Source organism: Equus asinus, chromosome 9 (genome assembly GCF_041296235.1).
Source record: "Equus asinus isolate D_3611 breed Donkey chromosome 9, EquAss-T2T_v2, whole genome shotgun sequence".
NCBI lineage: Eukaryota > Metazoa > Chordata > Mammalia > Perissodactyla > Equidae > Equus > Equus asinus.
This window is the reverse complement of record NC_091798.1, coordinates 29,342,955-29,463,048: the sequence shown is the minus strand read 5'-3', so window position 1 is coordinate 29,463,048 and position 120,094 is coordinate 29,342,955. Positions and strand designations below refer to the sequence as shown.

The 120,094-nt window shown below is 49.9% G+C and overlaps 2 protein-coding genes across 4 annotated transcripts; both read right to left on the bottom strand.

Moving 5' to 3' along the window:
• Positions 1–9,787: 9,787 nt before the first annotated feature.
• Positions 9,788–60,103, bottom strand: ANXA6 (annexin A6). Of its 2 annotated transcripts, XM_070517185.1 has the most exons (26): positions 59,427–60,103; positions 49,771–49,814; positions 43,448–43,538; positions 42,669–42,763; positions 42,036–42,149; positions 40,970–41,060; positions 39,942–40,021; positions 37,995–38,051; positions 36,927–37,020; positions 36,416–36,511; positions 35,216–35,274; positions 34,050–34,172; positions 32,865–32,923; positions 31,421–31,499; positions 29,668–29,749; positions 28,386–28,480; positions 27,623–27,736; positions 25,823–25,913; positions 24,920–24,999; positions 24,308–24,361; positions 18,663–18,680; positions 17,813–17,906; positions 16,555–16,650; positions 13,741–13,799; positions 12,257–12,379; positions 9,788–10,207 (listed from the first exon to the last, which is right to left on the bottom strand). In XM_070517185.1, exons 2-26 carry the CDS (start codon positions 49,786–49,788, stop codon positions 10,148–10,150), a joined length of 2,022 nt encoding a protein of 673 aa, XP_070373286.1. In that variant the 5' UTR covers positions 49,789–49,814; positions 59,427–60,103; the 3' UTR covers positions 9,788–10,147. The 2 variants fall into 2 exon arrangements, with proteins under 2 accessions (XP_070373286.1, XP_070373287.1); XM_070517186.1 differs by lacking the exon at positions 18,663–18,680.
• A 5,199-nt stretch (positions 60,104–65,302) lies between these two features.
• On the bottom strand, positions 65,303–115,090 carry CCDC69 (coiled-coil domain containing 69). 2 transcript variants are annotated; one of them, XM_044777785.2, is made up of 9 exons: positions 114,811–115,090; positions 100,433–100,502; positions 97,979–98,085; positions 97,383–97,470; positions 87,713–87,786; positions 86,586–86,687; positions 85,977–86,096; positions 84,979–85,076; positions 65,303–66,237 (listed from the first exon to the last, which is right to left on the bottom strand). In XM_044777785.2, the coding sequence occupies exons 1-9, from the start codon at positions 114,856–114,858 to the stop codon at positions 66,213–66,215; spliced, it is 732 nt and encodes a 243-aa protein (XP_044633720.2). In that variant the 5' UTR covers positions 114,859–115,090; the 3' UTR covers positions 65,303–66,212. The 2 variants fall into 2 exon arrangements, with proteins under 2 accessions (XP_044633720.2, XP_014689895.1); XM_014834409.3 differs by lacking the exon at positions 65,303–66,237 and adding an exon at positions 81,981–84,208.
• Positions 115,091–120,094: the final 5,004 nt, after the last annotated feature.

Sequence of the window (120,094 nt, the reverse complement as noted above, 5' to 3'; positions counted from 1 at the left end):
AAACAGAAGGTCTCGCTTCATTATGTTCAGAAAAGATGCCTGGGGAGGGTCTGGGAGGGGCCCATCTGGATAAGCTGGCCTTTCTCCATTGTTCGTGCTTCCAGAGTTTCTTCATTCTTACAGCAACATTATAGGCCACTGAGGATACAGGAATGGGCGTCAGACCAGCTTCCTGCCCACTCAGAGCTCAGACTCGGGGGCTGCCCTGTCCAGTCCAGTAGCCAGTAGCCACACATGGCTATTTAAATATAAATTAGTTAAAATCAAGTAAAATGAATAGTTCAGCTCCTCAGAAGCACCAGCCACATTCCCAGTGCTCAGTAGCCACTCTGGCTACCACAGTGCACATGTATAGCACATTTCCATCATCACAGAAAGTTCTACTGGGTAGCACTGCTCTGGGGCCTGTAGGCAAATTAATAGGTAATTACAATAAAGGGTGGTAGAGGTGTGTTTTGGCAGGAGAAATATGGGCAGCCTGGACAAGGGAGCATCTGGTTGGGATTTGGGGATCTGGGAAGTCTTCCTGGAAGAAGTAACACCTCAGTTGAGACCTGAAAGTAGCCAAGCAAGAACATAAGGAAGGGTGTTCTCAGCAAAGGGAATAGAATATGCAAAGAGAAGAGAGCGTACATTCAGGGAACTGAAAAACGTTCACTCTGAGTGGAGCATGGAGTTTGAAGCAGGCAACAGGGAAGTAAAGAGGTGGGCCTGGAGAAATAAGCAGGGCCAGGTCACAAGAGGCCACGTTGATCCCTGGGGGAGGAAGGGTTGTCGGGAAGTAGAGGATGGGAGCGAGGGAGGGGGAGGGTCCGCTGAATCCAATCCTCAGCTGCTTCCTGCCCTTCAGGTTGGGATTGCACGGGGAATGCTAAAGAGACCTCCAGGCCCAAGGGCTTCATGTCACAGATGAGGAAGTGAAGGCTAGACAGGGGAAGTGACTTTCCCAGTGAGTAAATGGAGGGACTTCCTGACTCCTGATCCAGTGCTCTTCCCCACGCCACGCTCCGTCCCTCAGTCACACTGGCCACTCTTTAAATGTTCAATAGCCACATGAGGCAAGTGGCTACCGTACAGACTGTGTGGATAGTTCCATCACAGCAGAAAGTTCTACAGGGCTAACAGCACCAATCGTTGAGCTGGACCAGGCACAAAGGATGATCTGCTTCCCTGCACATAGACCCTTCTCTCTGCAGGGAGTAAGAATACGCCTTCCCACACCCACGCTGTCAGATGCTCCCCTCTCTGCCATCTCACACCAGATTGCAGGGCCTCCCTCACCTGTGTCCCCAACAGATCAGAAACAGGCATTTGGGTTGGTGGCAGGACTCAGCATCAGGGAGAGAGATCTTGTCCCTGGCTCCCTTTGAGAGGCTTCCTGGGGGCCTGGGATCAGCCCCCTGGGTCATCCAGAGCCTTCCGTGAAACTGAGGACTGTCCCTTCCTTGAGGAAATGGAGTTTCAGATTCCTCATCAGTACAATGTGTCATTCAGCCCTGATGTTCCTGGATTGCAATATGCCCTCTATACATGAGATTTTCTCATCAGAGGCCACAATTATCACAAATCCTCTGTGAGTTCATGAACCCCGGCTTCGACCAGTTCCCACTGATGGAGTCTTACATGGCGGAGGGGCCTTGAAGGCTAAGGAGGCTCAAGGAGCTGGACCCACAAGAGCTGGAATCTCCACTTAGGACCACCTGGCTTACACATTCTGGCGGAAGATTAGCTCTGGGCTTTCCCTGCTGCAGTGCTGAGAGCAATCAGCTTCTCCACCTTCTCTCCCACCTCATCCTTCTTCCGGCCATGAATTCTCTCAAAATTGCCTTCCCTCTTCAGGCCTTGGGATAAACATCAAGGAAGAAGAGGCCCTTGGATTGGGCATCAGAAGAGCTGAGTTTGAGTCCTGGCTCTGCTGTGCGGACCTGGGCAAGTCCCTTCCCCTCTCTGGTCCTCAGATTCCCCTTCTATAATGTGAAGGAATCAGACTAGATAATCATTAAGGAAGCCTTCCCTTCCGACACTGTAAGAAAGTCCAAAAGTTCAGCAGAAGGAGAAATCAGGTCAGGCCAAGATGGTCAGGACATAATGACACTAATAGCTAATGTTTAAGATTAACATGTGCCGGGCACAGTACTAAGTGCTCTTAAATGAATTATTTCATGCATTCCTCATCACAACCCTATGAGATTGGTACTGCTATTTTACAGAGGAGGAGACTGAGGCTCATAGTGGCTTAAGCCAATAGCTAATAACTGGCATAGCTGGAGTTTAATTCAGGTAGTTTCCAGAGCTCACCTGGAGGAGAGAAGACCTATGCTGGACCTCAAAAGATGGATGAAATTTGGATATACACGGGGAAACTCTCCCAGGCCCACTCCTTTGATGCTTCGTTATCCAACCCCACCTCTCCCACCCTGACATCTCTGGTCTCGTTTTTCATGTTGTGGGAACAGCATTGGGCCAGTCTCCTAATGGTCAATCCATATTTGTGTAACGAATGAATGGCTCTGACTCCAAGGGTTTCCTGACTCACCAGTTATGTGGAAAGCTCCCTAAGGATAGAAACTCCGCATGCCATTAGGACCTAGCCCAAGACTCTGGGAAGATTTCTGGCTCCCACCAGAGACCTGAGATATCAGACTCTCTTGGGGGTGGGGCCCTAGAGGCAGCATCTATAATAAGTTCCCAGGAGTGATCTTAGTACGTAGCCGGGTGCCAGAAGCCCAAGCTCCCTAAGCTGAGTCTTCCAGCTCCAAAGTGAGAAGTAGCTGCTGGTCTACGGGCAGCCAAGGAGAAGTCACTGTCGTGAGCCAGCAGAAGGTACCAAATGTAATGTGCTTCTCTGGGCCACCCAAGCATCAAATCCATGACTTTTGCAAAAACGCTTTGAGTCCATAAGCATCTACTAGGTGCCAGGCCCACTACTGTTACTAACTCACTACGTGACCTCAGCAGTAATTTCCTCTCTTTGTCCCTCATCTTCCTCAACTGTGAAAGGCGGTCAATTCTCTTTGACCATCTATAACCCTGCGAATAGCTGTCTGCATAGACGGGGTGCCCATTAGGGTAATTTCACAAAGAATATCATAGGTCAGAGGTTCGTCAGTTTTAGTGTCCATCAGAATCATCTGATCCATTTGGTTCGGGGTGAGGCCTTGCATCAGCAGTTCTCAATCCTGGCTGCACATTAGAATCCCCTGGGAGCTTTCTGAAAGTAAAGATGTCCAGGCCCCACCCCAGACTAATTACATCAGAATCTTGGGGGGGGAGGGGTAGCCTGGGATTAGTATTTAAAAAGCTCCCCAGGTGATTCAAAGTTGAGACCACTGCTCTCCAAGCTGCCCTTCTAACAGTTGGTTCTGGTGCAGGTGGTCCCAGGACCTCACTGCCCTCCTTTTTGTACCAGGGAAGGTGACTTCTCAGCACCAGGGTGAGAGACCATGAGGACAACAGATCTTAGAATCTGGAGACAGGAGAGCTCCATCCCACTCTTTGTGGGTCACAGAACGTTATACGTGGTGGATGTGAAAGGAAAATTAAAACTCAAACCAACCCACCATGAAGAGAGGAGGTACATGCAGTTCTGTTAGCATCTGAAAAATGGGATTCAGGGACACATTTTGAAAAATTGTGCTTTCCAAGGAAACAGATACAGGGCAGTATGTTGCAAGGTTCTTGTCAAAGGAAGAAGATCCAAGGACAAATGTTGCAAGACTGTTCTGCTAAAGGAAGTGGCTTTTAGCCCATCAGATCTGGAACAAAGCTTAGAGATTGTCTTGGCCAACCCCCTGGCTGGACAGAAGGGGAGACCAAGGCCCAGGGAGAGCAAGCCATGGGCCCAAGGTCAGGCAGAGAGTTGTTGAGAGCTGGCATTACATTCCAGGCTTCCCAACCCCCTCCTGCCTGCTGTCCTGCTCTGTGCCTCAAGTATCCGTCCCTTCTGTTTTTGCTCCAGGTCCCCAGCCCACCCTCTACACTCCCACCCTCTCCGACAGTACCCAAGGGAAAGGATGGGACTAAATCTGTGAGCCTAGACCTACACCTGCCAGACAACAGGGGCCAAAGCCGGGCCCGGGGGGAGCTGAAGAGGAAGAAGCAATGTCTGATGATGTGGCCTGACCTCAGAAAGGAAGCCTGGTCACCAAGGGGAAATTCCCCGGGGTGAGGTCTCATGTCTATGCAAATGTTGCATTCCAATTAACCTGGACCCCCGGATGGGAGAGGGGCGAGGGCAGAAAGGACACTGGGAGAGACAGGGAACTGGGGCCTGAAACTCCCGGGGTTCCGGGCATTGTGCAGGCTCCTTGTATGCTTAATCTCATTTGGTCCCTGAAACACCTCCTAAGGAGGAGAGTTGGGAGCCTGAGGCCCAGTGAGAGGAAGTTACATTTGCCCAAGAGAAGGCAGTACATTCCAACCCAAAGGGAAGGCCAGCCCTCAGGGAGAGGCAATGATGATGAGGAGATGGGGCTGCTGCTGCTGCTGCTGCTGCCGACCGGGGTGACAGTCATGACGCTGAGTCCGAGAAGTCTAGCAAAGTTTCATTTTAGGTTTCCATCTCACTCACCTGGGGAAGTTTATCCTGGGAACAGCTAAAAGGCATCCAGGAGGCAGTGACCCTGCCTCCCCTTGGGCAATCCCAGCCTCAGGTTTATCAAGGGCTAACAGTAGGGGGCGTGGCAGCTGGCACTGTTAACCCTTTCACGCCAGCTCCTAGAATACTCCTAGAAAGGGGAACAGACCGAGATGGAGGCCCTTGAAAGAAAATCTCTCGCTCCCTCCTGCCTCTTGACATGTGACTCACCTTGAGCCTCACTACCCCAAGGAAGCCTTCCCCAGTGATTCCACTCGTTTCCAAGCTGATCCCCCTTACTGCCTGGCTCTCCAGGGAGCTGGACTTGCCTCCCAGAGCAGGTGGCAAGTAGGACCAGAGCTCAAGTCAGGGCAGTTAGGCCCAAAGTCTGCCCTGCATACAGCCTGGTTGTTTCTCCTATGGAAGAACGTGCACAAGAGCAGGCAGGTCACTGACTTCTGGAGTCGTGTGCCGCACGCTAAGGCTGTGTGCCCAGAGAAGTGTGAGTGTCTACATGCCCAATGTGTGTGAAAAGCACGTTTGGGGACTTGTGCGAGGCATTTCCTGAGTGGCCAGTAGGATGTGCGTGGACAATAATCTACATTCTGTTTGTGACCAGCAGTGTATATGTGGGTCTAATCACTTTATTTTCCTCTGTGGTCGACAATGTGTGTTTCTGGGTGTTACTGGCACTGTTTCTGATTCTGGGTGTACATAGTGTCCCTGTGGGGGTGACTGGCAGTGATTTGGAATTGTATATGTGTGATAAGTTGTTTTTATGGGCTTTGAGTGTGTGCCAGACGTATGGGAAAGTGGGAATGGAAATCGCTGGCCCAGCACAGGCTTAGGATCTCTATGTCGATCCCCCACCTTCCCTGCTCTCCTGTCAGGCCCTCCCATCCCTGCCCATGGCTATCTCCCGTTCAAGGTCCATGGCCATCTCGGTGGAGTAGCCACTAGGGGATTCTGCTGGCAGCTGGCAGCACAATAGGCAGACGGTGATAGCTGGGAGGAAGGGGTGGGACCATCCTACAGAAGGAAATGCACGTTCTGGAAACTGCTACAACAGCTGGGCCTGGGGGAAGGGCCCATTCCCAGATGGCTCTGGTTTAGGGCTTCCTCAGTCCTTGCCTAGCTGAGAGGAGGGCAGCGGGATGGCCTGCACCAGGGGCCTTTGGCCTCACATCCTGCCTTTAAAAGCACTTCCTGCCCCTGGATTCCTAGGTAACCACACCTGGCTTCACATCTGCCTCCCTCTCTCACTCCCCTTAGCAGGTGGGGCGGTTCCCTTGGTTTCTTGCTCCCCCATGACTTTCTTCTCTCTTCTCCACCTCCGCTTCCTCCCCTCTGGCTCATGTCCTCATCCCTCCACATCCGGGGACTAACTGCAAGCCTGTCCAATGGTCTCCCGCCACTGGCCCCCAGAAACGTGTTTCTCAAGGACATCTCTAATCACGCTAGTCATCAGAGGCTGTTGAGAGAGCCTCTCCTCTCTGAGTCTTTCTCCTGTATGATGTGGACTCCAGCCTATTTACTAAGGACAAAGAGCTGATATTTACTGAGTCTTTACTATGTCCCAGACAGTGTGCTTAGGGATATGTGAACACTGCCTTATTTAATCTTCCCAGCAACCCAGAGAGATAGAAACCTTTATCAATCCCCTTTTACAGATGAAGAAATCAAGGCATACAGGGGCCAAGTGACTTATCTACTTCCACGTAGTTGACTAGGATTTGAATCCAGGCCCGCCTGCCTCCGTGGATCTAACACTGAGTGGAGGGCTCAGTTACAGAACTAGAATTCCCCACTTGCCTACTCTGTGAAGTGGGGAAGTCTGCCTTGGGAAACCTGAGGTCTGAGAGGAGTGGGGAGGCATGTCAGAGCCCCGATTTAACACTTCTGGGTTCCGAAACTTGGGTTGGGCAACTTGACACCCATTCTCAGCTCAGCCTGGCTTCCGCCATCAAGAGGAAGACGAGGACACAGAGGATGTGTCAGCAGAGAGGGCAGGAATCAGGAGCCCCAGGTGCTAGCCCCAGATCTCACCCTTCCTAACGCCGTGGTCACAATCCTGCTCTCTGGGCCTCAGTTTCCAAACTTAGGAAACAAGACGGTTGGTTTGGATGATCTCTAAGACCATTTCCAGCTCAGTCAATCCATGATGTGCTGCTTCTGTCTTCTGGCCATTTGTTTCCCCACTTGGGGCCTCAGGTTCCTCATCAGTAGGATGGGGGCGACCACTCCTGCACCATGCAAGGGAAGTGATGGCTTCCGAGGAGAAGCTCCGCCCGTGCTCTCAGCAAAGCTGGCGCTCGGTAAATGTCACGAAGATTTAAGTAGCCAACTGTTCCTACACTGCTCTCCAGCAGCAGGAAATGCGACAGTGACAATTCCCAGACAGCTGCCCTCGGCTCAGGTTAAAAGGGTAACCCATCGACCAGCCACTTCCTTCAGACATCTCCTTGAGGCCCCAAACACCAAGGCTGGCACATCCCAATCCAGAGCTTCTGAAAAGCATTTGTCCTGAAGGGAAAATGCATGGCTCGAGGCAGGAGGGGGAGCAGTGAGGGGCGAGAGGGGATGACTCCGGGTTGAAGCCCCCCTCAGAGAGGAAGAATGAAGACCATGGGAGAACGAACAGGGTGTTTATGAAGCACTGGACCGGGGCCAGGACTGCAGGGGTCCAGTTCTGTCTGCTACTAAAATGCTCTGTGACCCTGGGCCAGTGGCTTCCTCTCTGTGGAACTGACAGTTGTCTGTCTGTAACTGAGGGAGGGAGGTGAGAATTTCTGAAGGCCCCTTCCACACTTAGAACATCACAACCATCTCCTTTTCTCCCACTTTGAGACAGCAGTGGTTTGGGCTTCTGCTTTCTCTTTCCTTTTAGTTTTAATTTAGTCCCTACCACTTCTCTCCATTGACCTTTGGCACAGAAGCAATCTCCGGTGTCATTTAAAGTGGTGTTCCAGAGAGAGCTGCGTGGGAGGGACGCTTGAATGGACACTCTTAAGGATTAGCACCACAACGGTCTAACTTTAGTACCTAGTACGTAGCATGTATATGGGAGGCGTTTGATAAGTACAGGCTGCACGAGTGAATGAATGAATGAATGACGTGCCTCAGATTCAGAATAGTGGCTACTCCCTCCCCTGCCACAGCTCCAAGAAAAAAATGTGGTTTGTTCTGCAGGACCTGGGTCTCAGTGGGATTGTCGCAATAGCCTCCCAGTTGGCCTCCTTCCTGCATGCATTCTTCTTCAGCGCATGGCTAGATGCACACTTTCCCTACCCAAGCACCTCCAAAGGCTCCTGGGTTCTAAGATAAAATCCTGACATACAAGGTCTGCTATAATTGGATGCAAACTCCCATCTCTGATCTCATCTACTTCACCCCACAAACCCTGAGGGCTCCCTCCCACTACCCGCCAATCCCAGAATGCAACCCACTGGAACTGAAAATTAAGTGAAAACTGCACGTTGAGGGGTTAGAACAGTGTCTCGTACATGGCAAGTGCTCAGTTGAGATATCCTCATTCCTGGTTTCCAGGAGTTACAGAAATTCCTGGTTTCTCCGCTTTGTGTTTCCCTCAGCCTCCCGGAGCATTCCCATTCTGTTTCCTCAGATTCCATCACTTTTCCTTTCCACTCCCAGCCTATTTTGCCTTTGGTACATATTTTTAATTTGTCTTTGGATGCCTGTGTGATCTGCAGTGGACTGACTTCTTGAAAACAAAGCTCGGAAAACATCTTGGAGGCCACCTTTCAGCTCCTACAACGGGGCCTGGCTCAGGGCTGGTAGTGCCAACAGCTGAATTCAGCCAGTCAGGACCCTGCTGAGCAGGTCCGTGCATCATCTCATGTACCCTACAAATGCTGAGACAGGTAGAACTGGGAGCTCTGTTTTACAGACAAGGAAACTGAGGCTCAGAGAGATGACATGCTCACAGGTAGTCAATGGCAAAGGTCTGACTCCCCAGCTCTGAACCGTTTTAATTTATCTTTCAGTAATAGTTAAATTAAGTTGGGCAAACACCCAAAAAAGCTGTCAGCTGACCGTCATGGGGATTGTGCTCACAGCCTGGAGGAGGGAAGGAAGTGGAGAAGACACAACAAGGTGAACTGTCTTACTTTCAGCCTCATGATGTCAGAGACGAAGACAGGGCTCTTCAAAACTGCTGGGTCCAACCCCTCACTGTACAAATGGAGAAACTGAGGCCCAGTGAGCACAGGGGCTGGTCCAAGGTCACACAAGACCAGACCCAGCAAGTTCCTCCCCACCCCCCCCATGTTGCCTGCACAGCTCCTACGATAAACACACGCTGAAATGCCAGGATGAGGCACACAGCCAGGATAGGGAGCAGAGCCCTCCAGCCAGCAGGCACCTCGTGCCAGGGTCGCTGGACAACTTTAGATCCAAGTCTCAGAGCAGAAACAGAGCTGGGGGAAGGGAGAGAGAGAAACTGCAGTCGAGTCTACTGCTTATCAGTGATCTTCTCGAAGTGGAAACTTTCCACAGGCCTCCCCAGATCACGATCGCATCTGGTGCCCTTGAAGAGTTCAAAAGAGGAAGTCTGGTTTTGGTTGTAATGGATGAAGACCGCAGAGAAACATCCAGGCCGCAGAGGGAGGAGAGGGGACCTGAGACCCAGAGTGGGCTGGGCCAGCCTTCCTAGGCTGGATGCAAGCTCTGACTCTCATTTGGGATTCCCAGGAAAGAGCATGAAGATGGAACTCACTCCTGGGCAGGTTAACACCCCAGGCTCTAATGGGGACAACCCAGGCTGCAGGTTCTCGGTCCAAAACACAGATCCCCATTGGAAATGTGCTTATTGTCTGTATGTCTCTGTTTTATTTAAAGAGAGAAGTGGTAAAGGAAGGATTTGGAGGGACGTCCTAGAACATCCATGTTAGAAGAGAAAGCCAGTATCTTTTTGTCCAGCCGTCTCATTTTGTAGATGAGAAAATAGAGACAGAGGGAGGGAAAGAGATTGACCAAAGGCCAGAAAGCAAGTCCGGGGCAGATGGAAATCTGAAGCCAGGTATCTGGACTCCTGGTTCAGTGCTCTAGCACAACAACCTGGATGGAGGTGGGTGGTGAAATGGCAGGACTGTCAGTTGGCCGGAAGATATTTACTCCTCCCTCCCCTCCCCCAGAACACTCAAATTGGCACCTGGCACCACACCCCACCATTCAAAGCACACACATCACTCATTTCACAGACAGGAGGCTCAGTATGTTTTAGGATTTGACAAAGCCCAAACCAGGGCAGGGGCTGTGGCAAGGGACAGAAGCCGGGGAGGGCTGAGGAGGAAGACGAGGATTGGAGATGGATGGCATCTATGGCAACGGTTCTTCAGGTGCTCAGATGTGAGGAGTGACCGTGCAGGGCCCTCAGCGACCCGTGGTAGTGGGAGCCTTTCCTAAACCCCAGTTAAAGATAAGAGCCCACCCCTGACCCCCTCCCCCCACCCCTGTCTCTTCCTTAGTCCCCGGAGCTAGAGCAGTCAGGCTTGGTCATGGCGGCTGGGGCTGTTGAATTTCTCGGCAGAGGGCCCCACCAAAGTCGGTGCCCTAGTCCTCGCCCCCACAGACAGCCAGCAAGGCCTTCATGAAGTCTCCGGAGGTGTCGCCCTGGCAGGGGCAGAGGGAGAGCAGAGTGAGTGAAAACAGTCCTGTTGGTCTCGGTGCCCTCCTCCCAGCTGCTCACAGCCTGGATGTCTCCCCAACACATAAATGTGACCATCCCTGCTGTGGCTCCCCGTTACCCTCAGGAAAACATCGAAGCTCTCAGCCTGGCTTCAAGGCCTTTTGTGATCTGACCCTCGTGAAACTCTGTGGCTTCACCTCCCCTCTTCCTTCTGGGAGCATCTTGGTCATCTTTCTACCTTTCTACCCACCCTTTCTCCATCCAGGACACCCTCTGTGCCACCCCAAAATCTGGTCTGCCATCAGATGCCCCCTCCTCTGTGAAGTGTTCCTGCCCTCTATTCTTGCCTCAAGCACAGTGAACTCCTACCTCCTTTGGCTCCCTTCACTCTGCTATTACCCTCACCTCACGGCCATTAATACATGTGCTGCAGGATTCCCCATTCCAGCAAACACCATCAAGCACTTACTGGGCACTGGGCCCTTGCAGGAATTAACGTGAACATCATCATGTTCACAACACATCATAATGTCTGGCATACAGTAGGGCTGGGGGAGGCCAGACTTTCTCCCTCCTTTTGGTGGATCTCCTGTCATTTCTATGATACATGTTTTTTTCTTTTTTTTTTTTTTTTTGTAATTTTTGATATATGATTAAAAAATATATCATCGTTATAAACAATTCAAATCAAAGGAAAGATGAAATTATAAGTCTCCTTCCCATCCCTGACCCCTAATTTCCTAAATCAAGAGGCAGCCACTGTTACTACAGTCATGAGTCACTTACGACAGGGATAGGTTCTGAGAAACGTTTTGTTAGGCGATTTCCTAGTTGTGTGAACATCACAGAATGTACGTAAACACACCTAGATGTTAGAACCAGCCTACTACACACCTAGGCTATTGGGTATTAATCTTATAGGACCATTGTTGTATATGCGGTCCATGGTTGACCAAAATGTTGTTACGCAGCACATAACTGTATTTTCTTGTATGGTTTTCCAGCAAGTCTGTGAATATACAACTACGTATATGTGTATAATGTCCTTTTTCTACACAAATGGACACATAGCAGTCACACTATTCTGGGTCATACTTTTTTGACTTAGAAAAGATCCCAAATCAGCACAGAGAGCCTCCTCATGCTTTTTCATGGCTGTATTGTATTCTATCGCATGGATGTACCATAATTTATTTAATCAGCTCTGTATGGAGAGCTTCCAATCTTTTGCTACTATAAACAAGGCTGGCATAAATATTCTCTTACATGTCTTTGGGAACATGTGTGGCTATGTCTGTAGGATAAATTCCTACAAGTAACATTACCAAATCCAAAATGTGCACATTTTAAATTTTGAAACTGCCAAACTACCCTTTAAAGATGTGCTACCAATTTACATCCCTGCCAAGTCTGGGTGAAGCTGCCTGGGGCATTTCCTACAGTCTTGTCAACCAAGTACAGTATCAAACTTTAAGATCTTGCCCAGTCTCAAAGGCAAAAAACTGGGCTCCATAAGTGAAAAAAGTCAGACACAAAACATCACATATTACATGATTCCATTTATATGAAATATCCAGAAAAGGCAAATCTATAGAGACAGAAGGTCGTCTGATGGTTGCCTAGGGTGGGAGTGGAAAAGGGTAAAGGGGTACAGGGGTCCTAGTAGGGTGACAGAAATGTTCTAAAACTGGATTGTGGCAATAGTTGCACAACTCATTAAATTTACTAAAAATTATTGAATTATACCCTTAAAACAGGTGAATTTTATGCTATGTAAATTATACTTCAATAAAATTGTTTTAAAAAATAGGCTCTTGCTTTATTTGGAAATCTTTAATTATAAACCTTTGATCCATCTGGAATTTATTTTGGCATAAACAATGAGGCAGGTCTCCTTGCATTTAGCATATCCTGGCTGTTCTAACAGCTAACTCATTGAGAAAAAGACTGTGGGAATGAAAGGGGCTTCTATGCTTACGTTCAGGGATGTGACACTCACCCCCTTCCCCATGACCTCTAACCCTTCCCCTCACCTCAATGGCTTGGTGGAGAGACTTGTCGTATTTCTCAATGAACTCCCGCCGGATGTTGAGCAGGTCGATCTCGCTCCGGGAGACTATGATCCTGGTGAGGGTCTTCTCATCTGTGCCAGCACCCTGGCGGAGCGGGCCGAGAGGGAGGCACAGGACGGGAGGGCAAACAGGGCCAGGTCAGGCCAGCAGCAGGAGGTGTCCACCTGCCCCACTCCCTTTGCTCTCCAAAACCAGTGGGATATTCTGCCTTTGTCTTCCAAAAACAGTCCTGACCCAAACTCCCCTGTGCCTAGGACTGGCCCGATAGAGGCAAAAACGGCCTTGTGAGTTGAACAGCACACCCCTAAAACTCACATTCCCCTGGAACCTTACCATGTGACCTAACTTGGAAACAGGGTCTTTGCACACGCAATTAGTGGAGGTCATACTGGATTAGGGTGGGCCCTAGATCCAATGAGTGGTGTCCTTCTGACACATGGACACACACACAGAAGGCCACGTGAACACAAAGGCAGAAACTGGAGGGATGCTTCTAGAAGAAACACCAGGGTCCTGGCGACAACTAGAAGCCAGGAGAGAGGTGTGGGAGAGCTCCCCCTCAGAGCTTCTGGAAGGAACCAATCCTGCCAACACCTTCATTTTGGACTTCTGGCCTCTAGAGACGTGAGAGAATAAATTTCTTTTGTACTCAATTTGTGGTAATTCAGTACAGCAGCCCTGGGACACTAACACGGGGGCCAGGGAGTAGGCACGGGTAAGGAATATGTGGGCAGTCAAGGCCCACCTTTGCCCCTAGGGAGCTCGAGCTGATACCAGCTCAGGAGTCAGAGCTGGCACACGGTGAGCGCTCAGTAGACAGCTGTCACGTTTGTGGACTGCAGGCTGAGAGGGGGCTCAGGCTCGCACCCACCAACCAGCTGCTCAGGCTCTGTCAGCCCCTGAGACTCTACCTGCTGGGCCGAGAGGGCGGCCAGGGTGGCGTGGGTTTTCAGGAAGCCAGGGCTAGTTCCAGAGCTGAGCACCTGCCACCTTTTGTGATCATTGGTCATAGGAGATACTGTGTCACCTGCTAGAATGTGAGCTCCAAGACGGTAGAGACTGGGTCCTACTCAGCCCTGAGTCCCCAGAGCAAGTGTGTCAACCTTGGCATTCGGGGCCTGATCATCCTTTGTTGTGGGGTTCTGTCTGTGCATTACAGGAGGTTTAGCAGCATCCTTGCCCTCTACCCGCCAGGTTCCAGCAGCAACACTCCCCAAGTTGTGACAACTAAAATGCATCTGAACATTGCCAAAGGTTCCCCGGGGGGCAGAGTCACCCTGGTTGAGAACTACTATCTTAGAGCCAGACATGGGGCAGATGCTGATAAATATCAAACGGGTAGAAACAGCTGCCACAAGTCCTGATCTGGCGGATGGCGCATGTGCGTGTTTGTGGGTGGGCAGAAGTACTTGAAGGGAGAAGACCAAATGAGCATGTTTTCTTACCTTCATGGATTTGTAAAGTTTGTCGGCAAAGAAGAGAGGCTTGTTCTTGACACTTTGAACTGGGAGGAAGAGAAGACAGATGCAGGGAACTTGGTCAGAGGAGGCGTGCCCAGACCGTGGGCTGGGCCTCCTTCTCCTATCTCCTCTCCCGACAGCCTGGGCCTGCAGGTCACTGCCAACCCTGGGGTGAGACTCAGGGCCTGACACCTTCACTTGCCCTTTCTGATGCCACCTCCTCTGGCTCATCCTGGGCTGCAACTCACTTCCTGCTAAGGTGCTTGCAGATAAGCAGGAGGACTCAAAGGGAAGAAACCCCCATGAACCCAAGGCACGGGACCTCAAACTGCTAAGTGCATCCGAATCACCAGACAACTTGTTTACAACTCAGGTTTTAGGTTCCACCCCAGAGATTCAGACGAAAGAAATATTTCAGCAGCAGTTCTCAAAGTACGATTTCTGGACAGCTGTATCAGCATCATCTGGGAACTTGGTAGAAATGCAAATTCTCACGCCCCGCCCCAGACTGTGCTGAATCTGTAACTCTGATGGTGGGTGATCAACTTGTTCCACGTTGACACATTCCTGGTTTTAGCGCATACCAGGATGGTTGGTCACCCTGCTCTGGTGCAGTCTAATGTTTGAGAACTACTGATTTAGAGAAATACTATGCCAAAGAATGACTGTCTGATGGTATAATTTAAGGCACCGTGCCAATCCGTGGGGCTGAGTGTTGCCCCAGGGCCTTTACGCTCGTGCTGCATCGGTGGCCTCTGCTCCCCACCCACCCCCAGCCCAGAGACTGCCTGCCTAGCTGCACCAACCCTAGCCCTTTCTCAAGGCCTGGGGGTCTCTGGCCCTCAGCAGCTGCCCATATGGGGGTGTCTCAGACAGCTTAAGGAGGAGGAGTCAGACAGCAGTACCAGAAAGCTGGAATGACTCTGGATTCTAAAATACCTTCAGGAGGGGACCAGGGGGGCAAGAGGCTGGAGCTGCACCGCCCAAGATCACGGTGACGCAGAAGCCCATCACACACCCGCCCCTGTTGCAGGCTCAGGAATACACCAACCTTCCCAGCTCCTCGTGCAGCTCCCTACCCCTCCCAAAGAAAACCCTAGCCCCTTGGCCCAACAGTCAAAGCTCCTGCCTCCCTCTGCTATCTCATCGCCTTCACTCCCCTCTTCTCTGAACAGACTGGAAATTCCTTTGTGCCTTTGTCCTCCTGGTGTGAAGGAGTTTCTTATCTGCCCTCCACTACTTCACCTCCCCAAATCCCATCCCATCCCATCCTGCAAAGCTGTACTTGATGTGCACGTCCCCCATCATGTCACCTCCTCCAAGAAGCCTGCCCTGACTCCAGGCCTAGGGCTCAGTCTGGTTAAGGAGCAGACTGGGCAGAAACTTCCATCCTGTGAAACCAATCCTGAAAGCCTTGCCCAGAACCTGAAGCCTGCCCATGTCCCCAGGAGGACCCCAGGCCTGCCATGGGATGGAGGGATGTGGAGTGGGGGGGTTGTGTGTGCATGCATGTATGCGCGCGCACACACACGTCCCAGACGGGAGGAGAGAGGAAAGAGGGAGAAACATGAGGGCAAGATCTGAAAGTGTCTCCAACTATTCTGGTAATTACTAGATGAGCTTTGGGCTCAGGCAGCCTCTGGTGTGCGCCCTGCCTCCACCACTGATACTTGACCTCTCTGAACCTCAGTGTCCCGCTTTGTAAAATAAGCTGACAAAAGCACCTCGTGAAGATTCAACCAAAGCTGCGTGCAGCTAACGTCACACACGGCCTGGCAGGAAATTACAATAAAAGCTAACGTTTATCCAGTGTGTCCTATGTGCCAGGGGGCGGTGTTGTAAGTGCTTCACGTAAAAGCAACTCATCTAAATCTCACAAAAACCACCCTATGGGCTGGGTCCTATTATTATCTCTGTTTTACAGAGGGGGAGACTGAGGCACAGGGTTTTTGTGACTTGCTCAAGGACATAGAGCCAGGAAGTGGCAGAGAGGGATTCAGCCTAGAGTCACCAGGCCACACTGCCCCCTGGGTATTGCCCCACACGGGAAAGGCCCTTGAATGCTAAATAACAGCAACAATATCTCTCTTTCATCTATTCTGAAACATCTTTTTAAAGTCCCTGAAATCAAAACTCATCTTATAATTGACGGCAATTTTGTGAAAACCTTCCTTGATACCTCCAGGTAAGAAAAAAAAAAAAACATGCACCAAGGCAATGCATTTTATAGTAATAAAGCGAGACACTCCTAACCATTAATACTAATAAAAACAAGTTCCACTTTTGCCCATATCTACTCATCCATTTTTACAATGGAGAAATTGAGATCCAAAAGGGGAAAGACTTTTGCAAAGCCAAGAACTCAAATTACATAGTAAGAGAGTAACCGAAGAGATCCAGGTGCTGGGAGGAGGGGAGAGTGTGAGTGTGCGGTGTGAGTGTGCATAGCTGTGTATAGCATGTGTCTGTGTGTAGTGAGTGTGAGTGTGTACACCCCCCCAGTCCTGCAGGACACTGCGCTGCTGCCCAGCCCTGCCATTGCCCTCGCGGCGGTCACTTCCCCAGGGAGAGCTGTTTCCTCATCCTGCCCTGTAGCCTGGGACACCTCCTCACGTCACCCCACCGAGTACACGTCGGCAGGACCCTGGAGCGGATAAGTGGCAGTGTTTATTTTCCAGCACTAGTAGTAGCTTAGGAAGCTGCCAAGGCCACACTCGTCCAGGGAATCTCACCATGTTCCCTGCACTCCCAGCACTTTCCCTTGACCTCCAGCCCCTTCCCTTGGTCCCCGCCAATTACCAATGGCCACAAACGCATCCCTGACATCCCCAGACATCTCCTTCTTGATGGTGTGCTCCACGTCATAGTTGGTCATTTTGACGAACTCCTGGAAGACTGGCCCCAAGAGAAGCCCCAGAGGTGGGGGGTTAGCTTCAATTTAGAGGGAGGGGGGAGATCACCCCTCTCCCTCCCACCTGGCTCCGCACACTGGCTGTGCCCCAGGACCCTGGAAAGGGGCAGCAGGCACGGCCACAGCCCAGGCCTAAGTGCACTAAGCAGGATCCTTGTGGCAGGGAGGTTCTGACCTTAAGGCTGCCCTGGGCTCAGAGCCAATTCTGCGTCAAGTCAGACACTGCCCGAGAGCTTCAGACAAGTTCTGGGAACCCAGGTGAGAATGGTAGGAGCATGGGTCCTAGTCTCAGCTCTGTCCCCGGCTCACTGAGCGACCCTGGATGAGCCCCTCCCCCTTGCTGGGCCTCCCCTTCCTCCAGTCAAGGTTGGATAGAGACTAACATAGGTAATCATAACGATAACACTGAGGAAGCCACTATGCGCCAGGCACTGTGCTAAATGTTTTCTATGTGTTGTATTTTTTGTGTCGTCCTCCCAACAATCATGTGAGATAGAACTAAAATCCCACTTTATAGAGAAAGGAATTAAGGCACAGATATTCAGTAACCTGCCCAAGGTCACATGGCTGATAAGCAGGAGATTCGAATCAAGCCATTTCAGCTCCCAAGTCCCCTCTTCTAGCCACGATGCTAAAGCACCTTAAGTCTTTTACAGAAAGGGGCCAGGCAGATGCACGTCAAAATGTAGTGTCTCAGTGGAAAGGGCACTTCATGACCACCTATGTCAGAGCCACTGCATACAGTGTGCCCTGTGCACGTGGCAGCCTGTGGCTCAAAGACGTGTGTGTGGTCCTTGTGCCATCACCACCCTCATTGCCTTGTTCCTGGCAGGTATCACCAAAGGACCATGACACAACCTTTGAATCCTCAACACAGCATTCTAGGTAGCCACTGCCAATCTATCGGAGTTGGCCGCGAAGGAGAAGGGAGTTGGCCGCGAAGGAGAAGGGAGTTGGCCGCGAAGGAGAAGGGAGTTGGCCTGAGGCTGGCTGACACGTTAGCAGTAGAGCCAGGACAAGACCGCAGGGCTGCTGGGGTCAGCAGTGGGTGGGTGGGCAATTGGCTCCTCTTGGAGCTCTCAAGAGCTCTCATCAGCTCTGGGGATCTTCCTGCTGGACTGGGAAGGGGAGGGAGCCAGGCCTCACCTCTCCGGAGGTGCTGATAGCTACGTGTACACAGGATCGTCATGAAACGCGTCTCCAGGGAAGTTTTGTCCCCGCTGGACGTGTCTGCTATTTCCTGCAGAGCCCAGACGGGGGTGAGGGTTTGGGAGGGAAGACACAAGAAAGCCTTGGTTATGATTCACTTCCACGGCTTTCCCAAGGCTGAGGGCAGGGAGAAGCTGGGCAGCCCAGTCATCGGAGGAGGCTGACGTGGGCCCCTTCTTCCTTCCTCTGCCTCCACATTCTCCCTCCAGTTCCCAAGGGCCCTGTGGACCGCCACACAGGGGCTTCATGTGGGCACTTCCACCCTGGCCTAAGGGCCACATCCTTAAACCCCTTGGAAGTCTCCTTCCATTCTTAAGACCCCTGGAAAGCCCCTCTGGGGAAGCGTGTCTGTGTACATGTGCAAGGAAAAATGGCCTCACCAGTGTTCCCCCAAGGGCAGTAAACAGGCAAACATATTTCAGTGCACCATGTAGGAATGTTTCCACAATGGTCTTCTAACCAGCTACTAGTTCTAGTTACAGTGATATGAAGTTTCCCTTTAAAATAACTCATTTCAGGTTTGAAAAAGAGAGTCGGTTTAAAGAAAAATATCCACAGCTGGTGGTATGTGGCACAAATCATATGGAAGGTGAGTGGCTGAAGTTTTAGAAACACTTGCCTGGCCCATTTTTCACCCAGCGGGGTTCTAAGAGGCCCTGAAGGGGAGAGAGAGAACCTGCGGGGTCCCCAAGTCCCTGCCTGACTGCCCCGCTCAGCCCCGCCCAGGGCTCAGCCAGACTCTCCCGCAGAGAGGCCGTTACATCCACGTGAAGAGCAGGACACTCACCAAGATCTCAGCAGCCACCTGAGAGTGGGGAGGGGAGAGAGGAGGGAGAGAGGGAGGCAAGAGTCAGAGGAGGCCGGGAGAGGGTGGCTCCGGGGACCCTGGGGGGAGGGGAAGGGGCCTGGCTCAGGGCGGCAGAGGTCCCAAGAGGACCACGTGGGAGCAGGGAGGAGGAAACCACCTCTCCCCGACTTTAGGACTGGAACTCAACATGGGGACAGGCCTGGGAATTAACTACAAAGCGCTCACTCAAGGGCAAAGGAGGGGACACAGAACAGGGTACTCTACCCATTGTCACCCCCAGCCACCTAGGGCTACTCCAGACCTCAGTGTGCTCGTCTCCACAGAGCCCGAGGAGTTAGAACGTGAGAAGTGCTGAGCTCCCTGCACCTTTTACCACGTTCAGACTTGGAGGGTCCTTGGGAGACCTGCCATGTTAACCGCTCATGTTACAGACAGGAGAGCTGAGGCCTGGAGGGGAGGGGACTCTCAGAGGGCCCACAGCCCATCAGGCGGGAAAACGCGAGCTGCTCAGTCATCTTACAAGGGTGAATTTTAATCACTGCCTTAGACCCAGCACAGAATTCTGTCGTTAGGACACTATTTTGTGAGTAATTTTGACTTGGAGCGCCTGGGAACAAAACACAGCCAGCCTGTGAACCCCTGACAGAGTTTTGCCTTTGCCTATTTCTCCGAAACCCTGCTGACCACTTTGCTCTACTGGGTAGACGGAAACCATCCTCTTTATAAGCCTCACAACAGCCTTATGCTTTAGAAACCTTCTTTTCATTATATGAATTGGCAATGCCTATCAAAATTTAAAATGCATGTGCTGTTTGATCAAGCAATTACCTTGCTAGGAAAGTGCATTACAGAAGCCCTGGCAAGTCTTCCGAGACACCACACAAGGGTGTCAACTGCAGCATTCTTTGTAACAGAGAAAAATGGGAAGCCATTAATAGATGGCTTGTTGAACAGGCTATGGTTCATCCAATAATGGAAATCCATGCGGCTCTCAAAAAGAGTGAGACCAGTCCACAGAGCTGATAAGGAGAGTTTCCATTTAAATTAAGCAAAAAAGTCTAGCATACTGTGTATAATAGTGTCTCTTTTATCAAGATAGGAAAAGATAAACACACACTTGCTCTGACATACTTCCTGGCAAGTCACGCTGAAGGGATAGTCAAGATGTTGTTGACAGTGGTTCCCTTTGAGAAGAGCTGTGGGGGAAAGCTTTCACATTTTATGTTTCCTGAAATTTCATGTTTACATTTTCTCAAAATGAAAATATGCTATTTTTATTTTTTATTTTAATGTCAAATAAGGGGTTGGCCCACTGGCGTAGTGGTTAAGGTTGCACGCTCTGCTTCGGTGGCCAGGGGTTCGCCAGTTCGGATCCTGGGCACGGACCTACGCACCATCCATCAAGCCACACTGTGGCAGCGTCCCACACAGAAGAACTAGAATGACCTACAACTAGGATACACAACCAGGCACTGGGGCTTCGGGGAGAAAAAAAAAAAAAAAGAGGAAGATTGGCAACAGATGTTAGTTCAGGGCCAACCTTCCTCATAAGAAAAAAAAAAGTAAAAAAGTCAAATAAGAGTCATCAGGGCTACTAGGATTATGGGATGCTCCTGATTTTCATTTATACTTTCCTATATTAAAGACAATGTAGTTGACCCTTGAGGACATTATGCTAAGTGAAATAAGCCAGTTAGAAAAGGACAAATACTGTATGATGGCAATCATGTGACGTACCTAGAGTAGTCAAATTCATAGAGACAGAAAGTAGAATGGTGGTTTCCAGGGGCTGGGGAGGGGATGTGCAGTTACTGTTCAATGGGTACAGAGTTTCAGTTTTACAAGATGAAAAGAGTTCCGTGGATGGATGGTGGTGATGGTTGTACGACGATGCGAATGTGCTTAATGCCAATGAACTGTATACTTAAAAAGGTTAAGATGCTAAGTTTTATGATGTGTTCTGTGTATTTTTATTATGTATTATGTTTTATTATGTATGTGCATTTTACCACCATTTTTAAAATGTTACACTAAAAAAATACCTAGCACTATTATTTTTTTTTTAAAAAGAGGGAGACGTTTAAAAAATTAACCAAAAAAGAATCTAAAGTGCCAAGCATTCTCCATCAATTTGGATCAGAGAACACTGGACATGTTGTTTTTTTTTCCAAAGCAACTTTAAGACAGTGATATTTGTAATGTGAAAAATGCAGTGGGTTACTAAAATAATTTTCCAGATATTCAACACAAAAGCTGTTCCTTATTAGCCTAGCTACTTCATGTAAAAACTAGCCACAGAGTTATCATATGGCCAAGCTGTTCCACTCCTAGATGTATATTCAAGGGAAATGAAAACAAATGTGCACAAAAACACAAAACACAAAAACTTGTACACAGACGTTTATAAGCAAGCACCATTATTCGTAATAGCCAAAAAGTGGAAACAACTCAAATGTCTATTAGCTGATGAATGTATAAAAAATGTTATATATCCATACAGTGGAATTTTAGTTGGCAATGGAAAGGAAAAAGTACTGATAAATGCTGTAACACAGACGAATCTTGAAAAGATTACAGTCAGTGACAGAAACCAGTCACAAAAGGCCACATATTATATGATTCCACTTATACGAAATGTCCAGAAAAGGCAAACCTATAGAGACAGAAAGTAGACTAGTGGTTGCCTAGGGCTTGGGGGGTTGGGCGGAAATGAGGAGTAACTGTAACATGTACAGTTTCTTTTTGGGGTGATGAAATGTTCTAAAATTGACTGTGGTGAGGGTTGCACAAGTCTGTAAACATCCTAATGACCACTGACTTGGTACATTATAAATGGGTCAATAGTATGGTATATGAATTATATTTTAATAAAGCTCTTATATTAAAAAATAATCTGGGGATTGACTTATCTAAAAATGGCCACAATTCTGCATTTTGCTCTGGCTCTATAATAATTAGATTATCTAGATTATTTATTGCTCAAGCTGGAACACTCAGCGTGAAAGGGAAGCTCTTAGCTATTCCTGTGGGGCAACAGGTGAACACAGGACATATGTCACCTTGTCCATAACAGACCTGGACTCCCAAGAGGTGTTGTGGACGCCCGGGGGAGAGTATGGGATGGAGGAAGTGTGGAACAAGCAAACACACACAGCCAGTACAATGCGGGTTCTCTCTCTGGGCGGACTTGGCTCTGTGTATCAGATGCCTTCCATTTTTATACACATATTCCTCCAGCATTCCCATTTCACCTCTAGAAATCTAATCTAAGGAAAAAACCATGAATGTGCTAAGTGTCGGTTATTAGGGAGAAGGCTGCTTAAATAAAATTTGGTAGATTCTTAAATGGAATGGTATATAAGCTGTTAAGTGATGTCAATTTTTTAAACATAATATGCAACAGTAGTCACAGAATATTCATTTTTCACTGCTATAAATCAGGAGTTCATTTTTATATATACATAAAAAGACAACTAGCATGACATATTCCAAAATATTAACAATGGTTTATAACTAGTAGGTTATGGATTCTTTTCTTTGGTTTTTGTCTATTTTCTAAAGTTTCTACGAAAGAATATATATTACTTTTTTTTTTAATAAAGGTTTTTGTTTTGTTTTGGTTTGGTTTTTTTTGGTGAGGAAGGTTGTTCCTGAGCTAACTCTGTGCCAATCTTCCTCTATTTTGTATGTGGGACGCTGTCACAGCATGGCTTGACGAATGGTGTGTAGGTGTGTGCCCAGGATCCAAACTCATGAACTCCGGGCCGCTGAAGCAGAGCATGCGAACTTAACCATTACACCACTGGGCTGGCCCCAAGAATGTGTATTACTTTTGAAATAAAATTTTTCTAGTTATAAGAAAATGGCCCACACTAAGACCAGGGTCTAGCCCCTATGAGGCTGGAGAGGCAGCTGAGCTGGGCGGGGCGCTAGCTCCCTCCACTGTTTCCACCCAGGTTCTCTCTCGCCCCTTTCCTCCTGCAGAGCCGCTGCCAGTGAGGCCCACCGCTGCCCCCTCCTGGCAACAACTGGGAGCAGAGCTCACAGGTAGCAGACACAGGCGGAAACATTCCGTGGAGGATGAATGTGGGGTGATCTCTAAGGAGGCGGCCAGGTTTAAGGATCCTCAACAGCACAATGGGCTGCTCACAGTAGTCCTTAATAAGTATCTGTTGAACGAGTGAATGCAGTGTGGCCTCAGCAAGCAGCCCTGGCAGCTGGGTTCCCAGCCTCGCCCCCCATAAACGTACCCACAGTGCAGCTGGAAAACCACACCGAATGGAACCCTGCTGCTTCTGACAGCTTTGTTCCAAACCAGGGCCTGGACGACTGGGCACCAGCAGCTACGTGGTTTGGAAGCTGCAGGAATTACTGTACTGGGTCCTGGAGGATACTAAAAGCTTTGGAGTCAGGTGGGCTTGGGTTCAAATCATACCGCAGCTACCTAGAAACGGTACTCTTGGGTAGGTAAGGAGCTTCATTTTCATTTAGGGAAAAAAGCAGGTCTAATAAAGTATAAGGTAGTCTTAGCACTGTGCTGGGTACTTAGCACATATCCTAACAGTCCTAACAGGACTCTGTCTGTCTTAGCTTACAGCTAAGGATCCCTCCAGCTCAGATGCTGCTGTGACATTCCACACCTCTGCTGGCGGAACTGGGAACAGAGCCAGTGCCCCCACTCCTAATGCATCAGGGCTCTTTTCAACCCACCAACTGTAAAAGAAGGGGGCTGGATCCACCGTCTGTGGTCTATGCCCAACCCCGGGACCTAGAGCTTCTGAGGGGCTGGGGATGGGGCAGGAGAAGAGGAGACCTGGGTCAGGCCAGAGGGTGCTGAGAGCAAGCACAGGTGAGCGGGGACAGTGCAGACAGCCTCAGCAGGGACCACCCAGCCACAGGGACCCTTAGGGACAATGGATTTGGGGTTGTCCAGCCCCCATGAGAGGCCATCTCCGGACCTCAAGCTCCCCATCCTAAGAAGCAGGACAGAAGCAGAGAAGCCAAGAGAGCCTAGAGCGCCTCTGCCCCCACACTCATTCAACAACAAATATTTATTGAGCTCTGACCCTGTGCCACTTTGGAGACATCAGTGAGTAAAACAAAGACCCCAGCCCTTGATAAAGTCACTTTCCAGGTTGTGCCAGGACACTCCCTTTGACCTCGGTCTCATTTCATAGATAATAAATCAAGACCTTTGGCACTCAGGCCCCCATCCCAGCAAGCTCCCAGATCTGCTCCTACTGGGTCAATTCCACCTGGCCCACTGATTTGCTGTGTGACTTTCAAAAGTCATTCACCCTCTCTTGGCCTCCATTTTCCCACTGTAACATGAGGAGTTTGACCTGGACGATCGATGAGTCCCTTTCAGCTCTGAGGGTCTAGGGTTCCAGGCCTACTCTTCACATAGGAAATGCCAGTAAGACCAGCACCACACTCTCGAGCATCTTTCTGAAAGCTCTGGAAACCCTCACAGCCTCACTTCTAAGGGTGGAGAGGTGTAAGGGGCCCAGAGTCTAAACGTCTGTCAATCAAACCAGCCAGGTCCCTGGCAGGAGCCTCTCCCGTCCCAGACAGCCAGGGCCTGGCATGGACAGACATCAGCTGGAGGCACCGGGGAGTCTCACCTTGGCATCGTCCCGGGCCTGGTCCCGGTCTTCTCCCCCCTCGTCACGGTTGCCCTGCAGCAGGACCAGCGAGAAAGGTCAGTCCCCAAACATCCACACTCGGTGCCCATCAGCAGCCACAGGGCCTTGCTCAGCTCCTCCACCTTGCTGCACCCCCTCCCTCAGCTGAAACTCGCCTTCACAGTAGCGGCTATAAGCACTAAATCTGGAAGGCACTGAGCCGAGGGCCTGACCCAGACAGTGAGCCTGCAGAACGGTGCACCAGGGCCCGGCATCTGAGTGATGGGAATTCAGGAGATGGCGACAGAAGCTCCTGGGTAACAACACAGGGAAAGGTCACCCATGTGGCTTTGTCCTGTGAGCAGGGGGCCCAAAAAGTCAGTCTGAGGGTCATCGAGATGGCTGCCCAGAGAAGGTGGCACCAAGCCAGCTTTGAAAAGTGAACAGTGGGGGAAAGCGTCGCACAAGGCAGTAACGGCCTCAGTGGTGGGACTGAGAAGGCAAGAGGGAAGACACCCTCTCCTCCTCAGGAGTGGGCTCCCAACTCCCCACCCTTCCCCCATCCCAGACCCCCAGAGAGCCAAGCAGGCCTGGGCCCATGAGTTCACCCACCGTGGCCAGAGAGATGAGGATCCTCCTGAAGTGGCCGGATGTGTCGGAGCTCAGAGCATCCTCCAGGGACTTGTGATAGTCTGAGACAGAGGAATGGGGGTTGGGTGGTGGGCAGCTGCTGGTTAAGAAGGATTGGGTGGGGAGGGAGGGATGGTCCTAGAAGCTCAGACAGTCTGGGCAGAGGTGATGGGGATGAAGGCGTTTGTAGTTGGTTCCTGGGAGCATCCAGCCATCCTGCTGTTCATCTTGACATGGACATGCCCATCTATCCATCACCTCCCTCTGCTCCTGTCCTGGCTGAGGTCTCATTACGTCTCTCCTCTCCCGTACAACAGCCTCCCTGTCTTCAATCTCTCTTCCACCTTCCCTCCTTTATGGCAGGTGCTGAACCCAAAAGCACAGCTCTGACCGTGTCACTCCCCTGCTCAAAAATTCTACCATTTTAAAGCTCCTTACAAGGGAAAAAGTTTAAATATTTTTGACCAGTACTCGAGGTTCTTCAGAATAATATGGAGTCACTTGTTGAAAAATTATTAAGAATTTTGAGATGGCGATAGGGTAGCATGCAACCAAGCACAGGCCATCTGAACGCAGGGCCCCATGCGACTGCATAGGCCGCCCACCCATGATGCCGCCCTCCCTCTCTCCAGCGGCCTGGACAGTCACTCCTCTCACTCCCAGCCCAACTCTCTTCTACCTCCAGGCCTTTGTCTGGCTGGGACTCTGTCTGGGGCAGCCTTTCCCAGACACAGGGCTGGGCACACCCAAGACACTTATCAAAGCACTGTGGCCTGAGAGAAGGGAGACAGGGCAGAGCTGTGGGGCAATGCCAGAAGCTGGGGGACCAGGCTCTTCTCCCACCCGCTTCCCAGTGGGACTGGGTCTCAGGCCTCCCACACGCACCTTCCTTATAGGCCTCATTGATGGCCCGGATTTCGGCATTGGTCCGAGTAGCCAGAATTTCGATGAGAGCCTTTTCATCTGTGCCGGCTCCCTAGAAGGTCAAGGCAAAGAAGATGCGAACCACAGCCCTGACCCCTGTGCAGATGCCAAAGGGGCCAAGGTCAGGGAGGCCCTGACTGCAGAGACCACCCAGGAGGTGAACTCTCAGGCCATTAGGCCTTCCTGGATTTTCTCCCCACCCCCAGATGTGGCCCCCAGACCTTAGCACAATCAGGGATGACCATGCCAGCTTGCCAAGATTTCTAGAACCTTCCATGAGAAGTGTTTTGGATAAAAAAAAGAATATATGGCATATAAGTATATGTATATAAAAATGCATATACACATATATATCCTGAATGTAAATATTTATACGTAAGCATATAAGAACAGAGGACAGGCTGGCCTGGTGGCACAGCGGTTAAGTGCGCACGTTCCACTTTGGCGGCCTGGGGTTTGCCGGTTTGGAACCCGGGTGCGGACATGGCACCGCTTGGCAAGCCATGCTGTGGCAGGCATCCCACATATAAAGTAGAGGAAGATGGGCACTGATGTTAGCTCAGGGCCAGTCTTCCTCAGCAAAAAGAGGAAGATTGGCAGCAGATGTTAGCTCGGGGTTAATCTTTCTCAAAAAAGAACAGAGGATGTGCGTCACAGTACAACAGTGACTGTGATCTCTGAGCCGGTGAGAGATCATAGATGGTCTCTATTTTCTTTTTTGTTCTGTGTATATTTTCCCAAGTTTAATGGTGAACATGTATTAACTTTTCAGAAGAAAAACAGTTCTGTGCTTTAAGGAAAAATATAAGCTGTATTTGTTTATATCTGTATTTGATGAGTGATGCTAGGACTCATACGGTAGGGGCTCTGGACTAGGGCAGCTCGGGGACCCGCTACTGAAAGGTCCCCAATTTGGGGGAGGGGAGGGAGGTGGACAAGACTGGTTGATTGACAGATTCGAATATCTGGGTTTTTAAAATTTAATTTAATTTTTTTTTTTTGAGGAAGATTAGCTCTGAGCTAACTGCTGCCAACCCTCCTCTTTTTGCTGAGGAAGACTGGCCCTGAGCTCACATCCATGCCCATCTTCCTCTACTTTATATGTGGGACGCCTGCCACAGAATGGCTGAAGGGCAGGGATGATTGTTCCCATTTCACAGCCCAAAGCTCAGACACTTAGACAGTGTAGGTGGTCCAACACCACACAGTGAGTTAGTGCTAGGGCTGGACTAGAATACAGACTCCAATTGCTATTGTTTTCCTCCCAGATCCATCCTGCCTCCTCCAGCTGCTCCAGGAGACCCCTCTGACCCCTCTGGTCACTGGGCGCCTGAATGAACCAGAGTAAATGCCAAGACTTTGGTGCAACTCCTGGGAAGAAGGAACTCTCCACTGGAGGTGCTGGCTGGTCGGATATACACAAGACATCGTGCTACCACAGGGAGAAAGGGTGCTTGAGAGTGAGGCAGCCAGAGGAGGGCTGAGCCAAGCAAGGCGGGGAGAGGCAAGAGTCTGTGTACATTATTGAGTCCCTGTACATTACTGAGTCCCTAGATTCAGCCATGTCTGAAGCCAGATCGAGTCCTGTCCTTGTCAGTTAGAGGAGCCAACATCCCCTTTTGTGTTTGTGCCAGTTTGAACTGGGTGTGGGAGGGGCTCTACCAAGGAGTTACAACCACCCCACTTGGGCTCTAGGGAGCACCTGTGTCCCCCCAGCATCCACACAGACTGGACTCCATCCCTTTGGTGCCCACGCTGTACCTCCATGGCCTTCTTCAACTGCTTAGCATCGTAATGGGCAGGTGGCATCATGAGCCCCAGAATCAGCCTCGCCAAGTCTCCAGAGATCTCGGACTTCAGGTCAGCCATCAAGTCCTGCAAAGGGCAAGCCAAGGTCTCACCAACTTCAGCACTTGCCCACCTGTGACCCGGGATAGGGACGACGTATGGACCGAGGAAACAGGGGCTCCATGTGGATGCAGGGGATCAAGGGAGCCTGTGTCTGTCTTTGCTGACGTTGGGTTTACTGTTTAGAGATGGTGGGGAAAAAACAGCCAGGAGGAAGACCTGCTCTCCCTGGAGACAGGAGACAGGGAAGGAAAGGGGGCAGCACCATTTCCATCCTGGGGGAAACTCGCCAGCCAAAACGAGATGCCACTAAGGGGCAATGATGACTGACACTCAGCTGGGTGCCTTGAACCTCTGCACGGAGGGAGCTGTGTGCCGAGATGCCCCAAGCACTGCATGAAAACAACTCGTCTCCATGATCAGCCCAGGCTGAGCCTCCATCTCCTCCGGGCCGTTCACAGAGAGCTGCTGATCACAAGGAACTGGGGCAGTGGAGAGGGGCGTTTGCAGGCAGCCGAAACCCAATGCTGGAGATACTCCAAGAACACGTGACCACACGGGGCCCCACTGCCATGAAGACCCAGGGGCTCAGCTGCGCAGAGCTGGCTGTGACAGGTGGAGCTCCCTCTGAGGAGGAGCGTGGATGCGGGGCCCAGTGCCCAGGCTGAGCCCTTACCCGGCCGAAGTGAGACTTGAACGTCTGCCGGATCTGCTGCCGCTGGGCGTTGCTGCGGTGCGTGATGATGTCGATGATGGTGCTCTCGTCAGTTCCTGGGTCACCGAAGCCACAGGGCTCAGAGGAAGGCCTGTGGCCCAACTTTCCCCATGTTCCCAAAATAATGGGCCCCATCCATCTTCGTCAGGGTAGAAGCCTAGCTCGGCAGCCACATGCCCCAAGCCCCTACAGGAGCCTGCCCGCTGGCCGCAGCCACTAAGTGCCACTGGATTCCTCCCTGCACGTCCTTCTGTCGCATTACCAGGGGAGCATAGAACACTGGGTTTTGAGTCAGGGCCTCTGGCTCTGACAATGGCTGTCCCCTTGGGCAAGTCCCCACCCCTTTCTGGGACTCAATTTCCACCCCTGTAAGATGATGAGGCTGGAGTAGTTACTAAGGCACCCTTCCCGCCAGACCACCCAAGTCCTATTGGGGACCCTATATCCTTTCTTTTCAACTCCCTGAAAGCTGGGCCCAAAGCCCTTCTGGCCACAGCAGGGTGTCTCTGGAAGGCATCAGGATATGGCTTCCTGCCTCTTGATCAATGTCATCAACCTCAGACCTGGCACAGGAATCCATCTTTCAAAAGCATGTTTACCTGTCATCTTACAATCCTAGGTATTACCATTCCCGTGAGACAAACAAGAAAGAGGCCCCGAAGGTAAAAGACTTAACCCAAGGCCCCTGGGAGATGCTGTTGGGCAATGGAAACCAAACCCCAGATGCTCTGTCCCCAGTGGCCTTTCTGAGGACGGGCCATCCACCCAGGGGGTGGCTCTTCCCACTGGAAGCGGGTGACCAGCAGGGGGCGCCCTGACCCCAGAATTGGGACTCCTGGATTACAAGGACTGTATTTCTTATTTTACACACAGGAAAACTGAGACCCAGAGAGGTTAAAGGACTTCCCAAAGTCACACAGTGAGCCAGTGGCAAAGCCAGGGCAAGAACCCAGGCCTGAAGCACTACTACTTTCTTCTCCCCAGGACACTGCTGCTGAGGGACTGAGGACACCTTGGTCGGCAGGAAGGGCTTGTGGCAAGTTCCTTATTAACTCCCACAGCCCCCTCCTCCCTAAACGCAGGGGGCCGGGAGGCTCGTTAGAAGGGTGGAGACTCAGGGTAAAGTCCTCCTCATCCTGCAGACCCTGGTTTGAGGCCTTGGCTCTGGCCCGTACCTGGCCCACTGCCAAATCTGCCCCCTGCTGCCCAGAGGCCAACCCTGCCCCTTTCACGCCCCCCTTACCAAGGCCCTTCATGGCTTTCCGCAACGCTTTGGCATCTGCATCAGGGTTGAAGCCATCGGCTGGGCGCACAGTTCCTTTCAGCTGCAGGATGCAGAAAGAGACTCAGCAGGGGTCTGGAGGCCCCCCGGGGGCCAGGCCAGAAGAGGAGCATGCGAGGGAGGGGTGGCTTCCCCACAAGCACCAAACCAAGCACTTCAGGGGAAAGAGGCGGGGTGAAGGCGCAGCAGACAGACCCCTGCCCTAGAGCTGGGAGAGGGAGAGACAGACCTGGGCCTGGGAGCAGGGCAAGTGCTGGTCAAGGGAGAAGCGGCTGGGCTCCTGCCCCAGGAGTCAGCCCCGTCCTGGCGCCAGTGCGGCCTCCCCGGTCCCTCAGCATCCTGCCCTGTCCACAAGGCCCTCTGCCTCTTAAAGAGCCACTTCGCCTGAAAAGGCAACCTAAATGTTCTGAAATGCCAGAACAGAGTTTCGCAAATTTCAGTCACTCCTGAGTGACCTTTGCAACGTCTCCATATCTGGGCACATGCTATGCTATTTCTTAATATTTTTACTTAATTCAGCTTCTTTTCCATTTTACTTAAATGCATTCATTTTGAAGCTCATTTAAATAAACCTAAAGGAAGGATTTTTGTCCATTTTGTTTTTGAATATATCCTACAACCGTGCCCAACACAGAGTAAGCACTCAAAAGTATTTGTGAAATAAGTCAATGAATGAAAATAATTTTATATCAGTCTCATAAATAGAAAGTTGGCTCATGTGCCATAAACAGATGATGACCCACGAAAATAAATGTAATAAAAAATCATGGTGTCAAGTATCACCAGATTTAACAAGGTGTCATTGTTTGTCAAAAGCTCTGAACTTGAAGTCAGCTCTCTAGCTCTGTGTTTGTGAAAAAGGAAAATCAGCGAATGCGGCACCCGATCAAGGCTCTTTCTTTGACATAATCAGGCAGGCTGAGGTACGTGAAAAAGAGTAGCTTTCTCACTCTGTGAGGGTCAGTGGTATTTAATGCCGTGCAGGCTCCCCTCCCCCACACTGAATTCATTTCTCATATAACTTGAGATCTTCCGCAATGACAGTTCTTGCCTTATAATTCGGGAAACGCTGTCCTAGAACGTCAGAGCTCGAGAGCTGTTCAAAGGCACTGAGACTGCCATGTCTACACCTTCATTTTAAAGATGGAGACAGAAAGGGGCAGGGACCTGCCAAAGGTGGCACAGCAAGTGAATAACAGAGAGAATCCAAGGTTCCAAACACTTTTCTATGGACCAAATGCTACCGGTCCCTGGTACTGTTTGCCTCAAGTACTTCTGTGAACCCTGGGTCCATATTCTCATTCTTTGTGGATCCCGGGTCTGAGGATGGTCAGGACCACCTTGCATCGTCAGTGCACCCAGGGGCGCCCATCTGTTCTCAGCTTTCATGCCTCCAAAGCCCAACTGTTGGACCTAGGATGGGACAGGCCCCTCCAAAGAACCAGGTCTCCATTCAGCAAGCCCTGTGAGTGGTTAGTGGGCCAGAACACTTCCCAGCGGGTTAGAAGTTAATGCAGGAACCAGATGCCCACACCAGAGTGCCCGCCCACGAACTCATCACTCCAAGAAGAAAAGGAAGCTCAGATGTGAGGACCAGTGTCTTGGGTTGGCCACCAGGGGGCAGCTGGGTGCCAACCAGAGCAGCGGGAAGGTGCGAGCAGAAGAGTGGAAGCTCGTGGTCAAGAGGTCAAGCAGGAGGTGGGGAGGGTCTGACCTCTACTCGGGCCACTGCACTAAGCTCCCACATCTGATAGGCCACCTGCGCTGCCTCCGGGAAGAACTGGCCAGCAGCACTGGAAGGGAGGGGGTTGGGGAGAGGATAGGAGGGAGCGTCATCGTGGGCAACATGCCCCACATACAACACACACAGACACAGACACAGACACACACACACACTTTAAGAAAACCCATCTGGCTTTACCTCCTCTCCAGACTATGCCTCATCTATTCACCAGAGCCCCCCTCCACTTCTAAGAACCTTCGACCCTCTCTTGAGACCCCTGCAATCTGGCTCTGCCTGGCAGCCTTCCTGGCCCAGGGTCCCAAGCAGGAGAGGATTTCTCTAATATTTCACCCTCCTCTTTCTTCCCCATAATTTGAGCGTATCTATCCAAGTCTTCCCTCCCAAACAAGTCAACGATCAGCTTACAGCCACGTCATCTCTACATCTCCTCCCGCAAAGCACCTACGGTTATCACGTGTGCAGTGAACGTCCGCTGAACCGCATGGGCCCCTAAGGCACTCGCCAAAGGCAGACAGGAGGCTCTCACATCCTTATTAACTGGATCCTTGTGAGCTCCAGAGAAGGGAAACTTGAGTACCACAGTTCCTCTCCTAGCACATAAATCCAGTCAAGTCACGCCCCAATTTAATCTCTTCAATGGCTCCCTGTTACCCTTAGGAGAGGTTCATATGCCAGGAAGAGGCCCCAGGCCCTGCCCACCTCTCAGCCTCCCTCTCTCCCCGGCACTCCACAGAAGTGCGAGCACGGTTACATAAATGAGCCAGGCTGTGCCTTCTCATCTCTAGGCCTTTCCTCCACACCAAACACTCTCCTCCAGACCCTGTCTTCACCTCCGCTTCTTCCTCCTCACCTTCCTCCTTGGGTCTCAGCCTCAATACCTCCAGGAGCATCCCCCAGTCTGGCAGAGTCCATCTACATGTGCCTTCACGGACACGGAGACTCTCCGCATCAGAGGACAGCCCCGTATTCACACCCCGGTCGCATGCCTCCCCAGACCGTGGGCTTCACCAGGGCCTTCCCCACCAGGCCTACACACAGACGGTGCTTCAGACAATATGCTGAATAAGTGAGGAGGCAGGGCAGGCACCTGTGCTTTTTCCATCTAACAGACGAAACTGAGAAGCGGCCATGAAGTTGCAAGGCCTGGACCCTCATATTCTGATTCCTGGTCTACACCCCCAGACTGACTTTCCAAGTTCACCAGTGCACAGGAGACCATACTTGTGTTCACACACACAGACACTCAGACACACAGATATCGGCAAAGGCCATCTTTCACCTGTGGGGTGCTCCTGGCTCCGAGGAATCCCCGAGCTTATCCATCCATCCATCCATGAGGATGAGGGCCAGGAGAGTCCTGGCCTGCCACCCCCCCAGGCCATTCTCTCCAGCCCAGGGTCACAAAGCCACTTACTCATCATCTCCCCCACACAGCTTCAGCAGAGCCTTCTTGTACTCGCCAGAAGTGTCATTCTGGAAAGAAAGAGGGAAAGGTTACCTCTCACCCAGACCTGGGTTCCTCTCAGACAAGGAAGGAAGGTTCCGCAGTGCCCCAAGCAGGGGAAGGCTGAACACTTATTCACAGCAGCCCTGACGCCCCTCCTCTCTGGAGGTGGCTGAGACCCCCAAACAGTGGTGTGCTGGTAAGTATTCAACAACTGGCTCTCTGGGGAAAAAAGAAGAAAGCCCTGATTTGTAGCAGTTGCCATTTCTGTGGTGTAAATACTTCTGACAATGGGTATTTCAAGCTGCCAAAATGACTTCCCTGAAGAAGGAAGTCAAGAAGAGATGCTCACGGCTCTTCTTAGCCGGTGCAAGCTGGCCCAGCACACCACTGCCACAGACAATCCCCAGCTCCACCCTCCCAGGGGAAATCATCCACGAAAATAGGGCTCCGTGAAGGAAAACATTGGGAGATGCCAAAACTAAACAAAAAAATGTATGTTTGGTAGACGAGGCACATCCTGCATCCCCTTGGAGCTTCATAATGGACAATATACTAAAGTCTATGAGAAGTTCTCAAGTAAAGAAACTGGTTTATCTTTGCTTATTCTAGTTTTTTCCAAATATTTCCCATGAAACATCTTTGCACATAATACCTATAAAACTCCTCTTTGGATACACTTTGGGGAACTCAGTTTGAAGTTATAAAGCTTTATCTCACTCACCCAAAAAAAGGGAGGAAAACCCAACTCTACACCTGTGTCTTGACCAAGTCTCGTGGGGTGGATACCCCAGAGCCATCACCCGGCCCAGGGCCACATTAGCACTCATTTCTGTTCTTCATGTCCTGCCCTGCTTCTTCCAGGAGACTGAGCTCTCGGTGCCCTTGGGATGGAGTCCTCATCTCAGATCCAGCTTGCGTGCCCTCACGACCCAGCCCTGCCTTCCTCTGAAGAGATGCCTCCCGTCTCACTAGTACCCCGACATTTGCTTCTCTGATGAGTTGCCTTAAATTCCCTGAATGTGCCACAAGGCAAGGGTCCTGGGACTCCCAAGAGACTCCCAGCTTTCCAGGCCAGTTCCTTTTCTCCTGGGAGTGGTTCCCAAGCCCTCTGTCTCGGCAGAAAGCTCTCTGTCCCCTGTTAGCTGCGCTCACCTTGATCATGCTGTACAGAGACTTCTCATACTTGGTCCGGAATATCTCCCGAATGTCAAGCATGTCCAGCTCGCTACGGGAGACCATGATGCGGATCAGCGTGTTGTCTCGAGTCCCCAGGCCCTGGAAGACAAGTAGGTTTGGGGGAACGGGGAGTTGAATGAGGCTGGAGTGCTGAGAGCCCCCAGCTTGGCTGAAAATACAATTTCCATAATAAAATGTTGAAATTAAGAACAAAGCAGCACAACACTGCCATTCCTTCTGAAGCTCCCTGTGCGTCCCTGTTGCTTTCATCTCCTCCCTCCCCCTTGTACGTCATTCCCATCCTTGATTTCCCTTATAAGTTTACCTAACTTTGTAACTCGAAGCAATATACTGTTTAGGTTCACCCATTTTGGAACTGTGTAAATCTACCACTATGCGTGTATTTTTGTCACGCTACGCCTGATGGACATTGGGTTGTTTCTGGTTTTTTCTTAACACAGACCATACTGCCCTGGAGGTTCTTATGAACACACGTGCACAGGCAAACATCTCTCCAGGGCCGAGCTGGCCAACCTCACTGTGGACTGGAAGACAAAGAACGGGCTCTGGTCCACTTGCCCTCCTGGGATGGTCACACAGGGGCCTGGGCCTGTGGCCTCCGGCAAGAAACAACTACATTCATTTACCCTGGTGTGCTATGGAAATTCCTTAGTGTCTGTGTGTCACGTGTGTAAAATACAGGGAAGCACTGTTCTCAGTACACCCCTAGTGTGGAATCACAGGGCCACAGGGATGGGAGAAGCATCACGGATCTTAGCAGATAATGCCAGAGTGTTTTGCACTTACCTATGTACCCTAGATATAAACATTCTGGTTAATTCATATTTGTTAAAAGTGTGGGCTTCCAGTCCACCGGGCCTGATGCATCAGGTGCAGGCTGTCACTGTCCCCTCTGATCAATCAAGGGCAGGTATTTGGGTGGGAAGGTGTGCGACCAGCCAGCATCACAGGCCCTGGAGCTCACCTGGGACAAAGTGCCATCACTCTGTCCTGTGGCCAGTCCCTTGAAGGATCTCTTTGGCCAGGGGACCACAAGGACTTGCCCGAGAGTCCCAACGGTCCTCTGGGAGTGGACAGAGACCTCCTCTCCCAACCTCGTTCACACCAAGCCAAACACGCACCTTCATGGCCTTGAAAAGCCTTTCAGCAAAATACTCCGGGGTGCTCCGGATGCACTTCACTGAGGAGAGGGAGGAAAAGGTAGTTATCCTGGCTGCCTCGGAAAGAGGATGGGGTGGCCTGCCCCTTCTTTGTTTCCATCCCTTGGGGGCCACCAAGTTCAAACCCAGGAAGAACACTGGCTCCTGATAACCCACAGCCCCAGAGCACCCCAGACCCACCCACTTGTATTACAAACCCAGGGAATAAAGAAATCAGGAAATTGGCCTGTTGTAAGGTGGGCAGTGCGTTGCAAAGACCCACTTCATCTTTCTAGCCCTCTGGAGTTTCACAGGGACTGTGCTGGGTAGGGGTAATCTGCAGTGGAGTTGAGAAAGGTGTTTCTTTAGATTCTGCTACAGCAGAAAGGTGCCGGCTGTGGAAACACTGGATCCCACCGGCAGATGGGCCAGAACCTGACTACATGTGATAGGGGTGGCGAGGGACGGCTCTGGGCGGGAAGATGAGGGCCGGGCTGGAGCTCTCTCCCAAGAAACACATACACACCACCTACCCCAGGCTCAGACATATAAAGTCTTGGTGTGTCTGGCTTGCAAGGGCTTCTGAGTCAGGCAGTCCATCCCCTGCCCCCATTTATCACATGAGGAAACTGAGGCCCCGTGAGCATAAGTGACTTGCTCCAAGTCAATCACAGATTTGGGTTTGAATCTTGACTCCACCATTGACTAGTCAGCTCCTGGCATCCCTCATGCCGAGAGCACCCCCAATTCATTACAAAACGTCCCCTTGGCAGGTGAGGCAGCCTCTGTGAGACACAGTTTCCTCATCGTGGAATGGAGATGATGAGTGCCACTCCTGGGTCTTTTTAAAGACTAGACACTCAGCACGGCGCCTGGTGCACAGTACACGCTCCACACAAGCCCGCTCTCCAGGTCATTATTCCCCCACCCTGGCTCAGTGCCTTTTCACCCAGCACACACACTGAGGCAGGAGGAGCAGGAAGGCAGCGCCTGAGGCTCGGCTCCCTGCCTCCCAGGTCTCAGCCATGCTGCCCTGGCTAAACCTTTAGAATTCACCACCCATCTGTTTTCTCCTTCCCATCTCATACCATATAATTCCCCTTTTCCATTCCTAGCCCCTTGTTCCTGGGCCAGAATCCCAGAATCCCTCGAAGACCCTAGGAATGCCATGTCAGGACGTACCCACAGCCAGCATCAGCTTCTCAAAGTCCCCGGATAGCTCCCCTCGGATGCTGGCTTCGATCGGCTTCCCTGTGGTCTTCAGATACTCATCAAACACTGAGTCAGACAGAGAGACAGGGACATCGAGAGTGTCCCATAACACTAAGAAGAAACAGGGACTTCAGGAGGGAAGGCACAGTGGCCAGGATGGGAGTACCGACAGGAGGTCGATACTTCAGGAGGTGACAGGGAGGGCACACATCACCAGCCGCTGTGCGGTCATGCTGCGTATGCTGCAAGGGACTGTGGACACTGCAGGCTCCAACACAAAGACAGGACTGCTACTTAGATGGAAGCGCTGAGCATCCTGTTAATGACTTTGGCGAGGGGCTAGACAAACCACTGTCTAGTCAGATCAGGACTCGTGTTTGGGCTGTGGATGAAGTAGCTATCATGCTCCATTAGTAAAGGAAAAGAGAAAGGAATTCTTGGCACAACCCCCAGGGGGCAGCTGTGGGTCTCTGGAGCTTACCCAACCGAAGATGCTGCTTGCTGCGATTTCCCAAAATGTAAATGAACTGGGCTTCATCTGTTCCCCATTTCAGTTCCCCTGCCTCGTACAAGTCCTGAAGGGGAAGAAGTGGGACTAAACTGAAGGAGGAAACCTCAGGAGACAGGACTCCTGGCCAAGTCACTTACAACTACTGCCAGATCCATGAACAAACCAGTAACTGGTAGTGTCAGGACCTCTGCATACACATATACATATGCCTGTCTCCCTTTCTTTCTGAGGAAACTCCTACTCAAGCTTCAAGGCCCAGATTAAAAGTCCCATTTGTTCTCAAGGCACTTCCTGATGCCCCAGGCAGAATTCTCTTCCCCTCCTCCCTCTTCTAGGTTCCTATAGCTTTCTGCTTCTTTATAGCTTTGATCCACTGTATCTTACAATGATTTCTTTATATGCCTGACTCACCACTACTGTGTGGGCTCATGAAGGACAGGGACTATGTCTTAGCATTCCCTGTATTGGCCTCCACGGTGTTACTGCCACACAGTAGGGGCTCAAAACACCTGGAATACATGGTATGTTGATAGAGAAGGTATTTGTGTGATTAATATATGCCTGTCTCTCCCAGTATTGTCTAACTTTGTTCATTGGTGATTCCCCAATGCTTGGCAAAGTGCCTGGCACATAGTAGGTGTTCGATAAATATTAACCAACTGAACGAATAAATGAACAAATGATGAAAGCTCCAATATACATCTCATCAACTATATAGAAGCTGGGTATCTTTCAAAGATAACTTAAATCCTTCCTTCAGCAAAGCACTGTATAAATGATGGCTATGAGTCAGTTATTTCTGGTATTTGATGCAAATTACTTCTCCTCCAGCCCATGCCCGATCCCTACCCTCTCCCCTGGCTGTGCCTCGGGGACCTCCCCCAGTGCTTGTTTACCTGGACGTCCTGGTGCGATCCCTACCCTCTCCCCTGGCTGTGCCTCGGGGCCTCCCCCAGTGCTTGTTTACCTGGACGTCCTGGTGCGATCCCTACCCTCTCCCCTGGCTGTGCCTCGGGACCTCCCCCAGTGCTTGTTTACCTGGACGTCCTGGTGCACCAAGTCTTCACTCACCACGTCGTCCTCCTCCCTGGTTCCCTGGGCAGAGAGACAAGGGACATGTGCCTCAATTACCAAAGCCAGGGGGAAGGCCTGGATGCCGGCGGTGGTGACAGAGAGCACTGGGAAAAACATGGCGGCCTGGAAGTGTCCAGGAGCAGTGACTTACAGCTGCCCCTGGATCAAGACCACAGCACCTATTTTAGAGGGAAATCAGAGGTCCCCCCCCACTGGTTTCTCCCTTCATCCTCGGAGCTGGGACCAAACAGGGGTGCCCTGAGAATAACCAAGGCCCTTCTAGGTGCTCCCATCACACAGGAAGCCAGAGCCTTGAACTGAGATCTCTGAGGACAGGGCGCCTGCCACAAAGTCCTGCCGTGGCCCATGACGCCCCCAACAATGATGTGGCAGGGGCAAAAAGTCTGCACATTTGTGTTCTATTAGGAGCTCCCGTACCCTAACCCAAACAACCACCAACGAGGATGTGGAACTCGGGCCCTGAGATCTGAGCTCACAAGCTGTGAAGGCACCAAATCCTCCTGGTGTTTCCGCTGCTCCGCCCTCGCCCTATGCCCCACCTGACAGCGGAGGATCCTCATGGGGACTGGAGCAAGCCCTGCCGGGCTCCACGATATGTGGGCAGAGGTCAAGCCTTGCTTATCTCCTCTTTCCCCCGGATTGTGCACCTCAGGATCTCAACCCCCTGGTTCTGGGACTGAGTTTAAGAAGACAGAGCCACACACTTACAATCGGGCCACCTCACCCCCCAATTGGTGTTAGATCTTGAGGAGGCAACATCCTTGACTCCAAGATTCAGGCAGGAACTCTCCTCTCCAGAACAAGTAGCTTTGAAAATGGGGACAAAGGTCACACTTGCCCATTCCTGACGATTCGGATAATTAGCCAGTAGCTTAATATGGGATGTGGATTGTTACGATTAACTTGAGGAAAAGAACTGGGAACAGCTGATGTAAAATGTGTGGCGGGAGAGGAGTGAAAGAAACACAGAGGTGGCTTAATTTATATAGAAAGCTTCATAAACGTTTATAAAGCTTCATAAACGGAGCTGGGTTTGAGCCATCTCAAAGCCTGTTCCTACACGGCCTGCGGTCAGAGATTCCCGTGGGGCCGGGGAGGTCAAGTGAAGCGGCAGAGTGGGACCCACTCTCCAGCCCACTGCAGTCACACTGAATGCAGGTCTGCTCTTGCCAGAACTTTCAATTATTCAAAAGAATCCAGAAGTCTGATTTTCGAGCACAATCTCCCTATTTTTAAATGTTAGTAACTAACTCAAAGTGTTTTCTTTAAAAAACACATTGCACGGGAAAATGAACAAAGAACCCAGCGTGGCAGGTTGAAGTCAGCACAGGACACGGGCGTGCAGCCTCGTTATGGTCTTTTTCGTGGACTCTGTGGGTGGAGGGAGGAGCGGGCTCGGCTGTGGGAGACGCAATGCAGGCAGCCCCAGAAATGCCATGTGTCTGCCTGTCCTGAGGTCCGTGCCACCTCTGGAGAAGCAAAGGCAGGAGGGAGGCCCAGAGAGGTGCAGGCAGGGGTGTGTCTGGAGAGAGGAAGGAGGTCACAGGAGAGGACATTCCCAGGCACAGGAGAGAAGGCCGTGTGCAAAGGGAAATGCGGGTCACGTGGACACACCTGCCTGTGCAAGCCAGGGGGAAGAGAACAGACCCCCGGATGCACAGATTCTACCCCCAGGTAAGCCACAGAGAAACCATCTCAAGTTCGACGATAAAATGGGCAGTTGGGGAGGGGCAGCCACAGTATACAAGAAAGACTTTATACTTGAGGAACCACCAAGGAGCCCCTCACAGACCACCTGTCCGGGGGAACACGGAGAAGGTGCCCACAGCCCTCGGCCTGCACGCAGGTAGGGAGCTCCGGGAAGGTCTTAGGGCCCCAAGGTGGACCAACCTGGAGCAGGACCACGAGCATCTTCTGGAAATGGCCAGAGGTGTCACCAATGACATCAGCCTCCAGGTCTCGCTCGTAGGCTGCAGGGAAGGAACACAAGCTCTAGTCCCATGCCCAGGAGACCCCAGGGATCCGGGATAAAAGTCCCTGCTGCCCCTAAAATGATCAGCGTTTGTTACAAATCCCAAACCCAGTCTCCATGACGGCCATGGCAAGACCCAGGGTGTGTTTTCACCATTCTTTGTACTGACCCACGGCAAGATGGGATGTAATCCACCCCTTTCTCCATCCCCACCTGTGCCATCCCATTCCAGGAACCGTCTCATCTCCTGGACAGTCACAGCCTTCTGAAGGTTCTCTCTGTTTCTGCTCTCACTCGCTCTCCAACCCACAGCCACAAGGCTGACTGTCTTCAAGCTCCTATCTGAACCTGGGCTCCCCTGGTTCCCACTGCACTTAGAAGAAAACACTGTCTCTTTCTCTTGGCCTTCGAGGCCCTGCGTGATGCTGCCCTGCCCTCTGCCACTCTCGCCTCGCTCTGCCTACCAGGATCATCACTGCCCCAGGGCCTTTGGACTTGCTGTTCCCTCTGTCTCCCGGGATCTTCTCTCCACTCCTTATACAATTGGCTCCTTCTCATTTCCTCCTAAGACAGGCTTTCCCCGACCACCTGTTCGAAGCAGGTCAAGTCTGCTTCTTGTTATCTCATCTGTTTCCTTCATAACACTTATCCACGCATGTCATCACAAGTTCACCTATTGATGGTCTGTGTCCCTCGTTACCTCCTTAGTCTATAACCTCTGGGAGGCAGGGACCACGTGGGTTTTCCCACCACCATATCCTGAGAACCTAGCACATTGTCCAGCACAGAGCAGGTACTTCTAGGATGGATGGACAGATGGACAGACAGATGGACAGTCAGAGGGAAAGAGGAAAGAAGGTGGGTGGATAGTCTTTAGGTCCCCACCCTTGCAATCACCCTCATTTCATATCTGAAAAACCTGAATGGCCCCTCCTGCCCGTCTCACCATCTTTGTATGCTGCCACCAGCTGGTGGATCTGCTCGTTGGTGCGGGAAGCCAAGATCTCAATGAGGCACTTCTCATCGGTGCCAATGCCCTGGGAGAAGAGAGGGGTACACGAGTCACGGGTGGGGATGGCTGACCACCAGCCATGGGTTGGGAGCCTGGAGCGGCCAGAACTATGAAACCCCCAGCACTCAGGGTGCTCCAACCACAGCTCTTATGCATCGATCTGGAGCTGCTGCCTGAGAATCAAAAGACACAGGTTCGAGTCCCACCTCTGCCCACAGCTTGCTTTGTGATCTCTCATTAAGACACTATCTTTCTGGGCCTCAGTTTTCTCCCTCTGTAGAACGGAGATGATACTGGTTGTTCTGCCAAACTCCCAGGGAGATAGAGGAGGTAAGAATCTCTCACCTTGCTAAGTTTTTCAGTTTATGCAATGAATTCATGTTTGATGGCTCATCTGAGACAAAGATCATAGCACGTTATAAGCTGTAAAGTCCTGGGCACACTTGACAGCTTTGATCTCTCCCTGCTTCCTAGGGAGCAACCCTCTACCTCAACCAGACCAAGCTGCTCCTCATACCTGAACACACCGCCACAACCTCTCCTGCCATTTCTTCTCCAGCTTAGAAGGACCTTACCACTCTGATCAACCAATCCTCTCCAGGCTTTCGAGCCCAACTGGATCCCCTCATCTTCTACGACACTCGCTCAAGCCACCCCAGGCCCAGGGCCCTGCCCTGTAACCTCTTTCAGAACGCCCTTGGCCTTTGGGCCGTGTGTCTCCACATCCCTATATCCTGCTCCCTCAGGACTGAGCTGTTGGTGTGGGGGTCTGGGCCAAGGGCCCCCTTTTATGGGGTGTGCCCCACAGCAACATGTGTCCCACATCTGTCCCTCTGGAGGAGACCCTCGGTGCCCCTCTGGGACAGGGTTTGGGCAAGCTGCCTCTTGAAGCACAGCACGTCCGCCGGGTGGGAGCAGGGCTCACGGAATACTTGCTAGAGAAGCAGGAATCTTCCCAGTAACCATGCCCACCCCCAACACACAGACACATGCTTCTTACGGAGACAGCGTCTTTAATTTCTTTGGCGTCACAATAGGCAAGCGGCCTCATCAGACCCACAATCAGTCGTTCAAACTTCCCCGTCAGCTCATACTTCAAGTCAGCGATAAGGTCCTGGGGGGAGAGGGAGGCGGAGGAAGAAGGAAGAGCAGCTATAACGTAAGAATTACATTTAATAAGCACTCACTCAGGCACGGACAATTCAATCAGCCCACTTAATCGGCCCTCTTGGAGCTAGGTACTCTCATCAACCTTAAGAAACAGGCTTAGAGACGTCAGGCAACTTCCCAAAGTCACGCAGCTGGCATATGGCGGTGCAGGAGTCCAGCCCATAGCATCGTGCCCCTTCCTCACCATCGTTTACTTGTTTACTGTGTGTCTCTCCCGCTGTCTGTGGGCCCCAGGGTGACGCTGCACAGGTCTTAGTCACCTGCGTGGCACTAGCGCCTAGCACAGGGCCCAGCACGCAGCACGTGCTCTAGACTATCTGTGGATGAATGTTCCCTGACTGAGAGGAGAAAAAAGGAAGCAGAAGAGCCAGCAGAGAGGCTGCCCTGGAGTAAATACTCAGGAAAGACCTTGAAGGCACACATGGCTGGAACCATTCACCCGCCCTCCGGTGGCCATGGTTACCTTGCCATAGAGGGACTTGTAGCTCTGGATGATCTCCTGCCTCTGCCTGTTGCTGCGGGAAGTGATCAGCTCCAGTATGGCCTCCTTGTCACTGCCTGGAAGAGGGGAGGCACCCGTCACCCTACCCCAACCTGCCTTCAGGAAAGCCACCGGGGCTGCTCCCTGCAGTCCAGCCTTCTGCCCACAGGGCGGTGGCATCAGGGGAGCGGGGGATCTATGGAGACCTGTCAGGCCCCCACTGAGAGGGATCACAGCACACACAGCATCTGAGCTCAGAGGGCCCACAATCCAGCTCCTCATCACACAAATAAGGAAACTGAGGCCCAGAGAGGGGCAGAGACTCACCCAAGGTCTTACAGCGAGGCTGGCTTAGAAAAACCCAGGTGTCCTAACACCCAGGACAGGGTTCTTTTCATGACAAGAAAAATAAAAGAGAAAAACAAGCACTTAATTCAGGGTGGTGGTTACCCCCAAGAGGAGAGGCGGCAGGGGGACCTGCCAAGGAGGTTTCAACCATCTGAGGAGGCAGGTGCTGTTTCTCAGCTTGGGTGGCAGGTGTACGGGTGAAGCTTCTATTATTCTTCAGACCTTTCTGTTGGTCTGGAATATTTCATTATAAAGTTATAAAAAAATAAGAAGAGGAAACAAAAAAAGACGAGTTCATCTCACCCCCACCCCAAAAGGGCTCTGGGCTGTGCGCACCTGTGGGGACACCCCCAAGCCCCAGTGAATCCCACTCCCTTTCCTGGGGGCCCCCCTCCCAGTGGCCAAGCACCCACCAAAGCCCTTCATGGCGGTGTACAGGGCCTCGGCATCCTGGCTGGGGTTGAAGTCCGGGAAGTCGTGAACGGAACCCCGGTACTTGGCGCCCTGTAGAGAGAAAAGCAGAGGGTGAGCTGCTGACTGTGGCCCCAGCCCCATGCCGCTCTCGTAACCCTGGCCACAGGCTGAGCTCCTTTCCCGTAAAAGCAAGCAGGGACCTCAGAAGGCCTAGGTCAGCATAGGGATGACTCTCCGGGCACCTCCTGCCGCCACCTGCCCCAAAGCCGGTGCCATTTCCCCAAGGGAGGGTGGCTCAGTAAAGAAGGCCAGGGCCCTGCACCACTTTGCTAGGACCCAGCAGAGATAAAAGCCAGCTGAGTGCAGGGGTGCAAATGATCCAGGCAGGAGAAACAAGAGCCTCGCATATTTTAATGGCACTTTGTGGTTTACAAAGCCCCGTCACCTCCATTAATGTGAGTATTTTAGCAACTTGCAGAAGCACTTAAGATGATCTCTATCAGAGAAACAAAGAAGCCGAGCCCAAGGAAGGGAAGCAACTTGCAGAGGGTCACACAGGCCCCATATCTCCGGCCTGTTCCCCTCTGTTCTCCAGCTCCAGAAACCTTGCAGCCATCAGCTTCAGAGGGTGGGGGCTTGGCCCAGGGGGGCCCAGAGCCACCCTCCAATTTGCCGCTAAGACAAGGTGCCGCCCCGCTGGGCCCTGTAAAGCAAGCTGTGAACTGGCATCTGAGGACAAGCTGGCTGGGTCCTTGGGGCGAAGGGGCAGAGAGGTGGAGCCAGAGGATCTTCCACACAGAACCTGAAAGCACAATGGGCTGGTTCACAGAGAAGTCAGATGTGGGTCAGCTACAGGGCCCCAAGAAATATGGGGCCTGGGACAGTGGTTGAGAGCTGGGAGAGCGGAGGATGCCAGAGCCCAAGGTACTCAGCACACAGCACGGTGACAGGGCACTTGCTCAGCCTGTGCCAGGCCCGATGCTGACGGTGGCAGACTAGGGAAAAAGACCCAACCCTGTCTTTCACGAGCTTCTGACCCAGTGGAGGAGAGACAAGCACACAAATCACCATAAACCTTGTGATAAACACCCTAAGACAGAGGCAAAGGAATGTGGGAAAACAGTAGAGGCCGATTTCAGCACGGGGAGGGAACCAGGAAAGGCTTCACAGAGGGAATGTGGGTGGCACATAACCTGTGCCTTAAAGGGGTAAGAAGTAGACAGGAAAAACGGGCCTCCGACCATCGCCTGCATCTCCCAGCGCCTGCACTGCGGACCTGGCCAGACATTTGCATGCTCCTCAGTTTACGTCTGCAGTTGCTGGCTCCTCCGAGGTACGCAGGCGTGGGCACGGGGTTGCTATTTAAAGTTCTTACAGGGCAGTGACCAGAAAGACACGGCCCTCTTCCCGCCACCCGTGAATTCCCTGCAACCTGATCACAGCCCTGGGCAGAGAAGGAAAGAGCAACACATGCCAGCTACCCAGACCAGAGCCTCGGAAGGAGTTCAGCGAGCATGGATGGTGGCTTTCCCGCCAGAGCGTCCCTGTGCCTCGCTACACCCCGCACGGGCCGGAGCCGGAGAAATCCCTGCTGACCACAACACCTGGGGCAGGCAGCTTGACAGAGACCTGAGGGCAGCACCAGGTCCATCCTGTCCACTGCACAGAGACAGAGCAAAGGAGGCACTCAAGTGTTTGCCACAGAAGAGACAAACAAGAAGACAAAACAACTGGTGTCCTACAGGAATGTGACTTCCAAACCTGTTTGTCTTTCTCTCTGGACACCCTCCAACCCAGGAGTATCAAGAAGCAGAGCAGAGAATAGGAGCTTCTAGGATGGACGGACGGCTGAGAAGGCCAGAATTACAGTTACGGCTTTGCAAGGCTCCTTAAAGACCCCTTAGTTCAGCTTCCCACTTGTTTCTTGACTCCATGGCGGGTGGGGACTGTGCTATGAATAAGACAAATACAGATTATGGGCAGCACCTGGCAGAGTGCTGGACACAGCGACACAAAGGGGCTCAGTAGCCGTGACGGGGTGGAAGGAATGGATGAAGACCCATGATGGCTCAGGCTGAGACGGAGGATGCTGAAGGGGGAGGTGGTGGAGGAGAGCCCTCTCCTGGCAGTGGGTTTCCAGCCATGCTCTCTCCAATGCCAGCGACTCTTGGGACCAGCGTTGCAGTATGCAGCTTTGAAAGATGCCAGGAGGGGCCAGGTCCTCTATGGTCTGTCTGGGCCCTTTGACAGGCTAGCCTGGTGCTATGACCCATGTGTGCTTTTCTCTCTACCTGTCTGAGCCCTCTTGGCCTAACCCACATTCACTCCAGCCTTCAATCCACTGTGCCAATGGTAGGACCTGCCTCCCAGTGCTCACTTGGAATAAAGGAGGGAAAGCCCTCTGAGAACCACATGAGGAAAGCTGGTCTCCTATTACCACCTGTGTCCCAGCAGACCTCCAAAACAGAGAGGGAAGGTGACATATCCAAGACCACATAGCAAGTCAGAGGCCCAGCTAGGAAGAGAACCCAAGGTTCTTTCCAACAGATCAGGCTCTCTCCCTTCCCCTCAGATTCCATCCAGGTGGGGCCTTGAGTGAGGAAGGGACAACATCACACAGCCCAGGGCTTCTCCCCTCATTAGCAACGTCCGTCTGTTCCTCCCCTTGGATCCTGTACCATTTGCCTCCTCTGCTGGAGCTGGCTCCTTCTAGGCAGGCCCATGTCCTCTCTGTGCCATTCTGAGCCCATTTTCAAGGCTATCAATAGGCAGCAATCCATCCAACCCGTGAGACCCTAAGTGCTTCTCGCTGTCTTGGACACTCACGCTTCCAGGGCACCTCAGGCTACCATGCCACTCATTCATTCACGCAACGTTTCCTGAGCACCTGCATAATGCTAGGACCAGGGACCACTAAGAGCTCACAGCCTGGCCGGGAGATCATGACAATTCCAACTACAACACAGTGTGGTAGATACTATGCTAAGGGTAACACGGGAGCCAGGAAAGAGAAATTCCCTCTAGAAGGCTCTGAGAGTCTGCCTTGCTCACTGATGAACTCCCCAGGGCTTGGCACAACCAGGCACTCACTAAATATTTGTTCCGAGACGGATGGGTGCATGGATGGAATATGACTGTGAATATATTCTCAGCAGATCAAAGACGACTTCTTGGAGGTGAAGACTAAGCTGTGTCCTAAAAGATGAGCAGCAGCTGGCCCCAAGGGGTTGGGGGAGGGAAAAGGCTTCACAGAGAGGCAAGAGCAGGCAAGCAACATGCAGGGCAGCCAGCCCAGAGTCTCCAGTGCTCAGTGTGGATGCCCAAAGCCGCCATGATCGTGGGATTGGAGGTTACCAGGAGGTAAGGAGAAGAGGAGAGGGTGGAAGCGTGTCCCCAGGAGGAAAGGCAGAGGTCTCAGCAGGGAGCTGATGCCCCTCTCTCCTGTTGCTGCTCCTCCACCTCCTCTCCCTCCCTCCTGGCACAGCACAGTGGTTGGGCAGGGTGTGGGGAAGGGGCTGTGGCTGATGTAGTGCCACGTGGGGGAAGGAAGTCTGCTGCCTGACACAAGGCTTCATCAGACGTTCCCTCAGAGACAGGCCTAGCGAGCAGCAAGGCTGGGCTCCCCTGTGGGTCTTTGCAAAGGAAAATAAAGCCTTCCAGGGAACTGCCTGCAGACTAGTTATCCCAGGACCCCATAGGATCACAGCCACTAGAAGAGGGGGTGCACAGGGGGCCTTGGCAAGGGTCACACTCAGAGACAGAGAGACGGTCCTTCAAATCACCCATGGCTGGTCATCTTCACACCAACTTGGAGAATTTTACATCTCCAAGCGCCACCTGTGCAGCTGTCCCCACTTCTCCACCTCACTGACTCCCTGTCACTCCTGCAGCAGGCAGGTTCCTGGCCTCAGGTACCCACGATGAGTAGGAGGCGAGGGGAAAGCAGAGCAGAAGGCACTTTCCACCCTGAAATATTCAGCAGGTCGCAGTGCCAGCTGGTGAGCAGCCTGGGCCTTGGGGTTTCATGGTCCTGGGCCCCACCCAGGCTGCTGCTAGAGGAGCCCCGAGGCTTCTCGGGAGCAGAAGTAATGTCACCCAAAGAGATGGTGGCCCGGCCAGGGCTCCAGCTGAGAGCTGCCTCGCCTGGGCCGGACTCAGGCCTTGTCTCTGCAGCTCCTGGAGCTCCAGGTACCAGCTCCGTCCCTCTCGCCCTGTCCTCAAGCGTTCCATATGCCCATCATCACATTCGAACCCAGACCATCCCTGTGAGGCTGAGGCCACAGAGCCAAGCCTCCGGGACCTCTCTGTGATGCCGCGCTATGTCTTTACATCTTTGGGCCTCAAGTCCCCCTGTTCTGGAAGGAAAGACAGAGAGAACTCAGCAAGAGGAATGTGGGGTGATCTGGACCAGACGAAAGAATGAGTGGCTTGTTCTGTGCATGTGTGTGTGTTGGGAAGGGGGAACTAGAAGCAGAATTGGAAGCAAAAGACACAAGCTTTGGCTGAATGGAGGAAGACCTTTCCCGCTCTTCTCCACACCGTCTTCTGAACTTCCTCCCCTTCCCGAAACCCCTGCCCTCTGAGCACGCCAGATTACTTTCACCGCCCTGAGCACACGACATTCCCTCCCTCTGGCCTTCTGTCCCAGCATCTGCTCCACCTAGACCATCTCAGCCCCTTGCTCTTCCCGAGCAGCTCCCTCCAGGCAGCTTCCTGTTACCCCAACCCGCAGGCCTCTGCACTGCCTTTACTGCCCCAGCAGAGCATCAGCACCGTGCGTGGGGGATCCCAACTCCCTCCATGGGACGAGCGGCCCCTAAGGCTCTGCCACCCTGGGACTCTTGCTTGCAAGATGTCTACTGGCCCCTGGTCCACGGCAACAAGAAACCACAGGTCAGCCAGAAAGACAGCATGGTCTGGGAGCACTGCACCAGGAGTCTAAAAGATCTGCGCCCTGGGTCCTGGCCCCTCTGATCTCCTGGGGCCTGATCAGTCCACTTCGGGCACCTAGAACCCTGTAATTCAAATGCCTCTCAGGAAGTAGATCTGGGATGACAACACATGGGAAGTGAGGAACAGCAAAAGTTCCGCCCTGGCTCTTTGCCCATAACCACTAACACTCTCTCCTCCTGGCTGGAGAAGCAACTTGTGCAAAGGATGCTCCTTAGAGGCTGAGTCGGCGAGCATGGCTAGGAGTCTCTTGAGTACGAATCCTATGTCACATAATACACTGCGTTCTTCTAGAACTGTGACTAGACAGGGCCTTACGGCCCTTGTCTGCTGGGTGGCAAGACAATAGACAGGGACAAAGTTTAGTTTTTACTAAGCTCAACCACCTCATAATGAAAGCTGAGGCCCAGAGAGAGTAAAGAACTCAGCCAAGATCACACAGCTCCTGTATTATGTCTGTGGGCAGGAGCTCTGTGACTGACGTGAGGGACAGACGGGGCCAAGTCAGGCATCCCTTAGTTCTATTCTCCCTTTCCGATGCCATCATCACAGTGACCACGACTCTTCCTCTAAGGCCAGCCAACAGGGACTACTCTCAGCAAACCCTGGCACAGAATGACACCTTGCTCTGACCAAGGACAGAACCCAGCTCTGGCCACAGAGAGGAGTAAAAGCTCTGATGCACCTCGAATTCTACTGCCCAGCAAAGTGGTCACACAGCACGAAAGACCGGGATCTTCCAAGTCAGGCAAATTGAATCTCAAATGCATGTGACAGGGAACATGTCCACCTCGAGAGCAGAGGACCCTCTAATGCTTTTGCCTGCACTATCCATCTCCATTCCTGGGGGCACCACTCTTGGGCCACTCAGTTCAGCTGGGACTGACTCTGCCACCCGGCTCCAAGTTACCCAGGCCCAGCCAATGAAAACCAAACCTGGCACTTTCCTTGGAATCACGGGGAATAAGTTATGTTGTTACTCTCAGACAGGCGAATGAGCTGCTGCTGGCTAGCGTGCTCAGGCAGGGAAGAATTTGCCCAAGAATGAAGCCACCCAGAGGAAGCACAGCTCAGAGGCCAAATCCTGACAATATCGTTTGGGCCCCTGGATCCAGCCAGACCTGAAGCCATTGGATTTCTCAGTCATGTGAGCCAAGACATATCCTTTCTGCTTAGGATGTTGTGTATTGTCATTAGTCACTTGCATCTGAAAGAGGTGTGACTTATAACAAGAGCAAGGAAAGCCTGAGAACTTATCCTGCTCCTTTCAGGCTGAAGGTACCAGGGATCTCTCCAGCAGGCCTAGTGACTCAGGGAGGAGCCCAGACCCAGGGAAGGCAGAGAACAGCCTCGGAGGGGAGAGATTCCTTACCTGCCCTGGTTTGGCCATGGTCTCAGTTTCTGCAGCAGGAAACACTGTGGAGAAGAAAGACATCTCATGAGACTCCCCTGTGCTCTGCTGTCTTATTTTCTTTCTTTCTTTTTTTTTTGCTGAGGAAGATTGGCCCTGAGCTAATACCTGTGCCAATCTCCCTTAATTTTGTATGTGGGCCACCACCACAAGGCCACTGACAAGTGGTGTAGGTCCATGCCTGGGAACCAGACCCAGGCCACCAAAGCAGAACACGCCTAACTTAACCACTAGGCCACCAGGGCTGGCCCTGTTTCCTTCATTCTTTCCCCCAAATTTCCTCACCCTTCCTTTCTCCCAAGGGCATATACGTCCGCTGCTGTCTTCCAGCTGCCTCCAGCCCTTCAGGTTAAATTACACCCAGAGACCTGGCTCAGGGCCAGATGCACTTTTCAGAGGACAACCCATAGATAGCAGGTGTCCAGACACTCACACCATGATGGAAAAGGGACTTGGAACAGAGAGGGGGAGTGGGCACGACCACTGACCACGTGACTCCTCCAGGCTGCGTAGGGCACTTCCCCAGATGTTGTCTCCCTTAATCCTCGCAGCCATCCTTCCCAGCATCAGATTCCCCTTTTCTATAAAGGAGGGAACCGAGGATGGAGGGTCAGGGGGTTAAATAATTTGCCCAAGGTCACACAGCTTAGAAGTGAACTCAACGAAGTGCTGATTCCAGAGTCCATGCTATCTGCACCACACGTGTTCTCCTTCCAAGTCACCAAGGACGGTTTCAGAGCCCAGGTCTTGAGGGTCTGCAGAAGAGCAGAGCCAAGGGGCTGCGGGTGCCCTGGTGCAAATATCTAAAGGGCTGTCCATGGTTCCTGGGTAAGGCAGTGAACACTTCTTCACCATCTGCTCGAGTCAGGCACCACACAGCAGTAAACAAAAGAGCTTTTAAAAACTCTGCTTTTCTGGGCCTACTCTGGAATGGGAAAGAATAACAAATGCAGACGTGCATCAGGCTGCGATAAGAACGAAGGAGAAAAGATGAAGCTTGGTCAGAAGTGAGTGACAAGGGGTCAGTCCCAGGTGGAGTGGTCAGAGGGTCTCATGACCCACGTGGACACCTGCGGGCAGTGCGGTCAAGGAGCTCGGTGTGGCGATGTGGAAACAGAGAATGGGGGTGGGGACACTGGTGGGATGGGGGTCGGGGACAGCGCCTGCGTCCACTGTGAAGACTTTGGACTTTTCTCTGATGGGACAGAAGGTCATGGGGGGTGGGGTGTGACTGAACAAACAGGACACAGGATCTCACTGAGGGGGGTGTCAGGAGACGGGGTCTACAGTGAAGGAATAAGAAACAAAGATATCTCACCGAAAAAGAAATGAGAAAAGGGACGTAACTGGTTTGGAAAGGGGAAGAGCACGGGGAGGGGCTGGGCTAATGAGCACCCACAGCAGGACAGCAAAGACACAAGGGAAGCATCTTCTCAGGGTTAGAGGAGCAGAAAGGACCGGCGCTTTCCGGTTTAGTCAGGACGGCACAATTCCATCTTTATTAACCATGTCTACATATTACTTTTTAAAAGTAAAAATAACTACCAGACTTACTCAGTAAGACCTACAAGGAGCTGAACTAGGAGAGGGGAGAGACCAAGGAGACGTTTCAGCTCCGCCTTCCAGTTCTCCACAGACCACGCCCCCCACTAAATACTTACGGGAGATCGGGCCCTGACCCCAGTCCACAATCCTGCTCTCACTCTGGGGTCACACGTGGGGTGACACAGTGGGGAGAACACGGGTGTTGCAGTCAGACAGGTCTGGATTCAAATCCATTTTGTCATTTATTAGCTGTGTGACCTTGAGCATCCTGCTCATCGCTGAGTTCAAGGTTATCTCAAGGGCGAAATTGGGGCTTTCCCTGTCCTGCCTCGTAGGCTTGCTGGAGGATGAGCCATAACTTAGGTCAAGGGCAGAGCACACGAGGCCCGGCCGAGAGATGTTCTCAATAAATGGTGGCATTCGCTGTGGGAAGTTCCGAGGACAGGGCTTTGTCGGGTTTGCCCTTGTGTCCCCACTGCCTGATTACGAGGCCTCCAAACTGCAGTCAGCAGACAGACATGAGACGGACAGAGATCGGCCTGCAGCCACAGGGGAGTTCGAGGAAACCCTGCTGTTCCCCTGACAACCAGGGGCCCCTGAGGCAAACTGCAGCCCTCACCAGGAAATGGAAACTGCCCCTGACAGCGGACAGGGGCCCACACTGCCCCCAGGGTCTGGCCGGGAGCCAGCTCCGGGTTTCCTCAGGCCTGGGCAGAGAGTGAGGGAGTCCCAGGGCCGGCAGACAAACAGGGACCTCAGGAGGCCCAAGAAGCCAGCTGAGGCCTGTCACCTGCACCTCCAGCCTCAAAGCATTCTCCTTTGGCCTTGTTGCTGGAAACTTCAGCTGCTGGCTGCAGCCCAGGCCCATCTGGACCAGAGCCCCTTCCAAGGAGAGACGGCTCAGAGGAGGGGCCTTGGAGGCTTTGGGAAAATACTCTCGGCTCCAAGAGTGGTGGATGTGAGTCTTGTGGGCACATGAGAAGCAAGCTTCCTCCAGAACTAGATGCTCAGCCTGCAGTTTATGGGGCTGGACTCCCACAGCCCCTCCTCTGAGGCTCAGGGAAGCTCTGCAGCTCGTCACAGCGGCGCCTTCCACCCTGGCTTTGCAAGGGGCTCTGATCCCTCCCAGAGCAACCCACACCACACTTCTCAAACTGGCTGTTACATAAATGTTTTATATCCAATGTTTCAGAATCCCAGAGGGCCCCTGGTGAGCCACTCCTCCAAGCCCCTCATTTTCGAGACGGGGTGAAGCCATGTCAGGGAGGATAAGTGACTTGCCAGGGCCCAGACAACAGCCAGCCTCCTGACTCCTGGCTCCAGGTCATAACAGGCCTCCACACAGCCTTGGGCCAGGGCTGCAACGGGACATTAGGAAGAGTTCATGGGAAAAGACCCTGGTTCTGGTTCCCATCTGTCTGTAATCTCAGACAAGCCAGTTCTATCTCTGGACCTCAGTTTCTACATCTGTATAATGGGAATAACACCGCTCCCTCTTTGGGAAATCCAGTGTGGACGTGGGAGGCTTTTATAGATTTCAACCAGGGATTTTCACAGCAAAATCTCAGAATATCAGTCCTAGGAGGGTCCCCCTGCATCCCGGTCACAGGATTCCTCTCTATCTCCAGCCCTCCCAGCCCATATGCAAGTTTCATCACCTTGGTTGAAACAGCTTCTAAAGGCTGGCAGCTATGGCCACTCTAGATGTGCGCCTCTCTCCTCCCAGGAACCCTGAATCTCTTCTGACCTGGATATCTAAGAGGACTGATCATTCCAGAACCCATTCAAGGGTAGGGTTGCCTGGGGGCTTTTGCAGATGTGACCACCCCCACCTTAGACCTTTAGACTGCAAGCAATCACGCTACTTCCTTCCTCTTGGGAGCTCAGGACTGACTCTAGGAGGAAGGTCTGGGGTAGAGAAGACACCAGAGCTGGAGGACCTGAGGCTCACCACTGCCCAACCAGAGAGTTGGTGGAAACTGAGAGCTGGACAGGGATGGGGTCTTGTCCAAGTCATGCAAGAGACAGGGGCCTGGAGATCAGACCTACCTGGGAGTCACAGCTCTGTCTCTTACCAGTTTGTGGTTTAGGTAAATTACCTTAATTAAATCTCAATTCCACATCTGCAAAATGCATATAAAAAAAATATCTCCAGGGGCTGGCCCGGTGACGTAGTGGTTAAGTTTGTGCACTCTGCTTCTGCGGCCCAGGGGTTCACAGGTTCAGATTCCAGGCATGGACCTACACACCACTCAACAAGTCATGCTGTGGCAGCATCCCACATATAAAATACAGGAAGACTGGCACAGATGTTGGTTCAGGGCCAATCTTCCTCACCTCCCAAAAAAAAAAAAAACCCTCCATGTATTGAGAAATAAATGAAACAATGGATGAAGAGCCTTTAGCACGGTGCCTGGCACAGAGTGAAGGCTCAACAAATGGTAGCTTTTATTATGATAAATCCAAACATTTACAAGGGAGGCAGTATGACATTATAATAAGAAATGCAAGCTTTGCAGTCATGGCCTGAGTTCAAATCCTGACATTGCAAATTCTTAGTTTACGACCTTGGGTGAGTTATGTTATTTCTTCTGACTCAGTTCCTTCATCTCTGAAATGACAATCTCATAAGATTTTTGTGACAATTCAATGAAGTATCGTAGGTAAAATACTGGCATGGTATAAAACTGGAACGACCAGTTACAGATTAAATGTTTAAAAAGTGGTGGCTTCTGTTATCACAACCAGCATTATTAGAGCAGTGGTCTCCCTCGTGGGGTCCTGGGCACCACAGTTCACTGGGCTGCAGGACGAGAATATTACACCTCTCTAAATTTTTTTGTCTTGTCCTTGTGTGTTCCATTTTTTATGTCTGTTATGCATACATAAAGTTAAGACACATATTAGGGACTTGGGCTTGTTGAAATACACGGTGAAGAGTGTGGACTCAACGGAAGGAAGCCGAGGAAGGAGGAGAGAGAGGGGATGTCAGGCAGAACAGCAACACCAGCATAAGAAAAAGCATTTTTGTCCTCAAAAGGTAGCTGGTGGGCTGTGGAGGACTAGAATGCACTTTTAGGGAGGGAGGAGCTGTTGAGTGCAAGGGGGTGAAACCAGGCGTGTGTGGTGAAGGCAATTTGAGAAAAGTTAAAAAATAGCCTGGAAGATGATGCAAAAAGTCACCCAGACTTCTGTGCCCCAGGAGGACCCAGGGAACTCCAACCTGAGCCGTGTCACTGCTTTGCCCACTCACTCTTCCCCAACGGTCCCCTTCAATGCAGGCCCTCTTAGCTCAGCATTCAAGGCCCTTGGTATCCTTCTTGACTTACCTGCCTTCATCTTCCTCCCCTTCACCAACCACCACACCCTCTCCCCCCTAAACCAGGAATCTCTCCCACCAGTATTTTCCATTCAGCCCTCCGGCATCAAAACCAGTGCTTTTTCCATTCTGGCTTCATCACGACCACCTGGGGAGTTTTTCAAACTTACCAAAGTGTAAGGTCAACCTCCAGAGATTCCGATTCAACGGTTCTGGGGTGAGGCCTGAGTTGTGGTAATTTTTTAAAACTTTTCTAGGTGATTCTGCCAACTCTTCTAGGAAGCCAGGAGGGACTTCCCCTCCTTGAACCCCCACAGTACTTTAAACCACCTACACTTGACTGGCCTGGGTCAACCACTGCAGACGCATCATTCCTCTCCTAGACGGAAGCTGCTGGCTTCCAAGGTGTTGTAGAAAAGAATCTGTACCTCCGACTCTCCAGATTATTTGATTTTAGTCTTTCTTTGTCTTTGAGCTCCTTCACAGCTCAGTAATTTGTAGATAACTGATGGTAACGCAAAATAATTCTTATAAGACATGCTCATTCTGTCCTGTCTGGGAAAGGCCCAAGTGACTTCCCTTCCCCTCGGGTGGAAAAGCCAGTTTGCCTCCATTTGCACATTCCTTTCAATATAAAGGTGTCTACTGATTCTCTTCTGCCTGGTCCAGCCATTAATTAAGCAGTAGAAGAAAATCTTTTTTTTTTTTTTTGAGGAAGCTTAGCCCCGAGCTAACTACAGCCAATCCTCCTCTTTTTGCTAAGGAAGCCCATCTTCCATGCCCATCTTCCTCTACTTTATACGTGGGACGCCTAGCAGTGCCATGTCTGCACCTGGGATCTGAACCAGCGAACCCCGGGGCCCCAGAGAAGCGGAATGTGTGAACTTAACTGCTGCACCACCGGGCCGGCCCCTATAGAAGAAAATCTTTAGCACATGATCATTTTTATACCTGTGTGAGTTATTATTTTACCCTTCCTTAAAAATTATTGTACGATATGCTACTTTGTTGCATCCCTACCACGGGGTGTGGCTCAGAAGGACTGTGGAGTGAAATGCACTGAGTTGTTTTAATGCTTTCTTTAGTGACCCCCTTGAAAAAATCACAGAATAAAAGGAACCATCCAGCCTAATGGTTTTTAAACTGTGCTTTATTCCTTGTTATATAGCCCAGACAGGAAATACCTCGAGGGGGTAAGTAAGATGCCCAAGGTCACAGAGAAAATTAGTCATTAAGCAGGGGCTCATTTTCAAAAAAAATATGTACTGAGCATCTCCAGCATGCCCACTGGTAGGAGTTGGGAGTAGAACAGAAAATGAGACAGATGGACCTCCCGCCCCCATGAAGCTGGCAACCTAGTGCAGTAATCTGCAGGGTTTTTTGATCCTATACACCACCAGTAACAACAGAAAAAAAATTAAGCATTCATTATGATAAACAAAAATATACTCTTTAAGCATGAGATTAAAAGCATATATGATAAGAGGTCTAATAGTTTCTTCCTGTGCCCCAGGAAATCATCTTTAGCGGCCCCCAGGGCGTATGCACCCCATGTCAGAGGCCTTGGCTTATAAAATCTAGACCCTTCCCTGCCCCTTTTCCTGATGGCTCCTCCCTCAGCCCGCAGGAAGACACTCGGACCAGCCCCACCACCCTCTAGAAGCCTCTCCTTTGGTGAAGCTGGAGTCAATGCCACTTCTGGCCTTGCGCCTGGGCAAACCCCCCAGAAGGAGGCACTCGGATTTCTTAGAGAGCAGCGCCTTTCCCTCTCCTGACCCAGAACCATTGATCCTTGGGCTGGATAAGGCCCCAGGAGATTACTGGGCTGCCCTGGGTTTGGAAATTGGACTGGCCTGGGTTTGAAGCCCAGCTCAGGTCACTTGTGTGAGGGACAGCAAAGTGTAGTGTATCACAGTACAGAGGCTGGAGCCAGCGTGGCTGAGCCTGAAGCCTGGCCTGCTCTTTAGAAGCTGTGTGGCCGTGGGCAAGTACTTAGGCTCAAATGTAAAGTGTGGGATAAAAACAGTGCTACTGCAGAGGAGCCGTGGTGAGGATGAGCAGAATTAAGACATTTCTAGTGCTTAGAAGAGGCCCCGGCACACAGGACACCATGTAAGTGTTAATATTATTTCTTCCCTAAACTTTTGACGGCCCATTTCCACATCTGCAAAATGGGCATGGTGAGAGCATCTAACACATCAAGGGTGGAACCAGGGCAAGTTAGAAGGGTTCAAGTAATAAGAGGTTGCTATTTTATTATTATTTAAGCAGTACCAGCATACCCATTTTACAGATGAGGAACTGAGGTTCAGGTCATTTGCCTTCTCAAGCACCACACCCTTCCGAGATGACAACAGCAGTACTTGCTTCTCGGCACACAGTACTCTACAGTTTACAAAGCACTTTCACATCTGCCATCTTGTAATCTCATGAGGGTGGGTATCAACCTCACCCTCACTCTACAGAAGAGGGTGCTGAGGCTCCAAGAACCTAAGGACAGTCACTCCTCCCTGACCAGGATCTGTGGGAGCTTCTGAGCCCAGGAGGAGAGGAAATGGAGTGTGGCTGGATTCCAAACCACAAAGTTTATAAGCATCAAGGCACCCTGCACACACACTTCCTCTCCTCTGTTGCAGGGTGGTGGCGGGTGGACATACATGTTCAGAAATCAAGGTAGAGACCACATCCTGCTCTTTGTCCCCCCCAGGAAGTATCTTGGAAAGGTTGGGTGGGGTGAGGCTGGTGATACCACTGGACCTCCCCAGAAAATCCTAGAATAGTACAACAAGAAGAGCCGTGCAGCTGCAACCCATTTGTACCAGCTGGGTGCCCTGGGCACATCCCTTACCCCCGAGAGAGGAAGGGACTAAAGCCCAGAGGGGCAGGAGTGTGCCCAGGGCACCCAGCTGCTTAGCGGCAGGGCAGGGGCTGGGGCTGGGCTGCAGCCGGGTGGCCCAGGGCTCCCTCTGGGTGCCGCAGTGCAGATGCTGCAGACACCGCCAGCACTGCAGAGCTCCCCCACCAGGTCCCCAACTTTCCAGGGGCAGCCCCCTCCTCTGCACATTCACATCCATACTCTGCTCCAGCAACAGCTGGTGCCCTTAACTCAGAAACAGCAAATATTTTGTGTGTCCCAGCAGCTGGTGCCTTGGGAACAAAGGGCGGAAGGCAGAGGAAGATGGGTGAGTGACTGTCACAGCTGCAGAGGGGGGTGGAGGCCTCTGCCTCCCTCCCCAGCCCCACCCAACTCCCAGAATCTTAAATCTTAGAAGAGTTGAATCCTAAAATACCAGCCTTGGAAGCGGCAGCCAATTGAGCAGACTTTGCTACAGATTGGTAACTAAGGCCCAGAGAGGGAACGGGCTCGCTGGAGCACCGCCAGCACCTGGAACTGTAACCCCAGCTTTCCAGTGACCCCCAGGCCAGTGCCCTCTGCACGGAACAGGGCCTGCCAGGCAGAAGGGCAGGGTCCGTGGGAGCTGAAGCAATGTCGGCCATTCACCTGGAAGGGGAAGGGCTGAGCAGGTCAGGATATGCCCGCTAGGTCAGTGGAGCCACCAATTTAAGGTGTGCTTGGAGCAGGGGAGGAGGGGGAAGTGAGGGAAAAGGGCGGACTCTGGGGAAACCAGAGTCCTTTCTCAAACCCAAGAGCCATATGGCCAAATTTGGAATCATCTAGAAGACCCGCCAGGGTCTAGCGAAAAGGAGGGGGGAGGGAGGAAGCAAAGGCTGACTGTCCTCCCAAAGAACCCCTGTCCTTTCCCCTTAGAGGCCCTGCCAGGGAAAGCCAGCTTTCCCAAGCCTGTAGTCACTCCTTGCAGCTGACAAATTAATCGGTTTTCACAGCCATTGTTTCATCTGAGAGGGGCTGCGTTTAGCAGCCCAGGACTGGAGAGGGAAATTGAGGCTCAGAGAGGGACAGCTACTGATTAGAGGTCACACTCCAAGTTGATGGAGCCGGGATTCGTACTCAGGGTATTTCAGCCTGTGCTGGTATTCTGGGAGTCATCTGAAGCCCCCAAGCTTTGGGAAGGCGTAAACTGGGCTTCCGGAGAGCAGGAAGAAGGGTGGGGCTCTGCCCTACCACAGGGCCCTTGCAGCCCACTTGGGAGTCTCCTTTCTAGGCAAGCAGTGATCCGAAGGGGGCAGGAGGGTCCTTGAGGGCCTGAGGTATGGACAGCCAGTCCTTCATCAGCTTGGACCCTGAGAGCCCTCCCCCCAACATACACACAAGCCATTTCATAAGCGGCTGGAGGGTCTGACTCTTCACACCCTCTGTCTTCGGCCTCGGCCACACCCTTCTCTGCGGGTCCTTAAGACTCCCATGCAGTTGCCCCCAACCGCAGACCCTCAAAGTCTCTCCAGGCTCCGCACCCTTCCCCAAACCCGCAGCCCGCAGCCCGCAGCCGGCGCGGCCTCACCCCGGGGCCAGCCGCCCCTAGACCACACCCTCTGCAGAGCCGGCCCCCTCACCCGCCTCACTCCTCCCCTCCCCCAGCCTGAGCGCAGTCCGCCTCCGCGTCTCCGCCTGCTGCCCCCCGGACACACCCAGCCCGCGCCCCTCTCGGGTAACCGCGCCCTCGGTGCCCGCGCCCCGCGCCCGCACCTGCCCGCGCCCCTCCTGCTCCCGGGCGCCCCCTCCCCGGAGCCCGCGGCCCGCGATGACTGGGCGTTTAGGGCTCGCCCCCGCGTCCCTGCAGCCCCCGGAGGCGGTCCCCCGGCGTGATCCTCTCCCCAGCCTCGACCCACTCACCGCGCGGCGGAGGCCTCCTGGCGCGGAGGGGCAGCCGGACAGCCGGGCAGCCGAACGCGAGGACACAGCTCGCCGAGTGGGAGCCCGTTAGCCGAGCAGCAGCGGTGCGGCGCGGGGCGGGCGGGGAGCACAGCCTGCGCTCCGGGGCCGACACGTGGCGCGCAGGGGCCAATCGGGCTCGCCCCGCCTCCCCCCCCCCCCCCAAGTTCCTTCTCTCCTGGAATCTTAGAATGTCGCCAGCCTTGGTGGGGGGGCAGAACCTCGGTCACGGCTCAGCCCCCGGACCCGAGACCTAGAGAGAGGAGGGGGATTTGGCCAAGGTCACGCGGCCATTCAGGGCTGGAAGTCAGGGCTCCCGCCTCCCAGTTCTGAACACTTACCCCCCAAATTACTACTACTCGCCGAAGCTTTGTTGAGAAACAGAGCATTGAGGCTTGACAAACTTGGGGCCAAGCCCTTTATCGGCCTGATCAGATTCCGTTCCTCAGTAGCCCCATCAGGTCGGTGACCCTACTTGGTCACTTTCTGGAGGGAAGAGAGCCCAGAGAAATTCAGTTCTATAACCAAGGTCGCACAGCTAGTCAATTGTGAAGTCGGGATTCGAACCTGGACCAGGTGACTCCAGAGGGACGGTATTCCTGCTTGGCTCGGGGGAGTGCACAGTCCAGAGGAAAGGCAGAGCTGTGGGCAAAATGCTAGAACATAAAAAGCAATAAACTGGGAATCCAGAGGAAACTGAGAATGATTGTCCTCCGGGGGATTTGTAAAGACTTCCTGGAGGAGGTGGTGATGCGGTAAATGTCGGTAGTACCTCCCCCCTACACATGCACACTGTCCCTTAGAAATTCTTTAGTGAAAAGATGGCAATCCTGGGCTGCCACTCAGCTGCTGAGTCTCCTTGGGCAAGACACTTAACTGCTCTGATTATTAATTAGCTTATCCAAAAGATAGAGATACTCAAAGCTTTTTCCAGGGTTTGTCCTCAATCTGTCACTAGTTCAGAGACCTCTAAGCTTCCTGTAGTGATACTGGTTGGAAAGTATGTCCTTTCATCTATTCATTCCCCCAACAGACATTTAGCATGGAGCACCTGCTGCTCGCATCACTGAGCTGGGAGACGAAGTGAGTGAATGGGAAGTGGGGCCCTGACCTGCCCTCACGGAGCTTCCACTCTCGTGATATATAGATGGTCAGGTCATAGCTACAATAAAGGTTAGACAGTTGTAATCTGGAAGCTATGACTTGCTGTGATGGCCCTCAGCAGGTGGACCCAACCTAACCTGGACCTCTGAACGAAGGTAATGTTAAGTTGTGACCAGAAAGACAAACGGAATCCAGTAAGACTAAGAAGAAATTAATTACCTTAAGGTGAGATCTGCTGTCAGCTGAAGCAACACCTTCTGAGATAGACTATGGGGGGACTAGCCCCAGTGAGGATGGAGGTGGGGTTTCCTCCAGCATCATAATAGTAGCTGCTGTTTATTGAGCATTTTCTATGAGCCCAGCATTGTTGTCAGTGCCTTACTTGCAATGTCACATTTAATCCTCACAAGTCATTAATAAGTATTTATTCAGCACCTGCTATGTGCCAGGCACTATTTTAGGAGGCTTATCAGCAAGCAAAATGCAGATGTCTGCCCTCCTGGAGTCTGCATTCCAGCAGAGGGGAGATAGACACACAACAAGCCAACAGGACGATGTGTTAGGAGGTGACAAGTGCTGTGGACAAAGAGAAGAAGAAGCAGATGAGGAGTCCCAGGCTGACGGGGAGAGTTGTTATGTAGGGGGTTTGGCAGAGGGAGTGAGAGCGTGGGATTTGAACAAAGCTGTGGAGGTGGTGAGGGAGGTAGCGGAGCTGAACAGGGATCTGTGGGAAGAGCGTTCCAGGAGAGGAAACGGCAGATGCTCCATGGCAGGAGCGGGCCTGCAATGTTTGAGAAACAGCAAGGAGGCCAGTGTGGCTGGAGTGGAGTGAGCGAGAGGGAGAGTAACAGGAGAGCGGAGATAAGGAGGGACCAGGGACTGAATCATGTGGGGTGGGAGGGGGCCTTGCAGGCTCTCTAAGGGCTTTGTCTTTTCCTCACCTCGGAGGAGGCGCTGGGGGAGCTGTTGCAGAGTGTTGAGCAGAGCAGGGATGTGACTTTTTTTTTTTCTCCTTTTTTGGGGGAAAATTCACATAACATAAAATTCACCATTTTAGCACGAACAATTCACTGGCACTTAGAACAATTCACTTCACAATATGACATCCATATTGTGCAGCCACCACCTCTATGTAGTTCCAAAACTTTTTCATCACCCTAAAAGAAAACCCCATGCCCATTAAGCCGTCACTCCCCATTGCCCCCTCCTCTCAGCCCCTGGCAAGCACCGATGTGCTTTCTGCCCCGGTGGATTTACCTATTCTGCGTATATCGTATTAGTGGGATAGTACTCTGTGCGGTCTTTTGTGTCTGGCTTCTTTCACTTAGCATAATTGTGGTCAGGGCTCTCTAGAGAAGCAGAACCAATAAGATATACAAACATAGATATATATGAGGAGACTTATTATAGGAATTGGCTCACATGTTAAGGAGGCCGAGAAGCCCCACAGACTGCCAGGGATGGGGGTGTAAATCCTGGAGTCCAAATGCCAAGAAGCTGGAGCTCTGAAGTCTGAAGGCAGGAGAAGATGGAGGCCCCAGCTCAAGAAGAGAGACAGCGAATTTGGCCTTTCTTCGCCTTTTGTTCCATTCGGGCCCTCAGAGGATTGGATGATACCCGCCCACACTGCTGAGGTCTGCCACTTTACTCAGTCTACTCAATCAAATGCTAATCTCTTAGCTAACCAAGTGCTAACCCTCACAGACCCACCCAGAAATAATGTTTTACTAGCTTTCTGGGCATCCCTTAGCCCGGTCAAGTTGACACATAAAATTAACCATCCCAATGATTTTTTTAAAGTTCATCCATGTTGCAGCAGTTATCAGTACTTCATCCTTTTTATGGCTGAGTAATATTCCCTTGTATGGATGTACCACATTTTGCTTATCCATTCATCAGCTGGCGCCCATTTGGGTTGCTTCCTCTTTTTGGCCATTGTGAACAGTGCTGCTATTGACATTTGTGTACAAATGTTTGTTTGAGTACCTGTTTTCAGTTCTTTTGTGTATTTACTGAAGAGTGGAGTTACTAGTTTGTATAGTAATTCTATAGTTAACATTTTGAGGAACTGCTGAGCTGTTTTCCACGGCAGCTGCACCATTTTATATTCCCACTAGCGATGGGCGAGAGTTTTCCGCATCCTAGGCAACACTTGCTATTTTCTGTTTTTTGTTTTGAATGCTGTCTTAGATGGTATGAAATGGTACCTCATTGTGATTTTGATTTGCATTTCTCTAAAGACTAATGATGTTGAGCATCTTTTCATATGTTTGTTGGCCATGTGTACATCTTCTTTGAAGAAATGTCTATTCAAGTCCTCTGCGTGTTTTTTGATTGGGTTGTTTGTCCTTTTGTTGTTGAGTTGTAGGAGTTCTTTATAGATTTTCTGGAGATGATGTATTTCTTAAAGAGTCTCTCCGACCCCCTGTTGAGAATACTGACTACTGTTGGGGGCTGAGAGTAGAACAGAAGATCTGTTAGAAGCCTTTTGCAGTAATACTGGCAACAGATACTGATGGTTCAGCCAGAGTGTAAAATGGTATAAATTGAGGTGGTTAGAGACCAGATATATTTGAAGGTAGAGTTAACATGATTTCCTGAAGGACTGGATGCAAGTTGAGAAAAAAAGAGAAGAGTCAAGAATGACTTCAAGGATCTGAACCACTGGAAGGATGGAGTTACCATGAACTGAGATGAGTGAAATTGTAGGAGGAGCAATTTTAGGGGTGGAAGTGGGAAAAAGATCAAGAGTTCAGGTTGGTGGGGTTCTTTGTTTGTTTGTTTCGTGAGGAAGATTGGCCCTGAGCTAACATCTATTGCCAATCTTCCTCATTTTGCTTGAGGAAGATTGTCACTGAGCTAGCATCTTCCGCTATTTTGTCTGTGGGATGCTGCCTCAGCATGGCCTGATGAGAGGCGCTAGGTCCACGCCCAGGATCTAAACCCGCAAACCCTGGGCCACTAAAGTGGAGCATGCGAGCTTAACCGCCGTGCTACTGTGGGGCCCCAAGAGTTCAGTTTTTGACCAGTTCGTTTAAGATTTCTGTTAGACATCCAAGAGAAGATGTCAAAGAGGCAGTTGGATAGACAAATCTGGAGTTCAGAAAAGAGGTCAGGGCTGGAGACACAAATTTGGAAGTCACAGGCATATAAACACCATTCAAGGCCAGAGAAAAAGATGAGGTCATCAAAAGAGAAGAGAACCCAGGAACACCCCCACACTGAGTCAGGGAGAGAAGGGTTCAGCAAAGGTGATGGGGAAGGAGCTTGCAGAGAGATGAAAGGTAAATCCAGGAGAGTGTGGTGTCTTGGAAGCCAAATGAAAAAAGCGCTTTAAGGAGGAGGGAGTGGTCAGTGTGCCAAACGCTGCTCTCAGGTCAAGTAGGACCAGACCCAAGAATCCATCCGTGGATTTAGCAAAGTGGAGGTCAACGTTTCTCGTGCTGTGAAGAGCAGGCTTGGTGGAGTGTTGCGGGTACGGGCCTGATAGGAAAGGGCTGAGGATAGCAAGGGTCGACTATTTCTTCTAGGAGGTTTGCTGCAAAGGCCGGCAAGCCAGTGGGGCACTGCCTGGTGGGGGATGGGGGTCAAGAGGAGGGCTTTGGTTTCTTGGATTGTTTAAGATTGGAGACATCGCCACATATTTACATGCAGATGGGAATGATCAGGGAGTGAAACGTGGATGAGGGAGAAGAGAAAGAGGGGAGCAATATTTGGAGAGAGAATGGGGTCTAGTGTACAAGTGTAGGGGCTGTTAATATCCTTGATTTGCATAAGGGTAACTGAAGTTCAGGGAAACTATGGCTTTTGCCCAAAGTCAGTTCAAGTGACTGAGGCAGGATTGAAAGCCAGGTCCCCTTGACTGTAGGAGCCCAGGGCATTATTCCCTGGGCTGCAGAAAAATGGCTAATATACTGCTCCTTCTCTTTGAGCTGATCATCTCACTTTTGCGAATCAGTCCTAAGAAAGTAGTTTGAAATACAGAAAAAGCTTTTAAGGCCCAACGCTGTATTTTTTAGCCACAAAAAGAAAACAACGTAAACATCCAGGGGCCGTGGAATAGCAAGTAAAGCATGTGTCACATGGCCTCACTGGCTGATGGAAACAAAGCCTGGAGGGAGGCACGCATGGGATGCAAACATCTTCTGGATGCTGTCCCAAGCCCCTTTCTCCACGGAGTGGCCCTTCCAAAAGTGTAAGAGGGACAGTGTGGTGGTGTCTCTCTGGCAGTGATGCAGGCGAGAACACAGGAGTGGGATTCCAGACTTTCTCATCTCCCTTCTCTGGGCTGTAGTTTCTCTGACCTTAGAGGAGAGAAGTTCAAGACCTCCTGGCTGCCCTCCGGGGAAGCTGGAAGTGGTCGGATACTGCCACCTGTTGGCAGGTCCCAGTTCTGCCCGTCTCCTTCAGGAGAGGTGGTTGCCTAGCATTGGGCGTTCCCAGGGGTGGGTCTCACTTTAAGTTCGCTAAAGGGAGCCCCAGGTGGTACTATTAAATCACTGTTGGGGAGGCCCCCTTCCTCCACGACAACTCCCCTTAACGCCTGTCACAGTGCCTGGCATTCCTCCCTAAGAGTTAACGATTGCTTCTCTCTATAGGAGCGAACGTAAGGCATTTCTAACCACTTGGCATGAAGCAGATTATTTTCTGCTATGGGTCTCAGCAACATGAAGACAGTTTTGGGCAGGAGGGTGGAGAGATGGAGAAGCAGCATACAAAGAAGAGACAGGCTTAAAAATCAAGAACCATTTTTCTCATGATTTTTATTGCTTATTTCTCTTATTGTAAAAATAAGTTTATTATAGATACTCAAAAGATGAAAAAAATTTAAAGCCATAATCCTACAATCCAGAGATAGACTACATTAACACTATATTAACTCGTCATTCTTTTATTATATGACACAACAACGATAATAATAATAATAGCAACATTTATGGAACACTTATGTGCCACACACTTACATTTTTCTTTGCAAAAAAATTGGAACTTATTGCAAAATTATTTTCTCTTTTATAAACCTTAATTTATTGTGAACATCTTTTCATGTGATTAAATATTCTTCTTCAAAACATTTAAGATAACTATCAAATTCTCCTATATAGTAATAGTATAACTTACTTATCTAATTGCCTATTGTTGGACATTTAGATTGTTTCTGATTTTTTCAGCATAGCTTTGAGATTGTTTTCTAAAACTTGAATTCCACATAAAATAGTAATGTGTGGTTTTTAAGTCTTTTGATAAATATTGCCAAATTGCCCTCCAGTGAGAGGAAATCAACCCACAATCTCACAAGGTCGAAAAGAAACCATTGAACCTTAGAACCATCACACGTGTTTCGTAAATTGCAAAACATGTTTGCACGCATTATCTCTTCACAGCTGAGCTGGACACTGTCATCCCACCTACAAGACGTGGAACTGGGACCCACAGAGGCTCCATGACGTGGCCTGCGTACCACGGCTGTTTAGTGCCTGCACTCAGACTGGAACTCAGGTTTCCTGACCCCATCCTGTGTCCTGGATCCCTTAAACAAACTCACTTCTTTTGGGTTTAACGGCACATTTGGGTCTTCAGAAGGCTTCTTTGAACGTGAGAGTGTGCTCCTGACCTTCCAGGCAGCTCCTCTTCCCAGCAAAGTCAAGCCAAGAGTTTACCTTGACCCCTGAAGAGAAAGGTATAGGAAGGAAAGGCACCGTTACTATGATTATTCTTTGTTAAGTGGCTAGAGTCCTGGTCTACTAGTAAGAAGAGGAGAGGTAGTTCTGGCTGGGGTATATGACCTCGCACTTTGGTTTAGTTTTATACCTATCTGTACAATAGTAGAGAGACGGGGATGGGACTAAATGATCTGGTAAGATTCTCTTTGTCCTTGCATGTGAAGCCTCTGAGCCTCTACCATTCGAAGATTCCATTTACTGTCGAAGAGTCTGTGAGTGTTTGTTTCAAGCTTCTATGAGATTAGGATTCTGTAACAGTGAGAGCCTCCTGGGGTTCCAAGATCCCATGACTCACTCAAAATTCTATTGAAAGATTCCATTTGCTCTTAACTATTCTTGTGGGTTTCTCCTTAAATAGCACTTCCTCAGAAATTCCTTCCTAACCCTTCCCCCAGCGCACTTTATACACCCCTCCCCATTGTCTCCCCTGGGATCTCGTTTTTTTCCCATCATAACACAGTCCTAATTGGTAATTAGATATTTGCTTGTGTGCTTTTGGTTAATGCCTGTCTTCTCCACATCTCTATTGCTTGGTAAAGTCAATACTCAGTGAATATTTGATGAATGAAAAATAAATGAATGAATTCTACAATTCAGGTTCCAAGAGTGTTTATTCCCAAGGTCTACTATTACCAACATTACCCCCGCCCCCGCCCAGGGCTGACATCTGGGGAGAGAGTGACCTTTCCAATTTCATGATGTTGCCTCGACCCTCTGTCCACCCCCTGCCCCCCTCCCCCCACACCACCATTATTTGCCTCTTGGGATACCTTGGATCAGAGAGAAGCCTGGGCTATGTCTCTGCTATTGAAACCAGCCTGGAGCAGCTCATTCGTCTATTCAACAAATCTTTGTCTAGTGCCCACAAAAGTGCTAATGGACTGGGACAACGGGTGAGCAAAGCAGACCTGGTCCCAGCTTTCAGAGCTCACACCCTGGAGGGCCAGAGATGGACATTCATGACATAATCACACAAATTCTTATAAAATTACAAACTGTGATGAGAGCTGTGGGACGGAGAGGAACACTGAGCTCAGAGAGCATATGTAAGGCCACGGTCTGGAGCCGGGACCTTGGGCTCGAGGCCACAGGGGCATTCTCCAGGGCTTTGGGCTGGTCCCCCACGCCCATTATCTGGGACACATGGATACTCTTTTTGTGACATCTCTCCCTTGGGGAGTGATTGGCTATAACTTGGGTTCAGGGTGGTCACCTGCCAAGCTCCCAGCACCTCCCTTGAGAGTACGATGCCGTGAGCTGGAAGGTAAACCGTGACCTCTCAGAGCCCTTCACTTGCAGGACTTGGTCACTGGAATGTTAAAGCCCTGGAAGGCCAGGGTTCTAGGTGTCCAACACTCTCCTTGAACAGATGGGGAAACTGAGGCCCAAGGTCACATGAGTGGCAAAGCCAGAACCAGACGCCAAGCTCCCAAGTTCCCTGTTTTCTGCTGCTTCCCACCCCACTGCACTACCCTTCTCTTTCCAACAATGACTCCTGAATCTATACAGAGGGAATCTTGTTTCAACCAGAAGCCAGGAGGGTTTCTACCAGCTTACAAGCAGTAGTCATGATGCAGTAAAACTCTGCAAGAGAGCAAGAGGCGAATGGCTACATCTGGAGGGCTTTGCACTGTGACATTGACTTAGGTCCCAAACATAATGAGTAAAAATACACCTGGTGACATACCTGTGTTGAATACCATTCTCTCATTTAACAAACATTTTCTTTCTGAAAATGTAGCTATTTGAGCCTTGAAATGCTAGTTCTTGCTTGTGGCAGCATTGTTTCCAATAGCCAAAAATGGAAACAATCTAAATGTCCTTTGGTAAGGGAATGGACATGTGGTAGAGACAAGCAGTAGAATACTGTGTAGCCCTTTGGAACTACAAAGGGAGGGGGTGGGGGAGGACCAAAGGGGAAAAGGGGCACATGTGTATGGCGACACATGGCAGCCAGACTTTTGGTGGTGAACTTGATGTAGTCTATACAGAAGTCGAAATATAATGATGGACAACTGAAATTTATATAATGTTATAAAGCAATGTGACCTCAGTAAAAAAAAAAAGGAAACAAATTAATTTTCCTGGGGGGTGGGAATATATATAAACATATATATAAATAGGTAGGTCTATGTGGGTGGCCAAGGCACATTGTTGAGTTAAAAAAAAAAAAAGCAAGTTGACTCAGCCCGGATAGCAGTTAAAGTTTGGCGCCCTCTGCTTCTGCAGCGGGGGTTCGGTTCCTGCTCACAGAACCACACCACTGGTCTGTCAGTAGCCATGATGTAACGGTGGGTGGCTCACATAGAAGAACTAGGACTTAAACTAGAATACACAGCTATGTACTGGGGCTGGGCGGTGGGGTGGGGGTTGGGGGTGGGGAGAAGATTGGCAATAGATGTTACCTCAGGGCAAATCTTCCCCAGCAAAAAAAAAAAAAAAAAAGTAAGTTTAAGAAAAATATGTATAGTGCAAAACCACCTACAGAAAAAAAAAGAACTTATGAAACAATCCTGAATGTTTCGATGGATACACGTATGTGTATGTAAATGCAGAAAAAGTCTGGAGGAACATACACCAAGGCAATAACCTCTGAGGAAAGGGGAGGGGCCATGTATGGGTGGAAGGGCTGGTCAAAGGGAACTTAGCTGCATCTGTAATTTTCTTTTTGGAGAATGGATTTTAGTTACATATTATTTACTTAAGTAAAATTATTTTGTGTAAATACTATCCTTTAGAGGAAAGTTTGACAAACTTTTTCTTTTCTTTTTTTTTTGAGGAAGATTAGCACTGAGCTAACTACTGCCAATCTTCCTCTTTTTTGCTGAAGAAGACTGGCCCTGAGCTAACATCCATGCCCATCTTCCTCTGCTTTATATGTGGGACACCTCCCACAGCTTGGCTTTCGCCAAGTGGTGCCATGTCCGCACCCAGGATCCGAACCGGCAAACCCCGGGCCACCAAGAAGTGGAAAGTGCGAACCTAACTGCTGTGCCACTGGGCTGGCCCCTTGACAAACATTTTCTGTGAAGGGCCAGACAGTACATCGTTTCGGCTCTGTGGGCCGCGTGTCTCTGCCATGACTCCATTCTGCTGCCCTCGTGCAAAAGCAGCCCTAAACGGTACAGACGAGAATGAGTGTAGCCGTTTTCCAATACAACTTTATTGGTGGACACTGAAATTTGAATTTCATGTAATTTTCATTTGTCACCAAATTTTTTTTTAACCATTTAAAAATGTTGAAACCACTCTTAGTTACGGGCCAGCAGATTTGGCCCAGGGGCAGCAGCCAGACCCTGCTCTAAGTCTGGTTTACGCTTGTCCCTCTCGGCCACACTCAGCTATCTGGCCCTCAACCACTCCTATTCCTGGGCCTTCTTCACGTCCCTACTGTGAACCTCAGTGGCCCCTCCAGCCACCGGCCAGCTCCGCCTGTCTGTTCTTGGGGACCCTCCTCTGCCAGCTGCAGGTCTGTTTTTTCCTGAGCAAGGCTCTGAATAGCTCCACTCACCTTGGCAGGGGGAACCCAGAGAAAGGAATTTTGTTTGGAGTCCTGGAGAGGCCAGGACTTAGGACTTTGATTTGCATTTGAAATCAGGCCCCCTCCTGTTCCCAGGGGTCCCCCGCCACTTCCCTGCTCACACTCTGCTAGCCAGCCCCAACAGTCTCTCCCCTACAGCCCCTGCTGCCACATCAGTGTCTCAGCTCCAGGTCACTCCATGTGGACCCCCAAGCCCTCTGCTTCCTGTCATGTTGCCCGCTCATCTGTGCCATTTCAAGTATGGACATCTCCTTTCATCTCAGCAAATCTTTTTCCTCCCCTGGGACATCCTGAGACCCCCCTTGCCTCGCTTTTCCCAGGATGCCCTGTTGACAGCATGGGGAAGGGGAGGGAGCCCTGGAACCCTGGTGTCAGGAGGCTGAGTTCTAAGCTCAGCTCCTCCACTCACGGTCTGTGCCACCTTCCTGGGTCCTGCCGCCTCTGTGAGCTCAGCATCCTCACCTGTACGAAGACAAGGATGGACTGCGTCATCCTCCAAGCCCTTTCCAGGCCCAACAGGCCTCTCTGATCTGAATGTCAGAGGCTACCATTTCAGGTCTAGCAGTGATTTACATTCGTGTGGTGGTTCAGAGCACGTGGGACCCTGAAATCTGACAGAAGAAATCCTGATTCCTCCGCTCACTGGCAGGACTTGATAAAATGAAGTCTCTAAATGTATATAAATGTTTGGCCTGGAGCCTAGCACATAAACACTGAATACGCGGTAGCAATATTATTCTAATTTTAGAGACCCCGAGTTCATCATACCAAGATTACACTGTTCTAAGTGTCTGAGTGTTTATTTCTAGGTTCTTTGACTCTAAGGGTCTATGATTCTGCTCACAAAGATCAACCGTTTTCAGGCTCCCCCAGGGGCACAGCCTGAAGGATTCTGGCCCAGGACTCGCTAGTAGACAGATCCCCGGGAGATCCCGAGGCCCCAGTGAGACACTGCCTCCGTCCCTCTGCTTCCAACCGTCCCAGGAAGAGGGTGGGGCTGTCTTAGAACAGCACTGGAGAGGGGGTGTCGTCCCACACTTCTCTTCCAGATGCTGCCTGGACATCGGCAATCTTGCCGCTTGGTGCTGTCACACGCTCCTTAGGGAGCCTCTGATGGAAGGGGAAGGGCAGGCACCTTCCTGGTGAGGAGGCGGCAGTTTAGCAAAGGGCTGATGGTTGAGATTGGAGGGTTTACTTGAAGGAGAGGAGTCGGAGGATGGGGGATACTGGAGGCGACGTGATCTCAGACATTTAGAACATGGGCGCTGAGAAAGACCCTTGAGAGCCCCTCTGGTCCAGGGATTTAAAAACTATGTTCTGAGGAATTAATTCTATTGCTCTAACTGCCTGCCTTGGGGTGAGGGGGAGAGTGTGTGTGTGTGGGGTTGGGTAGTAATTGAGAGGCTGGATGGGTGGGTTTCCAGCCCCTCCTTCAACCAGAACAACCCTATTATTATTATTATTATTATTTTTTGAGGAAGATTAGCCCTGAAGTAACATCTGCTGCCAATCCTCCTCTTTTTGCTGAGGAAGACTGGCCCTGAGCTAACATCCATGCCCATCTTCCTCTACTTTATATGTGAGATGCCTACCACAGCATGGCTTGACAAGCAGTGCCATGTCTGCACCCCGGATCACCGAAGCAGAACGTGCGAGCTTAAACCACTGCACCACCAGATGGGCCCCTCTGTTGTTATTTTTTTTAACATTGGCCTTTCAACATTTCAAGAAAGGGTTCTGCTATCTACAATCTATCTACGGATTGGTTTGTTTCTAAACTTGAAAATCTCTGGTTTAGTCCAACTTCTTCATTTGGAGATGTGAAAACTGAGACCCAGAGACAGCAAGAGGTAACATGAGGATCTCTCCTATTTGGTGACCTTGGGCAAACTACAGAACTTATATGACACTTGGTTTCCTCATCTGTAAACTGGGGACACCAGTGAGAGCTTCCTGGTAAGGTCTTGTGAGTGTTGAATGAAGTAATTCATGGAGAGCACTTTGCACAGCGCCTGGGTGCCCAGTACTTTTTAGTTAGGATCATCACCATCATCCTCAGACCCTGAAGTCAAACTTGACGTCTTCCTTAAGTTTGCCTAGGTGACTCGTTGGCTTGGAAAATGCAGGAGCTCCAAAGCTGTGGACGTCTTGTGATGGTTTCACGGAGCCCCTTCCCCCACGGCGGGCTGCCACTCATCCTGGGTGGTGGAACCTCTGCTAATGAAGATGTGTGTGTGGCCACCCCGCCATCAGGGCTTGTGTAGGCCCCGTCAGAACCCCGCCGGCTCAGCCCCAGCTCTGGGAGCCACTCTAAACCTGCCCTTGGTGGGATTTCAAGTCCAGACCAAACAGGAAGACCCGAATAAGATTCCAGACCCAGAATCCAGTCTTCCTCCAGCCACCTGCTCTGACAACAGCCTCTCAATTAGGGCAATCAAAGAACCAGCAAAAACTCCTGGCCGCTCTCTCATTTTGCCCTCTGATTGGCTTGCTTCTGCTTCAAGGCCTCTATCCATGGAAGTTTGGCTATCAAAACATTAGCTTTATATTTGGATTTTTAAGATTATATTATTTGTGGTCAGCAGAATAACGTGCTCCTAAAGATGTCCGCATCCTAATCCCCAGACCCTTACATGGCAAAGAGGAGTTAAGCCTGCAGATGGAGTTAAAGTTGCTAATCAACTGACCTTAAAATAGGGAGAGTATTCTAGATTCTTCATTCAAGTGGGCCCAATGTAATCACAAGGGTCCTTGAAAGTGGAAGAGGGACTCAGACAAGAGAACCAGAGAGGTGGTCCAACATGGCTGACTCTGACGATGGAGAAATGGGGCCATAAGCCAAGGAATATGGGCAGCCTCTAGAAGCTGGAAAAGACAAGGAAACAGATTTTCCAAAAGCCTCCAGAAGGAGTACAGCCCCGACACCTTGATTTTAGCCCAGTGAGGCCTATTTCAGACTTCTGACCTCCAGAACTGTAAGAGAATAAATTTGTGTTGTTTTAAGTCCCTAAGTTTGTGGCAATTTGTTACAGCAACAATAGGAAACTAGTCTCCTACTCGTGATGACAACTATTTATCGAGCTTCTAGTCTATGTCAGGCCCTGCGCTCAGTGCTGCACGCACCTCATCTCATTTCACACACACAACAGTCCCGCAAGGCAGGTGTTCTTGTTCCCATTTCCTAAATTAAGAAAATGGGGCTCAGGGAAGTTAAATGACTTGGCCAAGGTCACACAGCTGGTTTGTAGGGGAGCAAAGATACCAACCCCAGCACCACTGGCTCTACAGCTCATGTTCCATCGGCTCCCTCGGGTTCACCACTGCAGTGGCCTAGATACCGCCTCAGAGAATATTTGTTGTTAGACGTTAGACTTCAGTGTTCCAGGTCACCTAGTTAGTATGTTGAGCGCAGCTGTTCTCTTTGAGGCTTAGTTTCTCAACCTTTAAAAGGGGTAGTAATGCCTGCTGGGTGTTCTTTTGGGGTTGTGGCAGGGATGAAACCAGAATCTGTGTGGGAGAATTCTCTGTGAACTGTTAAGTGCTCTCCCCATGTAAGAAATTCAGAATAAACTTCCCTCAAACTACCAAAACTTCCCCAAACCATTGTGACACCCTTTCCCTTCAAGGCCAGGCGTGGCCCCCTAGATAGACATCCTTACTAGGGACATTTTACATTATCTAAAATAAGGGAAAAAAATATATGTTTGTCTCTTCCCCCAGTTCCTGACACAGGGCTCCTACAACCTTATAATTTTCTAAGTGATAAGAGCACTAGGAATGTCTTTTGTTCTAATGTTTGGTCTTTGACCCTGTTTCTGACAGAAAGCTCCTAAATCTCTTGGAATTTCCAGGGTGATAGGAGTGTCTTTTGTTCTTATGGGGTGACTCTTGGTGGGCTCCTGGATAGCTTCAAGATGGGGGCTGGTCACCAGAAAGACCAAGCCATGATTAGAAGGTTGGAACTTCCAGCCCCACCTCCCATCCTCTGGGAAGGGGAGAGGGGCTGGAGATTAGTGTTAATGATGGAGCATGCCTATGAGATGAAGCCTCCATAAATATCCCAAGGGTATGGGATTTGGAGAGCTTCCAGGTTGGTGAACATGTGGAGGTGCTGGGAGAGTGGGCACGTGGAGAGGGCATGGAAGCCCCACACCCCTTCCACATACCTTGCCCTTGTGTATCTCTTCCATCTGGATGTTCATCTGTGTCCTTTATCATATCCTTTTATAATGAATTGGCAAGTCTAAGTGTTTCCCTGAGTTCTGTGAACCATGCTAACAAATTATCAAACCCCAGGAAGGGATCATGGGGACCCTGATTTATAGCCAGTTGGTCAGAAGCACAGGTGACAACCTGGGACTTGAGGTTGGCATGTGAAAGTAGGGGGGGCTGTCTTAAGCTGTGGGTCTGATGCTCTCTCCAGGTAGGTAGTGTCAGAATTGAGTTAAATTGTAGGACACCCAGCTGGTGTCACAGACAATTGCTTGGTGTGGGCAACACCCCCCCTCCCCCCACATTTGGTGTTGGAAGTGTGAGTGTGGTAGGAGTGTGAGAGTAAAGAAGAAACACAGGAGTGTAGTTTTTTTCTTAACAATTATAAAAACCAGAGGACTCAGGTGTGAAAGTGGTGGTTTGGATCCTTTCTTTCTTTTGCTGTTTTGTTTTGTTTTTGTCCTTTGGGTACCTGTGTGTGTTCGTGATGGTGGTTTGGCACCATAAAAAGGACACTTGCTAAACTTTTTCTATTACTGCTGTCCACATGCTGTTCCAGCTCCCTGGCCCTGATTGGCCCCTGACAGCCCCACCAATGATGGGGTGACCCAGGGCTTTTGTAACATGGTGGTTTAAGAAGATGTATGTGATGTTGTGTGTACAACAGATTAGAGGTAAGAAGACCAGTTGACAACTACAGTGATAATCTGGATGTGATCTGATCAGGGCGTGGACTGAGTGGTGTTATCAGTGGGGACAGAGAGAAAAGGATGAATCAGGGAACTATTAGGAAGGAAAAGAAAGAGCCTCAGGACTTGGTGCAAATCGTACAACCGTCTCTGTACGAAGAGGAGATTGGGGGCTGGGGTCGCAGGCAGGCACATGGAATGATTCTGCTGCTTCTTCCACAGCGAAGAAAAATTAGGTCAGTGGTAAAAGTTGAAGATACTGGGTCAACACCTGAAAGGACTTTCTAGCAGTCAGAGCCATTCGGCCCTGAGATGGGCTGCTGGTGGAATTACCGTGGGCTCTGGAGTCAGGCTGACCTGGGTGTGAGTTCCAGGTCTCCTGGTCCTTGGCAGAGGACCTTGGGAAGGTCAGCCTCTGTGAGCCCCAAGTTCCTCATCTGTAAAATCAGAATAATATTTACTTTGCAGTCATGAAGAAGACGAAATAAGAAAATGTATATGAAGGGGCTAATACTATTCCAGAAACACTGTAGGCTGCATCAGCGGTAGCTATTGGTATAATTGTCAGGTTCCCCATCACTAAGCATACCTAACTGGGGATTAAGTGACCTTTTTTGGAGCATGCTCCAGAGGGTTTGGCAATATTGGTGACAACTTGGATAAGAAAATGTATTTGGTCCCTTCCATAGCCCAATGGCAATTCCACCTCTAAGGAATTTATTCTAAATAAGCAATCTGATTAATGATACATGCACAAGATGATTATTCCAAAATCGTTTGCCTAAGAATGTGAAAAACTCAAATACCCAACAATGAAGAAATAAGTCATGATACATCCCTATCACGAAATACCATGCAAGTCACTAAAAATGTTGGTGCACATGTGTTTGTTGACATGGAATGATAATCTCAACATATTACTAAGTGAAAATGCAGACTATTAAAAATATGTAGCATATTGTTCCATTTTCTTTTTTAACAAAATATTTATTTAAAACATTTACATTAAAAAGTCTTGGGAAGATATACTTCAAATATCCATGGTAGTTATCTCTGGATGGTTAAGTCTTGGGGCAAATTTAATCCTTTTTTTGGTTTGTCTGTATTTTATCATTTTTCTCTAATAAGAATTACTTGTGTAGTAGTAACAAGCATAAATGGTAACAGAGCTCTGTCACCAGCTGGGGCGAGGGAAGGATAGAATTTGAGGTGAATGGTGAAGGCTGGTGACCCCAGAGCACCCTGTCTTCTCGGCAGCTGAAACCCAGGAGTGTGGCAGAACCCCAAAGCCTCAGAAGAAGAGGGGCCTCAAAGCAGCCAGCCCCGGTGAGGTGAAGCTCCCCGGAGCCCCAAGTAGGAGAAAGCCCAAATTAGACCAGAACCAGAAGTTCCTGCAGATCAAGACGCCCGTGGAGGCCGCAGCCCCTCCACCCTGGCCCAGGTGTTAGGGAGGGCCCGTTTCTGGAAGGTGGGAGACTCGCTGAGCCTGCACTGCCGGGGAACCCCGGGAGCTGCACCGCGAGGGGAAGGTGGTCCGCTGGAGGGTGCCTGCGTACGGAGAAGAGGAGGGCCAGGGACGCCTGGGGAATCGAGTGGAGGAACTCGCATGACTGCCGGAATGGGGCCAGGGGTGGGTCGGAGGATGTCGGGCAGCGGTTTACAAGCACTTGGATAACTGTTTTTATAGGGGTTAAAACGGCTCAGAACCCACACTGGGCATCCCGTTACTACAACTACAGGCACCTAAAAGAAACAGTAAAATGGGCTCACAAGACCCGTCAGATGCATAGTGTTTAACAGAACGGGAGACAAGACTTCCCACAATCCTGAGATGTCAATTCTGGGGCCAGCAAACAGCGCCTGTAGGCAGAAAGGCGGCAGTGGTAAGGCGAACGAGGCTGACAGTCCCACCCGTCTGTGCTTGGATGTCAGGCTGGAGACCACCCTTCCCTCAGGGACACCATCATAGGAAAGCTAGAAATCAAGGCAAAGTTGACCCCGCCAGCATTACCCAACCCAGTCCAGAAGAGAATCTGGAGGAGGCTGGGATGGAAGACTGGGTTCGGGACATTTGTCCACCCTCTTTCAACTCAGCGTCTTAAAATGAGACTTCCTGGGGCTCTGCCTCCTTTGGCGGTGAGGTGCTTAGAGGACGTTTGCTGGCCTGGACAAAGGGACACCAGGAAGGAGCCAAGGAGGGCAAAGGAATTTGGGGGATTCCATTTGCAACACGTGGGCAAGGTCAATGGGGAGTCGATGGACCAATTAGAAACTGCGCCTGAAGCCAGTGAGCCAATCAGAAAATGTGGGTGGGGCCAATACAAATACTGAACCGCCAGTAGGGGCAAGGGCGAAAGACTGGGTGGATGGGGTGACGAAATTTGGGGAGGAGGACTGTCCCCGGAACAAACGCTGCCCACCAGGCGTCTCAGGCCACCCCTGTCTCCTGCCGGCCCCGCCCCCACGACTGTCTTTCAAAATCAAGCACTTCAGCCGGCACAGTCAGCGGCAGCTGGTCAACACCACGGCCGGAATACAGGAAAATACAGACGCTGGGCTCGGCGCTGCCAGGACGGCGCGTGCGCAGAAGGCGAGGCTCAAGAAAGACCATCTTCACAGGCGCCCTAGAGCCAGCTTCTCCAAGAACCTCGGACAGGAAAGTCCTCCAAACATAACCGTCTTAAGTCTGTCCCCTTAGACCCACCTGTTAAATTAGGGGATTGCGCTAGGGGTTCTCCAAGATCCTTCTTGTGCCATTCTGGGGTTCTATGGCTAGTTCCATGTGGAATTGAGGAGTCACAGAGTCCAATTTTGTCCAACGGAGGAAATAGATAACCCTTCGAGACTCAGCAGTGTCTCCCTCACTCAAATCCAACCATAACAGTAATGACTGACCAGCGGACAGGTTATTGACCCTATCTGTGTCCCCGGGGAGCCTGTTAACAACACAGATTCTTGGCCCCCACGCCCATTAAGTCTGGATAGAGTGTGGAAACCTGGAATGCCAATAAGTCCTGCAGGTGATGCCCGTCTTCAGGAAGATCTGGGAACCGGTAGCCAGTGCCTCTCAACTCTGGCTGCACATTAGGGTCCCCTGAGACCAACCCCGAGTAAGGGTCTGATCTACCTCGTCTGGGGGTGGTGCCCAGAAGCTGGGTATTTTAAAAGCACCTCGGATGCTTCTCATGTTCAGCCAAAGTTAACCATTGCATTTGTCTCGACTCTAGAGCCTCTTCACCCAATACAGAAGCCACTCAACGGATGTGGCTATTTAAATCTAAATTAGTTAAAATTAAAGAAAGTTTAAGAGTCCGTTCCTCAGTCGCCCGAGCTACATTTGAAGTGCCCTATAGCCACAGGTGGCTAGTGGTTGCCTATTGCATAACACAGTTACAAAACATTTCCATCGTTACAGAAAGTTCTCCGGGACAGCGCTGTTCTGGAAAGCCGGCCCCCAGATAATTCCTACTCACGGCACCATTGTGCACCCAAGAATCTGACCTGAGATTGTGTTGCTAAAAGTCCTTTGAAGGAGTTTGAAGAAGGTTTGCCTCCCACAGGCCTGGCGCCTCATCTCCAGTATCATTTGCTTCTTATCAGCTCTGTGAAGGAGGCCAGAACGGGATTATTGCTCCTGTTTGACTTATAAGAACCAAGGCTCAGAGGAAGAAAGTGATTTAAGATCCCACAGCTAGTGGGTGTCTGGACTGGAATCAAACCAGAAATCTCTACTGCTAGTTCACGCTTCCTGTAATATTTTTCATCTAGAAGGGCTCTTTGAGACCAAGCAGTCTGAACCCCCTCATTGTACAAATGAAGATACTAAAGATCAGAGAGGGAAAAAGATTTAAGACGCACAGCAAACTAATGACAAAGCTGGAACTAGCAGGTTGGTCTTCAGCCCTCAGTCAAGGACCCCTTAGAGAGAGGAAAGAGAATGGAGATGGGCAGGGAAACTGGGATTTCAAGTCCTCACAAGGGACCTCATGCTCATGGGTGGTGGTAGAGCATCAGGAAGCAAGAAATCTGTCCCAAGTTCATTCTCTCTCCCTCCTTCCCAGACCCAGAGGAACTCTTTGTCCCCACAGAGGATTATTATGAGGTGGTGCAGCTGTGCAGCCATCAGCCAGTCCTGCTTCCCAGCCAGGTGAGCAACTCTCTGGTCCAGGTGACACTGCACAGGGAGTTCCTCCTTGAGGAGGTCCCAGTGGATGGGATGGACATCTCCTTTGATGAGGAGAAGGGCTTCACCATCCACTGGTCCCAAGCTTCCTTGGCTGGCTCCTTCTGCTTGGCCAGCCTAGGCATCAGGAGACAAATCTCTGTCATATATGTGCTGATCTACATTAACTGTGTGTGAGCCTAGGGTTCTGGGTGGGTAAGGAAGGGGAGGATATGGGGATAGATCCTCTGTTGAGAATTTCAGGGTTGGGTTCTGTGGATTATGGAGCTCTAAACAAGCTTTCAACAACACTCCATGTATTCACTCATCTTGTCCAGATAGCCAGCCAACCAGCCATCAAGCTAGCCTGCATTGGTTCAACTGTTCTATCTATCTACAGATTCTCACTTAAGTCAAACTATTCCATTTGTCCCTCCTCCATCAAATCAACCATTCCATTCAACAATCCTCCATTAAATCAACCATTCCATTCAACGATCCTCCATCAAACCAACCATTTCATTCAATAATCCTCCATTAAATCAACCATTCCATTCAACAATCTTCCATCAAATCATTCCATTCACCCATCCTTCATCAGATAAGCTGTTCCATTATCCACCCACCCTCTATTAATTCATTATACCCATTCACACCTCCTCTATCAATTCAACCACCTCAACCATTCATCCCCTATCAATTCAACCAGTCCACCCATTCATTCCATTCAACCATTTGAACAATCAATTCAACGTTTGTCTCCATTTCTCTCCCTTCTTCTTCATGGCAGACCCATCTTCCTTCTCCAAACCCACCATCCAAACTTCAGCAATATCAGTTCAAATGGGAGAGAATTTCAATGTGACCTGCACAGTTCTGGGTGAGCCAGAGATTGCTGCGGACTTCAGTTGGGAATATCCAGGGCAGAAGGTAAGCAGAGGGTGAGAGGAGGCTGCGTGTATGTGTGTATGTGGTGGTGTTGGGTTGGGGCAGGGATGTGGGAGTGAAGGATGAGGATGAGGGCCAGGCGCGATCATGGCAGAGTGGAACCACTGCTTGACTGGGAATCTGATGAACCTGGACTCTAGTCACAACCCCACACTGCTTCTCCAAGTGGCTTTGGGCAGTCACTTCCCTTGTCTGTTCCTCAGTTTCCTCCTTTGTCAGATAGAGCAATTTCTCAGGTTACTGTATAAAAATGTATAACTTGATCTTTGTTAATTTATGCAACAATAATTATTGAGCACCCACCACATGCCAGACACTGTACCAGGTGCTGAGACTACAATGATGAGTCAAAAGAGAGATGGATTCTGCTTTCTGCAAGTTTACAGACTAAATGGGGAAGAGGAAGCAGGAAATGAACAAATATGATCATCTAAAGAATAGGTGCTGCATTGCAATAAAATGGGGCCACGGGATAGGGTCTGCTTATGATAGAGGGGTCAAAGGTGACATTCAAGCTGAGACCAGACTGGCCTAAATGGGCCTTGGGCAAGTGCTCAGGCCCTATGGTTGGGGGTGTGTGTGATGGGAGATGGGGCAAATGCATTAGCAACTGTTTCCCAGGCATCTCCTTCAGGCCCAGACCTTTCCAAGGTGTCACTGGAGAGGTGGTCATAGTGATGTTCTTTCCTCTCAAAGAACTTACCCCTTAACCCTCAAACATCTGGAGAGCAGCTGTGCCAAATAGTAGGCTACCAACACTGACGACTTTAGGAATTCTTAAAAGGGCTTCCTGGAAGAGCTAGAATTTGACATGAGCCTTGGAGGAAGGGCTGGGCTCAGCAAAGACATGATGATGGTGAGGCCTCAGAGGGAGAAAGAGTGGGAATCATTCTCCCACTTATCAAAGGTGGAAATTTAGACCCCAGAAAGGGAAAAGAACATGCAGGTGCTTGGGAGACGCTGACTTCGCTACACCAGCATTTCCTCAAACGTTCCTTGGAGTGGTAGAATACCACCCCCTCCCACTAAAAAAAAGTGTTCTTAGGAAAACACTGCTCCTTATAACCATCACCTGCCTTGGAGATTCAAAATGCACATGCACACGTGACAGACTCAGTGGTCTGAGTTTCCCCAGTTTAACTTTGCTTGACAGTGTTTCCCAAACAATTTTGGTAACGGAATCCCACTTTCTCCTCCTTCGGGGAGGGAGCACCCGTTAACATCCCCACAGAACTGGAGGGCCCCACAACCCACACTAGAGGTGCTGCTCCGGGCTGGGTGACCTCTTGCATCTCCTTGAGCAGGGCAGGAGACACCCGCTTCTCCCCAGGGACTTGAGAAGCTGCACGTCTTCCACAAAGACGCTGGCCTTTCAGGTGCTCTGACACGGAGGTGTGACCCTGGGCAAGTCACTTCCCCTCTCCCTGAAGGGATACACGGTGCCTCTTACCTGCCTGGTGGTGACTGAGTCCAAGATGGCACCTGGCGCAGCAGAGGGACAGTTATTTTTTGTCCCTGCAGCTGGGCAAACCCCTCTATGTCAATGAGGGCCGACATGAGGCATTGGGAGGGCCAGGTGCAGCGGAAGGCAGGGAGCACCTTGCAGGTGGAAGAGGCCCGGGCCTGGGACGAGAGTGTCTGCACCTGCAGGGCCACCAACCTTTGGGGCAGGGGCACCACCACCACCTGTGTCTACTTAACCCCAAGCCCTCATGTCTCTCTTCCCCCTTCTTGGCTCCTTCCCTGGCTGCAGGCATCTGCGTGTGCCAGCAGTGGGCGGAAACAAGGGTAGGTGACTGTGTGAACCTTGATGCTAAGGGCGTGCCCCACAGAGCAGAAAGAGCCTTCCCCTTCACCCCTCACACTCTGCCAGCCCATCACTGCTTTCACTCCTTGCTTCAACCTCACAGCTCACTCCAGGCTCTGACCTCCAAGCCAGCCTTCGCTCCAACCCCAGGCCCCACTCCGAGTCCAGGAAAAGCCAGGGCACTGGGTGCCGGTACATGAGTAGGGAGCCCAGAACCGCTGGTGAGTCACCTAGGTCCCAGGACTTATTCCTCCAGGATCCCTGCCCCGAGTGGAGATCCTCAGTGAGGACCCAGGTGCTCCCTCTCCCAGGAAAACTCGGAGGCCAAGTAAATAGGATACCGCGTGTTAATTTTAGTTTCCGTGTCTTGTCTGCCCCAGGGTGGGGCTGTGACCACAGTTTATCTCCTCATATCCACCACAGGCTACACGAGGGAAACCCCACTCCCCATTGCCCCTTCTCTAGCCTGGCCCCTCTCAATTAAAACAATGCTTTCTAAAGTGCATTCTGCAGCTTCAAGGGCTCCAGTTGGGGTAGAAACTTGGTCAAAGAAGTTTAGGAATTGCTGGACGCTTTGCTTCCTTCTTGGGGATTTGCAGCGCACATGAGCTTATTAAAGCTTCTGAGAAGGCCTGCATTTTGCAGATCTGTTTAACATGACTGAACCTAGAATTTCCCAAATCACTTGCCCACTGATTCTTTTCTTGGTCATGCTTATTAATGTTCAATGAACCAGTGTGTCCCAGACAGGCTTTGGGAAAAGTTGCATGAAGAAGGACATGTGCACTTCACTCCAGAGCTGTCCCCAGGGCTCCTGGATAACCTGTTTGCCCCGGGCCAGAAAGTCAGAGTCACATCTGAACTCCTAGAACTAGGAATGGATGAGGACCAGACCTGGACTCGGGGGAATGAAGAGGGCAGTCTGGGATGACGGAGGAAACCTCGGTTCTATGACTGACTTCCTGAGTGCAGGTCCAGGGCCTGCAGCTGGGGGACCTCAGACAAGGCCCTTTGATCTTAGCTAAAGAGGGATAAGACCCTGTTTCAAGGATCTTATGCAGATCAGGGGAGGGCGGTGTAGGTGACAGCACTGCATTAAAATGCTCTGTGCAGGGGTGGGGTGCAGAGTTGGGGGGGGTGATGGGGAGCGTTGGTGGTCTGGGGGTGGGGCGGTTACTATTATAGTCTCCTGCTGACCCAAAGCTTCCTGAGAACAATCTTAAATCCACGGACAGTCAGGGCTGGACAGGCCTGCTGAGGTGCCTTCCTCTAGCCACCCCTTTGCACTGATGCGGAAGCTGAGGGCCGGGCTCTATGGGCCACGGTCAGGGGTGGTAAAAGGAATTAAGGTGGAGAGCAGGAGTAAGAGAGACTGGAAGTGGGTGGGGGGCAGGTAGAGGGAGGAGGAAAAGACTAAGTCACAGGTCTGACCTTCCCAGAGCCTGGGAGAAAGGAAAAACAGGGCAAGATGAGACCTGGATGACAGATGAGGTCCTAGTCCTGGCTCTGCGGGTCGTCCTCCCACCTGGGTTTCCTCGTCTGCACAGGGATGATGGTCCAGCTCTGGCTGGTGAGTACTCAGACCCACGAGGTGGCACGGAGACTGAGGGATCAGGAGAGCTGGAGAGTGAGCCCTGTCTGGTCAAGGAGGAGCAGCTCTGGCCGTCACCCCTGGACTGACCAGACTCTGGGATGGGCAGCAGGGGCATGCCCAACGGCCTGCCCAGCCCCTGCCTTGGCTGGGTGGGCTCCCTGGCACTGCCAGCTCCAAGGGCTTCCAGTGACCCCGTTACCTTTCCCAGTTTGATTCACAGGGTTTGGCCCACTTCCTCCCTTGTCCCCCAGCCCCTACTCTGACCTTCAGGCAATCCTAGAATGGGACCCTGAAATGACCAAGTGTTCAGTTCCCCCAACCATTTTAGAGGAGCGGTAAACTGAGGCAGAGAGAAGGCCAGGGCAGAAGTGGGAACATCTAGGGAAGTTGATGAGTCAGCTGGTGAGTTGGCAGCACAGCTGACAAATTAGGACCAGGGGATTGTCCCCTCTTTGTCAGATGGCCAAAGTGGCACAGGCTACCCCTGGGAAAAGCCTCAACACTTCCCCAATTGGATGGAGGGAAGGGGGAGGGAGGAAAGGACTCCTCTTGCTTGTTCCCTGGGCCAACTCAAGGGAAGGCGCTTCTGGGGGCCTCCAAAGCCCCCTTGGTGATTCTACACGGCCTGAGCCCCCAGGGCTCACTGGGCACACACCCTGGCTCCCCATCTCACTCCTGCCCTCGTCCCCTCCTGGGTAAAGGAGAGGCTCCTGCGTCTTCTCTGGAAAGTCCTCGAGAGGGAGCTTGACCACAGGCATCAATCACAGTGGGCCTCGACCCTGAGCCTATGTGGCAAGGAAGGAGACCTCTGTGGGGGTGACAGAGGCCAGGGTGAAGGTGGGGGAGGCATCAGCCCCAAGGACCCGGTACAGCAGCTCCTCCTTCTCCTGCTGGAGCTGTCGCCGTAACTGAGACTCCTTCTCCAGGGCCTCGCGGGCGAGAAGCAGGTCCTCCGAGAGCTGCCTGTGGATGCAGACACAGCCCAGGGTTGCCTATTGGGGACAGCCTCCTGGGGCCTCCAGTGACGGCAGGGACTGACCCATTCTCCTAGGAAGGCTTCCTCAGATGGCCCACCCGCCTGCCCTAGGGTCCCCCTCACCCATCATTTGCCTGTACCCCAGAGGCAGTTCAGTCTATGGACCAAAGAGTGTGGCCCACATGGGCAGATGGTTCTGGGTTCAAATATGCTCTACCACTTAGCTGTGTTAACCCTGGACAAGTTATTCACTCTTGCCAAATTTCCATTTCTTCTGAATTTTGTAAACTCATAAAATGGGAATGATAATAATAGGATCCAGCTCTTTGAGTAATTATAAAGATGAGATGAGATAATATGTATTCAATAAATTATATCTGACACATGATCTTAGCTCTCATTTACCAAGCCCTCAGAACCGATTCATTCATTCGTGAACATTTATTCATTTGTTAGGCCTCTTGAACTGTAAGTTTCCTGTTCCTTCTTCCTGGACTGGGCTTTCCCATAAGGCCCATTCAGGCAGGACAGGGACAAACAGATGCTAATCAGGGCCTTGAGACAGGTTTCTGGGCAGAGCTGGTCCCTTCGGATTGCTGACTCCCAAGGAAAGAGGAGCAACGTTCCCCAGACAGGCCGGGGCCCAAGTGTCAATCCATCCCCCCAGGCTTCTCTGAGGCTCTCCCAAATGGAGATTTTGGCAAAAATGGTGGGGGACGGGAGGAACAGAGGTTGGGGGGGGGGCCTGGACAGCTACCTTGACACAACCATCTGATTGCGGCCCCGGACGTGGAGGTCCTCATTCTCCTGTTGCAGGGTGGTGATCTTCTCCTCCAACATCAGGTTTTTTTCTTTCTGTAACAAACCAGAAGGAGCTCAGAAAGCCACCAAATTCATGTGGCACAATGCGTGCCATCACCTCCCTCTTATCTGTGGTCACTGAAAACGCTGATTCATTCAAGACCAGATGCTACATTTCATGAAGCAATAAGATTGCTTTAAAAAATACAACTAAGGAGTGAACATAGGGCTGCCAATTTTTAATTTTGCCACATGAGAACGTTAAAAAAAGAATATAACCACTACCGTCTAATATCTCCCTCAGTTCATAAGAGAAAGGATATTTTTGGTTCTCCAAAAGGCGGAAGATATAATCTCTATAAATAAAATTAAATGTCTGTTACGCTATTCCACAAAAACGGCTGAACAAAATTTATAGGGAACATCTAAGATGGTCTGATTAAAACACAGGTCGTGTGGTGACCACAAGGCCAGGGAGATTTCTTCCAGAGCAACGTAATCTGTTTGGATTTAGCCCTAGGTTCCCAAGGCCTCCCTTCTCCTGGGGACCAAGCCACCTGTGTCCTCAATGCCCACCACTCCCCAGGCCTGTCCTTGCTGACTCTGGCGTCCCACATCTGTCTGATTTTTTAGCCTTGCCTCCTTCCTCAGCCCCTGCCTGACATGTGACATCTGCCAGCCCCTCTGATTAGCCAGGCTTCCTGCCCCAGTATCACCCAAGTTACAGCATAAGGAGTAGTCAAGAAAAGCACAGGACCCAGATGAGAAGGGGCCACGACTTGACCCAGACAGGCCACAGGCTGGTCTCAAGGGCCAGCATGGGTGGCAGGTCAAAGCTGGTGTGGACCAAGCTGCAGCCTTCTCAAAGTACCTTCCCTCTGCACATATTACAGAAGAAATGCCCGGAAAGCAGAGCACTGAGGTTGCATCCCCCAGCCGCCTCCACCCACATACCACTGTTTCCATGAGGATCAGCCGCTTGTCTAACTCATGAATACGCTCGTTCTTCATCTCGATGACAAAATGCAAGCTCTCCAGCTCCTGCTCCCAGAACTGGCTGGGGCTCCCATGATCCTAGGCAGGGACATAGAGTGACCTCATCAGAACAGCAGGCGGAGGGGCATGGGCTACCTCCCTCCTCCCCTTTCTGCCTCCAGCTCACAGTTTGACTTACACAAGTCACCTCCCTCTCTTGGCCCATGGTGAGTTCTTAATAGGCTTTATCTCATTCTATCCTAATAACAGCTCTTGAGGCATGTGCTAGTACCATCACAGGCAAGGACACAGTGGTTCAGACAGGTTAAGTCACATGTGCCCAGTGGTAGGTTTGCTCTTTGCACCTACTTCTCTCTGAACCCAGAGCCTGAGCACTTTACTATCCCATATGCCTCTCTCTGAGCCTTCTTTCCCCCTCAGTGACATGGGGACCCTGTTTCTTCTAGGCCGGTAAGAGTATCATGTCTGAACCCTGTCGTTGAAGAGGGACTGGCCTTTCCTGTTGCCCAGACCCTAACCTCCTTGGAGGTTCAAGAAGGAAAGACCCCCAGATGTACTGCCACCTACCTGGATGTGCTTCTTATAGTCTCGGCTCAGAATGGACTCCTCTACTCTCTTCATCTTGGCCTGGAAGGCCTCCAGCTGGGAGGTCAGTCCGTCAATGGTCTCCTGGAGAATGAGGCGGGAAGATGATCACAGCCTGGTGCATAACGACTGCAGGTGGACATCTCCACGTCCCAGAGAGGGATCAATTTGGGGTTCTTCAGTCTGTCTTTACCCTAGCCTACCCGACTACGCGGGCTTAAACTACTTCAATCCCTGCTGGAAACATACCAGCCCCACTCTGGTTATAAAGTTGAATGACTCTCCACATCCTTGGGGACAATGTCCTGGTACTCAAGACCTGTGTTAGCTTGGCATTCAAAGCACATCCAGACGAAGCTCGATGCACTTTCTCAGTCTCATCTCTCACTGCTCCCCTTACGCCCCTTCTCCTGCAGCCAAACACCACATCACTCCTCCAACTGCACGGTGCATTCTTGTCTCCATCCTCTTCCCCCGCCAAGAATTTCCTCCATCTAACCTTGCCTATTACTTTTAGGAAAGAGTGCAACCTCCCAATAGGGTTCCCAGGCTCCCACCATTCGGCTCTTGTCTATCTCTCCAGCCTCCCTCTGCCACCCATATTCTATACCCTACACATCTTGGACTTCTTTCAGTTCCATATTTTTTCTGCTTCCCTCCATGCCTTTAAACACACTGCTTTTCTGCCTAAGGCACCTTCCTACTCTTTTGCATCTGAAGAATTGCAACAACCCATCCTCCAGGTTCCAGCTTAGATCTCACTCCCTCTAGGAAATCCCTGACCAGCCAAATAGGGTCAGATGTTTTTTCCATACTTCCACAGGTCCCTGTGCATCCACCCACCAGTCTCATCACACAGTGGCACCCGGCCCGTGAGGTCTCCGAGATCCTCCCAACAGTCCTTGGAAAAACAGGCCATCCCTGATCTCAAACCAAGTCCTCTTGAGCCTGGTCACCACATCAAGGGGCCTGGACACACGGAAGACAATTGCCTCTGTCCCTCACAGCCAGGTGGAGGCCATCGGCTTTGGCTGCTTTGGGCTCCATGCTGCTTTCCTGCAGGTCCTCCCCTCCTCTCTTAGAGAGGGACGTGGCCCAACCCCGCTCACCTGCAGGGCCGCCTTGGCCTCGTGGAAGGAGTGAGTAAAGGCTTCTTTCTCCTGCTCATAGGAGGCCCGGAGGACTGTAGGGAAAGGAGACCTCTGTGAGCTCAGACACCCAGACCCTTCACCCTAAAGCTTTCCAGCAGACCCCATGTGGGCCAGAGAGCCCAGGTGACCACCAGGGGCCAACAGGGGCCAAGAATCTGGGAATGCTCTTGTTCATCCCTCTATCTCATGGGCTTGGGGCTGTGCCAGAAATATAGTAGATATTTAATAAAAGCTCCTGGAAATGGAAACAAATTATATCAGGGAGGAACTACCAGATTGTGAGTGCCACCCACACCTCACTGAGGCTAAGATCCAAAGCTCCTGCAGCAAGCTTGCTCATCTCAGACCACAGCATGCCGTGGAAAATGCATAGGGTCAATGTTGTGTAAGCTAGCTTAGGCAAATTATGACATCATTAAATCATTAGTTGTCGAACCATGGCACAAAGCTGCCATAAGTACATTTGATTTGGGGCCAGGAAATCTACGTGGTCCTGATTCCGCTTCTTTAACACTGAGAGGAAACCTTGAGGAGATCATTTGAAATATCTAAAAGTCCTATTGCCTCAATGTGAGATGGGTCGATAAGCCCGGCTTATCTCTAAGGGGTGAGAAAAGGACATGCAAGGGCTTCCCAGGCTGGGCCGTGCTGTATAGAGCTGGACCTGTCATTCCCCAAATCAACACAGTTATATCTTTCATCCCACCTCCTCTACAAAGTTCCTTTTGGAAAATTCCAACCTTGTCTCAGCTGAAAGATGACAACAGGGAAATGACCAATCGATCGTTGGGAAGGGAAATAGGACAGAGAGAACAGGCAAGGAAAGCTTAATACAGCCAAAGGACCAGGTTTATAGGGGGTCTGTATCACAGTGGGCACTGACACAGAGAAAAGAATGTTCAGTAATATAAATGTGATAGAGCTGTCAAAAACTGATAAGATCAGCTATATAAAAATTACTTAGGGGCCAGCCCCATGGCCAAGTGGTTAAGTCTGCACACTCAGCTTTGGCAGTCCAGGGTTTCGCCAGTTCGAATCCTGAGCGTGGACATGGCACCGCTCATCGGGCCATGCTGAGGCGGCATCCTGCATGACACAACTAGAGGGATCCACAACTAAAAATACACAACTATTGTACCGGGGTGCTTTGGGAGAAAAAGGAAAAATAAAATCTTAAAAAAATTACTTAATTTTTAAAAATTACAGGCCTAATTTGCCTAATTAATTTGCCTATCAAGACAGGTGCTGATTCCAGGAAGATGGAGAAAGCACATGCCATCCACTCTGTCCTACTGAATGTAGCTATAAAAACTGGACAGAATGAAAAGAGCGGCTGTTTTCAGACTCTGAAAAGTAAATGGTAGCAGGCAGACTGGGCAAGAAGACCAGAATTCAAAGTACCACTGAACCCATAGATTTAAACAAGACCCAGAATCTCATGTATTCAAATATTCAAAATGTCTAGGATATAATACAAAATTGCTCAGCATATGAATCCAAAATGGCACAGCATACAAATCCAAAATTGCTCAACATGCAATCCTGAATACTCAGCACACAAAGAAGCAGGAAAATCTCAACTGCCTGAGAAAAGACATTCAACAGATGCCAGCACTGAGATGCCACAGATTTTGGAATTATTAACAGAGACTTTAAGACAGCTATTATAAAAATACTCCATGAAGTAAGGGTGGACACTAGAAGAGAATGGAAAAATAGAAAGTCTTAGCAAATATATAGAAGATATTAAGAAGAGCCAAAAGGAAATTTAAAACTAAAAAATACAATACATGAAAAAAAAAAACCTCACTGGGTGGGGTCAATAACAAATACGATGACATAGGAAAGAGCTGGTGAACTTGAAGATAGATCAAGAGAAATGATCCAATCTGAGCAGAGAGAAAAAATAATGGAAAAAAATGAACAGAGCCTCAGGGACCTATAAGACAATTCCAAAATGTCCAACATTTATGTCATCAGAGTCTCAGAAAGTGAAGAGAAAGAGTGTAGGGCAGAAAAACTATTTGAAGAAAGATGGTTGAATGCTTCTCAAATTTGGCAAAACATAAATTTACAGATCAATGAATCCCAAACAAAATAAACCCAAAGAAATCCACACCCAGACACATCATTTCTGAAAACTAATGACAAAGAAAAAATCTAGAACAGATCCAGAGAAAAATTATGCATTATTTAGAGGAAACAACAGTTTGAATGACTGTGGATTTCTGATTAGAAACCTTGAAGACTAGAAGGAATGAGAACATGTTAAAACTGCTGAAATAAAAGAACTGTAAATCCAGAATTCTATATATAGTGAAAATATCCTTCAAGAAAGAAGGTGAAATAAAGACATTCTCAGATGAAGGAACACTAAAGAAACTCATCACCAGCAGAGCTTCTGTCAAAGAATTGCTCAAGGAAATTCTTCAGACAGAAAGCAAATGGTACCAGAGGGAAACTTGGAACTTAAGGATTGTAGGAAGAGCAACAGAACTGGGAGATGCCCAGGTAAATATAATAGGCTATCCTCCTTCCCTTGAGCTCTTTGAAACATGATTGATGGTTAAAGGCAAAAAGTATAATGTTGTCTGATGGGGTATTCAATGTATGTAGATGTAATAATAAGATGAGAACAATCAAAAGGGGGGAGGATAGAGGGACCTACATGATGGTAAGGTTTCTACATTCCACTTGGAGTGGTAGAATATTAATGCTAAGTAGATGTTACGTACAGTGTAATTCTGAGAGCAATCCCTAAATATATATATATTCACACACACAAAGAGATATACTAAAAGAGACAATAGACAAGTTAAAATGGAATGCTAAATAATGTTCAAATACTCAAAAAGAAAGAAGGAAAGGAAAAATGGAAGACAAACAGAAAAAATACCAAAATGACAGACCTAAATTCAACATATCGGTAACAACATTAAATTAAATGGTCCAAACACACCAAATAAAAGAGAATGTCAGAATGGATTTTAAAAACCCAAACTATGTGCTTTTTACAAGAAACCCACACTAAATATATGTCACAGGTAGGTTAAAAGTAAAAGGGTGGAAAAGCAACTTTAATCAAAAGCTATAGCAGCTACATTAATTTCAAAGGAAAAACACTTAAGAATATGGAAGATGATCAGGGATAAAGAAGGACATTACATAATGGTAAAGGGATCAATTCTCCAAGAAGATATAACAATCCTAAATGTTTATACACCTAAGAATGGTTCTTCAAAATGTATGAACTCAAAACTGACAGAACTGAAGGGAAAAATAGACAAATACACAATTATAGTTGCAGACTTCAACACTCCTCAGTATTCAGTAGAAAAAGTAAGCAGAAAATCAGTAAGAATGTAGAAAGACTGAACAAGACCATCTACCAACTTGATTCAATTGATTCATTTATAAAATACAACCTAACGATAGCAGAATACACATTCGTTTCAAGTGCACATGAAACATTCATGAGATAGACCATATCCTGAGTCATAAAGCAAGCCTTAATAAATTATAAAAGGAGTAAAATATAAACCACAATCTCTGACCATAATGGAATCAACCTGGAAATCAGCAATAGGAAGAGAACTGGAAAATCTCCAAACACTTAGAAAGAAATATACTTTTAAAGATTCAATGAGGGGCTGGCCCCCATGGCCGAGTGGTTAAGTTTGCACACTCCACTGCAGGCGGCCCAGTGTTTCGTTGGTTCAAGTCCTGGGTGCGGACATGGCACTGCTCATCAAACCATGCTGAGGCAGCATCCCATATGCCACAACTAGAAGGACCCACAATGAAGAATATACAACTATGTACTGAGGGGCTGTGGGGAGAAAAAGGAAAAAAATAAAATCTTTAAATATTCAATGAGCCAAAGAGGAAGTCTCAAGGAAAATCAGAAAATATTTTGTACTGAACAAAAGTGAAAATGTAAAACATGAATTTGGGGCATGCAGATAATGCAGTGCTTAGGGGGAAATTTATAGCATTAAGCGCTTATGTTAGAAAAGCAGAAAGGTGGCAAATCAATCATCTAAGCTTCTAGTTTAAGAAATCAGAAAGAGAAGGGCTAACTAAACATAATTAAGCAAGCAGAAGGAAGGAAATAAGAAATAACAGAAATCAATGAGATTGAAAATGGAAAGAAAGGAAAAAAACTAATGAAACCGAAAGCTGGTTCTTAGAAAGGATTAATAGAATTAATAAACCTCAAGCAGGACTGACCAAAAAAAAACATTAAAAAATAAAAATGAAAAAGAGAGAACACACAAATTACCAATATCAGGAACTTAACACAGAGATATTTACAACAATAGTAGGGACCACTACGAACAATTCTATGCACATGAACTTGACAACTTAGTTGAAACGTATCAATTCCTGAAAAACTAAAAAATACTGAAACTCACCCCAGGTAAAATACATAACCTGAACATTCCTATAGCTATTAAAGAATCTGAACTTGTACTTAAATAATTTCTGGAAAAGAAATATCCAAGCACAGATGGTTTCACTGGCAAATTCTACTGAAAATTTAAAAATGATGTAATACCAACTCTATATAATCTCTTCCAGATCTAGAAGAGGAAGGGACATTTCCCAGCTCAGTCCATGAGGCAAGCTTTACCCTGATACTAAAAGCAGACAGAGGGTACAGACCAATATCCCTCATGAACATAGACACAAACGTCCTCAGTAAATTATTAGCAAATCAAATCAGCAAAATATAAAAAGAATAATATACCATGATCAAGTGGGATTTATGCCAGGAATGCAAGGCTAGTTCAATATTTGGAACTCAAATCACTGTAATCCACCATATTAACAGTCTAGGGAAGAAAAATCACATGATTATATGGGTCACAGATCTAAATGTAAAACTCAAACCATGAAGTTTTGGAAGACAACATAGAAGATCTTTGTTACCTGGGGTTCAGTAAAGAGTTTTTAGACATGACACCAAAAGCATAATCAATAAAAGAAAAAACAATAAATTGGAATTTATCAAAATTGAAAGCTTTGCTTTGTGAATAACATTGTTAAGAGAATGAAAAAAAAAACCTAGACTAGGAGAAAATATTTGCAAATACAAAGGACTTGTATACAAAATATATAAAGATCTCTCAAAATTCAGCAGTAAGAACAAATAAGCTAATTAAAATGGGCAAAAGATTTGAACAGACATTTGACCAGAGGATATACACACAGCAAAGCACAAGAAAAGATGTTCAACATTAGTCATTATTGAAATGCAAATTAAACCCACAATGAGATATCACAGGACACCTATTAGAACAGCGAAAATTAAAAATATTGACAAGTGTTAGCAAGAAAGAATAGTGGAGCTCATACATTGCTAATGGGAACATGAAATGATGGTCACTCAGGAAAATAGTTTAGCCATTTCTCATAAAACTGAACACACATTTATGATATGACCTGTCAATCCCACTCCTATGTATTTACCCAAGAGAAACGGAAATGATGTCCACACAAAAACCTGTACATGAATGTTTAGAAGAGCTCTATTCATTATCGCTTCCAGCTGGAAACAATCCAAATGTCCCACAACGAGTGAATGAGTAAACAATGGAACACAACTCAGCAATGAAAAAGAACAACTGTCGATACACGCAACAATGTGGATGAATCTCAAAGACACCATGATGAGTGAAAGAGGCTGATATCAAATTCATACTGTAGGGGCGGGCCCCAAGGCCGGGTGGTTAAGTTCGTGCACTCCACTTCGGCAGCCCAGGGTTTCACGGGTTCGGATCCTGGGCGTGGACATGGCACGGCTCGTCAGGCCATGCTGAGGTGGCGTCCCACATAGCACAATCAGAAGGACCACAACTACAATATGCAACTAGGTACTGGGGGGCTTTGGAGAGAAGAAGGAAAAAAAAAGATTGGCAATGGATGTTAGCTCAGGTGCCAATCTTTAAAAAAAAGCCCAAAACATACTGTATTATTTTGTTTATACAAAAGCCTTGAAAAGAAAACTATAGCCATGGAGAACATATCAGTGGCTGCCAGGGGTTGGGGTCGGGGAGGATGTGAGTACCGAAGGGCAGCCTGAGAGAGTGTTTTGGGGGTGATGGGATATTTTGTATCCAATTACGGGGATGGTTACATTAATCTATACATGTGTTAGGATTTATGGAACTGCACACCAACAAAAGTCAATTTTACTGTATGATAATTTAAAAAAGAGAAACAAATGTAGAAAATAAAAGACAACAAAGGGTCATCAAATGTGAAAAACCACCACTACCTTCTCCCAGTTATCTGTGTACTTCCCCCAAACAAATAAAAATCCTACATATTTCCCCCATGCTATGCTTTTATTCATTCATTTCATACATGCTAATGTAGCACCTAATATGTGCCAAGCAATTTAAAAATAACTATAAAAAATAAAAAATAGAAAAATAAAAATAACTGTGGAAGAAGTCCGACTGATCGAAACAAGACAGGCAGTTCCTTCTCTTCTGGGGTTTTTACAACAGGAAATTTTTCTTATCCATATATTAATAATGCTGAAAATAATATCAAAGTGACGCTTGGAGAACAAAGCTGTTTTCCCCAAATAGCCTTGTGAGGTAGAGAAGGTAGAGTTTAGAGACAGAAACTGAACTGAGGTTGAATGACAGGCCCAGTGTCACAGGGTGTATTAGCATTAAAATGCAGCTCCACACATTCCCAGGGCAAGGGCCTCAATTCCATTTCAGAACATTTTGTGCTAATGTTGCAATATGTTTCAAGAATCTTAAAATTGTTCAGACCTCTGTTCTAGTTATTCCATTTCTGGGAATCCAAGGACATAATGTGAAATGTGGGCACATCTTTATGCAAAAGACATTTAGTGCAGTGTTATTTACAGTAGTTAAAATCTTGATGCCTAGACTCACGAGAAATAACGAAAACCATGTATGCAATGGTCTAGTCCTTATAAACATTTTAGTAGCAGCACAATTACTTGGAAATATGTTTGACACAATGTTAAATGAAAGAACAGGATACAAAGTTTCACATATAAAATCATCTTAATTGTATTTGTGTGTGTGTGGTGTGTGTGTGTGTATGTGTGAGGAAGACTGGCCCTGAGCTAACATCTGTTGCCGATCCTCCTCTTTTTGCTTGAGGAAGATTGTCGCTGAGCTAACACCTGTGCCAATCCTCCTCTGCTTTACGTGGGATGCCGCCGCAGCGTGACTTGATGAGTGGGCTAGGTCCGTGCCTGGGATCTGAACCTGCAAACTCCGGGCCACTGAAGCGGCGTGTATGGACTTAACCACTATGCCACGGGGCTGGCCCCTTAACTGTATTTTTAAAAGATAAATAATTCTGGGGAAAGGGCCTGCAAATACTGATGGTTAAAGGAAAAATTGGTAAAACATTTTCTAGGTCAATTTCAGTAGCATCAAAAATATACATAACCTTCTCCAAAGAAGATATACGAATGGCCAAGAAGCATGTGAAAAGATGCTCAGCAAAATTAGTCATTAGGGAAATGCAAATCAAAACCATAATAACATACCACTTTGCACTCATTAATAATGATAATAATGATAATAATAATAGCAACAACATCAATAGAAACTAACAAGTGTTGGCAAGGATGTGGTGCAAATGGAACCCTTGCACATTGCTGATGGGAATGTAAAGTGGTGCAGCCACTGTGGAAAACAGTTTGGTGTTTTCTCAAAAACTTAAGCATAGAATTACTGTATGACCTAGCAATCTTCTCCTAGGTGTACACTCAGGGGAATTAAAAACAGGTGATCAAGCAGGTGCTTGTACTAGTGGCACTATTCACAGTGGCCAAAGGGTGGAGGCAGCCCAGGTGTCCATCAACTTAGAAATGGATAACAAAGTGCGGTATGTCCATGCAATGGAATATTGTTCAGCCACAAAAAGGAATGGAATGGAAAAATTTTAAAAACGGGAGGAGAAAGGAATAAAGTGCAAATGCATGCTGCAGAGTGGATGAGCCTTGGGAACATTAGGCTGAGTGAAGGAAGCCAGATGTGGGGCCACAGTTGTCCGATTGGATTTATATGAGTGTCCACAATGGACAAAGCCAGGAGACAGAGAGCGGATAGGTGGCTGTCAGAGGCTGGGGGGAAAGTATGGAAGTATGCTTGGTGGGTATGGGGTTTACTTTAGGATTATGAGAATGTTCTGGAACTGGATAGTGGTGATGGTTGCAGGGCACTGTGAATGTGCTGAATGTCACCAATGGTAGGTAAATCTTACATTATATGTATTTTACCAAAATAAAAATCTATATACATAAACATTGCCACACCACTCTACTAGGATGTTCTTCTTTTTTTATGTGTGTGTGCAGCGGAAGATTCGCCCTAAGCTAATATCTGTTGCCAATCTTCCTCATTTTTTCTTCCTTCTCCCCAGCCTCAAAGCCCCAGTGCATAGCTGTATATTCTAGTTGTAAGTTCCTCTGGTTCTTCCATGTGAGCCACTGCCACAGCATGGCTACTGACAGATGAGTGGTGTGGTTCCTCGCCCAGGAACCCAACCTGGGCGGCTGATGTGGAGTGCACTGAACTTTAATCGCTGGGCCATCAGGGCTGGCTCTAGGATGTTATTCTAACAATAAAATCATGAATGTGGCAAAGATTTTACAAAACGGGGTTCACTGTGTAAGTCTCATTGCTATTATAAACAATGGAAAAGTTTGAAATTATCAACATGCCTAATCAAAGGGGATCAGTTCACTGAAGAAGGGTACACATCGGACTGCTATGTGGTTACAGAAGTTTAATGACAAGATGCTAACATAATTCAAAGTGAAAAAAAACAATTTATCTTCTTCCCATAAGTACATATATATATATAGAGATGTATATTCCAGGTATATACACAAAAAGAGAAATGAAAGGGATCTATATCAAAGATGCAACAGTGACTAATTTTGGGTGAAATTACATACAATTTTAATTTCCTCAATAATAAAATAAGTGCTAATAATTATTTGCTAAGTACCTTGCGAAATGTCAGGCACCATTCTAAATCCTATCTAATTAAGCTGACTCATTTAATTCTTATAGACCTTAGGAATGAGGTTAACTAGCGTCTTCAAGGCGACACAGCTGGGAAGTGTAGGGCTAGGATTCAAACCCAGGGAGCGTGGCTGCAGAGTCTGAGATCTGTAAGATCTCTTTGTTTATTCCGTAGATTCTAAATTTTCTACAATGATCTCATCGCATATAAAAGGTAAGAAAGTTACTTGAAAAAAAATAATCAACCTAACCATAAACTGTAAGAGCTGTCATCATTGTGGAGGAGGAATATGGATATTTAAAAATTCAATTTGTCTAGGTTTTCCAAATTTCCTTTAAGGAATATGAATTGCTTTTAAAAATGGAAAGAAAAAAACTCCCCTCAACTAAGGTGAAACAAAGCATGGTGTCAGACTTTTAAAGCCATGCCCCAAAGGTCAGCCCAAGGATCCTGCCGACTCCAGGCCTGAAGCAGCCAGCTGCTTGTGGCCCGCTGTAGGCGGGAGGGCCAGTGGGAGTGCCCCTGTGAACTCGGCAGGTAGGGACAGAAGAAGGACGCTTCCATGCCCTCCCTACTGGAGCATCTCCCTCCTTACCTTGCAGGCTCTGCTCATGCTCTCCCTCCAAGACTCTTCGCTGCTCGTCCAGTTTCTCTCGAAGCTCGAGCTCCCTCTCCTTCTCCACCTGGGGGCGGAGGGTCCCCAGCAGGATGAGACTGAGTAGGTTCTGCATGGCCTCACTGATCCACTCACTGACCCCTGGAGCTTTGTGGAGGTTGGTGATCAGAGTCCCACCCCCTCATCTGAGTAATAGCAATGACACGTGCTCAGAGAGGGTACAAGACCTTCAAGACACAGCAGGTGCATGGACTCTGTCTTCTCTAGGCTTAGAAGGGGGCTCCCAGAGAGTTATCTAGATGGAAAGGGATTTTGGAGTCTTCTAACCCTGATGCCCACTCAGGGCAGGAAGCCCTTTGACCATGTTCGAGGATCTCCACACCTGTCTTTGCACATAATGAATTACACGTGAGCAGTTACAAATATTTATTCGACAGACAAAGGACTCCCTTCTTGGCCAAAGGGGTAAGAGATCCTGACAACAACAATAAAACCCAAAGTTGGTCCTCACTCTGGGATTGAGTGAGGTTAGCTGAGCAGGAGGAAAAGAAAGGGTTGGGGTCACCTGGACTTACCTGTTGTGCCCAATTCTTCCTGTCCTCTTCATGTTGCTGGAGAATTCTGGCTATTTCCTTCTGGTGCTGCTCAGCCTCCTCAGATGCACAGAGCTGGACAGTGGTGGCTATAGGTGAGGAAGCAAAAAAATCACACAGAGCAGAGATGGGGTCAGGGCTCAGGAGAAAGGGAGGCCAGGGCTACGAGGTGGGAACCCTGGTCTGCACTCAAGTACGGTTTCATTTGGGGACCAACCTCCAGAGGCAGCCCCTCAGATCTCTCCGGCTTTGCAAACCCTCCTTCAAGGCAGGAGCAAGTGGTCTCATCCTGCCCCCCAGCATCTACAGCAGAGCTGGTACCTTGTAGGACAGATGCAGCCCAGAAGATGTTCTATTTGCCCTACCCAAGATCTAAACCAAAAAAAAATTAGTTGCTGATCTCAAACTCTTTGGAAAAATCAAAAAAGAGGGAACACAATTTTTTAAATAACTGGGTAGTTTTTACTTAATAGAGATTTCCAACTTTTCTTGAAGCAGCCAAAGACCTGGCAGTGTGTGCTTTCACATCGACCAGGAGCTGGAGCTGAGGGGCAGCGGCCTCCTGCTCTGGCCAGGACGTGGCTCTGCTTTTTGCACACTCCTCAGCTCTCCCTACTGGGCACGTGCATATGGGGCCATTTCATCCCTTGCCTTTGCTGCTGGGGGGTGGGGGTCCTGTGAGCATCTGAGTGTGTGACCTCTCTGTCACCTTCAGTATCTCCCCAGCTGGAGGCACAGGAGTTGCTGTGAGCAGGAAGGAGATGCAAACAGGAAGTCTAGCCCTTGCTCGGGGAAACTCCGGAACAGGCCCTGCCAATGGCACTCTGAGGCTGACAGGCTCTGGGTATGAGCTAAGGCAGGGACCCATCCTCTCTGTGCCTCAGTTACCCAATATGTGAAATCAGGGTAATAACAATACCTTCCTCACAGGGCTATTGAGATGAGTAAATCAGAAAACAATGGCGATAAAAATAGTAAGAGCAGGGAGGGGACCCTGACAGCTTACCATGCCCAGCTCTGTTTCACAAGCCTCACAGGTATGACTCACTCCATCCTCACAGCCACCCAATGCGGTGGGACTATGATGAGACACATCTCACAGACGAGGAAACTGAGGGGCAGGGAAATGAGGCAACTTGCTGAAGATCACTCAGTTCACAGTCGGGGGAAGGGCTATGAACCTGAGCCCTCTGCTTCCACGGCAGATGCTCCCCACGGCCACCGTATTCTGCCTGCTGATGCACAAAAAGCAAGTGTGGTGCCAGGCACTGGGAGGAGCTCAACCAGTGTTCTCTATCGTCCTCTAAATGATCGTGGGTGCTCGTGACAAGCATTCGAGGCCAATACCAGCGCTGTTCGCATTGTTATTAGTGTTGGTGTTATTACAGAACTCTGTGCAGAGGGTCCGGCAAAGGGTATGAGGAGAATGTGAGGAAGGGGCCGGAAAGGAGACGCCGACACCGACACCGACACCATGGTCAGCCCATCGGCAGAGGGGGAGGAGTGAGTCGGTGCCCTGCGTCCTAGGGGATGGCAGTGGTCAAGATGAGAGAGCCCCAGACTCTCACCAGTCATTTGGCTCAGGGCCCCAAACTTTGGTCCACGAGACCAGTACCAGGCTGGCTGCAGCTGGGGAGAAGCTTATTAAGAAGATACATCATCACTTACAATGCAGATTCCTCAGCTCCCGGGGAGTCTCGCTTCCCTGGTCTGGGTGGGGCCCCAGCATCTGTGTCTCTGAAGTTCCCCCAGGTAACTCTATGCACAGCATGTGGGAGAATCCCCGAATTCTGATCTAGCTGCTTATGTGATGTTTGAACTTCCCCTACAACATCCCTGACAGCTTCCAGGCTGTAAGTAAACACTTTCGGAGATGAAGACTTCCTCTATTACTCGATAGCTCAGATGGTTTTAAACCAACAACCACATAAAAAATCCTTTGAGATTGAACCTGAATTCTGCCTGCCTGTTCCTGCTACTTCGAGGCCGTAGTTGACCTCTGGGTCACACTGAACCAGGCTCACTTATCTTCGTGAGGGCACTTCAGACACTTGGAGAGAACCAGTGTGTTTTATTACAACATCTTCTTTCCAGGTAGAACATCCTCTGTTCCTTTAACTGTTCTTTATAGGACATGGTTTCCAGAGTCCTCACCAGCCTCATCTTTCTCCACTCTACTCCCTCCAATTTTTCTGGATTACTCTGAAGATGTACTTTGCAGAAATAAACTCGACACTACAGGTGTGGTACCAACAGCCAGGAACAGGGAAGTTCAGGTCAGGATTATCACCTCCCTGATTTCAGACATCATATTCCTATTAATGTAACCTACCTAAGATCTCATGAGATAATTAAGTAACTATATCACCTGTGTTGATTATAAAGTAGGAAACCTCATGGATATCGGGGAAGATGTTTATAGGGTTGGCTATTTACCTGTATCTCCATTGAGGGGACCTAGTTCCTGTGGCTCTGGTCTGGGTGGCTGATCTGGTTCTTGGCGCCTCTGGAAGAAATGAGACAACAATGAGGTAAAGGTAGAGGGGAGGAGGTCAATGTGAGGATGGATGCTACAGTAGGATTCTTCCAAAGGCAAGACAAGACTTCCAGTGTGCCAGACCCTGCCCTGTGCCCAGTCCACTTAGGCTGCCTCCCTCACACTCCCTCTGTAGGGAACGGGTTCCCAGACCTGGATTTCTCATCTTGGTCAGGAAAACCCTCAGCAGGGAGTTTGATGCTGGTTGCCCTCTCCTTGGATTCCTGTGGTCTGGCTCCTGCCACCCGCCATGGGGCTCTTCCTGCCCACCTCCACCTTCTCCTGGGGCTTGGCCAGACTTTCTACAATTACCTTCACCCCAGTGACCCCCCAGTTCAGAGGCAATTCCCCTTTCTCCTCAGGGCCTGTGGCCACCACAATTGCCAGCCAAGTTCCCTGCAGTGAGGGCAGAGCATCAGAGTTCACACCACGGATTCACCCGCGCTTGTTCTCTGTTAGAAGGGGCTGTTCCCCAGATACAGGAGACAGTAGTGCTTAACTTGACAGACAGGGTGAGATACCGGAATTAGCATGTATCGGGCACCATGCTGTCTTATCTACATGATCTTAGCTCATCTTCAGAAGGACCCTGGGAAATAGGACTACCCGAAATTTAAAGATGAGAAGGCTGAAGCAGGTCAGGACTGGATCAAGGTCGATTAGGCGATAATTGGCAGAGTCAAGCATTTGAGCCATACCCAGTGGGCGTTTTAACCAGCCTTGCCCAGTGTTGGTTGAACCTGATCCGAGGACAGAACTGATGCAGAAGGGCTGCACCACAAAGTGGTGTCAGGGCCCCCAGATTCTCAGTTTTCATAAATAATATTTTTAAATAGGAGAGTTGATACAGGTCGATGAGTAAGGATGCTAAAAAAATTATTTACAGACTATCACTGTCATTTCATAAAACAGAGGACATTTTAACCTTCCAGAACACAGTAAGGAAAGCTCAAGACAGTTCTGCTGGGAAAGGGCACTGACATCCATACTCAGCGTTACCCACACTCTCACACCTTCAATCTTCTCATTTCACACCAGATAGGTGGAAAGCTGGTCAAGGTCTGGCCCTGGACGCTGGACCAGGATTGGGGGTAGAAAAAAATTTAAGCTCTTTTGTACACCTTTCAAGATGGTCTTAAAAAAAAAAAAAAGAAAGAAAAACGATGTTCTAGATCTCATTTTAAGAAACACTTTTAGAAATAAGTCAGCCTATGAAACTGTTCAATAATAAAGATCACTGTAAAAGAAAAACTTTACTTTTTACTATGGTAACAGCTTTTTTTTTGGGAGGAAGATTAGTCCTAAGCTAACATCTGCTGCCAATCCTCCTCTTTTTGCTGAGGAAGGCTGGCCCTGAGCTAACATCCGTGCCCATCTTCCTCTACTTTATATGTGGGACGCCTGCCACAGCATGGCTTGCCAAGCGGTGCCATGTCCGCACCTGGGATCTGAACTGCCGAACCTAGGGCCGCCAAAGCAGAATGTGCGCACTTAACCTCTGCGCCACCGGGCTGGCCCCAGCAACAGATTTTTTAAAGTCGTCATTAGAATAAAAATTATTGAAAGTCTCCTGAATTCAAGAAAAACTGAAATGCAGCTAGAAAGCACACTTCTGGTTGGGGAGGGAAGATGAATCAAGGGAGGGCTTCTAGAACATTCTGCTCTTGCTCCACAGTGCCCAGCACAGAGCCTGGCACAATGTGAGCCCCCGGCAAACTGAGGGACGCACTGTACCTCCCCCAGGCCCCGGCACCCCAAATCTGCTCGGTGGCTGGGCACGCCTGACAGTGGAGCTCTCCATCCACCCTGTGGAGACCCGGCCCCCCTTCCCGGGGGAGAGGGGACACCTAGCTCAGGCACAAGCCAGGGAAGCTGTCAACACAGGAATCTGGGGAAGTGACAGGAGCCAGCCTCTCCACCCTGGGCTGGAGGAAGGAGGAGATAACACAATGGTCATCTCGTCCCTGTTGCCACCACTGGGTCCACTAATCTGGGCACCATTTTTATGGAAGTGAGAATTCCTGAACTCCAGTCGCGGCTCTTCCACATACTTGGACAAATCCTGTCCCTCCTTGGAGCTCCCGCTTCCTCCCTGGTGCAGTAGAGGTGAGGATGTCTTAGCGTAACCGAGATCCCCTCAGCGTTCGAACTCCGGGCGTCTGGTCTCAGCTCCTCTCAACAGCCCGGCAAGGCAGGGGTGATCACCCATGAGCAAACCGAAGCTAAGGGAGGTGAGACACGGTCCCACGGTGCCCGGATGTCAAAATCAGCATCAGAACCAGGTCTCAGAACCTCTGAGATGGGAGCAGCGTGGTTAAGAACTGGGATTCTAGAATCACCCAGATCTGGATTCCAATCCTAAAGCCAACACACGTGACTGTACGGCCCCTCCAGGGCTCGGTTTCCTCATGAGGTCGTTTCAAGGATTAGGGAGGATAATGTGCCTGGAACATCTGGCATATTCTAAGATCTTAAACATCGCGTGAGTTTATTACTTTCTGTTTGAAACCATGACAAGAACGCAGAGCCCCTGGTGTTCCGGTGGACCTCTTGGGCTGCCAGAGGCCTCGGGTAGCCTGAACTAAGATCATAAAGCTCAGAAAAAGCTGCCTTCCCCACCAAAACAACTTCAGAAAGGGGAGAAACTCTTCTCCACCAACAGCTTCCAGGCCACAGGCAGGACGTGGCCGTGTGCTCAGGTCCCCAGATCCCGACAAAACCACCCCCCACATACCTCCCTCAGGACGACTGCCAAGGCTCTTCCAGGCCTGTCCTCAGTCCACCCCTCTCTTCCCTCATTTTCTTAATATTTAAATATTTGTAAACATCTTTTTTCAATTAGAGTAGTGAGGAATATGTATGTTTATTCATTATTGGAATATTACAGATACTTTCTTATATATGACTTCTTCAAATATACTATAAGCATTTACTCCATGGCATTAAATATTCTGTAAATATATCAATTTTAATGACTGAAATATTACATCCTTCTGCATGAATTGAATCATGAATCTGCTGTAGAGGATTTAGGTCCTTTCCACTTTTTAATTTCCAAATTATGCTTTTGTGAACATACTGATTTATAAGATTTTTTTAGACATCTGAAATTCCAGCTCTACCCTCCAGAAAGATTCGATAAGTTAATTCACTAATAGCACACAAGAAGGCCAGTTTTACCGCAAACTTGCCAACATGGAATAGTATCACTTTTAAAAAAATGTTGGCAAATTTGCCAGGTCAAAACAACCTATCGTGCTCTTAGCCCTAACATGCTATCCGTGTGTTCGAGACCACCCCAAGCTGCTCAAGACCATCCCAGCATGACATATGGTCGATAATTTCTCAGGCCTCTGGGCCCAGCTCATTTATCATTTCTCCTCGGTTTCTCCCCAGGGCTGAGTTAGCTCCTATTGGTTCTACCCTCCAGGGCCTGTTCAGACACTCTGTGAGTTCCTATCTGGTGACCTGTGTTTCTCCTGCTAGTCCAAGGGGCTCCTTGAGGACAGGGACCGTTTTTGAAATCCACTTTGGATTTGCCCCAGTATCTATTAGGATGCCCAGAACAGTATTTCCAGGAATTTCTAGGCCCGCTATAGAACCACCTGGAGTGCATGCTTAACACAGCTCCCCAGACCCAGTTCGAGGGTGGTGTGTGTGCTGGGAAGCACCAGTCAACCAGTCTATCCAGGTGATTCTAATGCTTGCAAAAGCCTGAAGACACAGCCCAGAGCTGAGGAGGAATTGATAAGCAATGACTGCAAGGAAAATCCCCAGGTTGGAGCCTGGCCACTTCCTCCTTGGGGGTCACGGCGCAGAGTTCACCCTGCAGTGGGAGAGGACAGGAGCTGGGGGGGTGTAGGGGGGCACGCAAGAATTTCCCCTTCCAAGAGTAGAGCGGGGAGGCCTAGGGCTGGGCGGGGTATCGGACTGAGCTCTGGAAGAGGGGTGGCAACTTCCTGAGTCAACGGAGACTTGGGAGAAGAAAGCTACGGAGGTGGCAGCGGGCAGCACCGGATGTAGGGGAACCCAGGACTGGGGGACACGCCAGGAGACCTGGGTTCCAGCTTTACTGTGTGACTTTAGGGAAGTTCCTTCCCCTCCCTGGACCTCAGTTTCTCTATCTGTGATGGGTCAGGGTTGGAACAGAAATTCTCCTCAGTCCTGAAGGCCAGGGCAGCCTTTCAACTAAGAAGGCTGGAAACAGGGCCCCTATGTCTTGGTGACATGCACAGTTCTGGGCCCAGCTTCTTGTCATCAAGCAGACTGGAGTCCTGCCCCGGGTTCAACCTGAAGCACAGCTGGTCTGCAGTGGGATACGGCTGCCAAAAGCACACAGAATCAGGGTAGAGCGGGAGGACTGTCCAGAGCTGTGGAGAAGCAGACAAGCTCAGACGGGACCTGGTGAGACCCCCTCGAACATGCTCGCATTTTGGAGGGTAAACTGACAAATGGGAAGGTGTCCAAAAGGAACTGGCAGGATGTGGAAGGAGACTCAAAACCAAGTTACAGGAGGGACTGTTAACAGAACAATAGTTGGTCAGCCTCAAGAGCAGGCAAGAAAACCTCCCACTGTCTTCAAACCTCCACAGGACCGTCACGAGGTAGAAGCTGCTAATGTGCGGTCCACAGCCTTGGAAGGCAGGGCTGTGGCCCAGGACTAGAAGTTTCAAGGAGAAGTCTCAGTTCAACAGGAAGAAGAATTTCAGAACTATCCCAACCAGAGGTAAGCTGCTTTATCGGAGGGAGGGGTGCGGTGGTGGTAGTGAGCTCTCCGTCACTGGTAGCATACGAGAAGAGGTAAACTTCATTTTGCAGGTTGATCTAAGTGATCTTAGAGGACCCTCAACTTCATGGTCTAATCCTGTAAAATATCCCTGTTGTTCAGCAACTAGAGACCTCCAGGAAGCATAAAGTGTTCAACCAGTGCAGGCGGTCCGTAAAATCTACCAGCATTAACGGAGCCTCAGAGGGCACTGCTGAGTATTATTCAGGTTGCAGTACTTTGGGGTGGGTTTCTGTCCTCCCAAAGCTTTTGGAGCAGACTCCTCAACTCCCTTCAAATTCTGAGCCCCATCAGGCAAGCGTGAGTAGGGCAGAAGCAACTCGGAGAGAGGCTGCCCAGCTATTCCTTACCTTGGGAATCCTACTGGCATGGAAGCTAAGAGGAACCCCGAGGATGGCTCAAGGTTTCCTGAAGACACTTGGTCTAACCTCGCCGTAAGAAGCATCACTCCATCCTTTTTGTGGGCCTTCAAGGCTTTGAGTATTTCTGATTGAGTGTTATGACTTAGGTCCTCATTATTCCTGCTGAGCTTAGAGAATTTAGTAATCGAAGGACCCTTAAGAGTTCAGCAATTCCGCTGTCCCCATAAGCTGAGGCCCGGGCTTCCCTTGGCCACATAGTGTTATCACACCCATCTTGGCAGAGGAAGGAACCCAGAAGACAGGGCTGGAAGGGCCCCCGGAGACAGTTTATTCCAATCCCCACCTCCTATTTCCAGATGGAACACCTAGGCCCTGCGGTAGCATGAGTAACTCATCAGAGACCACAAAGCTGGGGAGCAGAGCTCACGGAGGATCCAGATCGCAGGCGGAGCCCAGGCCTCAGGTCACACCCTCACAGTATCAGAGCTGCCTTTCCGGTGTCTGGACTCAGCCTGGGTGGGGCCCCAGCCCCATTAGTTTCGGAATCGGAACAACCACAGCAGAGCCCATTGGCTGAGGGTAGAGGCAGGAAGGGGGTGGGGGCAGAGGCCCCAGGGGCCCCCTCCAGGGCCTCAGTGGAGGAAAGGCAGGGCCTAAATGTCCAGAGCTGCTGAGAAATGTTAGCATTCACACCCAAATTACAGCGACTCAGACGGAAGAACACCGCAAACACAGGCCTCACATTCCATCTCTAAGATGGGTGGATGCATTTTGCCAAAGTAATGCCTGAATTTGATTTCATTTTCACACTGCCAGGGGAGCTAAAGATTTAGTTCAACTGGTTCATATGACACAGTGTGGCGTCAACATCGCCCACTGCCTGCCTGCGGGTAGAGCCATGTGCCTATACAACCGCCTTAAAGGCAGCAGCACCAGCCAGCCCCCTCTGCTGTGCCCGGGCACCGCCTATTCCCCGAACACCTGCAGTGCCCCCAGAGCACCCCACGTCGGGGCGGATGTGGTCTCCATTGCTCCTATCTGACCGACCGATGAGAGATCTCGGGAGGATAGAACCACTTCCTGCTGAAGCACCTGCTGGGCCAGACCAGGCAGACGGTGGAGAAGGCCTCAAGGGCAGGGCCCCGCCCCTCATTCACAGATGGAGAGGCTGAGGCCTACAGAAAGGCTTTCCAATAGACCAGATTCCTTTTCTTCCTCCCTGGGGCCCACCTTCTCCTGTCCCTTATCAGCCTCCTGGGGTGTCTGCCAGTTCTGATCGCTTTAGAGGGCCCGGAGCTGGCAGAAGCAATAGGCACCATTTCTGGCATCTGGGTCAGCCCAGCAGGCAGAAGGACCTTGAAGGAGCAGGACAGAAAATGGTGTCAGTGGCCGGGGTTGGGGAAGAGACAGGCTGAGGGCACAGACACACTGCCAGATATCTACCTGTCCCCCCAACCCAAAGGCAAACTCTCCAATAGGAGTCCAGAGTCGAGACCCTGGCTTGCTACTTGCTTGCTGTGTGACGTTGGGGGTGCACCTTCCCCTCTCTAGATGTCTGTTTCTTCTTCTCTATAGCATGGAGTTGGGCAATGGGATACGTCAGAGCACTTCTGGTTTTGACATGCTGTGCATGTGGAAGAAGAGGCAGCGTGAGGTCATCTTGATAGCCCATCCTCCATCAATCCTGTTATGCTCGTTTGCTCTAGGCAGAGCAGGACAGGTGGTTTGACACACTCAGCTGTCAGCCCCTGCATGAAGAGGGCTTCTCTGGAGGACACAAGAGGAGGGGCCCTTGGTCGGGAGGGTCTAGGTGGGGGTGCTGAGCCCTTCACACCACCCTATGTTCTGGAGCAGCCCTGCAAGGGAGACAGAAAAGGGGGGGCAGGATTGCCTGGAAGCAGGGGATGACAGAGAGCTCGGCCACCACCTCCCAGGTTACATGCAGCATGCTCCACCCGCTGCAATTGCACTGCGAGCAGAGAGAAGCACCCGTGAGTGGGACAACGGGCACCTACAGGATGCTCAGGGTGGGATCATTCCTAGCAGAGAAACACCGGACACTTGCCTCATGTCCACGACGGGGGACTGACTCGATACACCGAGGTGCATAATACTATACAACACTCATACGTTTAAAAGAACAAAGTGGATCTTTACATACAAAGATGGAAAGGCATTTGGTGGAACATGCAAAACAAAGTATTTCTATCGGTACGTAAACACACAGAAAAAAGTACCCAGAAAAGCACAAAGTGATGGCAGTTGTCATCTCTAGAGAAAGAACTAAAACGGTGGTTAAGGAGGGGTAGCTTTAGTTTTACCTGAATTCTTAGAATTTTTTAAACAATACTGTATTCAAGTTTTACTTGGGTACAAAGAAATTAACAACAACGACAAGAAGAAATAACCTCTCTTGGAACCTAAAAGCAGCCAGGGCAGTAATTTTACAGATGGGGAAACCAAGGCACAGGAAGAGAATCACCTATTTGAGATCAGGCAGCAGGTGGGTGAAGAGGCAGGAGTGGGACCGATCCTTGACCCCCAGGGCAGAGCTCTCTCCCCTGCAGATGCTGCATCTGGTGTCTGTAAGCATTCAGACCTCGTCTAAGCACCTCCTGTCTGCAATGCTCCCCATCCTTCCGCGGAGCCCTGGTCCAAAGGGGAGAGATGGGTTCTGGCTGCCCATTCTGACTGGTGGTAAGGTGGGGAGTAATTAACCTTACAATACATAAGTTTCCTAGGGCTGCTGTAACAAATCACCACAAAGCCGGTGACTTAAAACAGAAATTTATTCTGTCACAGTTCTGGAGGCTAGAAGTCCACAATCAAGTTAGCAGCTAGTTTGGTTCCTTCTGGAGCTTCTGAGGGAGGAGCTGTTCCGTCCCTCTCTCCTAGCTTCTGGTGTTGCCAGCAGTCCTTGGCGTTCCGTGGCCGGTAGATGCACCCTTCCAATCTCTGCTTCTGTCATCGCTCATCCTTCTCCCTGTGTATGGTGTCCAAATTTCTCTATTCTTATAAGGACCCTAGTCATTGGATTAGGGCCCACCCTAATCCAGTATGACCTCATCTTAACTGGATTACGTTTGCAAACCCTATTTCAAATAAGGTCTGCATTCATAGATTCTGGGGGTACATGAGTTTGGGCAGTGGGCACATTTTAACCCAGTACAGTAGCAACTTTTCTGATGTCAGGGTTATTTCCTTAAGGAGAGGGCAGGAGGTGGGTTGCATGGGGCAGTGGAGAAATGGTGAGGAGGTCCACAAGCTTCACTGTACACGCAGTGGAAGAACTCCACCGCTGGGGGAGAAGGACTGGAAGTAGGTCATTTGTGCATCACGTACCTGGAGGAAAGCATGGATGTGGGATGGGTGTTTTAGGTATTGTAAGGCATTTGGCCTAGATGTTCTGGAAGTTTCAGGTTGAAAATAAAGTGACACAAGATAAACGATTTTTAGGGATTCAAATGCACCTGGCGAGAGACGCAGGATGGCTTGTCTTCGGGTAATGGATGGACTCAGATCTATCTGTACTAAAGATGGATGGGTTTTCTCTCCTCTCCGCCCACAGTGGGGTCACAGGAGTGTCCCCCTTCCCCCCCCCTCCCGTGCTGGTCCTGCTCCCCTTCTCACCCTCTCCCCGGGTCATTTGGAACGGCTCAGTGCTCTGAGGGCGGAGGATACCAAGAGGATGAAGTGCAGCCCCTGAGGATGGAAACCCAAGCGCACCCAAGATGCCAGACCAGAACTCGGGCCATCCGTCAGACTCTTCCTTTTACGGCGGGGAGTCCCTATTGTTCCCAAGTTTATTTTTTGAACATAAATGTTTATGAATGTTATACTGAGACCCTTTAGAGCTCCCTTTCCAGGCAGATTTCAGACTTTTGTTTACGAGCTCATCTATGAACACTAAGACGTCAGGTGGCAGTCCCGCCTACCAGGAGCGTCACCATCTTCATTTAGATAGCAGCCTGCTTCTGGGCAACTAATTTGAAGTTTTACCTTTTCTGTCCTTTTTACAACCAAAACCCCCACAAGTGCTGATGTGAAGTATGGGCCCCAAACTCAACCCCCGATTGAGGCAAAGATGGAAGTCCTCAGGTGGCTGGGGACAAATCAGGCTTTTGGGAGAGCAATGCAAGCTGCCTGGGAATTCAGTGACAAAGGAAAAGGACAGACTTGAAAACTTGTACACGTTTGGAAAATGTGTTCCCAAAGGTTGTGTCTCTGAGGCAAGGATTATAGGGATTTTTCTAATGGATTTTAGGTCACAAGGCACAAATGTCCTTTTATAAAAGAAATCTGACTCACCCTCACAAAGTTGCCAGAGCACATAGGTATGGAAGTCTGTATTGACTTTAGCTGGGATGATTCTGGGAAAGCATTATTTTCTGGGTTGGGCAAAAGCCACGAGCTCAGGGGCCACATACACACCACGTCCCCAGGATGCTTGGGGCAGAGGGCTCTGTGCCTGGGAAGGCAGCTTCCTCTCCTGCTCCCTGCTGCCCCACCCTCGGCAAACCAAGTGAAAAGGTCAGCTTTGCCCTGATTTGTCCTGATTTCCCCTCCGCTCCCCTCGGAACTCAAAGCCATACTCTCCCCGGCTTAGGCTGAAGACACAAGGATGCTCGTGAATGATGAGGTCAGGGGTGGGGAATGTAAACAACCAGTGCCCAGACTGGATAAATAAGCCATGGGACCCACCCAACAGTAGGGGGCCATTAAAAAAATCATGTTTCCATGAACTACTTAGCATGGGAGAACGGCCTGAGCAAAATATTAAGTAACTAGAATATAACCATTTAAAATGGTCCCAATTGTGTAAAAATACTTACACTCACGTATAATATATATGTAGTAAAAATAGCAGAAAGAATAACACTGAAATGTACACAGAGGCTCTTAATGGTGGGATTAAAAGTGATGTTTACATTTCTTTATATTTTTCCAAATTTTGAAATTTTGCCTCAAACATTGTAATGATCAGAATAATTAGATTTCTCAAGTGGAATCCCAAATATTTCTTAGTCCTAGGCTTGCATCCCCTTTTCTATTCTTGCCAAAATGTCATCTGATCTCTGCTTGAACTCCTCCAGAGATGGGGAACTCACTATCATTCTTCCTCATGAGAAGTAGAACCTGGCTCGTTTTAGCTTCCCCTCACTGGCCACAATTCTGCCTTCTGGAACAAGGGAGAACAAGGCTGCTCCCCATGCCCTTGACAACACTTCAGAGGTTAGAAGGCAGTGGCCTGGCTCCAGGCTTCATTGCTCTAACCCCAACAGCTTACCAAGGACATTAATGTCCCTGCGTTTCCCACATAGCTTTCCTCGGGTACAATCCAGGCGATGAAGTCCTAAAGTATAACCATGTCTCCCTTATGACATTGCTCACATTCCCTCTGATCACCGGCATACCACTTGCCGGTCAGCGTATCAGGGACTCTACTGCACGCATTCTTTCAATTAATCTTTAGAACAACCTGATGACCCAGGAGTTAATCATGCCTATCTTACAGATGAGGAAACTGAGGCACAAAGAAGCCAAGTCCCTTCCACAGTCACTTAATGGATCTGCGCTGGAGCCAGAATGAAGCAGCACCTAGCCCAGAGCCTGTGTGCTGAGTGAATAAGTGAATACGTGAGCCCAGGGCTAACCCCCTGCCATTGTGTCTATGGTTTTGTTCCATTTATGCCCATGCCAGGCTCTCCCATGGCACTCACTTCTGCATCTCTCCCTCTCTCTCACCTGCCCAGCTACCTGGAAGCGCTCCTGAAGGGCTGCTGAAAGACTGACCCAGAGGGAACCTGCCACCTGAGGCCCAGCTTTGGGAGCAGTGCGGAGCCAGGTTCTCTGACGCCCTGCTCAGGGCTGTGGCGCTGTGGCCAGAGCTGAAGTCCTGGGGACTGGGGACTTCAGACGTCATACCAGGCACGTGTGCACAATGAACATGAGCACTGGGTGCCCCTGCCCACCACTGCCCAGAGGGGGCAGGTAACCAGCCGGGGATTGAAGGTCCCTGCGTACTCCCATGTGACTCCTACTGGTCTTTGGAAGGCTGGTCTCTGGGCCCCTATCCTCTCTGTCCAGCCTTCTCCCAAGTCCTCCCATGGGGTGTGGCCACATCAGCCATGGTCTCTGCCAGAAAGGGTTTAGGAAGGACGACACAATGCAGATGGTTCCTCAGTACCCACACCCAGCCTGCTAGGGATCCCCACTCATTCATTCACCAGGATATCAACTTGTCCCAATAAAACTTAGCCCAGGTGGGGCCTCTCAGTGGGGTCTAGAACAGCTGGTCAGCTAAGGCCACCAGGCACTGTAGACCACAGAATTCAGCAAACCCTCAGGTCCTTGAACCTGGAGGGCACTTGAGAAGTCCCAGTGGTCAAGCCCCTGTCCCCAGTAGGGTGGTCCGCACTGAAAGCTCCGGCCTCGTTCCTTGCGGCCTCCACTCTCCACAATGAGCCCCTCACACTGCACGTTCTCTGGCTCAGCCTCTGCTCAGGCCGTTCTCTCAGCCCCGACTGGGTAACTCCTACCAAACCCTCCCCACTTGACCAAGGCATGCCCACCCCCCATCCACGAAGACTTTCTGGGTCGTTTAAAGCTGGAGGAGGCACTCCCGTTGCACCCTGGGCTAACCCCCAGCCTGGCTTTCATTCGGCCCTCATTCACTCCCTCCGATATTTACACGGCACCTGCTCTGTGCTCTGCCAGAGGCCGTGAGCCCTGGATGAGGAGGGCAGAAAACCAGGCTCAGCTGTGCATGCCACCAACCGGCCCTCTGACTTTGGACACGTCACTCCCCCATGAACCTCAGTCTCCTCACCTGCAAAGTGGGGAAGGTTCAGCAGCTCAGCCTAGCTTCCAGGGCTCTTGTGAGGTCAGCAGGATGTGAAAGTACTCTGTTAACCGTCACTCAGGGTGAGTCATTGTTGTCGTGACCTGACCCTCTCCAGTCTGAGCTCGTTTTTGTGCATCCCATCCTTCGAGTCCCCCACTCCCCCAGCCTGTTGGGGATGGGCTCGGTAGCTCAGGCCCTCCAGGGGTTGGCACCTGGATGAGACATTGGCCAGGAGCCCAGCCTGGAGGGATGGAAACAGGCATGAACTTTAAACAAAACCAGCTTGTAACTCCTGCCATGCAGGGGCAGGGAAGACATGCCAGGCTGCTCTGAGGCAACAGGATAAAGGCTTTAATGCCAAAGAGCTTTGGAATCAACAAGAAGCCGGTGGAAGCACAGAGCAGGGGTGAAGACAAAGAACACCAGATTAGGGGACTGGATACCCGGCTTCAGCTCTAAGTTGCTCTGTGACATCAGTCATGACCTTTCCCTTCTCCAGGCCTTAACCTCCCATCTATACATCTGTACATTGGGCGCATCAGCCCAGGTGGTACCCAAGCCCTTTCCCAGTTGGATCGTCTGTGCCGACTTTACTTGCCCTTCACAGCTTGGGACAGGGGGTCCAGTTCATGCTGTGCCACGGACAGACAGGGACAGCTTCTAAGGCTCTCCGAAGGGCCAGGAGGCAGGGGAACCCACGCTCACTGTGGTCTCCCCTTCCAGCCTGTGGAAGGGTCAGGCCTGGAACAGGGCTCCTCCTCCAGTCTCCTCCCGCCTCTGCGCAGATGGAACTCCCCCTTGGCCCACTTTGCAGACTGAGAGGTTGATTCAGGTCAGAGAACACAGATTCTCGGACCCTTAGACATCATCCTGCTCATCTCCCTCCCTCTCCACACAGAGGGAGGAACTGGGGCCCAGAGAGTCGTAAGGGCTTGCTGGGGGTCACACAGCGTGTTTGCGGCAGAGCCAGCACTTAAACCCAGGATGGATGTCCCCCTGTCAACAGCTCCATTCCAAGTCTCAGGCCAGGCTCAGGTTGATGGCCCCGTCCTCCCTGTCAGCCAACCCTCTGATTCTGCTGATGGAAGTCAGCCTCAGTTTCCCTGTGGAGCCAGGAAGACATGAGGGGTCAGGGCTTGGTGAGGTTTTCTGAAGTGAGAATAAAGGAGAAACAAGGAAAGCAGGGGAGACATTGTACTTGGGACCAAAACTCATCCCGCTGGACTAGGCACAGGGTGGGGAATAGAATCATCCAGGGTGGGGACAGTAGTGAATTCCCACAGGCAGCACAAGCAAAGAGGAAGCAGAGAGAGATTCACGTTCAGTGAAAAACTACTAAATATTGTCACCGTTTGGGGTCTCTCAGGGTCTCCAGGGGACTGATCATCAAGTTTATGGTACCACCTATTCCCGCCTGACTGTAGGGCAGGCAAAAGTAGAAAAAACAGTCTCCAGGGTCCTCCCTTCCCACTCTGGGCCTCAGGTTGTCCCCTGAGGAGGTTGTCCTCTGGCTCCAGGCTCTGACCTTCTGGGCTTGTCAGACCCCAAGGGGCAGCTGGTCCCACTGCAAGAAACCTGAGCAGAGAGCAGTCCCCTGGGCCCTAACCCAGCTCCAGGCCCCTTGAGGGAGGGACAGGAAGGGCGGGAAGAGCAGCAGAAGGCTGCAGATCTCCTCCCTCGTCGGCCCCTCCCACCTACCCCCAGGACAGCCCACATGCACCAGCTCTCGGGCCTGAAGAGGCTCTAGACCGGCGCTTCTCAAACTTTAACACGTTTTGTAACCACCCGGGCATCTCGTTAAAAGGCAGGTTCTATTTTAGCAGAGCCTGAGATTCTGCATTTCTAACAGGTCCCAGACCATGCCGATGCTGTAAATCCCTGGACCACTCTGCGAGTAGCGGCCCTAGAGATTATCTGCCTCTGAACGGTGCGAAAGCCAGAGGCCCAGAGAGGTCAAGTCACTTGTCCCTGGCCACACAGCAAGCAGCCCCAGACCGAAGGAAAAGGGCACCTGCCACAGGCACTAGACACTTCCCCACTGGCAGCCGGAATTAGCTACCCTTCCCGGGCCCGTGTTTGTAAACTCGGCTGCCCAGCGCCACTCAGCCCGGGGCCAGGGGAAAGAGCGCTGCCCGGCCGAGCTCTCCCCACCAGCCTCTCGCTGTTCTCCGCCCGGCACACCGGGCCGACCGCTGGAAGCCCAGGGCGCCGAGGGTCCCCTATGGTGGAGCGGTTCGGCACTCCCCATCCCCTCCGAAGGCAAACTTCTCCGCCGGCGCCCTTTACCTTTTTGGGGGGTTTGCAGCAGCTCAGCCTGCTGTGTCCGCAGCCCATCCTCCTCCGGGGGCTCCCGGACGCCGCCTCCCAACTCCGGGGCCCCCAGAGGACCCTGCCGTCCCGGCCCGCCGCTAGCTGCGCGCGCGCCAGCCGGGGCTGCCGGCGAGCCCCTGAAACTGAACCTGGAAGCGCAGCCTAGAGCCCGAGCGAGCGGGCGGCCGCGCGCCGTAAATACCCGAAGAGCAGGGCCTCCGCGTAGCCCGCGGGGCTCGGCGCCGCCGCCCGAGGCAGGTGACCAGAAGCTTTGCAAAGGATAGGAACCTCCGGCTGGGGCAGAAAAGATGCTTTTCCGGGCCTTCGGCAGCGAAAAGGCCAGGAAAAAAAATTAAAGCAATAATTTAGTAAACAAAACAGCTACCGTTTAGTGAGAACTATTTCTGTCCTGGCTACTTTGCACACATTATTTTTATTTCTTGCCATTTCCTTGTAACAAAGGCATTATTTCCTGTATTTTGCAGGTAAGTTGAGGCTCAAAGATCTGAAGTGATTTGCCTAAGTTCACGTAGCTCGTAAGCAAGAGAGCCCAGATAAGATCCAGTTCTAACTCAGAACCTAAGCTGCAACCCACTTTCCGACCAATATATGACAACACTAAGTTTAACGGCAATGCCTTCCCACTTCTGGGTCAACAGCTCTTTCCAGCTCACAAGCATCTGTAATATTCTACTCTGTCCATCTTGGAGAGACGTTACCTGTCACAACAATCTTGTGAGGCAGACAGGCAGATGCAGTGGGGATAAAGGACACAAAATATCAGTGTCTGGGAAAAGGAACTTTTATTTACCCTCGCTTTGTTACTAGCTGAGGTTTCTGGGGTTGGCAGTGCAGGAAAAAGACACCTAACTTTGAAAATCCGTGTGAGTGCGTCTCTGTGTGTCTATTAAGAAATTATACAAGGCCCGGAAACACTTGGAAAGGTATGTCGATGAAAGGCACTCACAGGCATGAATGGGGAAGGAAATGAGACCACAGAGTGTGAGACCAATAGCTGCAGGTTCTGAGAAAGGAAACTAAGGACACGGGTTAGATGAGGTTCTTGGAAGGAAGAATAATATAGGATAGTGGTTCACAAAGTGTGGTCCCCAAATCAGCAGCATCAGCATCACCATGGGAGAACTCTGTTGGAAGTGCAGATTCTCAGACCCCACCTGGACCTACAGATCCTGAACTCTGCGGATGGGGCTCGGGAATCTAACGTTTCGCAAGTCCTCCAGGGGATTCTGGCCCACGCTAAAGTTTGAGAACCACTGCTGTAGGATGTGCTAAACAGGTAACGAGGAAAGAGTGTCCACTTAAATTAACAGTGTTTATCGAAACAGTGCTTATGATTTTAAAACAAGCAAAACACCAAAACAACATAAATATCAAAGAAAAGGAACTTGGTTAAATAAATTGTGATACATCTACAAAAATACAATCTCCTGTAACCAGTAAAAATACTGGTGAGGATGAATTTTTAAAATTTTACAAAATGTAACACATTCATTCTTATTTAAAAAAAGGTATCAATAGTGATTACAGCTGGATGGGTGAGATTTTGGATATTTAAAACTCTTCTTCATTTTCTTATATTTAAAAAAATAAGTATACACTTATTGCTATTATAATAAGAAAATTACTATTGTCATAAGAAAAAGTTTTTTTTTAAAAAAATACGTTTTTAAACTCATGCAAGAGACTAGTTTTTTTACCACCAAGTCATGGGTAAGTATGCGAAATCTCAAAGAAATGCACAACGACTGTGAATTAACTAGGTAGAAAAGCAACGTAAAGGGCAAGAATGGCCAAAAATGTGTGGGGAGATCATGCTCAGTAAGGCCCTGTGCGATCCTGAACCAGCTGTTTCCGCTTTTGGACAGTTTCCCATCTGAGTATTAAAGAGTTGGACTTTCTAAGACTGATCTCGAGCTTTAATGTCAACAATTGAAATCAATAACTTGGGCTGGTGGGTAGGAGCCAGGAAGGCATATTCTGTTCCCGGAGACTCTGTTCTCGGGAATTCTTGCCTCCAGCTTCTTTGAGCTTCCTGGGAGGCCGTGCTCAGATTTCCCACTTGCATACAACTGAGTTTTTAGTTATGTGATTTGAAGTTCCTGCCTGAGAAAAAATTCTGAAGAGTTGTCTTGCTTTAGTAACTTGAGTTTGATTCAGTTGCTAGTGAGACTTTTGGTGGCTGACGTACCAGTCAGGTTAGGTTGGATTTTGGTGCAGTAATGAAAACATAACAATCTCAGGGACGGACCGTGAGTGAAGCTAAGTTTTGCTCACACTATATGTCCAGCATGGGGAGGCAGGGGGATCTGCTTCCCAGAGACATCCTACACCATCCTGTGGGGCAGCTATCTCAACACCATTGCTTCAGGGTTTGCCAGGGCAAGAGAAGAGAGTGTACTGAGAATGGCGCCTGGGGTCTTAAATGCTTCCACTCAGAAGTGATACACATTAAGGCCACTCACATTTTATTGGCCAAAGCAGGTCACACAGTCATGCCCAACTTCAAGGGGATGCGGAAGTGCAATGTGTGCTCAGAAGGAGAGGAGAACCAGAAATACTGGTGAACAGCAGAAATGTCTGTCATAGTCAGCAATCAACAAGCAGGTACTACGATGTGCCCATTTCTTGGGCAAGTAGGGTGACTAACTCATCTGGGTTTGCTCAGCATCTCCCCACTTTTGGCACTGAAAGTCCCATGTCCCAGGAAACTCCTGTCTTAGGGATACTGGGATGGTTGGTCACCCTACGGGCAAGGCATAGTAAAGGCACAAGAAAATAAGACTCAGTTCTTGTCCTTAACTTAGTTATAATCTGTTTTTGTGACATTAGACCTATGCGTGGGAAAAGATGGGAAACAATACAAAACAGGTCATAAAGCTAATGTCAAGTTGTGTATTCCTGCAGAAAGTATTAGCATTAAAAGGAGATAAGAGACCAGGGGGCTGGTGTGGGGAAGGAGGACTTCCTGGAGGAATACTAAAGCCAAAGGACATTCATGCCTGAGTGAATCCTAGGATCTCAGGTTGGGATGGGATCTGATGTTTGGCTTCTGTTGCTCACAACCGAGACAAATCTCTTTTCTAATTTCCCTTCTAAGTGTTTGTGCAGTCTATATTTAAATACTTCCAGTGATGGGGAAATCACTACCTATCTTTCCGTATCTAAGTGGAAGGGGAGAAGTAGGGAGGAGTAATTACAAGAGGGAGGAACAGCATGAGTCAAGTCAGGGTAGAATGTGGAGGTTGGGGAGTGAGGAATTAGTGGTGGTGGCTAGGTTGTGTGTAAAGGGACAGAAGTGGAGGGTGGGGTGGGCTCTTTGGGAAAGCTTGGAAAGAACGAGATGCAGATCACCCTGAACATCTTTCACGAGAAAAGTACAATATGCCCATACATCAAAGGTTTTGCACAGAATTTCAGGCTCTCCCTGTAGCTCACGCAGCGGGTCTGTGTGTGGATCCCAGGCTAGGAACCTCTCAACTTGGTGGTCGCTAAAACAATTGTTCCCCAAACATATGTTGTCTGCCCAGAGTGGCTTTCTCTACAATCCGTCTCTGTGGGTTGTCATTCCACCTGTGCGTCAAGAAGCAGCTCCAGTGCCCTCTCCTTCCAAAAGCCTTGCAACGCCTGTTCCACACACGGCAGCTGTCCTCTGAGTTACACTTGTTTGTGTGCTGTGTGTCCTCCCTAAGGGACTAAGGGTTACACACCTCTGTTTCCTCCCTCCTCACCCCACCCGATACTTAGTAGGTTGTGGGAGAGACTTCCTGTCACCTTACTCAACTTCCGTCCTTCCCTCTTCTTTAGTTACAGAATCCTGACGTTCCCTGGGCCCACAGCTTGCCGGGCTCCCAGGCTAGCTCCCCAGCTTCCCTTGCATCCAGGGGCGGCCGGTGATATGTAAGGGGGAACACTGGTTGAGACTTTCAGGAAAACTTTCAATAGGGAAATGACTCAGCTGGGAGCAGGGCTCCCCACTTCCTTGCCCCCCCTTTTCCTGCCTGCAGTACAGGCATGATAGCTGAATTCCAGCAGCCATTTTAATACCCTGAGCAAAAAATGGAAGAAGCCTTGATCTCTGAGGAATTATTGAACCCCGTACCAGCCTTGACCAACTACTTGCTAATTTTTTCATGTAATAGAAGAAATAACAGATTTGTTTAAGCCACTGTCACGGAGATTCTGCCACTAGTAGCAGAATGCAATCTCTAACCAATTCAGAGGTCACTCATTAAGGTTTGTTCTATTGAATTTAATTAGAATAATTTACTTCTGGAGACACTATGTGTACCCCAGCTTCAGTCCTGGAGTGGGGAATGAGGCTCTGCTGAGACAAGTACCCTGGATTTGCCAGACTCTTAATGGAAATGTGAGTTTTGACAGCTTCCTCCTGGAATATATGTAAGGGAAGGAAATGAAAGGGGACGTAAAATCGTTGAGTCCTTAGGCTCCTACTGGAGTGTTTCTCCAGGAATGGGCAGGCTCATTTCCTTCAGAATCATCTGGAGCCGTCTCTCCTCTTCCCATCTATGAATGCGGCCTGGGAGCACTGAGTCTGAGGAATTTGCACACTCAGGTTTGAGCCTTATTGTTCCAATGGTTGGGGTGGGTCATCTCATGAATGAATCAAATTATTACATTATTTATTTTGAGTTGTGTTGAATTGAATTAATGAAGAGGTCCTTGGAAAGGAGAACTGAGTCTGAGTGATGCTAATTAGCAAGAAGCCATCCCTGCCTATTTTCCCAGGAGGCCGGTGGTTTGTGCTTTGGGGCTGCCTTGGGAGAGGTGGCAAGATTTGCCTTACCACTTTCTTTACCAAGAGCCGATTCGTGTCAATAATCACTGGTGGGTGCTTTCTCTGTTCAGTGACGTTCAGATGAGGTCCTCAAGGAGCTTCTATGGTAATGCAGACTAGGAGGGGCACAGGGCATCACCTAGGGATTTTCTCCAGGGAAAATTCCCATCACCTTGTTAAGTGGGCTCCAGGGTCTAGAGGCTACTAGTAAGGAACAGAAATAGCCGTTTTTTTACATCAGTGGTTCTCAAAATGTGGTCCAGGAATCGGCAGCATCAGCATCTCTTGGGAAACCGTTAGAAATGCAAACAGTTGAACCCCACCCCAGACCAGCTGCATCAGAAACGCTGGGTATAGGCCTAGGAATCTGTTTTACAAGTGCTCCAGGTAGTTCTGACGTGTCGTTATGTTTGAGCTCATGTCTGACAGCCATTTTTCTTTTAA

What these genes read in the sequence shown, in the direction of transcription:
- ANXA6 (XM_070517185.1), bottom strand. An exon ending in GTGCAGTGGCCCGAGTAGAG is followed by an intron (nt 29,750 to 31,420) that starts GTCAGACCCTCC and finishes TGCATCCTGCAG; the next exon opens with CTGAAAGGAACTGTGCGCCC. An exon ending in AGTTGAAGAAGGCCATGGAG is followed by an intron (nt 25,914 to 27,622) that starts GTACAGCGTGGG and finishes TTGACCTTCTAG; the next exon opens with GGAGCCGGCACAGATGAAAA.
- CCDC69 (XM_014834409.3), bottom strand. Translation starts at nt 114,858, where the DNA reads ATGGGCTGCGGACACAGCAGGCTGAGCTGCTGCAAACCCCCCAAAAAG. An exon ending in TCCCCTCAATGGAGATACAG is followed by an intron (nt 98,086 to 100,432) that starts GTAAATAGCCAA and finishes CCTCACCTATAG; the next exon opens with CCACCACTGTCCAGCTCTGT. An exon ending in GCATGAGCAGAGCCTGCAAG is followed by an intron (nt 87,787 to 97,382) that starts GTAAGGAGGGAG and finishes CTTTCCCTACAG; the next exon opens with TCCTCCGGGCCTCCTATGAG.